Source organism: Cydia amplana, chromosome 20, assembly GCF_948474715.1.
Source record: "Cydia amplana chromosome 20, ilCydAmpl1.1, whole genome shotgun sequence".
Classification (NCBI taxonomy): Eukaryota; Metazoa; Arthropoda; class Insecta; order Lepidoptera; family Tortricidae; genus Cydia; species Cydia amplana.
This window is the reverse complement of record NC_086088.1, coordinates 3979550-4096594: the sequence shown is the minus strand read 5'-3', so window position 1 is coordinate 4096594 and position 117045 is coordinate 3979550. Positions and strand designations below refer to the sequence as shown.

Below are 117045 nucleotides of genomic sequence, written 5' to 3'. Positions count from 1 at the left end.
AATAGCTACCCGCCCCGGCTTCGCACGGGTTAACAAATTATACATAAACCTTCCTCTTGAATCACTCTATCTATTAAAAAAAACCGCATCAAAATTCGTTGCGTAGTTTTAAAGATCTAAGCATACAGACAGACAGACAGAAAAGCGACTTTGTTTTATACTATGTAGTGATAGTGATGATGATGATACTGAATATCTGGGGGAAGCGCTGGTGGCCTAGCGGAAAGAGCGTGCGACTTGCAATCCGGAGGTCGCGGGTTCTAACCCCGGCTCGTACCGTCGTACCAATGATTTTTCGGAACTTTTGTACGAAATATCATTTGATACCTATTTACCGGAACCTATTTATATACCGATACCTATTTTTCGGTGAAAGAAACCAATGTGAGGAAACCGGACTAATCCCAATAAGTTTACTCTCTGGGTTGGAAGGTCAGGGCAGTCGCTTTCGTAAAAACTAGTGCCCATGCCAATTCTGGGATTAGTTGCCAAGCGGACCCCACGCGAGGAAGAAGAGATTGAATATCTGGGAGACCGACCAAAGCTCAGAAAACATATAAAAACCGAAAAATGCGCGTTTTCTCACAGATCAGACCTAGCTAAGAGATCAAACCCCTTATAGCAAATTTCATCGAAATCGTTAGAGCCGTTTCTGATATCATCCAAATATATAAATAAATATATATATAATAATTGCTCGTTTAAAGGTAAGATAACACAAAAAGGACAAAAATAAACAAAAAGAAATTACCTACTCGCACCAGTCTTGAACCCCAATCCTCTTGCACGTATTTCCACGAACATACCGTAACGCTATTGCAGTATACTTACGTTGTGTGAAATTGTCTACTATAAGCATCACGGAAACACTGTTTGCATGTGTGAGTTATGGTAGGAAAAAGCATGACAGCAACACTCCGTCGACTTTAAAGGGTGGTTTTTGCACAATGAAGTATTCAATGTTTATTTTAATAGTTCAATATTTACTTAAAGAGTTCGCTAAACATACTTTTAAGTATACAAATACCAAGACCATTCCATAAAAAAATTAAACATGAAATTTTGCGAAAGTGGCACCATCTAGCGAGGGTTAAGCTTTGAGTAACCTAGTCGAACCACCTTAAGTTCTAAGTTTGATTTTTGTTTATTTGATAGATTCGATAGGTAACACGGTTAGCTATACAAAGTATCAGCTGCTCTGGGCACTTTCTATCTAGAGATACTCGGAGACTGATTACCTAGTAATTGAAACCGGTGGTTGCGTTCGTGCTGAGGGTGTTTGCTCCTGCATACTCTTGTGGGTCTGCACCTTTACGCGGGCAGTGTTGCCTTTTTTGTGCACTGTTACCAATTGTAAAAATCCGCTAAGTTCAAAATAAATCAGTAGTCGTTAACTTACTGTCTTTTGCTGATTGGAACGCCCCAACGATCCCGCCACTTACAATCTGGCGCCCAACGCGGGCACTTCGTCGAAAAGTGACTACGTCATAACGAAGTCGGGGCGAATAACATCGACAAAAATCAAGCCGAAGCCAGTCGTTAAGACTAAAGAAAATATGGCAGTCAATATGTCCGAGGATCAGTTCCAACAGCTGATTGGTGCCATAACACATAGTCGAGCTCCAGCCACGGCGACCACAGATGCACCGCGCACCACATCTTTCGCGACAGCGACCTTCACTTATGATGGCGAGAGGGACTCGACGCGTGTAAAGACATTCCTGACGGCTGCATCTTGCTTCAAGCGTGTCGAAAAGATGAGTGACGGCGATGCACTTGACAGCCTTCCTTTGATCTTAAAGGATGACGCTGCCGTGTGGTGGAACGGGGTGTCAGACAACGTTTCGACTTGGGACGACTTCAAGAATAGGTTGCACAGGGCTTTTTCTCCGAAGAAACCTGCTCCTACGATATACCAAGAGATCTGTAGAGTTCACCAGAGGGACAACGAACTTACTGAAACCTTCGTCGCAGCAAAAAGGGATTTGATTGCCCAGCTGCCCACGCCACGCCCTTCAGAAAGTATCCAACTCGACCTAGTGTATGGATCGCTGAATAAGAAGATCAGGGAGAAAGTTCTACGGGAGAACGTCACATCCTTCGACGATCTCCTGAAGACTGCCCAAAGTGTTGAAGAACTCTTTGATACTAAACCTCAGCCAGCCACAAAGGGCCGCATCCGCTGCAGTTTTTGTAAGAATCCAGGACACTCGGTGGACGTTTGTCGGAAAAAGAAGTTTGCCGAGAATATACCAACCTCAGCGGCAATCGAACCAAGGAAACAGGTGGTGGTGCAAACTCAAATGCCTTCACCATCTGCCCCGAAATTCTCTTGCTACGGCTGCGGTGCTCCAGGGGTAGTACGGACTAGCTCATCGATCGGATCATACCTACTCTATTTGTTGTGCTGCCGGATTCTCGGGACAATCGTACGCTTCTGGGATCCGGATTCGTGCAAGACGCTCTAATGATATTGAATATTCCCCAGTTCACGTGGTGGTTTTTGGATGAACCTGATATTGTCCACGAGCTATATCAAGAGAACTTCTTAAAGTTCGATGTAAACTCCAATGTTGAGGTATCTACGGAGATGATCAGCGCAGACCAGAGAGCGAAACATGTGACCACCGTTCGAGAGGTTGACGTCCCAGAAACTCAAGCGTCTAAGGTTCAAAAGGAGAGCAGCGGCTCATCCTATCGCCTGCACAGGTTAGAAGACACCATCGTCGACAGAAAATACAAGACTTTTGACGGGTATCTCCCACATTGGGACTATATGCTCCGCGATGCAGAAGTCAATGTGAAGGAAGAAGATGTGACTCTGTCTCCGCACTCGCAAAATCTCTTCCCTGGCACGGTGGAATACAAAGAAATAAACATCGACTCGATAGGAATTAACAGCGTAATGACAGAGCCACAGCAAGGAATGATGGGACAACTACTAAATCGCTTTGAGGACGTATTCTTGCCAAAGTCGCACCCAGCCAAGTACGTTGAGCATTGCATCGATACTGGAGACAGTCGACCCACTACGGTACCACCCTACTGGCTTTCGCCTCCCCGAAAGGAAATTTTAAGAAAGGAACTTGATAAGATGTTAGACGAGGGAATCATAGAACCACAGCAAACACCATGGGCAGCGCCTGTGGTCCTTGTGCCCAAACCTAACGGCGAGACCAGAGTATGCGTTGACTACCGGAGACTAAATGCAATCACAGTTCCGGATCCATACCCAATTCCCCGTGTGGACGACTTGTTGCATGAGGCGAAACCAACGCCTTATATGTCCACCCTCGATCTCAAGGCGGGTTACTGGCAAATCAATGTTCGGGAGGAAGATAGACAGAAAACTGGGTTCATTACACCTTTTGGCATATTCATCTTTAAACGAATGCCCTTCGGCCTCCGGAACGCGTCTGCCACCTTCCAGCGCCTAATTGACAGATTTCGCGTGCAGCTGAGTCACATCAAGATGTTAGCATACCTAGATGACTTGATCATCTTCTCGACTTCCTTTAAGACACATCTACAGGACCTCGCTGCCGTGTTCGAGTTAATGCGTGAATACAACCTCACCGTTAATCGACAGAAATGCCGTCTCGGATGCTCGACCATAAAATACCTAGGGCACTACATAACTCCAGAAGGAATACAAGTAGATCCAGGCAAGGTATCGGCAATCCTGGAACTCCCTACGCCTGCCAACGTTCGACATCTTCTGACCTTTCTTCAGACTTGTTCTTGGTACCGCAGGTTTATCAACAACTTCTCAGCAATTGCGGAACCGTTGACTAGACTTACCAAAAAGAACACTGTTTGGAAGTGGGACTCGGAACAAGACGCCGCATATACGAAGCTTAAGGAGTTGCTCACTACGGCACCCGTCTTAAAACAAGCGGATGAAACCAAGCCTTACGTAATTAAAACAGACGCGAGTAGCTACGCACTTGGAGCAGTTCTGGTCCAGGGGGAGGGTCCTGAAGAGCACCCTGTGGAATACGCAAGCCGGTTACTAACCCAAGCAGAAAGGAACTACTCGACAACCGAGCGCGAGGCATTAGCCGTTGTCTGGGCTGTAACGAAATACAGAGGTTACATTGAGGGCTTACCTACCGTTGTCAAGACCGACCACCATGCTCTGAAGTGGCTCTTATCCCTCAAATCACCTACAGGTAGATTGGCAAGATGGGCTCTAATACTACAGGCGTTTGACTTGACCATCCAGTACACACCTGGCCGCACTAATGTAGTAGCAGATGCTCTGTCCCGTCCTCCATGCACTGAAGACACACAGGATAACTGTGGCATATGTGGAGTCATCATGAACATGCCCGTCCGCAGTTCAGCAGAGCTGAGAGCGGAACAACGAAAAGACGCGTGGGTAGCCAAGATCGTCGACACATTAGAAGGAGAAGGTGATAACGAAAACGCGATGTACTGGAGTGGAAAAGGGTATCTTATGAATAACGGATTAGGTACTCTATCGTCATTCACCGTACTCCGACTCAGAGGATGCTCAGTTGGTGGTACCCGAACACGAGTGGGCAAACACACTCTGTGCTTACCACGATGACCCTTTGGCTGGACATTACGGTGTAGAGAAAACTCTCGAAAGAATCACAAAAAGATATTTCTGGAAGGGGATGCGAAAATACGTCGAAAGTTATATAAAACAATGTGTACCCTGCCAGCGCTATAAACCAAGCAATCAAAAACCAGCTGGCTTGTTACAGACAACAGCCATGAATAAAAGGTTCGAGGTCATCTCATTCGACCTGTTCGGACCTCTTCCTGCATCACCACAAGAAAAGACATGGATATTCATTGTTGAAGATGTGGCCACCCGTTGGGTCGAGCTGTTCGCCCTGCAGACCGCAACCGCGGAGAACTGTGCAGAGATACTACTCAACGAGATATTTCTTAGATTCGGTGTACCCAGACGTGTCATCAGTGACAACGGGCCACAGTTTGTAAGTGCTGTGCTACAGCAGGTGACGTACTGTCTGCGAATAAAACACTCGTTCACACCAGTATACCACCCAGAAGCTAATCCAGTGGAACGTCGTAATCGTGACTTGAAGACTCAACTGGCTATACTAGTAGAGGAAGACCACAGTAACTGGCCTGACAAGTTGCCGAGCATTCGGTTTGCGATGAATACAGCGCAGTGCTCATCCACAGGCCGTACTCCAGCCTATCTCACCTACGGCAGAGAGTTGAGAACGCCTTCTGATAACGAACACGATTTCCGAGAAATAGTGCTTTCCGAGAATTTTGTACCCGAAATCACTCCTAAACTGCTTCAGATCTCGGACACTTTGAAACAGGCACGAGAGGTACAGGAACTGAAAGAAGAGGCCCGCAAAGAATATGTGGACAAGAAGAGGAGGGAGAGCCCTTCCTATTCCCCCGGAGATCTCGTTATGGCCAAACTACACCTGTAAGTAGTGCGTCCCGTGGATACAGTGCCAAATTTGCGCCGCGCCGAGACGGGCCTTACGTGATCATCAAGCGATGCGGTCCAGCCTCCTACCAGATCGCCAATCCGGAGCAAATCGAAACTCCGATGGGCACGTACCATGCATCTGCGTTAGAGCCCTACAAGGGGACCGAGGAAACCTTACCCAGTCCTGTACAACCACTGCGGAGGAGAGGACGTCCTCGAAAATCTACCGTCTCCGTCGCCAAACGAGGAAGGGGCCGACCAAAGAAGCACTAAAATGTTACAGTTCCGTGGTCGAGTCGCCCTACGAAACTGAGGGGGAGATTGTAACAGCACCACTTCCAATACGGACAGTTTACCCAATTAATCGCTAGATGGCGCTAGCGGCGAGATAGATCGCGCAAGCGTTAGTCTATCACAGTTTCATGGCATGTATTAGACATTAGTATGCAAACCGCTCACTAGATGTCGGTGGCATCGAGATAGAACGCGCAAGCGTTAGTATTTCGTAGATTAGTTAAGTTCTAAGTTTGATTTTTGTTTATTTGATAGATTCGATAGGTAACACGGTTAGCTATACGAGGGGCGTTCAATAAAAAGTGAGAATGAGTATGTTATATACAACTTTTATTAAATGTTATTTTATTTTTCGACATAGTCACCTTTTAGCATAATACACTTAGTATATCTTTTTTCTAAACTTAATATTCCATTTCTAAAAAAGGTTTTATCTTGAGTACTTAAAAAATCTTGTACTGCAGCGACTACCGCGTCGTCGTCTTCAAATTTCTTGTCTCTTAGGTATTTCTTCAATCTCGGAAATAGAAATCACTAGGGGCGAGGTCTGGTGAATACGGAGGATGCTTAAGGATATCGAACCCAGCATCACGTATTGCAGCCATTGCAACGGCGGACTTGTGTGCCGGTGCATTGTCCTGATGGAACAACACAATTTTCGAGAGTTTACCTCGCCGTTTTTCACGGATCTCATTGCGCAATGTTGCTATTTGTTTGGCATATAAAGAGCCCGTAATAGTGGCTCCATGCTCGAGATACTCAATCACTACGACCCCTGTTTAAACTTAATTAGAGATATTATAAAGAGGATTGTTATTTTTTTAATATTTTGTTTTAAAACTATGATAAACAATTGATCTAACCATGTCATTTGTTTAATTATCCGACTAATCCTGTAGAAATGCCGAACGTTCAAACTTAAAAAAGTCGTTATAAGGCTGACTACTGGTGCCTTTACCCTATTTAATAACGGCGCGCAGTTCAATTTTCTCCATTTTCGCTAACGTACTCAACAGCATCGCAAAGAAATCGCCGTATTTTTTTTTAAAACAAAAAACAGTTAGTTTTTTTTTCATGGCAATCAGCTAGGTAGATTAGCTTTACCGGCCAGTATTTACTTTCCTAATATTTAAAGAGTTTGCATCTCATTCTCATTATATATTGAACGCCCCTCGTACAAAGTATCAGCTGCTCTGGGCACTTTCTATCTAGAGATACTCGGAGACTGATTACCTAGTAATTGAAACCGGTGGTTGCGTTCGTGCTGAGGGTGTTTGCTCCTGCATACTCTTGTGGGTCTGCACCTTTACGCGGGCAGTGTTGCCTTTTTTGTGCACTGTTACCAATTGTAAAAATCCGCTAAGTTCAAAATAAATCAGTAGTCGTTAACTTACTGTCTTTTGCTGATTGGAACGCCCCAACAATCCCGCCACTTACACTTACTATTTATTTCATCGAAATATATTAAAATCTTTATTTATTTATTTTTTATTTTATTGGTATCTTATTCTAAATAAGACGCGCCGTTTGCGTAAGTACGCAAAATATAGGATTACATGTGCTGCTGCGATAAATCAGGCTTCTTAGAATTATTTACGGCCTAGGGCGGTAAATACACATTGCCGAACAAATGTGCTCCTTATATTTGTTAAGCTTTAATTATTTAATATAAAGAGAGATTTGTGTCAATGCAATGTCAAATATGTATTATTCACTTAATTTTGCAACTTAAGTTAATGACAATAATGAGATATGATATTGAGTACCGTAAAATGGGGTGAGTAGGCGCAAAACTGACATTCAAACCTCGATAACATTTTATTTTTACATATGCAAACTGAATGGTGTATATAATAAATGTTCCGGACGTTTGTATTTTAGTTTTTATCTTATTTTGGGTAGTTCCATTTCATAACTTTGACGATAAAGAGGAAAACCCACCTCACCCCGTAGTGTCTCGTATTTGGGGTGAGAGGGCTTTTCATACAAAGGTGATTTTGGAAGAATGTAGGATCGATTTTTTTTTATTATGCGTATTACTATAGCTCCATTTTAAATTGGAATACATTATTTTTGTAGCAGTAGCCTTAAAATCTCTTCTCACCCCCCTCTCAAACCTTCTCTCCCCATTCATAACCCACCTCTCCCCGCGAAACCTACTCACCCCATTTTACGGTATTATGCTTTTGGTTGTAGACTTTGTAAATAATTATGCATAACAGCAACATCTTACAAATCTTTACCTTAAATTTTGTTTCTATAAAACAAACAGAAATATCAAAATGAGAGATAGGGACAAACAATAAGCGATGGTTGTTTTTTAGGTTTAGAAATTTATAAATAGTGCCATGAGTAGGTATGTAGTGATCTTGTCGGGTTTTGTAAATTATAACATTATCCAGTGGATAATCTAGCCTAGGCTAGATTTTTCATAGGACTTTTTGCTGGTGCCAGCGACTGCTGCCGTTGGGTTGGTCTTACAACAAAACTTACATTATCTTGTATATAATGTACATATAATACACTATATCCCTTTAAAAAAAACACTTCGACGAGATTGGTATCAAAATTAATATAAATGGTAATTGCGAAGGCCCGAGATATAGTTTGGCATTGTCCAGGCCGGGCTGATTAAGAAAAACGGCCCTTTCTTACTAGGCTTTAGAAATACGGCCCTAAACGTCTGGGATAATACTCTTGGGGCATTTTTGTAAGCTTTTTGGCGATATCATTTGGTATAGGTTTTTATTAAAACTATTTATTCCTTGTGAAATGGGAAAATATAGAACATTATTTTTAGATACAAATTTTTATACGTACCTATAGTCCCAGAATAAATAATAGTACTAGGTACAGAAGATTCACTCTCTAAAAAAACGCGTCTATTACAACAAATATGACCGCTAGGTGGCTCAAGCGCGGTTCCGTAGCGGTGCGCGGGAACTACTATGGCTAGACACCAAAATTGTTGTGGGCCGCATGTACTTTTAGGTACTTGTAGCGACGCGATGAAATAGCGGAGTGAGCCACGCCTGGTATAGTCATAGTGGTCCAAAAATACGTTGACAATACATTCTTAGGAATAATTTTCTTATATACACATATTTTACAACATGACACACAACACAAACATTTCGCTTACCATCAGGCCATTAGTCTGCTCGTTTTCCTCCTATATCATTAAATAAAAACCGGCCAAGTGCGAGTCGGATTCGCGTTCCAAGGGTTCCGGTTCAAGGGTTTTAACAATTTTTTGATGTGAAACGTGAGTGAAATGTCTTTAAAAAACCCGTAAGGGTCGGATCAAAAACTTAGTAATTAAATCCGGCTCACGCTTGACTGCACATTTCTAATAGGTTTTCCAGTGATCTATAGGTAAAGACCTATTTTCTGTATTTTTTTCAAAATTTTAGACCCAGTAGGTTCGGAGATATATGTGTGTGAAAAGGGGGGGAGGGGGGGGGTAGTCATTATTTGCCTATTTTCTTAAATTACTTCTAAACTATTTATCTTAAAATTATAAAAAAAAACATATTAGAGATTCTCACAATGAGCTCTTTCATATGATATATAACACGATATAGTTTGTTTGTTATTCACCCCCAAAAAGTACCCCCTATGTTTGAAATTCATTTAATTACGTTACATGTCCGTCTTTAGGTCACAAACTTACATATGTGTAACAAATTTCAACATTGGTTCAGCAGTTTCGGAGAAAATCGGCTGTGACAGACGGACAGCCAGACATACGAATGATCCTATAAATAAGGGTTCCGTTTTTATCCTTTTGAGGTACGGAACCCTAAAAAACAATGCAAATGCTTAGAAAATTCTCAGGCAAATAGTATCAAATATTCTGACCCACTTTTCTACAAACCGTTACAGTGATCCTTAACGCACACAGCTTATTATAGTTGAGGGCGGTTTGCGGTAGTAATCTAGGGTTAGGGAAATCCGCCTCGCGAGGCAAATGACACGCGCGAGCTCTCGATTTATACACAATTTAATATTATTGGATATATTTTAATGTAATAGTTAGCAATTTAAATTAGGTACGGGTATAAAGAAGCCCAAGATGGTCGCGATAACAAGTAAGGTACCTGCGCCAAATAAGGCCCGGGTTTTCTTTCCGAATTTCATACTTTATGAAATTGCGAGAATGACGCATAACTCGATAGATGATAAAACTGTTACCATTACGAGTATATACGCACAAAACGAAGTACCTATCCAAGTCGTTTTTTTATGTGACATATTACATGGCTATTAATAAAAAAATATATAAGGTAAATGTGGCTAATTCGGTCATAGGGACTATTCCGATCTTAAGTAATTTTAATGTCTGACTTAACCTTTTTACACGACTGCCCCAAAAAAAGAGTGTATTGTTTTCAGGGTTCATGTTTGTATGTGGGTATGTAAGTTTCTTTGTTACACCGTAACAGCTAAGTGCCTGAACCGATTTAGGTGTTTGAGATATCATTGGAATCCTTACGTCATCCCGAGTAACATAGGCTATGTGACGTCATCACAAAACCAATATGGCGGATTATGCATTGCAAATTGTGCAACCGAAACAAAAATAAAACTTATAAACCTATCGAGTTGGGTATTAAAATAAAGGATTTTGAAAGACGATTCTAAAACTGTACACAAAATATGGTTTAAACTATTCATTTGGTAGGACAAGATTTTACAAAATATAAGTATAACGCAAAGATAAATGAATTGTCTAAATCTATTGAATGGGATATTAAAAGAAAGGATTTTTTAAGGCGATCATATGAATATATATAAGTTATATGTTTAATTGTATCGTTGGAGAGAAAATACGAAATGTTCTACATCGCGCTAATGACATTTCTCTTTGCAGCTATATACGACAACGTCATACGTGGCGCTTACGTTATTTTCAATTGCGAAAGTGTCAAATACGAAAGGAACGGTTTGAACGATTGACTAGGTGAGCATTTCTCAAACAATTTGTACATTTCGATCACATCTTAGATTTCTATAAAAATTGGTATGCTGGTAAAGTACCTACATGAACATTTTTTCTGGTAACCAGATTTCCTTACATATTTGGTAACAAAAAAGGAATGTTTCATACAAACTTTCTTGGACATTTTGGGAAATATGGTGGAAATTGTTCAGCTTCATGTAGGTACTTTACCAGCATACCAATTTTTATAGAAATCTAAGATGTGATCGAAATGTACAAATTATTTGAGAAATGCTCAGGTACTCTGAATAAACATAATATTGTGCTGTTTATTATAAGATTTAACTTGAGACTTTGAATAGAAGACACTATTATCATGACTGTAGAAGGCAGTCTTTGATGATGATTTTAATTTCGCACGACAAATTTTGCAAATCCCGGAGCACACGTGCTACTGTTGTGAAACAATATTTTACGAGAAGCAAAGACTGGGAGCTTAAGACAGATGGGCTCTTCCTGTGACTTCCACGAGTATTTTAATAACGAAAGCCGAAGGCCGAGCTCCGCGTAGGGCCGAAGGCCCGAAGCGTAAGAAAGGTGCACGCTTTTTGCAGTTTCCCCAAGTTTCTTAATTGTAAATACCGAAGGCCGAGCTTCGCGTAGGGCCGGAGTCTCGGAGCGTAAGAGAGGTGCATGCCTTCTGCAGCTTCCCCAAGTATTAATTGCGAAGGCCGAAGGTTCGCGTAGGGCCGAAGGCCCGGAGCGTAAGAAAGGTGCACGTTTTTTGCAGCTTCCCCAAGAATCTTAATTGCGAAGGCCGAAGGCAGAGCTTCGCGTAGGGCCGAAGGCCCGGAGCGTAAGAAAGGTGCACGCTTACTGCAGCTTTTCCAAGTTTCTTAATTGCGAAGGCCGAAGGCCGACCTTCGCGTAGGGCAGAAGGCCCAGAGCGTAAGAAAGATGCACGTTTTCTGTAGCTTCCCCAAGATTCTTAATTGCAAAGGCCGAAGGCCGAGCTTCGCGTAGGACCGAAGGGCCGGAACGTAAGAAAGGTGCATGTTTTCTGCAGCTTCCCTAAGTATCTTAATTGCGAAGCCCGAAAGCCAACTAATGGGAAATAATTATGTAGTTGCAGAGATATTAAGCCATATCACTTTTCAATACGTCCGGTTTTTGGGTCCGACCTATTTAGGTTTTTAAGCACGTTTTATGCTAACATATCAAATATCAACATGATGAAAGCTCCTTGAAGCAACTTAAGTGCCTTAAATCATATAAAAAATGTGGTTGGTGTGTATGGTCACTAAAATGTATAAAATAAAATAAATTAATTAAAAATTAAAAAGCACGACTGCAGTTTAAGAGCGAACTGAAAAGCTAAAAATAATTTTTAGTTGTGTTAGGTACTCAACTTAATGAATTTAAAATATAATATATAGGTAAGTGTTCTTTCAGGGTCGTAAACAGCAAACGGAAAAGTTTAGGCTCATTTAGGGTCGTGACTGTATCCCCCCCTGTGTCCCCGACTGCATCGAAATAAAATATACAGGTACAGTCACGACCCTAAATGAGCCTAAACTTTTCCGTTTGCTGTTTACGACCCTGAAAGAACACTTACCTATATATTATATTTTAAATTCATTAAGTTGAGTACCTAACACAACTAAAAATTATTTTTAGCTTTTCAGTTCGCTCTTAAACTGCAGTCGTGCTTTTTAATTTTTAATTAATTTATTTTATTAAAGCCTTTTGTCATATTCTAATATGTCACGTACGCATAAGCCATCACCATTGGTAGGTAGGTACTGTAGTAGGTACTCGAAACTAGCAAGGTAGGAAATATACTCCATACTTTGAAATCATACATGTTATAACGCTTATACAAGGTGCTTTCTGTAACAGGAGCAATAAATTAAACTGTAGGCTGTCCTCCTCAAACTGACCAACATTTGTTCAGCAACTTTTGAAAATAACCATGTTTTGATTTTTATTACACTTTAAAGTTTATTCTAAGACGCAATGTATTGCCAATTTTGTTATGTTTAAAGCGTGACAAGCTACGTCAATCACACTGATGTCAGCGTACATTGAAGGCAATATTTATTTTGTATGAAAAAGAGGAAGTGTAAAGAATTCATATTTTTTAAAAGTTGCTGAACAAATGTTGGTCAGTTTGAGGAGTACAGCCTTTAGTTTAATTTATTCCTCCTGTTACAGGAAGCACCCTTAAGCGTTCTTGGCTGTGAGTTGAGTCATACTCAACTCAACTTTATCGGATTCGAGGGTTTTTGGCCAAAACAAAGACGTATTTTATTTAACAATGTATTGAAATGAAACACTCGTATTGGTATAAACAATAATATGTTTAATATACCATCACATGAAATAGGCAGTGTCATTCATATATTTAACATGGAATTGATATTGATACATACATATATATTTAGTAACTATATTATATTTTGAATTTATATAATTATTTACGTTAATCATCTTTTGCAACGCACATTTAAAGTGCACGGCAGTGTAACAGCAAAGTTTTTAATTTTACAACATATTTTTGGTAAGATTATGCTAATTCAAAAAAAAAAATCTTTTCTATATAAATGATAACAAGTTTGTTTTAAATAAACTATTAGTATCTAAAGTAAATTAAAATTATTGTCAGAAATTATATTTCGGTAAGTGGACTAGTACGTATACCTCTAACCTCTAACGCGGAATGATGATGATGGTCCCTATGACAGTTTTTTTTTCTTTAAATCTCTGTTGATTGGCCTTCATTTAAAAATAATTGAAGAAATACCTTAATATTTTTTTTATATGTTACATTAAATGTTACATTATTCAATTACTATAGTTTGTCAATGGACTGTCTCATTTCAAACATAGACAGCGAGAATCCTACTATCTTTGTCTTACACTAGTACTAGCACCCAAAAGAAAAGGATGAGTATAGTTTTTTTTTGTTTTTATTTACTGACAAATTGGTTTGACCAACTATATATGTGCTAAACTTCCAAAATAATATGTCTTTAAACATTTAACGTGACAGCTACTCTTTACAAAAATAAACTGTTATAGATACCATCGCAAGAGGTATACTCGTATTTCTATTAAAAAAAAATTTTTTGAATACGGGTTTTTTTTTGTAAAATATTTCTATCTGCTAAAATTTTACAATCGCAACAACTCATAAAAATATATCTGAAAAAGCTTTTCAAGCCAAAACTGTAATAAAATACATACATTTTAATTCGTCTATTTATAAGTCTGTATAAATGCATTGTTTTACTTGGCACACCGCCAACGCACCATACTCTACTAGTACACCACATAGTCTTTCTATTCTAGAAGATCCTATTTGCATACGAAATTGCGTGTACATAAGCCCTTCTAAAATAACGAGACAAAAACTCATTTTGCTTGACCACAACTTTTAGGAAACACATGTGACATTGTTTTCTTAGTTTGTTAGCTCAGATCATTCCAAAGGAAAACAGAAAATACTAAGTCTTTAATAATAATTATGATGATAAAATTATAGTACTTTAATATAATAAAATATATAAACTGTTATGCCACTCGCTCACAGCTCGTTTCAGGTTATGGGCCTAGAATTTTTTCACTCGGTAAGTCACTTTTAATTTTTCTTTTTGTAGCCTATGTGTATGTCCCACTTCTGGGCAAAGGCCTCCTCTCTCCTTTTCCAATCCTCCCTGTGCTGAGCAAGATCCCGCCAATCCCGCTAGAATGCATCCAAGTCGTCCCGCCATCTGTGGGGATGCCAGTTAGTGGCCATTTTGGCCCATCTGTCATCATGCATCCGGCAGACATGTCCAGCAGGGATGTTGCGGATGCCGATTTTTTGACATCCGCGGATGCGGATGCGGATCCGGATTTTTAAAGGCTCACATCTGCGGATGCGGATGCGGATGTCAAGATAGGTACATAAAAAACATCAAATATTACATTTTAGTAATTTTTATTTCAAAAAACCGGCCAAGTGCGAGTCGGAGTCGCGTTCCAAGGGTTCCGTACATGAAGTCCCACTCACGCTTGACTGCTAATTTCTAATAGGTTTTTTTGGCTAATGACTAAATTACCTAGCAGTAGACTAGAGCACTTACGCTGATGCTAAGACGTTCCTGTACCGACCTGTTCCACATCCGCATCCGCATTAAATCCGCATCGTTTTTATGCGGATGCGGATGCAGATGCGGATGTTGAAAATAATGCGGAAGTTCCGCGGTTGCGAATGCGGATGCTGATATTCGCAACATCCCTGATGTCCAGCCCAGTCCCACTTTAGCCTGACGGTCTTCACCCCAACATCAACGACTCGAGTTTTCATATTTACCCCTTAATAAAGTTTTCTTGTTTATTCGACTTTTGCGAGTCTATCTGTATAATGGACTATCAAGATTTTGGAGTTTCAAAGTACATATATATACCTTTAAAAATCCATCAGTATACAGATTGTATTCGCAAATTAATTTATCCATACATTACCACACATTACTAAAAGTTGTGATCTAGCCTTTATACAAAAACTAACTCTAACCTTACACAAAACTTTCTTTACTTTTAAAGTCGTATACAAATATATTTTTGCTCTCCCTATCTTGGACCGGTACACAGACAAACCTATTCTTGCCTTCACTCTTCTCTGTTACATCTAGAGTTATAGAATACACGTTATTTGTCTTAACATCTAAGTTCAATATTTGTATCTGTTTATTGTTCTCAATGGCAGTGTCTTCGTCTTGGCAGTTATGTTCATGTACTTCTACTTCTACTTTATTATCGTTAAGTTCATTCATTGCTGATATGAATTGCATGCTATTGCGTCTTGTATTTACGACATTAATAATTTCTCCTACTTTTAACTGTTGGACAGTAGACTCTGTTTCTTTTTTCTTTTTTCTGTCTTTAATTATATTCTTTTGCGAGCTTGTCCTATTACTATATCTCCTCCAGAAAGAATCAGAGTTGTGTTGACTGCTTGAGAATCCGGTTGAGGTAGTCGTATTAAATGTATCTCTCCTTTGCATATTCTCTCTCAAGCTCCTCCCACAATTCATCAACTTATTTATTTTTAACAGCTTCACGAACCCCTCTCTAAACTTCGACGACATCAAATTGTACAATATCGGGTTTATCGCGGAGTTCAAATACAGCATTACTCTACAAAAATACAAAAGTATATAATACCCATCTATACCTAACGACATTATTGTCTCGGGTGGAAATACTATGATCCACAGTGTAAGAGCCTTGAAAGGCAGTAAACAAAGGAAGAAGGATAAAACGACAGTTCCCAGCATTAAGATGACTTGTTTCCTATATCTTAGAACGTTGTTTGTGTTGTTGTTGTTTTTGGTGTTCTGTGCGATGATGACGGGATTCTCCATGAGGTTTTTGGCGATGACGCTGTAGAGGACGAGCAGTACGCCGAGAGGGACGATGAAGAAGACGGCGATGGTGAGGATGAAGAAGAGGGCCGACCAGAAGGTGTCGGCCTGGGTGAGGCACACCGGGTGCTCCGAGCCGTCTTCGTAGACCTCGTAGGTGAAGGTAGCTACGCCGAGGATGGGGCTGTGAACATACAGTATCGATTTAATTATTCTTGATAACTTTATACCCGTGGAATTCTTGTTTATTCAACAGGGGATATTATTCCTCATTAGTCAGTTTTAATAATCTTCACAAATTCTCTTAGGTAATTCAATTTACAGTACTTAAATTGTGTTGCGCTGATAGAATCATTCATTTATATGCTTGTATGTCGAAATAAAACTCTGTGCTCTTAATTAGAATATTCCGTCAGAAATTTAATTAATTTAAATAACACAACTTATGAAGAAAGTATCTTTAATTCTATCAAAAAAATCCTTAAAAAAAGGCAAAAAATTAATTTTAGCGAAATTGTCTCCAATTAGCTAATTTATTTACAAAATTAAGTCTAGCTTTCGTAGCCTCACCAAAAACAAAATTATGCTAATTTTTCATGTTTCTCAGTAAAACAAAGTTCCTACTTGGATTAACACTAAAGGCAGTTACACCTTTTTTAAAGTGAGGTAGCTAGTATTTCATCTCGACACAAAGAGGCCTTGGAGGCTCAAAATTACATTTCTTCGGAATTATTTTGGTTCTCGAGGGACTTTAGATATTACATTACATACGTGTAGGCAAATTTACTTTGTTGCTTCAAGTACCTTGTTTAGATGTAAGTAATATGATTTATGATTTGATAAACTTAACATTTTATGTGAGAAAATATCGTGGGGACGAAAAAAGTTGTTGATTAATATGACCACAATAGCGACTCTCTATAGGATTTAGAAATTTGATAATTTTTTTTGGAACTTAGGCAGAATAACATAAAATTAATAGTGAGATTAGTGAGGTAATAAGTGGTTAACTAGTTATTGCAACTTGGAAACATTATTCGTCCGATGTTTCATTTGGCAAATGATCATTTTGATCGAACGTGATCTTTCTACAAACTGTGGAATTTTGGAATATATGTGACGTTATCTATGAAAAGGGACCTTATTGTCGATGGCGCTTACACCATTATTAACGATGCTCCGGTATAAATAAGTACGAAGCCACGCGACGCCGTGCGGCGTAAGCGCCATCGACAATAAGGTCCCTTTTCATAGATAATGCCCCATATAAGGTAAACGTACTAGTGCTCGACATGCTAATGCCCAATAGATGACACCCTGCTGTCACCTCTATTGACAATGACTTAAGTTTCAAGATGACATGTACTGGGACCGTGACGAGCACTAGTACGTTTACCTTACACAAATCGAACCTAACCTATATGGCATCTACAAGATGTCTATTTCAAAATTTTCGTTTTGATCAAATGAAACATCAGACAAGACCGATACCGGTATAAAGGATGACTCACGTTAGACAGCGCGGGGCCGGGCCGGAGCTTCCGACGTTTCGTTTTTAGGGTTCCGTCATAGAGAAAAAAATACATAGAGTGCTCACTCCATACATCTGTTTTAGTACCAAAAAGACTATTAGCATCTAGCATCGAGTAGCGGAACTATCAGTACTGCTACTTGACAATAGATGTCGCCACCGACCGGAAAGTCTTATGCTGTTGAGATAAGACTTTCCGGTCGGTGCTACATCTATTGTCAAGTAGCAGTACTGATAGTTCCGCTACTCGATGCTAGATGTAGACACTGAAATTAATAGTCGTTTTGGTATCAAAACTGATGTATGGAGTGAGCACTCTTGTCTTACTATATTTCTCTATGGTTCCGTACCCAAAGGGTAAAAACGGGACCCTATTACTAAGACTCCGCTGTCCGTCCGTCCGTCTGTCACCAGGCTGTATCTCACGAACCGTGATAGCTAGACAGTTGAAATTTTCACAGATGATGTATTTCTGTTGCCGCTATAACAACAAATACTAAAAACAGAATAAAATAAAGATTTAATTGGGGCTCCCATACAACAAACGTGATTTTTGACCGAAGTTAAGCAACGTCGGTACGTCGGGCGGGGTCAGTACTTGGATGGGTGACCGTTTTTAGGGTTCCGTAGCCAAATGGCAAAAAACGGAACCCTTATAGATTCGTCATGTCTGTCTGTCTGTCTGTCCGTCTGTCTGTCCGTCCGTATGTCACAGCCACTTTTCTCCGAAACTATAAGAACTATACTGTTGAAACTTGGTAAGTAGATGTATTCTGTGAACCGCATTAAGATTTTCACACAAAAATAGAAAAAAAACTATAAATTTTTGGGGTTCCCCATATTTCGAACTGAAACTCAATTTTTTTTTTTCATCAAACCCATACGTGTGGGGTATCTATGGATAGGTCTTCAAAAATGATATTGAGGTTTCTAATATAATTTTTTTCTAAACTGAATAGTTTGCGCGAGAGACACTTCCAAAGTGGTAAAATGTGTGTCCCCCCCCTGTAACTTCTAAAATAAGAGAATGATAAAACAAAAAAAAATATATGATGTACATTACCATGTAAACTTCCACCGAAAATTGGTTTGAACGAGATCTAATAAGTAGTTTTTTTTTATACGTCATAAATCGCCTAAATACGGAACCCTTCATGGGCGAGTCCGACTCGCACTTGGCCGCTTTTTTTGCTTGTTTTGCTCTATTTTTTGTTGATGGTGCGGAACCCTCCGTGCGCGAGTCCGACTCGCACTTGACCGGTTTTTTTATGGAAGCGCCACGTGATCACCGATCGGCCGTCATAGAAAATTACATGCCGGACCCCTAGGTCAGGGCCGGATCTAGGGTAGAGCGAGTGGAGCGGCACGGCCCGGTCTAGCGTGAGTCATCCTTAAATACTTTTTTAAGAAAACGCCTATAAACTTTTTATAAAAACAGGCAGTCTCCCATACATCGCATCGGCATCCAGTTAAGTGGCAGCCGCCATTGTCCCAGTGATAATTTACTGAAATGATAACGTCCATTGTTCCAACGCGGTAAATCGCCCCCTTAAGATTAGTGGAAGCGTGAATTGCGACCGAAGCCGCATACATCGCTTGTATCAGAGATGAGTAAATAATAGAAACCATCAATTTCCATACGAAGTTTTGTTCTTGTTAAAGAATGCATGCGATTAATTATCACGATGCCTGCTGTTAAAGTTAATGCCACTGTGCGAGCGGGACAGCAATATAAGGTAATCACGGTTCATATCCCGGTCGATATAAGTCTAATAATGAGAAACTCAACTTTGTCTTAGATCAGTTCTTATTTCTTGCTTGTCTCTTTAAGTTAACAATGGATCCAGTAAAGGAACTCCTCAGCGCAAGAACATCGTATTAAATACTGAGAAATTATACAAAGTCCAGTCTATATGTATTGCAATAAGGTTGAAAATAGAATGACCTTCTGGATTTAAGACATGTAGATTTTGAGAGTTGATTGTATTTGTTAAAGGAATTTACATATTACACTTTATTGCGGTTTCTGTACAATCGTATTTAGTTCAAGTGTTAAAGGGAAAATATTAACGGCTGAATTAAGAATTTGAGAATTTAAACTGTCCAGACATAGTGGCTAAATAATACGGTTTAGAAAACTATACAGATTTGATGAACACACAAGTTTTCTCTCCTGTGGACGATAGTTAACAGCATGTGGTAATGATTTTATCATACTCATCCAAATAAAAGGAGTAATTTTTCGTTAAATAAGAAAATTAATCTGTATAGCTCTGAACTTTTGGGTATGTCTACAGGAAAGACGTGAACACAGTTTTGTGTTCGACCCTCACTCATTTTCGAGCACTAATTAGTGCACGAGTAGCATTCGTGATACTAAAAATACGTGAGTAAAACCGTATAATTAGCTTAGTGTTTGAGAATCTTGGTTTTTATTTGTTGCAGGTGAACTTGTACTCACACGCTAGAACGGTCCGGTCCGGGCCGATGCTCCCGACACTTCGTTTTCTATAACAGGTGATCGCGGTGATTACGTGATGCATTCTATGGAAAACTGAAGTGTCGTCGGGAACCTCGGCTTGGACCCGGACCGTCCTAGCGTGAGTCATCCTTTATGGAACGTGATGCGAACTTCAAACTTCAAACTTCAACATTTATTCAGCAAATAGGCCACAAGGGCACTTTTACACGTCAACATTGAATTTACATACAAACAAAACAAAAATACATCAACAATCATAAAATACAACTAACAGCAACTACCAAATCAAACTAACGTATTACGCGTTTTTACACGACTGCCCCAAAAAAAGAGTGTATTGTTTTCAGGGTTCATGTTTGTATGTGGGTATGTAAGTTTCTTTGTTACACCGTAACAGCTAAGTGCCTGAACCGATTTAGGTGTTTGAGATATCATTGGAATCCTTACGTCATCCCGAGTAACATAGGCTATGTGACGTCATCACAAAACCAATATGGCGGATTATGCATTGCAAATTGTGCAACCGAAACAAAAATAAAACTTATAAACCTATCGAGTTGGGTATTAAAATAAAGGATTTTGAAAGACGATTCTAAAACTGTACACAAAATATGGTTTAAACTATTCATTTGGTAGGACAAGATTTTACAAAATATAAGTATAACGCAAAGATAAATGAATTGTCTAAATCTATTGAATGGGATATTAAAAGAAAGGATTTTTTAAGGCGATCATATGAATATATATAAGTTATATGTTTAATTGTATCGTTGGAGAGAAAATACGAAATGTTCTACATCGCGCTAATGACATTTCTCTTTGCAGCTATATACGACAACGTCATACGTGGCGCTTACGTTATTTTCAATTGCGAAAGTGTCAAATACGAAAGGAACGGTTTGAACGATTGACTAGGTGAGCATTTCTCAAACAATTTGTACATTTCGATCACATCTTAGATTTCTATAAAAATTGGTATGCTGGTAAAGTACCTACATGAACATTTTTTCTGGTAACCAGATTTCCTTACATATTTGGTAACAAAAAAGGAATGTTTCATACAAACTTTCTTGGACATTTTGGGAAATATGGTGGAAATTGTTCAGCTTCATGTAGGTACTTTACCAGCATACCAATTTTTATAGAAATCTAAGATGTGATCGAAATGTACAAATTATTTGAGAAATGCTCAGGTACTCTGAATAAACATAATATTGTGCTGTTTATTATAAGATTTAACTTGAGACTTTGAATAGAAGACACTATTATCATGACTGTAGAAGGCAGTCTTTGATGATGATTTTAATTTCGCACGACAAATTTTGCAAATCCCGGAGCACACGTGCTACTGTTGTGAAACAATATTTTACGAGAAGCAAAGACTGGGAGCTTAAGACAGATGGGCTCTTCCTGTGACTTCCACGAGTATTTTAATAACGAAAGCCGAAGGCCGAGCTCCGCGTAGGGCCGAAGGCCCGAAGCGTAAGAAAGGTGCACGCTTTTTGCAGTTTCCCCAAGTTTCTTAATTGTAAATACCGAAGGCCGAGCTTCGCGTAGGGCCGGAGTCTCGGAGCGTAAGAGAGGTGCATGCCTTCTGCAGCTTCCCCAAGTATTAATTGCGAAGGCCGAAGGTTCGCGTAGGGCCGAAGGCCCGGAGCGTAAGAAAGGTGCACGTTTTTTGCAGCTTCCCCAAGAATCTTAATTGCGAAGGCCGAAGGCAGAGCTTCGCGTAGGGCCGAAGGCCCGGAGCGTAAGAAAGGTGCACGCTTACTGCAGCTTTTCCAAGTTTCTTAATTGCGAAGGCCGAAGGCCGACCTTCGCGTAGGGCAGAAGGCCCAGAGCGTAAGAAAGATGCACGTTTTCTGTAGCTTCCCCAAGATTCTTAATTGCAAAGGCCGAAGGCCGAGCTTCGCGTAGGACCGAAGGGCCGGAACGTAAGAAAGGTGCATGTTTTCTGCAGCTTCCCTAAGTATCTTAATTGCGAAGCCCGAAAGCCAACTAATGGGAAATAATTATGTAGTTGCAGAGATATTAAGCCATATCACTTTTCAATACGTCCGGTTTTTGGGTCCGACCTATTTAGGTTTTTAAGCACGTTTTATGCTAACATATCAAATATCAACATGATGAAAGCTCCTTGAAGCAACTTAAGTGCCTTAAATCATATAAAAAATGTGGTTGGTGTGTATGGTCACTAAAATGTATAAAATAAAATAAATTAATTAAAAATTAAAAAGCACGACTGCAGTTTAAGAGCGAACTGAAAAGCTAAAAATAATTTTTAGTTGTGTTAGGTACTCAACTTAATGAATTTAAAATATAATATATAGGTAAGTGTTCTTTCAGGGTCGTAAACAGCAAACGGAAAAGTTTAGGCTCATTTAGGGTCGTGACTGTACCTGTATATTTTATTTCGATGCAGTCGGGGACCTGTGAATGGGAAAAATTCAATATATCAAGGTCCCCGACTGCAATCGAAATAAAATATGCAGGTACAGTCACGATCCTAAATGAGCCTAAACTAAAGCCGAAGGCAGAGCTTCGCGTAGGGCCGAAGGCCCGGAGCGTAAGAAAGGTGCACGCTTACTGCAGCTTTTCCAAGTTTCTTAATTGCGAAGGCCGAAGGCCGACCTTCGCGTAGGGCAGAAGGCCCAGAGCGTAAGAAAGATGCACGTTTTCTGTAGCTTCCCCAAGATTCTTAATTGCAAAGGCCGAAGGCCGAGCTTCGCGTAGGACCGAAGGGCCGGAACGTAAGAAAGGTGCATGTTTTCTGCAGCTTCCCTAAGTATCTTAATTGCGAAGCCCGAAAGCCAACTAATGGGAAATAATTATGTAGTTGCAGAGATATTAAGCCATATCACTTTTCAATACGTCCGGTTTTTGGGTCCGACCTATTTAGGTTTTTAAGCACGTTTTATGCTAACATATCAAATATCAACATGATGAAAGCTCCTTGAAGCAACTTAAGTGCCTTAAATCATATAAAAAATGTGGTTGGTGTGTATGGTCACTAAAATGTATAAAATAAAATAAATTAATTAAAAATTAAAAAGCACGACTGCAGTTTAAGAGCGAACTGAAAAGCTAACATAACTAAAATTATTTTTAGCTTTTCAGTTCGCTCTTAAACTGCAGTCGTGCTTTTTAATTTTTAATTAATTTATTTTATTCTCTTATAGTTAAGTAAGTGTGATGTATTTGTATAGCCAGCAAAACCATTAGCTTAGCACACCTGCATACATATATTATTTGTATTATTTTCAGAAATGCTAATTAAGCTAATAACTTTGCTGACCTACCTATCTGCTAAGGTAATACGGTCTGACGACCGGTCTGGCCTAGTGGGTATAGTGACATTAGTGACCCTGCCTGCTAAGCCGGTGGTCCTGGGTTCGAATCCCGGTAAGGGCATTTATTTGTGTGATGAACACTAATATTTGTTCCGGAGTCATGGGTGTTTTCTATGTATACAAGTATGTATTTATCTATATAAGTAATAAGTATGTATATCGTCGCCTAGCACCCATAGTACAAGCTTTGCTTAGTTTGGGGCTAGGTTGATCTGTGTAAGATGTCCCCCAATATTTATTTATTTATAATTTATTATTTAAATGACAACAAAAAGTACCATCACGCTCCGCGATTGTTACGCCATTTCGGGTTCTAGCTATATTGGACATTCCATAGTGTAAGTGTGGACCAACCAATTTAGCTAGGACCCTAAATGGCGTAACAATCCCATGTGGTGACTGTACCATCGCCCACACTCCTAACTATACATCGTTGGACCTTATGCCTTTTGTAATAAGGTCCACCGATGTACAGTTAGGAGTGTTGCTGTTTGTACACTGCTACGAACAAAACCATGTACCTAAAGGCTCTTTTCACTTATTACCTATCCTCGTGGAGTCGTGCCGCCCACCATACAAAATTATAGCCAAGTTAGAACCTATTGTTGTATTGTCAATTAGGTTGAATTTCATATGTTCGAAACTTTTACGAGACAAATGAAATGCTACCTACTTTGTTTTTAATTAAGGTTGACATTCTATCGAAACGAGTGTACATCCTAATGTACATTGGGCGGCACGAGGCTATTATGCGATATTTAATTACATTAATCAGAAGCTGAGTTCGCGTGAAATGTAGGCGCCATCATTGTTATGCAGTGATTAGCTTCAGCTGCTGATTGCTCTGTCGTAAATGCCGCGTTACGGCGTTTATGCTGCCAAGCGGGATGATTAACTCAATGTGTTGTCTAGTAAATAGATGGAACTTGTAAGTTATAAGAGAAACTCGCAGTCACTCTGCCTACTTTGCACCACACTAGGTAAATTGTGCTGCAACGGTTTTCAAGCGGAGTCCAGACGGGATCAAATCGACCGATTTGATCAGAAAAGAAATTGGCGTCGATCTCCAGTTTAATCATCAATTTCAGTTTTATGGCGATATTGGAGCAGTCTAAATTAAAAAAAAGTGCGCTCGAAGGCGAATACTGGAGGCACAAGTTGGTATTCTTGCGTCCGCACCTCCATTTTATTGGTAATATTGATCATAACAGCCAAATTGGCGTTTGCGTCCGCACGTCCTGATTTGATCGGAGAAGTTCATCAGATTATCGAAAAATAGTCCTCGTCTGGACACGCCTTTACACATTAAAATTATTTTATATTCTTTGGCTTTAAATGTTCAGATTTTTTTGGCACTTTGGCCGTTCCGTTATATCTAATGGCGTATGTAAGTACAGTCACCTGCTGTTACACAAAGAAGGCCGCAAAAATATATGACACGATCTTATTTACAGAGCCATCAGGTTGTAAAACAATTTAACAACTTTATTTATTTATTATTATTATTATAATCATGTAATAGTATTATGTCTGTGTAGTCTATATTTAATATACGAATATCTTTTGCTTTTGGAATAAACTTGTTTATTTTTTGTCCAAAAACATCACGATTTATTCACGAGCAGCGAAATTCGCATGAAATTATCGTTACATTGCAGCAATTAGCTTCAACGGTAGCTCATTGTTCTGTCGTAAATGCCGTAATACGGCGATTATGCTGCTAAGTGGGGCCGTTAACTCGATGTGTGACTGTATTCAAATACTCGGGACTTTGCTTGATATTGTGATAAAATTATTAATTTAAGGTCACATTATAAAACGAATTCAGGTTTAGGGTAATAATCTATAACTTTGGAGTTACTTACAGATGCATAAAATGATTATACATATCTCCTAAAGCTACAGCGTTTGCTGTGCTAAGTTTAGATTTAACATTTCATAGATATATTTTTTATTTAATAAATACTCTAATTAGTAAGCAATCAATCATCAATCTAATATCAACTACTAAGTACTACGACTAAATGAAGTGGTTACTTTGCCCATCTTACTAGTCATATACAAGTTTGCCCACCGTTTTAAACATTTATGAGTATATTTAGACAGTATTAGACTTTGCTTTTTGGCATTCATATGTTACAGTTTATTGTTAATATTTAGGTACGTTAAGCTGAAAAATATAGGTCGGTACTTACTTACCATAATTCAAAGCTAAAACTTCTAAAACGCTACAAAAGAAATCAAACAATGTTATTATTTAGTTTCATAAAGTTTATAATTATAATCAATCAAAGGCTTTTTAATTCATTCTGCTCCATATATTATATTTCGTAACAAATACCTACATCTAATAATACTTTTAGAACACTCGTCGAAAACCAGACGAACCATAAACATTAATAGATCAAAGGCATTTTCAGAAACGTAAAATATGATACCAATTTGATTTAAATATCAGTACATATTTTAAACAATATTGATATTAAATTATCATTTTCTACATACATCCCAAGTACACGATAAATTTTATTTCCCAATTTAAGCTATATTAATGGCTCTAATATTTAAGTAACTAAAGAGCTTGTTACACCTTCCTAAATTTAGTAAATGTCGAGAGGGACGCCGCAATTCGTGAGACACGATAAAGGTATTTCCATATACAATAATATCGAGGCACGACTAAGCTTTTTCTTCAAAATTAAGCCAATAAAGACCAAGCTATATCATATCACACGAAACTTTCAGGACAGTCGTAGTCGACACTCCTCGACTTCACCACGCAGTCTACTTTAATTTTATGCCTCAGTCTGTTGCTTTCACACTCTATGCTCTTCGCTTTCGCACTGTTTATTAGTACGCTGCGCCGTAACGAGCCCCGGCCGTCCAGCTCGATGTCTGGCCGGCTAACACTAACATCATCCATGTCGGACCGATCCACCGTCGCCACTTCAACCATACTGCCCTCACTCCGCATCCTGTTTATCTTAGTCACCTTTGCACCACACACCGGCTCCGACTGCTGTCTAATAAATCTCTTATTCAATAACCTATCAAAGAAATTAGTATTAACTTTAACCGTGTCAGTTTTGTCTAAACTTCCTCTATGGAACAACTTCTTCAAACTGTTGGTCGTGCGCGTCAGACTGCTGCTGGTCGTTGACCCGGTCGTCCTGTTTTCCACGCTTTGATTTCTAACAGCTACCTTTTTATAACAGATGCACACTTTGCAGAAACCTATTCTAAATTTGGACGACATTAGATTGTACAATATAGGGTTTATAGCGGAGTTAATGTATAACATTATTCTAGAGAAATAAAGTACGCTGTACCACGTTTCTGGGTTCATACTCTCCGTCCATTCTGACGGTGTTACTATTATCCATAAAATAAGTATTCTATACGGCATAAGGCATATGAAAAAGCATAGGACTACAGTTCCGAGCATCAGAATCACTTGTTTCCTGGCTCTAGCGTTGTAGGGATCGACAGTCTTATTCATGACGACTTTGGAGGCCGCGGTGACGAGGTTTTTGGCGATGACGCTGTAAAGGACGATCAGGATGATGAGGGGGAGGAAGTAGAGGAAGACGATGACCATGAGGAAGAAGCTGATCTGCCAGGAGGAGCGCGCCGGCGTGAGGCAGTGCGAGTGCGCGCCCTCGTCGCTCGAGTCCTCCGTGTGCTCCGCGATGCCCAGGATTGGACTGAAACAGAAAATTTTACTAAAGACTTTCGTAAGAAATAAAGGTCTAGGAGTTACTGAACATTTGAGTTTGATGAAACAGTTTTACATTTACAAATAAGCTTCTATTTTGTTTACTCAAATGGAAAATGATTCTCCTATAGACCCAGAAGATTTGAAGGAAAGTGATAACGTTAGAATTTGCAGATGTCAGCAAGTGGGTATTTGTTGACCTGCAAATTGCATACTATCACTTTAGGACGTTCTCACCAAGATAGAACCAAGCTTTAATAAATAACCATGCCCCGATGCAAGAAATAGTTACTTGTGCGCACATATTGCTGACATGACATACATAAGTCTTTGTTTTGCAATGAAAATAATAGAAATGTGTTTGATGCCAGTGCTATCCCGGTAAGATTATGGTCACTTGACAGTTACTACAGAGTGGTCAATTTGCAAATTAAGTATTTAAATTATATGTACAAAGGTCTACAGAATTCTAATTAAATGAATAGGGAAATTATACAGATTAAGAATTACGTTTGACAGGACACGTATAAGTACGTTAACTTGTTTGATAAAATGAATTCACAGATTATAATTAGTTGGCCCAAAAAATTCTTATCATGAAACATTTTTTATATCATGTCAAACGTTTGAATATAATTATTATAAACAAGAGTAAGTCACATCGAATTTCGACGGAAGAATAAAAAATAGTCTACAGATAAAAAGAATAACCATAAAATAAATTCCTAGAAAGCACATTGGAAAAGAAACAAGCAATTTCCACGACGTTGTCTCATCTAATAATTTGGATCAACTGAAACAATCGTTCATTCGTTCATTGAATGAATGGAGAATGGGCATTATTGCGACTTGTATTGCGAGTTTGGGAAGCAACACTGGCCGAGTTTTTGTAAGTAGTTGTTTTTTGATACTTTGTTGACTTTTTAAAGCCAGGCCTAACTTATTAAGCCCTATGAACAATTTGCACTCAAATAAAAAACGTTTACATTTGTAAAGTGTAGGTTCTAATAGTGTATTTATTCAAATTAAACAAATTAAAACTAACAAAAATAAATTAAACAAAATAAACTAATATTTAAAACTTTCGCGTTTTGAACACATATTAACTCACATTTATAGACGGGTCTATCGCGAAATTTATTTAATTAGGTACCTTTCATTTATTGTGAGTTAAAATAAACTAAAACTAGGTCTACCTAAAAAGTAAAAGCCTACTAATTACTTGATCAATAAATATCTGCATGGCCTAGTTAATTTTAATAAGGCTTCTTGGAATGTCCGATGTTAAACCTAATTCATGAGTAGAAAATTAATAGTGTAGGTAATCTTAGAATTGTAAAGTTTGATAATTTAGCTTATTCCGTGAGCTTTGTATTCGCTCCACTCACATGACCGAGTCTGACTAGCAAAAGTAAATCGCATCTGTTTTAAATGAATACGCCGAAAACGAATAGTTATTTCTACACTATAAGAGTCACATTTCAAATGTCAAAACTTGCGTTAAGACTTAAATGTAGCGGTCATCAAACTGAAGTGTATAAATTTTTACGTACGATTTGGTATCCCATCGAGTTTACGACATTAGTTACGGGTTTTATAGTTTGGATGTCGGCTGTTGACGCTTGAATAGCGATAAACTGACATTATAGCTACATTAAATTGTTTCTTATACTCTCATTAAAGGCAGAGGGCAGAAGCTCTTAAAATAGCCACTTACATTTACAATAGACTTGGCCAAATTGATTCGACAATAATGAAAATATAATTTGTAAGCCTTCAGTAGGTACTTATTTCGAAATGCTAAGGACCTATAATATTATTTTAATTATTTCCTATAATTAGAATTTTATTGCGTTGCGTTGTGCGTAACGATCTTTGTTATTATGTAAAATAACTTTTTATTGGTATTTATTTGTTTTGCACAATAATTATAATAACTGTCGGATTGATCAACTGCCACTTAACAACATTGCCCATTCTCATAACTGTGCAAAACAGTGTTCATTGTACGAAAATTATACAGGAAATTCTGAAAAGGCGTAAAGTACTAATACTACGAGGCGCGTGACCCCTTTTTGTATAATCCCAGAAAATGACAATAAAATTATAGTTACAGAGCTGTAAAAATAAATTGCTACGAATAAAGCTTTACGAGTGTGATGTACGGACAAACAAAGCGATGTACACGATAGCTGTCACATATAGTTTACATTGAACATAGATATACGAGATTGCTAGTCTTTATAGGACTACTATGATGATTATTTTTCTAAAGGTGCATTCACACCGTATTTACTTTTTGTAGGGCAACGTTTCCAAGTGTTACTGCGACACTAGGTATAGTCGAGTCGTTAGCTTTATAATTATACTAGCGACCCGCCTCGGCTTCGCACGGGTTAACAAATTATACATAAACCTTAATTTTGAATCACTCTATCTATTAAAAAAACCGCATCAAAATCCGTTGGGTAGTTTTAAAGATCTAACCATACATACAGACAGACAGACAGCGGGAAGCGACTTTGTTTTATACTATTTAGTGATAATAAAGTTATCGTTGCCCCACAAAAGTTAACTGCGGTGTGGATGGACCTTAACGAGTGGTAACTTTGCCCACATAAAAGTGTAAAATAAATGTTCTAAGATAAAATTAGAATTACATATGGATACGGATATAGTAAGTTAAGTTTGATTAAAACTTTGTCTATAGACTAAACACAATATTTACCTTATTTTTGCTGATATATAAGCAAAAATAAGGTAAATATTTTTTAGCTTTTATATTTTTTGCCCTAAAACGTGGGCAAAGTACAAGTTTTTTGTCCAACTGACGTACTTAGCATCATTTACAAAGACTAGCAACCCTGAAACATAATATCTATGTATAATATAACGAAGCATGTACGAACCTTGTTTCACAAAGGTATTGTTTTGAGAATGATTCCCACTGTAAGCACTTGCCGTAATATGGCATTCCTGGTACCTTTGGAAGTAATACCTCATCTGTTAGGCATTATAATATACATAATAAAGGCACAAAAATTGCAAAAGGCATACCTATAATATCTCGAAAATTCGTCTTATAATTTGCAAGGTTTATAATAAAGCCAATACGGGTAATTGTAGCTGGCCTTCATATTGGGGCCTGTGTTTACACATTATAGTTGATTGCCAGTTCATACATTTGTTATTGTTACCTACTTGTTACTTGCGATAAGTGGCTAATGTATGAATTCGCAAAAAAAAACACTAGTCAATCTGTAAACAGGCCATATTGTGGTAAGGCCGGAAGGTTATAAGTACATAAATTGACGAATAACAGAGTCCCGTTTTATAGTACCTAAACAATTAGGCGGTTATCGCACTAATTTTAAATCGGATGCAGCGCCAGTGTGTTGAACGCTTAAAACACTCTGCGTTTTGGCGCCAAATGACGCACAGATGTACCTAGTGAATAATCCTTTACCATCGTATTTTCCCGGAAACGCACGAACGTGTGTTGCTATTTCACGAACAAATTTGTTTTGCACGAACGTGTGAAGCAGCATGACAAATACGAACGTTTCCGATAAAATACGATGGCAAAGGATTGTTCACTACATCATGTACTTTTTTTTTTAATTAACAAAAATTTCAACATTGCACCTTAATGTTATGTTTCACCAAAGTGAAGCATTGCATACCAGGCGGTCTAGCATGAATTGCGTTCTCGCGCGCGACTCCATACATCAAGCGCGACTTTAAGTATGGACTCGCGCGCGAGAACGCAACTTATGCTAGACCGTCTGATCTAACATTTTATTCGCACATTTTTCAATCTTCAATATCAATGTGTCATTATTAATTATAAGTAAACTGCTCAACAGGTGTTAGTTGGCCACGGACCAGAAGCCTGCACGCTCGAAGACACGTGTGAAATACAATGATTTAAATCATTTCGTGCTGATATACGGCCGAGACGAATATATTTGCCATCTGGCATTTCACAGGTCGTTCAACTGTTTGTTTATTTAAGGCATGATTTGTATAATTTAAAAAGCATTGCATTTGAATAGGATCTTTAGGCTATTTTGTTTTATAGTAGGTTCAGTCGCCATCAGATATATCGGAACGGGCAAGGTGCTCACAAATATCTGAACAAGCACCTTAACGCCTTGACAATTAAATAGAGGCGTGTTCAGATATTTGTGAGCACCTTGGCCGCTCCGATATATCTGATGGCGACTGTACTACTGCTTACTAGTATTTATAGGCAAACACCATAAGGTTTCTAACGTTACAGCAGTATAACTGTTTAATTTAGCGAAATTCACGTGCGAATGACAGCTAACTGATTTGATACCATTATAATTCTAATATCGGTTTGATGTCAGTCCATTTTCGAATTAGCCTGATAGACAAATACACAATTTCCGTAGTTGGTGCGACTGCCCAGGTACCTAGCCAAGATGCCAATCAATTGCGCCACGACTTGCGCATCTCATGTAACTTTAAAAGTTGAGTTTCGAGATAATTACGTTTAAAGTTTTAAAGATACAAATGCTCTTATCGATGACGGATCATCGTATTTTTTAATTTTTTTCTAATCTACATGTAGGAAATATGGTCACAAAATAGGATCTTTAATATTTTTTTTCGCATAATTGAACAGTTTTCATTTTATTCGAATTAAATGGTTTCGCATTACCAACTCTTCCATACTATAGTGGTCACACGAAGTCATGTAAGTCAAGTTACATGACATACGCGTGATCAGACGTGCCACGTATTAAGCAAAATAATATTGTTGTCGTATAAACCAAGAGCTCGGCCAGTCATGCCTAAGTTGCCTAACTCCGGTAGCTTAAGAACAGGGCCGGATTAAGCATGTCGGGGCCCCTAGGCAGTGCAATGCTCGGGGCCCCCTTAGGCCCTTACAGTCAATTCTGCATACATAATGTTCATTTTTCAGTTCAGGGAAGTAAGTTTGTGGTTTTAATTTCAACCTTCAGGTGTCGGTTGAGCCGATCCGAACATGCCAAGCGATGTCTTTTTCGCTCTTATTGCGTGGACATAAAGCTTTTTTCTATCAGTTTTTGCCGATTCCTTTTTGCGTCAAGTGTGGGGAGAGCCCTTTTTTTCTCAATAGGTAGTTAAATATTGTGCGAGGCTGAACAGCGATTGTCCGACCATAATACCATACGCCGAGCCACATGATTAAAATTAACGTAATAATAAAGATATTCCATAGGTTTAAATTCCTATTCATTCACCAGTCAAGTTAGCATGTAAGTACAGGGTCAACCAGAAAAGCAGCAAAAAAACGCGAGCGCAGCGAGCGCGAAATTTTTTGTTAAAAAATTGTGAATGCGTGTTAAAAATGCCGGGCCGGGCCTAAAAATCCGAAGTTCCACAGTGAGCAGAGCTTTCATGCGAGGTCAAAGCCGTGCTCCAGGATAAGCTCAGCTAGAGCACAGATGCCAACCAATGTCCATTGTATTAAAAAGCGAGGCCGCAGGCCGAGCTTGGCGCAGCGAGGCCAAAGGCTAAGCTGAAGAAGAGGATATTTGGAAGACAAACCAAAAATGGAGGTAAAAAGTGAGGCTGAAGGTCGAGCTCAGCAATCTCCACATTACTTAACAAGCCCGAAGCATACTTATAACCAGCGAGGTGAGCTTTCATGCGAGGCAAAAGGCCAAGCTTCTTAAATCAATGTTTATATTTGTTAAAAAACGACGCCGAAGGTCGAACTGTAAGAAAGCAGCGCTCTGACACGAACCAATCGTCAAATGTTACTCGACAATAATATGTGCAAGAGTTATTTCGGAGATGAGGTATTAGGCCCTCGGGAGCCTGAAAATCGAGCTCGATATTACAGACTTTAAATCTATAAAATAACATAATTTACATAATCATCTAATGATTGTGTATCTGAGAAACTGATATTGGACATTAAGTAGGTATTAGGTATAAACATTTAGGTACAATAAAAACAATATTTATGAATTTTGGCCATATGAAACAAATATTGTTTTTGGCGCGCGCGGGGCCGCCGGGGCCCCCTAGCCGAGGCGGGGCCCCCTATCCGAGGCGGGGCCCATAGGCAGTTGCCTACTCTGACTTAGGGTTAATCCGGCCCTGCTTAAGAACATAATATATATCATGCAACTCAAGTTAACTGAGTTGTGTCTGACGCCATCGGCAAAAAAAAGAAGTTACATGAGTTAGTCATATGCTTTTCTCAGTAAATAATGAAGTTTTTCAAAATTTTCTTTTTGAAGATATATATTTAATGGGTTTTAAGACGATTTAGACTGGTTATTCGTAACTCATGTAACTCGAGTTAACGGAGTTTGGCGTGACATGGCAGTGCACAGTGCCGTCAGTTTTCCGTTCTCAATCGCATCGCAACAATTCAAAACGGCGCCATCTTTTATCGGGACCGAGAAGCGGACAGTTATTACGCCTTCAATAACACGGAGAATGTGAGACGTATTGGACGACTATTGGACATTCCGGGGGACAATGCGTTCTATCTCTGCTTTAAATAAAATGAATTATGGGTTTTTAGTTTATTTAAAAAGATCGCGATAAGATTGTGTGTGAGGAGTTATATTTTGTGCATGTCTCTAATAATGTAAGTATAAATAGGTAACGCTTGTCTGAATAAAAGTCAGTCTTTACGCAATACTCATGTTGTTTACTTGCTGCCCTACTTCCCGCTCCACATGGCGATCCTGCCACGTGCGGTGTCGGGTTCTGAAGTCGGAAGTGCAACCGCGCACTTTATATGAACAAAGTGGATACAATTTAATACCTTTTATTTCTTATTCGACGTGTGCCAGAATAAATATACAATTAAAAATTAATATGTGCAACTCCAGAGTGGAAAAAGATGCCGTGTTTATCACCCAAAATTCTGCCGGGAAAGGCAATAATGATGCGACGACTGAAATGAAGAATCACCTCTCGTTGATTAGCATTTTGATGATTGTGATGTGCACCTTAATGTTTATTGGAGGTTTGTACATTATCTACAGGCAGGGTTGGGCAGTATTTCAATTACATGTATTTGAAATACGTATTTGAAATACAAATTAGTATTTTGTATTTGTATTTCAAATACTAGGGTCAATTTCACCAAACGAGCATTTTTGTCTAATTCCCATGGAATTTTGAAATACCAACATTACACAAAAAAAATTATGCTGATAATTTGATAAAAAATATAATAAACATTAATTTTCTTATGGGGTAAAAATATTCATAAAACTATAAAAGTTATTTCAATTTAAAATTTTGGTCAGGGCACGGGAATTAGTGTATCCATGGGAATTAGATTTTACTAGCACGGAAATTAGAACATGGCACAGGAATTGTTTTCTTAACTTATTTTGGTAGTTACAACTATTATTTATGTATATTTTAATCTACAATAATATACTTCAACCATTACTGAAGCGGCATCGAACATATTTACCTTCTTTAATTTTAGTTTCGGACGACAAATCTACGAAAGTATGATACACTAAAAACTACGTATTTGACTAATCGTTTCCTTGATTTTAATGGCAACTAATCTCTCTTTCTTCGTAAAATATACATATTTCAAAACAATACTTTGAGTAGTTGCGTAAACATGTCCGCCTTACATACAAAACTATTCATTAAAAAGTGTCATTATGTATCTGCATAGGTACAGGGTGTATGATCTGGTATATGGCCATATAGGAAATGATACTAAGAAATAAATAGGGGCACAGAGAGAAGAAGTTATTGTGTAAGTTAATCTGAAGAAATCGAATAGCCTTCATAAATTCATAACACAAAAAATTGTTTGACCACATATGAGGTAAGGTGGGGTAAAACTATCACCGGGGGTAAGACTATCACAGACAGACAGACATGACGAATCCATAAGGGTTCCGTTTTTTGCCATTTGGCTAAGGAACCCTAATAAGGTATCTAATAGTATTACGGTTTTAATACCCCCTGGCACTGACTAAAATAACCGACTTGGCTTCACATTACATCTCAAAACTTTTTTGTAGTAGAAGAACTGCGTTGCGAGACTTGCATCTTTTTACATGTAATGTTTTTGATAGGATCCCATCTCTTTTTGTAGGCTGTCCTTCTTTTCAGGTAATTATACCCATACCATACTGATACTATGTATACACATCATAACTATACACATCTTTATTCATACTCACATCGTACATCGTAGTGTACCTTTAATTTCCCTACTAATTGTAAGAACTAAAAGGTACATTTGTTATAGCATATATTTCTATAGGATTACAAACTTATTTATGCAGTTATTAGATCTTTAGAACGTGACTAATATTGCAGTATTATTAGATTTTTATTCTTCACCCGATGAGGGGTTCTGGTCCGTCACGAAAAAAAGAGACTAACTATATCAGTGTAAATACCTAAATAAAATGTAATCTTTTTCGACATACCTAATCATAATTTTGACATAGAAACAATGCAATGTAATATTAAAAATAACTAGCTAAGATTATAAAATTGATGTACCTTCTTACATTTTTTCCAATGACTAGAAATAAAGGCTTTTTTATTTTTATTTTATTTATTTTATTTATTAGATTTTTATTGGCTTAAAAAGCTAAAACCTAATTACGTTTCAAATTTGGATTTTGTGGGTATGCTAGAAGTACCTTAGAATAATGATGATCGTGAGTGATTGTGTCAGTGACAAAACTAAGGGATTTTAAAGTGCATTAATTTTTAGACTACATGTTCAAATTAAATGTTATTTTGATAGAATGTTATTGAGATTTGATGGTACGGCCGTGCCACTTTGTTTTGCTCGACTTGGCGGCGGCACTGCCGTGCCCCCAGATCCTTTGTCCTTCCCCGGGCCTCAAACTATCTCCATGCCAAATATCATCAACATGATATTGGTTCAGCGGTTTAAGCGTGACGAGATAACAGACAGACAGACAGAGATACTTTCGCATTTATAATATAGTAAGAATAGGATATATTTAATTTTTCTTGTATTAGAAAAGCTAATTTATAACAACTAATTTATTAAACGAGCAATTCTTGTATATATTTCGGGGATCTCTGAAACGGCTCTAACGATTTCGATGAAATTTGATCATATATGAGGGTTTTCTGGGGTGAAAAATCGATCTAGCTAGGTGTTATCTCTGGAAAAACGCGCATTTTTGAGTTTTTAGGTGGGTAATATGTTTTCCAAGCAAAGCTCGGTCTCCCAGATATTTAAACTTTATACGGCAACGGCATACGCTGTCAGGTGTCAAATTTACAACAAAAAAAAACATTGCAAATTTGATTCATTTTGTTTCATGTAACCTTAGGTACAGGTATTATAATATGTAATAATTCCAGAAATAGTTTTATGTTTATATAATATTTTAATGTTATAATATGATCAATGAATAAGGTAAGGTGGGGCAAGACTAACAGTACAAGGATTCCATACAAGTGATAGTCTTACTCCGGTGTCGTCTTACCCCACCTTACCTTACGTATTAAAATTGCCCGGGTTATTCGGGTCCACCCTGTATGTACTATAGTACTTATACTAAAAAACCGTTCACAGATTTTTGTGCATTCTTTATGATTTCCTTAAATGTAAAATAGAAAGATATACGTCATATTATTATTACATATAATATATATTCAATGCCAATATATATATGTAATAATAATATGACGTAAACATTGCCAATTAACTTACAGTGCCCCCAATAATAGATTTGTTGACAATATATGTAATACTTTCTAATTCCCGTGCCACTTAATCAGCTGTTTTAGGTAAATTTGCTATGGGCATTAGGGCACGGAAATTAGAATTCGTAATAAAAAAAATCGCCAAAAATTTAAATCGTGTTTGACCAAACTGTTATGTTATCGCTTACATAAAGATACATAAAGGGCTCCTAAATATGACAATTGTTAATGAAAAGCTATGTAGAAAATAAAATTTATAAGGGCATCGAAATTAGAAAAAAATTGTCGCCCACCCGGATTCCGAAATACTTACGCGATTTGCTCGAACACGTCGCGGCTTGACTTACATCCGCCTGCTTTGAGAGACAGCCGAATACAGCCAGTACAGGTGAGGCGGGACACGAGGCGGTTCAAATACAAACGTCGGCTGTCAGAGCCCTTTGAGTTTTGCCGACGAAATTTTACTCGCGCGCTCGGACAAAATTTAAACATCGATTACGAGTTATTTACCACAATGAAGTTAATAGTGTATGTGCTCAGTGATAGTAAATATCATGTAGTTTAAGTATTTGACACTAAATTAGTGATACTAATGTAGACTTTTTCGTAGGATTTTTCATTATGCTCAAAAGTAGATTCCGGACAGGGCACGGGAGTAGTAATTTGAGCCTTTAGGTATTTTTAAGTGTACTCTAAAAAACAACTAATCAGTGAATTCATATGGAACTCGGTGTGAAAGTGTGACTTCTTTATGAAAAAAAATAATTGTAAGTATTATCTGATGCTAACCCGCGATTTTCATCACGGACAGGAAAAAAATCGTGTTCAGAAATTGACCCACCTCAAAAGTATTTTGTATTTGGTATTTCAAATACTGCACTCACATGTATTTAGTATTTTGTATTTCAAATACTTCAAGCTTCAAAATACATTTCTATAAATACATTTTATTAAATTCTATAATCCTAAAATGTCTAATCTCTCGCACAAGCTGTGAGTCGACCGCGAACCTCCGATCCAGCCGAGATACAATTTTCATTGGCTGGATACTGGATCTATATTAGGTCAACTTCTGCGTGGAACTTTTCGTTTAAATCTAGGGGATAGGGTCATTGCAGTAGTTTCCGTCCATGCACTAGTTTTCGACGACTTGACGGATTATCAAATATATATTTCATTTTTAATTTACTACTTTTTGCGAAATCTTCATCTTCCTCGCGTTGTTCCGGCATTTTGCCACGGCTCATGGGAGCCTGGGGTCCGCTTGGAAACTAATCCCAGTAATTGGCGTTGGCACTAGTTTTTACGATAGCGACTGCCATCTGACCTTCCAACCCAGAGGGTAAACTAGGGCCGTAATTGGAATTAGTCCGGTTTCCTCACGATGTTTTCCTTCACCGAAAAGCGACTGGTAAATATCAAATGATATTTCGTACATAGTTCCGAAAAACTCATTGGTTCGAGCCGGGGTTCCAACTCGCGACCTCCGGATTGCAAGTCGCACGCTCTTACCGCTAGGCCACCAGCGCTTCCTTTTTGCGAAATATCATTGTTATATGTAGACAGATATATTGCTTAGACGCCTTAGACATAAGGATTGAAATCAGTCCAAATTTGTGCAGGAATGTAGGTATATATTCAAATTTCGTTAAGTGGACGTAAACTAGAGCTGGACGAAAACTAGCGCAATGACCCTATAAGTTTATATGAAAGGATATTCGTTAACGTTAAAACTAAATGCTAAACAAAAAAATAAATAAAGGTATATTTTGTAATTGAAATACATTATTTTAAACACTGTAATTTGTATTTTGTATTTCAAATACCCGTCACCAAAGTAGTTTGTATTTTGTATTTCAAATACTTTTAAAAATGTATTTTGTAATTTGTATTTCAAATACGTGGAAGCCAGTATTTTGCCCAACCCTGTCTACAGGCTGTACAAAAGATGCCACGAATCATGGGCTGCTGACTGGATTGTGCAATACAACCTTCGCAGATCTCTTCGTAACGATCGCCGTGAACTTGAGGATACCCACTGCCGTGGATAGGGTTGCCAACCGTACTATATTATATAGTATTGTACTATATTTTGGCTCTATGTACTATATACTTTTGGAAAAATACGCTAAAATACTATATTTCCGATTAAACGTACTAGTATATTACACTTATGTTTAGTATTTGATCTAAAAATACTATATTTTTTGAAATGTACTATATTTTTGATGCCTTATTCTGGAAAATACTATATTCCACCAAAAAATAGTTGGCAACCCTAGCCGTGGATGCTCTGCTACTCGTGCCGGTACTAGCAAGGACTAATTCGTGTCTACGCGTAATGTGATTAGTGAAGTGATACCAGTGCATAGCGTGTTTTTTTTTTATATATCTATCCACGTTCTCTTCTCCCGCCACCGCTCCAGCTAGCTGATGGACACTGAGACATTATACTTAACATAGGTACTTAATATCAGTGTATTCATGTAGGTACAATAAGGGAAATCTACGTAAGTTTTTTTTAAATATTCTACTAAGTAACATTAAATGCAAAACATACAAATATATAGCAATAATATAATTTAGTCTGTCATGACAAGTGAATTAGTTCATATCTATTCAGATTTAAAGAACATAAAAGAAAACTTATCAAAACTTAGTTACGATAGAAGGAAACCAGAGCTATTGAAAGTTAAGTTAAACGAAGCAAGTGTAATTCATGGGAAGTTTCGTGCTATTATTAGGGAGATACGTGACCAAATAGAAAATAATAAGTTAGAGGGTCAATGTTTAGTCGACATTCAAACAGAGTGTGATAAAATTCAAGGACTATATAAGTGGATTGAAGATTTTTGCAATAAATCATACACAAGTTCTAACAAAACCTCCACAATGGAAGATTTCAACTTAAAAATCGCGTTGTCTTTAATACCAATTATGACAGAGGATGAGGCTGTAATAGAGCAGCTTATTAATTCCATTGAATATTACGACTCTGTGCTTAAGTCAGATTCCAAACCACAGTTAATTAATTTCGTTCTTAAAAACCGAATTACAAAACTAGCAAAACTTAAATTAAGTGACACTTATAGTTCAGTACAAAGTATGATTACAGACATGAAGACTCACTTACTGACTAAAAAATCATCTCTTGCCATCCAAAATCAAATACAGGTGTTAAAACAAGGAGAGAGTTCAATCGACGATTACGGTAAGCAGTTATCTGAGCTGTTTGTGTGGTGTGTGATAGGTACCTCGAGAGTTCAGTTTAGAAAAAATACCAAAAACGAAATCGACAAAGTGTGCTCAAAGAATTTCACGAGAATCAGAGAACAATATTCTTTTTTAATATTATCTGTTACCCTTTAAATAATATGGGTCTTATCTTAAAGTATGGTGCATAAATAAAGGAAGGGATGGAAAGATTTGCGATGTCCTGGTAGGCTTCCGTAGCTCAATTGGTTAAGAGCAACGCACGGATTGCGGAGGATGCGGGTTCAGTCCTACCGGAAGAAGCGTAACATTTTCCATTTTTTCCTTTAATATAAAATATGGGTCTTGTCTTGAAATAAATATCATTCATTCATTCAATTCCATGCACCATTGTTACATATGTAAGTTAATTCTCTGTTTAGCCCAATGATTGACTAGAACGCCATTGGGCATTAAATTTCGCCATTTCAATTTAAATAAATAAATAACTTAAATAGAAAATTTAAATAAATTATTGAAACAATTGAGACTTCAAATACCGATGGCGATAAGCAAAAGTATTAAGTAATGGGTTTTATAGAACTTCTCAAAAGAAACTGTACTAGTTAATATAATATACCAATTTTAAGCTTCCGAAATTGAGCTTTACTGTCAAGACAATAAGAGCGAAGGAGCGCTTAAAGTGTAAAAATACTGTGAAATATTGCCTGGGTTTGGCTTTGTCTATTACGATCTTGTTTTGGCGTTGTCGGCCAAAAAATCATAAAATACACCTGGGATAACGATCTTTGTGGCCATGACTGGTTGTTTATAGGATATTTATTCGATGGCTGAATTGTGCGTATATTTTTTTACCAGTAAAATAAGTTCAAATTAAAAGTAAAATTAAAAATAAAATACAAAAAGTGAGTGTAGAGCGAGAACCATTTGTATTCATGGTACACTTTCGTCATTAAGGCGGCCTAGCCAAGGTGACAATCGCTATCGCTTCGCCATCGAATCGCTTGTCACCTTGGCTAGGCCGCCAGTTTACTCATGGTATATTTGGCTCTAGCTCTGACTAGACACTTCTTTTTCATATACATAATATGCAAGAGTGATAGAGAGGTTAGATAACAAAATTTCGACTCTCTCGTTGCGGTAGACCCTTAGATTGTGACGGATTGTAAAAGTGGCGCCCCCTAACCAGAGTTTTGCGTAATATTCCCTATTGCCCTGGTTGACCTTATATTTCAATTTGTATATAAGTACTACTAACTACACACAACAATGTTCGTTCAGGCACCCGAAGTTAAAGGTTCCCAAAGTAGTTGTAACAACTTTAGGCCACTTTTTAGGGTTCCGTACCCAAAGGGTAAAAACGGGACCCTATTACTAAGACTCCGCTGTCCGTCCGTCCGTCGTCCGTCTGTCACCAGGCTGTATCTCACGAACCGTGATAGCTAGACAGTTGAAATTTTCACAGATGATGTATTTCTGTTGCCGCTATAACAACAAATACTATACAGAATAAAATAAAGATTTAAGTGGGGCTCCCATACAACAAACGTGATTTTTGACCGAAGTTAAGCAACGTCGGGCGGGGTCAGTACTTGGATGGGTGACCGTTTTTTTGCTTGTTTTGCTCTATTTTTTGTTGATGGTGCGGAACCCTCCGTGCGCGAGTCCGACTCGCACTTGGCCGGTTTTTTAGGACCACTCTTTCCATGTCGTGTCTTACAAAAATACTTTACCGCAAATGAACTTTGTTATATGTACATAGGGTTCAAATTTCAGTGCGCAGAAAAAAAATATTCTAAAAGTAGTTGGTAGGCCAAAGTTTTCTTATTACATCATTCGGGATGTTTTCGAAAAGGTGTTATTGTCGTAAGTTTATTTCTTTAATCATTAATTCCTAACTGTTCAACTGGAAGGTTCATTTTCGCAAAGCCATTGATATAAAGTGGAGTTCAATAGAAATGGCAAATAAAGTAAACAAATATTTACAGATTTTGTAAGCTTTTAGTTTAACGTATAACCTAAAAGCAAAACATAACTCCGTATGTAACTCCGTATAAGATGAATAAAAGTTTAAGGAAAAAACGTGCCTCGGAAACCAAGAAAAAGTCATTCTCGGAAAGATGGCGCACACACCTTTGGCCTATGCTCACTATTTAGGTATTCTCTTTGCTAAAAGTTTAACCATGGTTGTTTACATTGAAATAACAATAAATTTAACATATTATTATATTTTAACTAGTACTTGATATAAGTATACAATAGGATATAAACTGTTGATAAAATCATAGTTGTCCACAAAATGTGCGAGATTACGAAAACCTGAAGGTAAATTGGTTTGTTTACATTATTTGCCATTTCTATAGAACTTCACTTTAGAGATAATAATATTATATCTCAATTGAAGTAGGAGTTTAGTTTGGTCACTGAGGTCAGGAGCCGGTTCAGATTTAACAATTTGATAAGGTTTTGATGTTATTTTGATATGCCCTTGAAGATCGCTCACGCGAAATAAAGTGAAAGCCATGCGTGAGATGCGCGCCAATCACCAAGACGATCGTCAAGGTCGTGTCGAAACCAGTTCAAAAATAACAAGTTGTTAAATCAGAATCGGGTTCTTGGTCACTGGTTAGGTCAGAAGCGATAAAATGCACTGTGGGGCATGCAAGTAATGTGTACGAGTGAATTGTTTGACTGACGGACAAAAGTTATTTATTGTTGAGAAAAGTTTCTAAACTACCCCGGCTGTGACTTACGATGTACAGGACGCCAATGCATTTGGCTATGATTGAATACTCTACCTATACATATAATAATAACTCTAACCAATTTACAATTGCACCTTAAACTTGTTTTTGACCCGACCTTAGTCTGTTCTGTAGGGCGGTGCGGTGTAGCCCTACATATGTGAAAATTGATAAAAAAAGGAAAAGTTCTCGGAAACTGTAAAATTGTACAAAAAAATTTCAGATAGAAATTTTCTAATTACATATGAGAAGTTTCTAAAATTATTGCATGTGGAAATTTTGCAATTATGAAAATTATCACGGCACACCAGTGCACTATATCTGAGGAATAGGGACAGAGAAGACAAACAGACAAACTTTTTTTGGACAAATTTTTGGAACTATTTATTTTAGCTACCTGAATGCGCGATGCAAAGGAGTCAAACATCAGTAATATGATTTTAAATGTATTGTTTCCTTAAAAAATTCTATTTGCGTAAATGTATTTTGGGTAAGCATACAAATAAAACATGGAACATTTTTGCCCTATTTTTAACATTCGCGGAACGCAAGGAGGAAAAGAAACGATGCCACATACTAATGACACGATGACAGCATTCAACTTTCCACGTGACATGTCTCGCGTTTCAAGTTCATGCCAACAACAACTTGCTAATCGTTGACACCACTTATTACATTATTTTTAAACAGATTCTTGATATATGTTTGTTTTGGAATCTTGTTTAGCTTGTTATTGTGGGCGATTTGGGTGAAATATGGCCGCGGTTCCTACTATCTCTGTCCCTACGTTACTGGCCTGAATTAGCTATGAATCATTTGTCTTGATCTGTCATTTTGACTTATGTAATCGTAAGAAAGGAATAAAAAATCATTAAACTAAATCTTGCCCGTAAAGTTTTATGAATAAGGTAGTAAATATTTGAGTAGCAACTCGATTGGAATGAAATGCACATGTGAAATAAAATAAATAATAAATAAATAAATAAATATTATAGGACATTCTTACACAGATTGATTAAGTCCCACAGTAAGCTCAAGAAGGCTTGTGTTGTGGGTACTCAGACAACGATATATATAAGATACAAATACATAAATACATAGAAAACACCCAAGACTCAGGAACAAATATCTGTGTTAATCACACAAATAAATGTCCTTACTAGGATTCGAACCCAGGACCGCGGCTTAACAGGCAGGGTCACTACCCACTAGGTCAGACCAGTCGTCAAATAAGTAGTCAAATCAAAGAAAAACTAACTTTATTAGGCCTTCTCTGGTAACATACGCGCTTTAGGCTTCCCTCCCCTAATTGTAAGGTATTTAAAGTAAAAAAGTGTACATTAGGTATGTCGCATTTGAGAAAAACTAAACAAATATGTCGATGGATCTTTAACTTTTCAGTCTACAGATTAAAAAAAACAATTGAACCCATAACTTGTTTCTGAAACCTGCGAACCATGTCGCACAAGCTACTAGCCGTAGAATAGAAGCTCACAGGCTCTTGAGCATGTCTAGGAACCACAGATCACATATTAGATGGAGCAAGTCAGATTCGAGATCAACACGTTGATGCTGTAAAATTTACGAATTTTACGAGCTCAGCTAATGCTCGGCGAAATAAAGCCCGACATCATGATCGCACAAGTGGATTATAAGTCCGTGCATTATTGGGCTGGGCGTTATTAGTTCGACTTCGAACATTCTTAGTCCGGGGCAATAGTTCTAACCAATTTCTTGTGTATAGATAGGATAAGGATTGTTTTCGGAATGTCACGAAAAATCACGTGATGATTTACATACCTACATTGTTTGGATGGACGTTTTGTATTAAAATTGTCATATTGGCTAGACCTTCAGGGGTAATTCTATTGAGTCGTGTGGCTTGTAGGTAGTAGGTACTTTAGAAGTAAAATTGCAACTATGTAGTGACGTAGTAGAAGGCTTCATAAAGCGGTATCCAAGTATGGGAGTCTATGATTCAAAACGAACCTTTCAAACGTATGAATTTGTCGATTTTATGAGTAGACACGTTTCGTTTCACCTCGAGGTGCACTCGATATCAATATGTGTATAATGTTATCGTATTCAAAGACACGGCGAAGTGGTTTGGGGGTTTTTCTCAAGCTGTAAGGGTTATTTTCATATTTTCAATAGGCGCTTGATGCAAGATTTTTTATAACAATAAACAATAGAAAGAAATAGCCTTACAAAGTTTACAATTTGAATATGTATCCGTATCTTGAAATAAAGGTTCTTGACCTTTTGTAGGTAGGTACGTGTAGGTATCTGTAGGTAGGTAGGATTCGATTTATTAGCTCGTGCCCGGGACAATGTGGCGTAACCTACTAGGAGAGTGGCCTATGATCAGCAGTGGGCTATAAAGGGCTAATGTGACTATGTTCATCATCACCAGCAAAGGTGAGCTATTTACCTTATTATTTGACATGACTTATTATTACGTCGTATTAACTAGCTCACCCTTGCCGACCTTTGATGATGAACAAAATAACGAAATTCGTTTCCTCAAAGCAATAGATATAAGTAACAGTTAATTAAAATCATTGCTGTTTTCAACTTGCGATCGGTGACCACTGCTACCCAATCTACCCAAGTATTTTGTCATCAAAAACATGTTAACAAAAAAAACCGCGCTGTTCTTTGCGTGCGTGTCAAATAGAGGCCCCGCAGTTTGTTACAATCGACATTTCGATGTATTAACTTTGTACGTGACTGGTTATACAATAAAACGTTATTGCCAAGCTTTATGGCCCATGGGGGGAAAACGAAAAATAAACAAACGCAAATACTATTTCACATTTCACGTTATACTTACTGTATAAAACTTTAGTGGCGTATACTTAAATTAACTCATATATCAAGTTAACATTTCGTTTTAGAGGATCTACTAAAACGCACGCTCTGCTGAAATAAAATAATTTATTATTCAAATGTGGGTAGGTATCAATAAAAACGGCTACTTTCAACAAAGTTATGTTTGCGCTTGGGAAAATTGAAATCGGAAGATATTGAATTTGAATCCTTTGGAATAAGGTGTAAGAAACGGTTTATGGAAGGCAGAGTTATGTTTGCTGAAGTGTGTGATCTGGAGTCATGCAAGTAACAAGAGTTGTGGAGATGTGGATGTAGGGTTGTCACTGTCTATTTAATTATAAATTATGTGTTTAAAATTTGATAGACTGGTAACAGACTTTGGTTTAAGTAAATATATTCAGTCTTAGCCTTATTTAATAAATGTTAATTCTCCTTGTTAAAATAAAAACTGATGTATTGATGATGATGATGTGTGATGAATTTATACGCATACCTACATCTTTTTGTACTAAAATCATACTAATAAGCGGATTGACTTTCTCGTAGTGGCCGAGAAATCTGACAATTGAATGAAAGCAGCTCATTATTTTATGCTAAAAATAGATTCCGAAGTCAGCGGTTTTTGCTAACGCACGTGCCGGGATTAAAATTTCGAGTTTTAGTGGTTTTTCTTGTTAATAGTCACTGAGGATTGAATATTTGTGTTGGTGGTGGGTTAATAAACTCTTGAGGTGAGTTTTTGTGGTGTATGGTAGTAGTTAACATGGAAACGGGAGATGATACCGAGCCACCGGATAAAAACGGTGGCAATATAGGGAGTCAAAAGCGTCCTAGTCCGGAGGATAACAATGTAGTAGACCTTCATGGGAAAAAATCTAGCCCTCCAAGCGCGTCAATTCAGCACACATACGTTCGTCCGGGATACGAAAACGCAAATGATTTTAAGTATGCGTCTACTGATTTAGGTCCATTCGTAGTCCATGTGTCTCGTGAAGACATTGACCAATCTAACACTCCGAGCAGGATGAAAGCTTTAAAAATGGCCCAAATAATATATAATAGCAAGATTTCGGGCATTAAGGAAATTAAAGCTTTAGGGAAAACTAAAATGGAGATTCACTTCGCGACGGCGTCAGAGGCAAATACATTTTTGTCTCACAGCATTTTGGCAACGCATAAGTTTTCTGCAGCAATCCCGCGGTTCCAGGTATCTCGGATGGGGGTAGTTAGGCAGATTCCCTTGGACTGGACTCTAGAAGAGTTCATAAATAGCATTGATTGCCCTTCGGGGGCCGGCTCAGTGGTCAAGGCTCGTAGGCTTAATAAAAAGAAAGAAGTGGAAGGACGACGCGTCTGGGAACCCACGGGTACAGTTGTGTTAACATTCCTAGGTCAGATTTTACCTGAAAAAATCTATAGCTTCAGTATGTCTATACCAGTCGACACTTATAAACTACCTATAATCCAATGCAGGAAATGTGTCCGATTTGGCCATATAAAAGACCAATGCCGCTCCAATCCCAGATGTTCACGTTGTGCGCAAAATCACGAGGTGACTGAATGTTCTGTGCCGGATGCAGAGGTATCCTGTCTCTTCTGTTCTGGCCCCCATGCTGCAACCGATCAAGGCTGTCCGGAGTTCTCTCGCCAAAAATCAATAAAGTTAGTAATGGTAGAAGAAAACATAGGATATATCGAAGCTGCGAGACGATTCAGGCCAGTCAGAACATCATTTGCTGATATTTCTAAGACGAATCAAGCAAGCCAATCAAGCTCAAGAACTCTGTCCTCCCCTTCTCAAACTTCAGTCCAATCTTTATCAACTCAGAACGTCAACCCCAACGCCAACCAACAAAAGTCATACAGAAAAACTGTCCTGGTTCAAAAGCGACCCAAGCCTATGCTTGGTAAGTCATATGATGTAGAGGCGCATAGGAATATCACTTTCACCCCTCGATCTTCTCAATCTAATGGATGTGCTCTAGGACAACAGTCCTCAGAGACACCAAATGACAACATAGGCTATGGAATTTCGATGATTATTGACGACCTCCTAAACAGATTTGCAGATATATTACCGTACAATGCTCTAGAAGCCTTCCAGGCTCATATTTGTGCTACGATCAATAAAGCTATTCAAAACGGCCTCACACAGCCTGATTCAATGGAATGCTAGAAGTATAAAAAATAAAAAGCATGAAATTATTAATTTAATTAATTCATATAGCCCAGTTATTCTTGCCATCTCGGAGACATGGTTGAAGCCTCAATCCCGCTTTAGGGTAACAGGCTACTCCTGCCTCAGGGATGACCGGAACGACGGGTGTGCTGGCTGTGCTATTTTTATTAAAAGAAATGTAACCTTTTCTCAACTTCCCCTCCCTCCCCATTCACCTGATTTTAATATTGTGGCAGTTCGCTGCCTTAACATATCCTTCACTTCTGTGTATATTCCTCACCCCAATCGAGAAATAATTGAAGAGCTTGATTCCATTCTGCAGTCATTGCCGGCTCCTATTATCGTACAAGGAGACTTTAATTGCCGCCACCCCTTGTGGGGTTCAAGAGATTACGACGCGAATTCCCGGTACGTTTTGGATCTTATGGACAACGTTAACTTATGCATTCTAAATGACGGAACCCCAACGCGTAGAGTCTCGCCCATTCAAAATGCTAGTGTCCCTGACCTAACGATGGCATCACCGAGCTTAGTACAATCTTTAGTGTGGTCAGTTTGTTCAAATTCTTTTGGGAGCGATCACCTCCCTATCTTAACAATCCTGCAAGATTCCTTGATAGCTCCAATGCCCCCTCAGACACCACTTCTTAAATATAGCACATGTCGAGCAGATTGGCCTAAGTTTAGATCTGAGGTAGACCACTCCTTAACAAATACTCTCAGTGCAAGTCATGCAGGTATTCTGGAAATGTATGACTCTTTTATTGAGGCAATTCTTTCAGCGGCTAATAACTCTATCCCTTTGAAAAACTCAGCTCGCAACAAAATACCTTCTCCAGCATGGTGGGATGCTGAATGCTCTGCATCGGTAAAGGAGCGTAAACAGGCAGAGTCTCTTTTTGCTCAAGATCTTTCCCTAGATAATTATCTTAATTTCAAGCGCGTTTCTGCCAAAACTAGGAGATTCCTTAGCAAAAAGAAATTTCAAGGCTGGCGTACTTTTTGTGAGTCATTGTCCCCAAGAACTCCTTCCACATTGATATGGAAAAAGATTAAAGCTTTTCGACACTCTCAAAACAACAATAATGTCAGTACTAATGAATCTAAGTGGCTTGAAGGTTTTATATCAAGGATGGCTCCACCGTATGTCCCAAGTCGGGAAGGTATTGGTGGGTACTGCTCAGTTTCTGCTCCATCTGAGAGAATGAATGAGGCTTTTTCTTTTGATGAGCTTTGCTGCGCAATTGATCACCTCAGGGACTCCGCTCCGGGCTGTGACGGTATCCCATACTCCTTTTTGGTACAAAGCTCGCAATCTACAAAAAGAAAATTTTTAGAAATACTTAATAATATTTTTTTAACGGGAAATATTCCAGAAAGCTGGAAAACCCAGATTGTAATACCAATTCTAAAACCCGGAAAAGATCCAGCTAATCCAAATTCATATAGACCCATCGCCTTGTCATCAGTGATCGCAAAAATAATGGAACATCTTATTAAAAATAGACTGGAGTGGATCGCAGAAAATAAAAATATGATATCGAAAACTCAGTTTGGATTTAGAAAGGGTATGGGTACTACGGACAGCCTTAGCGTTCTCACCTCAGACATTCGTCTGTCGCTGACTCAGGGCAAGCACGTTATCGGTGTGTTTTTGGATATCACGGCTGCATACGATAATGTAGATCTTCCTATACTCAGGCAGAAACTGCTTAATCTGAGTATCCCTGTGAGGATCGTCAACATCATATGTAATATGTATATGGGCCGGTCTATTCTTGTACGAGCAAATGGGAAGGTGTCAGCGGCAAATCTTGTGTGGAAGGGTCTCCCCCAGGGCTCGGTACTAAGCCCTCTCCTCTATAGTCTTTACACTTCAGATCTAGATACCTCCGTTAACTGTTTTTGCAAAATTTTACAGTATGCGGATGACATTGTCCTCTATGCTTCTTCTAAAATATTTTCAGACACTGAGCAATCCATAAATTCTGCTCTTTTCTATCTAAGCACGTGGTTATCTGATCACGGTCTTTCATTGTCAGCGGAAAAAAGCAGTGCGGTTATATTTACTAGAAAACGTTATGTGCCGGAAGTGAATATTTTGATCGAGGAGGAAAATGTCAGGATAGCAGATGAGGTAAAATTTTTAGGCATTATTCTTGATGACAAGCTCCTGGGCGTAAGCCATCTTCGTTACTTGTGTCATAAAGTTGAAAAAAATATTAATATCATTCGTCGTTTGTCCGGAGTAAGGTGGGGTTCACACCCGTATTGCCAGAAACTTTTATATAATGCAATTGTTAGGAGTCATTTTGATTACGGCAGCATTATCCTGGAACCTTGCAACAAGAAAGCATTAAGTAAATTGGACCGTATACAAGCAAGATGTCTTAGAATAATTGTAGGTGCTATGAGGTCTTCTCCGACAATTGGCCTTCAGGTCGAATGCTTGGATCCTCCTTACTACTTGCGAAGACAGTTCTTAGCGGACAGGTTTTTATTCAAGACGCTCCAGACAGCGTCCCATCCACTTCTCCCAATCTTAGAATCCTTACAACAACTTGTAGATACTTCTCGGTACTGGGCACATAAAAGCCCTCCCTTATTGGTTAACAGTTATAAAAAGTATTTAGAGTTACCGACTCGGATTTTTCAAAATTACAAAAACCCTCTTTTCGAAACAAGTTATGATAGTCTTATATACCAGCCAAATGTCATTTTTAGTTTAGGCATATACAAAGACCAAATAGAAGCAGATAGTATCTTTAATACAGTAATATTAAATCAATATCCAGATCATTTGACTATTTTTACTGATGCGTCCAAATTAAATAACAACGGTCCAGTAGGGTCTGCAGTGTGGATTCCCAAATATAAAATTATTTTGAGCTTTAAACTTCCTCCTGGTAACTCGGTATTTTCCGGAGAAGCAGTCGCATTGTTGGAGGCCGTGTCTTACATTTATTCCCACCACCTTAATAAATCCATTATTTTAACTGATTCGTTGAGTTGCTTGCAAGATATAGTCAAAAGGCCTTTTCATGCTAAAGAAAACTTCAGCATTACTTTAAAAATCAAAGACGTGCTTTACAAATGTCATTTGGAGAATATTCAGGTAATATTGGCGTGGATTCCAAGTCATAGCGGAATAACAGGCAATGAGATAGCCGACCAATACGCTAAAGAAGCAATAACGATTGGCAACCACATGTATGTCCGATGCTTTCCTCGCGACATTAAGGCCCAAGCTCTGACCCACTTGCGGGATGCCTGGAACACCCGATGGCAAACTACCCAACTACAGATTGCTAAACATTTTCGCAGTATCCAACCAGATATTCTCCATAAGCCGTGGTTCTCTGGTGCACGGAAGTCAATGCCGAAGAACATTACATCAACTGTTGGTATGTAGAGGGTGTATATGCAATCGACACTGGCTTGACACATTTAATTTGAATACAGAAGCTCAAGTTTGAATGATGTTTAATTCAAACTTGAGAATGTCAATTACTCTACTTCCAAACGCCGTCATGTAATGTTGTGCTTATAAAGTTTATAAATTAAATAATAAATAATGTATTGACAAACTAAAGTGCCTTCCAGTATTTATAATAAACCTCCAAAGACCTCCTGCAACCAATTAAGAGGTTATGGAGCCCACAAGATAAAGTAAAATAAGTGATTTTAGTGTTTCAGATAAAACGATTCAGCTTTCGTACACAAATATTTCAGAAGATAAGCCTAGCAACGGAGTTGTTTACAAAATAAGGCTAGCAACCAGACTGACGTTTCAGTAAACCGTACGTAATTTTAAATGATGGAGAATTCGGACTGCCTAAATAAATTGAATTTAAATTCCTCCTATCCTACGTGGCGTAAATTAGCAAAATTATTTCTGGACGCCAAAGGAGTTGGAGAAGACAGCGAAGATAAAGGTAAAGCCGCAAAGGCTAAATATTTTATTTTAAAATCAATAGATGAGAATATCTTACATTATGTTATTAATTGCTCAACTACAAAGGATATCTTCGATAAGTTAGATGTTGTCTTTAATTACAAAGTGGAAAAAGACAGCCACCTAAAGGTAATTGAATTCTACAACTATAAATTCAGCGGAGATATACTTCAGGATATTAGCAAACTTCAAAATATGTGTTTCGAACTACAGTCTACCACAAATAAAATAAATGATGACATGCTTATACAAAAGATTTTAACAATCTTACCAGCTAATTTAAATTTCTTTAGAACTGTATGGGAGGTAACTCCAAAATCTGATCAAACCATACATACTCTCATTGAACGTATTCAAAAAGAACTTAAGCTATTTGATAGTAGTCCTTCAGAAATACTTCCACAAACAGAAGAGGCCATGAAAAGTAATGAAAAGAAGTGCTTTAACTGTAATCAACCAGGTCATATTGCGAGATTCTGCTTTAATAAAAAGTGCACCATTTGCAATAAAAGTGGACACACTTCCAGTGAATGTTTTTCTACAAAAATATGCAGGAAATGTAATAGGAAGGGACACATTGAAAGGTTTTGCCGTACGTTCAGCCTGGTGAGTGAACAAATAAAACACACGACTAGTACTAGAGCTATAATTGATTCAGGTGCTTCTTCCCACATGTTTTACAATAATGATATCATAAATTCCACAGAAAATATAAATGTAGATATAAGATGTGCCAATGCAGAGAACCTCGTCGCTCAAGCAATAGGTACAGTCAACACAAATGGTTTTGAACTGGAAGATGTACTATATGTTCCTGCAATTTCTAGAAACCTGATATCTGTAAGTTCAATCACTGATCACGGTGCATCTGTACTCTTCGCTGGAAATAAGGTATCTGTAAAGAAACATAATAATATTATTCTTACTGGTTATAAAACTAGAAACGGTCTCTATGAAACAGAATTTTCTGCAAATATCGTTCGAGAGGTATTGTTCTCCGAGAATGTCGATATCTGGCATCGCCGGCTCGGTCACGTATCGGATGTGCCGCGTCTAGCTAAATTGGTAAACGGTATTAAAATTGGGGGGGCAAATCAAGAACATTTTTGCGAAATATGTGTCAAAGCGAAAATGACTAGAAAACCTTTCAAAAACAATAGAATTCAAGCTAAATTCCCTTTGGAAATAATTCATACGGATGTTTGCGGTCCAATAGAAACTCCCACTTGGGATAACAAAAAATATTTTATTACTTTCCTAGATGACTTTACACATTTTTGTGTCGTTTATTTAATTACTTTTAAAAGTGAAGCCTTTGACAAAATAAAACAGTTTGTGACTTTAGCGGAAAATCATTTCAATTCAAAAGTGAAAAAAATAAGATGCGATAATGGACGCGAATACTCGAACAATAATCTAATGTCTTGGTGCAACTCTAAAGGAATAATTCTAGATCTAACAATACCCTACACGCCGCAACTGAATGGAAAAGCGGAGAGACTGAATAGAACCCTGTTAGAAAGAACTAGAGCATTAATATTCGATGGCCGTGTTCCAAACTATCTATGGGGCGAAGCACTTACAACTGCCAGCTTCCTAATAAATAGAAGCCCCACCGAAGGTAAAGACAAAACTCCAGCTGAGATGTGGTTTGGCTTCAAACCAAATGTATCGCATATAAGAAGATTTGGTTCAACAGCCTATTATAAAATAAACTCAGGTGTACGAAAGTTAGAAGTTAGATGTAATAAAGGAATTCTGATTGGCTATATCAGAAATGGTTACAAAATATGGGTGGATGAAACGAAAACAATTGTAAGAGCCAGGGATGTAAGAATAAATGAAGACGAGCAAGGTATATATCTAAATGAAGAAAATGATGAAAGCATTAGAGGTCTTTGGAAGATATTCGAAGAGAATGAAGAGACGGTTAGGGAAGGCACAACACGAAATAAAGAAGTTAATAGACAGGAAGAAAATCAAGGTGGTAGAGTCAACAATAATGAAGGTCGAGAAGGTGAAATGTTAAGAAAAAGAATGAGTAGTAGAAATATGGAGAGTGTTCGAGAAGGCGATATTCATTTGAGAAGATTGAGTAGTGAAACAAATGAAGTAGAAACAAATGAATTCGAAACAAATGGCAATGAAACAAATAACAATGAAACAAATGAAGTTGAAATAAATGAAAGTGAAACAAACCGAGAAGTAGAAGAAGAAGAAAGTAATGAAGAATACTATGATGGAAATGAAGAACCTGTTGATACTGAACTAGTTGAAAATCGAGTTGAAAGTAATCGTAATCGAAATAATGATAGTGATAATAATGAAAATAGAAGAGTTCAGCCTGCCAGAGAACGTAGACTACCCGATAGATATAAAGATTATTTAATGAATTATGACACTGAAGCATCGATGTTGACCTACGAGGAGGCAATAGAATCAAAAGAAAAGGACAAATGGAAACAAGCTATAGAAGAAGAAATTAAATCACTTGAAGAAAATAAGACGTGGTTATTTGTGGATGAACAAGAAGCAAAAGGAAGGAAATTAGTTACTAGCAAGTGGATTTTTACTGTCAAGTCTGATGGTAGGTATAAAGCCAGACTAGTTGCAAGGGGCTTTCAACAAAAGTACAAAATAGATTATGATGAGACATATAGTCCGGTAGTCAATACTACTTCTTTAAGAATTCTATTATCAATTGCGGCAGCGAAAGGTCTAAAGATGAAGCAGTTTGATGTGAAAACGGCCTTTTTACATGGAGACTTGAAGGAATGTATATATATGAAGGTGCCTAAAGGCTACAATGACAAAGAAGGCAAAGTATGCAAACTAAACAAGAGCTTGTATGGTTTAAAACAAGCTCCACTAATGTGGAATATCAAGTTTACAGAGTTCTTAACAAAGATGGGTTTTAAACAAATGAAACTTGATCAATGCATCTTTGTCATGGAAGGTGAAAGGAAAATTATCCTTGCAGTATATGTCGATGACGGATTAGTACTCGGAGAAAGAGAAGAAGATCTATTGCATATAATAGATACAATTCAAAAATCCTTCGAACTAAGAATTTTAGATGAAGTAACTAATTATATAGGTTTGGATATAAAGCAAGATAAGAAGGGGATTAAAATTTTTCAGAAGACATATAGTGAGAAAATCATTAAAAAATTTAATCTTGAAAATGCAAAAGAATGTAAATGCCCAAGAATTATGATAGAAGAACATCCATCTGTTAAAGTTGATACAAAGTCTCATGAGCTTTACCGCGAGATGATAGGGTCATTGTTATATCTCTCGAATAAAACGCGACCAGACATTAGTTTTCACGTAGGTTATTGTTCGAGGCATCAAAATTCTCCAAATTTAAATGATTTAAACAATGCTAAAACAATTTTGCGATTCCTTAAAGGTTCAGCAGAAAAAGGGATTCACTTTAGTAAAGATGATAAAGTTCTCAGGGGTTATTGTGATTCGGATTTTGCGGGAGATCCAGACACTAGACGCAGCACTTCTGGTTTTGTGATTTGGCTGAATGGTGGACCAGTGGCATGGAGCTCAAGAAAACAATCAGTAGTCGCATTAAGCAGTACAGAAGCAGAATTTATAGCAGCAGCAGAATGTTGTAAGGAACTACTGTTCGTAAGGGATCTGATCTATGAGATAACCAAAGAAAAACTCGAAGTTGAGATGAGAGTGGATAATCAGTCTGCGATTTGGCTTATGAAGAAAGGAATCATGGGAAAAAGAAGCAAACATATAGACGTAAAATACTATTATCTAAAGGAGAAAATCGACGAGAATCAGATTACAGTAAAATACTGTCCAACTGGATCACAGCTGGCTGATATACTAACGAAAAGTTTACCAGCTGTAAAATTTGAAAAATGTCAACGAAGATTAGTGTTTTAGTGATAATGTGAGCTATTGAATGTAGACAATGTAGTATAAGTGCGGGCTAAAGTGAACGTTAATAATTATTTCGAATAAATGTCGGGGTTTTTCTTTTATATTATATCGTAGTATGTAAGTTTTTTATAGGGTGTGTAAACTTTTATATTATAATACAGAAATATATACTTATTGAAAGAAAACTTGAGGATCAAGGATTCTAGAAACAAAGTGTATTCAAAATTGAGGGGGTGCTTAATAATGATTCACTTAAGGGGGTGTAAGTGTAGAAAGTGTAACTGAATCATTATTTAACCTCATCCATCACAAAAAAAAAAAAAAAAAGAAGAGTAACATTCTCTTTAATAGGTATATTTTACATCGTTTCTGATAAATATCCTTGAGTTTTTTGTTTCTAAGTCTGTATTTTAATATTTTATAATTGGTATTAGAATTGTTATTAGGTATAGATTATTAGTGATGTTGAAGAGTTGAGTCGGTGAATAAAGGTTTTATTTTATATAATATGATTAGTATGGAAGAATCGAGTGGGAGTATAAAGGAAATATAGAAGAGGATTATTGTTGATGAGTCGAGCAGGAGAATAAAGGATTTATTAAAGAGTGGAAGAATAAAACGTTTATTATAGATAATTTGTGGTGACGTATCGAGTGGAGGAATATTTGAGTACTTATCTTGTTGAATGAGAATTTACTGTAATGTATTTGTTGAATGGGGATTACATGTATGTAATATGTGGGAAATATACAGGTTGATGTAATATGTTGGAAATATACAGGGTGATGTAATATGAGGGAAATATACAGGATGTGTTATGTTTTTTCTGGTTATTGTACTTATATGAAATTATTTATTGGAATATTGTCTTAACTAAAGAATAGCGCTGTAAATTAATGCTTCAAGCAGAGTCGATTGAGGGGGTGTGTTGGTATGTAGAGGGTGTATATGCAATCGACACTGGCTTGACACATTTAATTTGAATACAGAAGCTCAAGTTTGAATGATGTTTAATTCAAACTTGAGAATGTCAATTACTCTACTTCCAAACGCCGTCATGTAATGTTGTGCTTATAAAGTTTATAAATTAAATAATAAATAATGTATTGACAAACTAAAGTGCCTTCCAGTATTTATAATAAACCTCCAAAGACCTCCTGCAACCAATTAAGATCAACGATCATTCGCCTTCGACTGGGCCACGTTTGCACCCCCGTTCGCTTAAAAAAGATGCGTGTTCGAGACCACTCTCTATGTGAATGTGGTCTGGCGGAGGGTACTCTCGAACACGTATTTTGGGATTGTAATCGTCTCGTTACCCCCTTATATGACATCCTCCCCCCTAAAATTCCCCGTCCGGTTAACATTAATTTCCTCCTTACATTAGTTACCTCCCCTTTTGTGAACGTCTTAGCTAAACACATAAAAAACAATAACTTGTATTTGTAGTAGTTAGTTTTAATAATGTATGTTTGTTTTGTCCTGGTTGTAGGTAGATCTACATTTGATTCTCATCTGAGTGAACTGCGTCGTGGATATTCACCGGCCAATTGTCTTCATAAAGCACGTGCCTTCCTAAACCTTGACGTTGGCGGAATCATCGACAATATCGATGGAGCCATAACACCCAAAGATTGATTGATTGATTATGCTAAAAATAAAGAGAAGTAAGTATTTAACATAAATATTTAAGTTGAAATCATTTTAAATCATACTTTTTGTTACAAGAAAATTAATCACTAAGTATCCTTTAAAACATTATATTAATGACAGTTTTTAATGATTCATGGTTAGTTTCACTAGACTTATATCGACCGGGATATGAACCCCCACGGTTCAAATCCCGTTCGATATAAGTCTAGTGATTATATTAATGGCCAAATCCCATGGGCCAATCAATCAGAAAACAATCTTTAACTTGTACGTTTTTAAAGTCAGTTTAAGTACCATATCATTTAAACAGAGCCCGTACCATGAGTCACTGACAGTGTCAACACTGACATATACGCTATCGAGAACGTAATTTACTTTCTATACATCTCGTTCGCACTAATTGCGAGTACGAGCGAGATGTATAGAAAGTAAATTAATTACGTTCCCGATGACGTTTATGTCAGTGCCAAACTGATGGTAGCCGTATAGGTGTATCACGAAAAATAAATGATTTATGATTTATGATTTATTTATGATTTATGTGTAGCTTGACTGTAAATGTTAAACTAAAGAATAACAATTCAGTGGCAACCCTAACCGTTATAAACCTGAATTGGGAATGAACTGGAGGAACTGACGCCGCGGAATTCGCTGAGAATTACGCTTTGAAAGTTTTAAGAGGAATCCCTTATACGGAGCGTACTTACTGTTCCGAGTCTGTAGGGCGGGAATATAAGACGTTTCGGGAATTTAGGGAACATAAAAAAAGTAGTACATACAGGAATTTGATTTCTGTGCCACTTCGCACCTACGATAGATCGGTAAAGCTAACGATTAAAGGCCTGTGCACACCGGCTGCGTGTGCGTGACGTGCACGTGCGCGTGAGCCGTTGTAGTATATAGATCCTTATGAGAGACGGCACACCGCTTGCGTGACGTGTGCGTGTGCGGCTCTAACATCCAACAGTGCATGTCACGCACACGCAGCCGGCCTTAAGTTTGCCAAAGGAAACACCAATAAATGTTAGTTGAGTTAGTTCTGAGGAAAAAAGTCTGGCAAAATCAGAGATCCTAATTTTTTCAGAATGTTTTTAGGGTTCCGTACCCAAAGGGTAAAAACGGGACCCTATTACTAAGACTCCGCTGTCCGTCCGTCCGTCCGTCCATCTGTCACCAGGCTGTATCTCGCGAACCGTGATAGCTAGACAGTTGAAATTTTCACAGATATTGTATTTCTGTTGCCGCTATAACAACAAATACTAAATATAAAATAAATATTTAAGGGGGGCTCCCATACAACAAACACGATTTTTTTTGCTCTATTTTTTGTTGATGGTGCGGAACCCTCCGTGCGCGAGTCCGACTCGCACTTGCCCGGTTTTTTCATTTACTTGTTGCATGTACCATGTTTGCCACATTTCTATTTCTACATTAAACATAGAAATATTTACACAACTTTGGGAACAACTCAAATTATTTTATTAAATATATATTTTTTTTATTTTCAAAGACGCCTAGTCTTAGTAAGATGGCATATAGTCGACAAATTAGGACGGGTTCCACCGTGGCGGGGCCCGGGGTGGCCAAGGGGTTCAAGGCGTTAGCCCCGGATTGCTAAAGACGCCGGTTCGAATCCGGCATTCACCACTGGAGGGCTTCGTCACTTTTTCTTTAATATATGACGTCTATTTCAGTTTATAGAAATATTTTATGACTTTTTAAGCTTTGTCAAAAAACGGCTCCTAATTTAGTATCATATTTTAAAATCTGCATACGCCTCAATGTGGTTTGCGACGGTTCTCCATTCCCATACCCGTCCCCCACACTCGCGGCTGGCACCTAGGGTTGCCAGATGGTCGGGATTCGGCGGGATTCTCCCGATTTTTAGCATGTGTCCCGATTCCCGACAAAGTGAAAATTGTCCCGAAAAACAGCATCACGTTATAAAACAATAATTTCAAGTTCTGAACTGTCGTCGAGCGAACCAGCGACCCGTGTCGAGCCCGTCAGTGCGCGCGCGGGCCGCGCTTGGCGAGATTGGGCAGAGCAGCTGACGTAGTGCCAATAATGTATAATATCGTTGTTTTTAATACAATTAATTTAATTTCCCAACTTAAGGCCCAAAATCCCGAAAAATTTATATTTTTTCTCGATTTTTAGCGCCTTTCAATCTGGCAACCCTACTGGCACCCATCCAAACCTGGTCAGGGTAATAAAGGGAATGTGTGGAAAACATTTGAGTCAGTTTACTTGCTTTCTAGAAGATTCACCAAGTCTAAAATTGTGTTGGAAATTTCAATCGATTCGTTTTTTAGCCGATTATTCTTTGGATTTATTTAAAGACGGAGCAATGGGGTTTCGCGTGGTCTATAGCTCACTGAGCCACTTGTTTTATTTTATCCAGAATTCACAGACAATCAGAATAAGACTCTTGTTGTATTCTCAATTTCTCAGCCGTTTCTCGTGCAATTTTGTGAGCAAATTCTACAAAATTGTGTCGATTAAATTTTTAGAAATTTTTGCTAATGCCTACCATGACCTATACTATAACAAGAACGTACACCATTCGCGAAGAGACTTAAAATTACGCTAGGAAAATGTTTTTTTAACGAAAACTCTTCTCATAGATTTTTCAGATAGATATGTTAGGGTGCGTATTAGCCAACATGCGAATCGTTTACGTTCCGTAGCGAGCGACATGCATCTGTCACTGTCACACTGATATGGAAGAGTGATAGAGAGACACAAAACGTTTCGTTGTCGTAGCGCAAGCGATTGTCACCTTGACTAGGCACCCAGTAAAGTAACAACAAAATAAACACATCATTTATGAATTCACTCCTCACACTACTTTGTATTAAACAATAATGGATAGATCCATCAGCTCCCCAATGAAACTGCAATTTACACTACACACTACACTCGGCTGTGGCTTTTTGTGTCGCTGTATTGTATGTGTTTCAAATTTGCATCGACGCGGACTATTTAATGGTCGTTTGGAACGTGAATTATTGCAGTTTAAATGGTGCATATCGCCTGTGGTCTACTGCCGTTAATAACAACACTGCTGCACTATAATGACACTATCTAGAGTAGCATAATCATTAAGTAAAAATGTTTCGTAGGTAAATTTCAATAGAATCTCTACATTCCACATCATCTCATCAATAGAATTCAATTTCCTTATTAATATTTTACAAGTTTACCAAGTAAACCTAACTACGAATAGAATATAGTATTTTATACAATCGTGATATAATGGAGAGCTTTTCAGTCGAGTACCGTGTTTAGGCAACGAAGCTTGCTGAGTTGCCTAAGGAAGGTACGAGATTGAAAAGCTTGATTATATCACTATTGTATACAATACTTTTTCTACGAGTCAACAAAAAAAAATACTTAAAACTAGTAGAAGAATCATATATGTAGGTAAAAAAAACAAAAGTATACAGCTAAGATGCGCGAGCAGCCGCGATAACTTCATACTCGTACGCGACCCGGCCCCCGCGCCCCGCGCCCCCGGCCGGTTGGTCAACGACACCTTCTCGTAACTCATGAGGCCCTGGTACTTGCTCCGCGCTTTCGATTGGTCAATTTCATTATAGTTGACTAAACTGTATCGAAATGAATATTATAGTTGCCTAAACAGTATCGAAATGAATATTATAGTTGAGTTGGGGTCCCATAGTGAAAAAAGTATGCGATTTCACTTTGGTATACGAAGTCTTAATTCAAGCATTTCAGTCGACGAGTAGAAAAAGAATATTGCGCGGAAAAAGTGGAAAGAGTGGTAGTAATTGATAAAAAAGTCTAATAGTCCTTACGTTATAAAAGTGATGTAGGCAGAAATCGTATCCAATTAGGTGGGTCTGGGCTTGGCACCTAACTACATAAGAGTATGTATACGAAACATCAAAATACAATAATTTCTGATTAATAATAACCACACTTTGTCGCTTAGAACAATAGGGTAAATGCCAAAATAATAACCCACACTAATTATTTCCTGGGCTCATAACGCGGCAGTTTACGGCCACCGCGAACATTAGCTGACCAAATATTTACCTCAGTAGTTTAATCGTCATATCGTAAACTCTACATAAATAGTCCACGGTAATAAAACATCCAAAAATATGAGCTTCCCGCTGTCAATAACCCGAACATGATATACACTTTTGACAGTATCTTGACTACACTCGCTGCCAAGATTTAAAAGTAAGTTCAGTAGAGATAAGAGGAGCTGCGGGTTAAATGTGCCTGCGGGGTAAGTGTGGCTAGCCTTCACACTGTTTTTATTGCATTTATTGCGAGTTTACCACTAGCAAGAGTAGCAAGTAGCAAACTCGCAATAAATACTAATCAATGTGTAAAGAGGCTTCAATGTGAAGGCTAGCCACACTTGCCCGTACACCACACTTATCCATATTGACCTTACCTAGAATTTTGCTATTCAGATTAAGGTGTCCAAATGTCACGAAGGTACATAAAAATATTAAAAAGCGGTTTAGGCATCTTAAAAAAATCTAACTTTACCAATAGTGTAATTGGTGCTGTATTTAAAAGTGAGCTACGTTAGTAACTTTTTCGGAGTGCAATAACTTTTTATTTTATCTGTGACTTTTCTGCACTGCGTACAGAGTTTTACAGAACATACAGTTTGAAGTTATTTTTGGTCTATCAGTTCAAGGTTCAAGTTTGGTTTAACTTTGATCTTGAACACCGATATGTTTAAACAAACTTTTGAATATGAATGTATGAATTCGTACTAAATTAGCATATGCTTTAAATACGGTATGTTAAAATCCAGAAGTTGTAAGGGATAAATCATGATTTAATTCAGATTTCATTTTAGGAGAATATGAGGCATTCATTTATTATAAGTGCGAACTATTTGTAGCCACTGTTGACCCCTACGTAACTCAAAATTTATCAAACATAAACATATGAAATTTGGTTCATTTTAAGACCCTTAAGGCTAACTAGAACCTCAAATTTCATGAATATAGCGCAACCGGTTATGATTTGGTAAAATGACAAACAGTAGCGCTTCAAGATGATGTCTAATATAGTCATCATTAAGTCGCTACTGTCAGCTTCATAAGGCCTGTGGGTAATGTATACCTAATAAACAGAGCTGTGAAGAACCAAGCGAGTGCGCAGATGATCTTGGTACAAATGATAATACCACTACAAGATGATGGCTAGTATAGTCAGCATTGGGTCGCTACCATCGCATCGGCTTCAAAGGACTGTGGGTAATGATTTTAATAATAAGTCGACAGAGCTGCAAAGAAGCAAGCCAGAACCCAGATCAGCTTTGCTTGTGTGTTTGTACACATGTAGTAGCGCTCGAAGTTGAAGGCTAGTATCTTAGCATTGAGTCGCTACCGTGGTTATTGTATACTTAGTAAACAGAGCTGCGAAAAACCAAGCCAGAGCGCAGATAAGCGTCGATCGTGCCTTAGAACATACGTAGCAGCGCTCGAAGTTGATGGCTGTCAGCATTGAGTCGCTATCGTGAAGGCCTGTATTGTATACCTAGTAAACAGAGCTGCGAAGAACCAAGCCAGAGCCCAGATGAGCTTTGCTTGGGCATTAGTACACACGTAGTAGCGCTCGAATTTGATGGCTGTCAGCATTGGGTCACTACCGAAGGCCTGTGGGTATTGTATACCTAGTGAACAGAGCGGCGAAGAACCAAGCCAGAGCGCAAATAAGCGTGGCTCGGGTCTTGGTGCAGGGGTAGGTAGTAGCGCTCGAAGTTGATGGCTGTCAGCATTGGGTCGCTACCGAAGGCCTGTGGGTATTGTATACCTAGTGAACAGAGCGGCGAAGAACCAAGCCAGAGCGCAGATGAGCGTGGCTCGGGTCTTGGTGCAGACGTAGCCCGCCCGGAGAGGCTCGCAGATGGCGTAGTAGCGCTCGAAGCTGATGGCCAGGATCGTCAGCACGGAGGCGTGAGCTACTGTCAGCTCCACAAACGGGACGGCCAGGCCTGGGGAAAAGTAAAGCAATGGCGTTATTCATAAACGGCTGCTAACTTAATCAGTTGATGATCAATGTTTGTCCCTATCTGTCGTTATGCCATAGAGAGGGACAAACGATGATGATCAGCTGATTAACTTAGCATGTTTATGAATAACGCCGTTAATAAATACAAGTTGGCGAATATAATACGCGATTAAGTCCCGTTTTCATAAGTAGCAATGTGTTAAAATCGTGAAAATTTTAACGAGTGTTCTCACGAGTTCTTTAATAAGGAATATTTTTTCTGAATGGTATCGCTTTTCAATCTTAACCACGACCGATATTTAAATTTATGCTTAACCTTGTATTAATGGCCCAGTTTATTTCCCATTTCTCCATAGCTCCTTATACAAGTACAATTTAGGAACTCTTGGTTTTTAGTGTTTAAAAAAATAACAGCTATACTTGGCCAAGCAGATCTTGTCAGTAGAAAAAGGCGGCAAATTTGAAAAATGTAGGCGCGAAGGGATATCGTCCTATAGACAATTTGAATTTCGCGCCTTTTTTTACTGACAAGATTTGGTTGACCAATGGTTGACCATCTATATTTATCTTACTTTTTAGAACTGTCACACATGTTAGCCATAAGGCCCGTTACACACTATCGCACCGCACCGCGACCCTGGTGCGTCGCACCCATTAGTGAGAGCGAGAAACAGATATCTCGCTCTCACCAGGCGTGTCTCACTCCGCGATTTCGTCGCTTTGCTACAGGTAGCTAAAAGTACATCCGTTCGGCCCCAATTTTGGGGAAAGCCATAACTGTCATAAGCCGTGCGTGGCGCTGTCGCCACCTGGCGGCCATATCTGTGCTGATCGTAACAGACGCGTTTTGTTAGAGAGTGAGTCTTCTGTACTTAATACTATTATTTATTCTGTGCTCTCACTTATGGGTGAGACGCTCCAAGGTCGCGGTGCGGTGCGATAGTGTGTGACTTCTAAGATTCGAACATGGCCAAAAACTAACTTAGTATCTGCTTGCCTGAAAGTTGGTAAGCAATATTCGAGACGCGGTAGCCGCTTGTTTTGACTCGGAGCCAACTCCCAACTTGGATAAACATTTTAGTTGTCGTCGATTTTATAACTGCCACATGACTAAAGAAATAAGACAGAGTAACAGCTTATACCTACCACCGTGATGTAAGAGTACGCTTCGCTAGTCCTAGGGCCCGATTCGGATTTTGAAATAGACATCTACTAAATATCTTTTAAACGTCACCAAGATACGATAACGATATGTTTAAGATCTAACCTGTCAAATTTGACATTTCTGCGATTCTGGAGATACTCTTGAACGATTTCCACAAGATATAACTTAGAGATCCAATTCACATCTAATATATATCTAACACTATCTAACGTAAAAGTGACATTGGTTGCCCGAATTGAGCCGCAAAAGAGAACTAGTTGAAATCTAAACTATAACGTATCTAGAATGGATCTAGTACGTGTCGTCTCTTGTGAATATCTTGAAGTTCGAATCGGCAGCTAGTAGATTTTCCTCTGGTCGATCGTGTAGGCACAGCCTAATAACACACGAGCTTCGAGGCATTGTAGATTATCCGCTTATTGTTCCTCCACTTGATTGGTTTACGCGGCAGCCACCCATTGACATTTATTTCAAAAATATAATTATGTCTTCACAAAGATTAGGTACCTACTTTGAGAAGACGTATACTATCAAAATACTCATTCACCCAGATTTGACTGAATTTTACGTCTTTATTTCAACGCCTTTATCTGCCAACAGAGTATTGGTGTAGTGCGCCTAGAAACGCCAATCACGTTAGCATGAGGCGGTTACTCTGTTTTGTTTATTACTCCTATGGCACTGCTAGATTTTCAATAGCTAGTTTTAAAGTCAGACAGAAAGGCAAACAAAATGCAGTGCTTGGGTTTTATACCAATTTAAAACACGGAGTATTTCAAGTTTTGTGTTCTACTTTTTTTCTATTTATTATTTATACAAGTAGAACCGGTTTAAAGATGACTCACGCTAGACCGGGCCGTGCCCGGGCCGAGGCGTACGACATGTCATCTTCTATGACGGCTGATCGGTGATCACGTGGTGCTTTCCATAGAAAACGAAGCGCCGGAAGCTCCGGCCCGGCCCCGGCCCGGGCTAGCGTGAGACATCCTTTATTCATAAACGGCCTTAATTAGCTAATAATCTGTCGTTTTAACTTATGTTTTTGTAAGAAAGGAGTAAAACATAAATTAACCAATGAAAGGCTTGTTTTTGTAAGAAAGGACCTTATTGTTGATGGCGCTTACGCTGCACTGCGTCGCGCGGCATTGTATTTATATCGGAGCATCGTTCATAATGGCGTAAGCGCCATCGACAATAAGGTCCCTTTTCATAGATAACGTCACAAATTAACCAATTAAAGGCTATGTAGCGAGCTTATGAACAACGGTTACGGTTTATATGTATAAATCTGAATAACGCCGCGCGCCGCTTGCGACCAGTCCTCGACCTAATAATAGACAACCGTAGGTAGGTATGCCCGCGGCATGCGGGTCTAATTTACGACCAAAATATCTTAACTTCCACTGAAAGTGCGGTTTTTTCATCAGCTGTGCCGAAATACCGCAATTTATGGAAATGGGTTCGTTTACTACGAAACTGCTTTAATGTTGTAGATAATAACAGGTGTGCTTGTTGTAATGATGTAGGTCTAGGTCTGGGGTAGAAACTTGGAAATAACATAAATAATATGTCAGAATTAGGTATACAGTTTTGTCTCTTGCGCTAACGCTGCCGTGCCAGACAAAAAATAAATAAGAATATTAACTGTAGTTAAACTTCCTTTGGACAAAATAAAGAACTAGAAACAGTTGAAAAACCGTCAGTCACTTTTAGACACAACTTACCTATAAATTTTCTCTTAGGCAAATCGTAAGAACTTCAGTCTAATTATTTTTTTATACAAGTTTTGACAGTTCGATAATAGAAGCTGATTTGACTTGTAGGGTAGGTCAACATCTCAGTTACCTCCTTTGACTGTGGCTACGTGGCTACCTAGACACAAAGGAATTCAAATCAGTACCAATGAGCTCTTTATTTTACATGGAAATGGTGTTAAGCTCTTGATAAGATGCACTAAGCCAATTGCACAAAAGATCTCAACGGGTGGAACAAATCCTTTATACTAGCCGCCCGCAAATCGAGACTTGCCAAGACAAACACATTGATTTTTCAAAGTATAGATTCAAAATACCTACATGGAATGAAAGGCCTAGGATCAGATAACTAAGATAACCTATCAATTATAAGGGGTTCCGTAGCTAAAATAGCCATTAAAACGAATTCCCTGTACTTAGTTCCGTCATAACCGTCTGTAAAGTTAGTACGTATGTCGTATTTACTGAGAAACACCTAGTTACAGACTGACAGAACCGAAAATTAAATTCCACGTGGAAAACGAATTTATCATTTTTAATTTCAATCAAAAAGCACCATAAACGTCTGAAATGATTGAAACGTGGACATTCGACGTGATTTAGAATACCATAACATGTTTGAAATTTGATTCAAAGACGACCGTTAATTGCGGAGTTTCGTTTAATAAATCAATCTCTCTGGCAATCGGTGCGTTCCGTTTTACACACACTTTGAAGTCACGGCTGTTAAAATTCTGTGTAACCATGTCGAATTAATTGGTTAAGCGTATTTTTGGATTATTTCATAATATAAAACGACAATGCATGAGTTGCGTGACTGTTTCTCACAGTGACTAGTTTGAAGGAACAATATACATACATACATACATTTAATCACGCCTATTTCCCGGAGGGGTAGGCAGAGACCACGGATTTCCATTTGCTACGATCCTGACATACTTCTTTCGCTTCCGTTACTTTCATAACATTCCTCAAACACGCTCGCTGGTTTAGGGTGCTCTTGACCTGGCCTTTCTTCAGGATTTCCCCGATCTGATCAGAGAAAGTCCGCCGAGGTCTGCCCCTTCCCACTCCCTCTTCTACATCTCCCTTATACACTCTCTTTGTCAACCTTCTTTCACTCATTCTTTCCACGTGTCCAAACGGAAAATATTTAATGCCAACGGACAATGATGACATTAAATACTGTATTTTGAACGCGAACGAACTATAGGGCCTGTACTACCATTACTAGTTACTACTACCTAATTACCTACCCGTGAAATATGATCGTATCAAAAACACACGCTGTATAAACTAGCGTAGAGCGTCATTAAATTAGTGGATATATATGTGAGCTAAAGGAAAGGAGAACTTTGGAATCCAGTTACTTCAGAACTCGTTAAACTAAAATGCTTCATACTAAACTTTTAAAGATGGCAGCGGGCCACTTACACTTTAAGCTTTCATGTCATGACATGACGTATAAGTAGAAAGATTTCAATAATATTTAGTATAATTGTAAATCGATTTTGTTTCATGGCTGTTAGTACCCGAACTGCAAAAACCTCATTCCCCTGGCCATACCTATTCGCAAATTCCAGGAGATGCCGCTTTATTAGCATCTCATTTTCGGTGACTGTGTTACTCGTGCCAAGTTCTATCTACAACTAGCACTGCTGCGCATTTGCGAATAGGTATAGCCAGGGGAATGAGATTACTGTAGAATTAAATAGCGGTAAGAGCGTGTGACTTTCAATCCGGAGGTTGCATGTTCAAACCCCGGCTCATACCAATGAGTTTTTCAGAACTTATGTAGGACATATCGTTTAGTATTTACCATTCGCTTTTCGGTGATGGAAACATCGTGAGGAAACCGGACTAGTCCCAATAAGGCCTAGTTTCCCCGTTGAGTTAGGAGGTCAGATGGAAATCGCTTTCGCAAAAACTAGTGCCGACGTCAATTCTTGGGATTCGTTGCCAAGCGGAGCGTAGGCTCTCATGAGCCGTGGCAAAATGCCGGGACAACGCCAGGAAGATGATATTTCAAACTTTCCGAGGTAGTTAAGTACATGTATTTTTGCCACAGCGAGCGCTATGATTTTACCTATGAATGGCTGTCAAGGAATTGCGGCCATAGGAATACTGCTTCGCTTCCATTCAAGTAGGCACCATCAGATCAGATACATCAGAGCGACCGAGGTGCTCAAAAATATCTAAACACGCACTCTAACGCTATGACAATAGAGGCGTGTTCAGATATTTGCGAGCACCTTTCCCGCCCCGATATATCTGATGGCGACTGTACCTACTGTACAGTGACTTCCTTCCATCCTGATTTATCTTACGCTTTAACGCTAAGACCTAGCTACAATTATGCCGTCTACAAATCCTAGGAGATATAGACCTTATTCCTTTTGTTTAAAGAACACATTCCTTTAACACCATTGAACAAGATCATAAAGAGTTTTCACAGAGGACTGAAATAATCAGAGTAACAGTTTATTTACAAGTGAAGGAAGTCAACTTATTAGCTTATTTTAGTTGCCAATCTAATTAGATCCATAAAAAGCATTTTGAGGAATGAATTTCCAGCAAGCTGGTAATCGTTTTAATACCTTCGTTTGGTCCTAAATGCGTGTAATCCGAGTTTGCGCAATCCCAAAAGAAGGTTAAAACGGTTTTCAGCTTGCTGGAAATTAATTCTTCGAAAAAATCCAATTTGTTGGCATATAAAGTGATGTCCAAAAATATATTAATTGAAAGACAATTACGATTAAACGAATTATTACATTTTAAAGCCAATCGGTTCTGTCACCTGTCCGTACCAAACCTGCAAATATTTTATGAAGATAAATAAATACTTGTAGGTACATTTAATAATAATTGTCATCTTTTAGGGATTTTTTAAATGTTTTTGTATTAGATTTCAGTTTAAATGTTTGGCACATATGGTATTTTAATTTAAAAAAATCCAGGAATATTCAGTAGGTATTTTCCGTATAAAGCTGTTACTCTGTTCAATTCAATCTCTGTGACTCTTCGCAGAACATTTATTTCAGTTCTTCTGCACATTACAGCGATTACTTGCTTTGACTTTTACGTCTCTTATGCAGTGCTAAAACTGACATTACTACCCTGTCAAGCGAATATAGAGCTTAATTAATTGAATTACAGTCTTTATTATGTATTTACGGCTTATAAGCGACTTACGAGCTTGTATTTACGGTATATAATTAGGGCGAGTTGCGGTTTCCTTAGGCGGTTATTTTGTTAATGTGATTTGAGCTTTGATGAGGGGTAATAAGGTGTATTTTGTTTTTAAGACGCATTTGTTTCGTGGGAGTCGACATGTGGCGCGAATGGTCACCTATTAAGCTTTGTTATTTGGGTGGCGTGAGTAACAGCGGTTATATAAGCGGAGCGGGTTTGAAATTTGAATGACAGTTTTAAGATAAGGTCACGGTTCCATACATTATTTAGCACCCATATTATTGGCGTTACTTACTGTAACTGTAAAAATAAATGTACATACTTATTACCATATTCAAAGATGCGAACAAAGTATGTAAAATACTAAAATGGAAGTGGCAGGACATATAATAAGAGATAAAAACGGATAAATGGACCAGTAAGATAACATAATGGTACCCAATAGATTGTGAAAGGAACCAGGGTGGGCAATGGAAACGTGGGGAGATGACCTCAAAAAAGTGGTCGGCCTAGCCAATGTGACAATGGCTATCGCTTCGCCATCGAGTCGCTTTGTGTCTCTCTATCACTCTTCCATATAAGTGTGACAGTGACAGTTTCGTTTCGTTCGTTGCATGCCGTCTACAGGGCCTGGATGGATTAAACTTGCAAGAGATAGGGACATATGGCAATCTTTAGAGGAGGCCTCTGTCGAAAGACAAGCTGCTGTTACAAAACCGAATCTTCGGAAAAGAAATACCTAATATAGTCATCACTGTAGTACTGTAGAGCAGCAATGAAGGCTAATTTTAAGTAAGGAAGTAAGTAAGTAATATTTATTAGCACAAAAAGTAACAAAATATAATAACAAAACTTCATTAAGAAGAACAGAACATTTTGCTAAAAGGTCCTCACTCCGCTTGATGTCCCGAAGTGAGCCTTAGGACACACTACCAGACGCTGATTTTCATCATTTTTTTGGTCTGATAAAACTAATAAAGCTAAATCTATTTATTTATTGATTAGTGTGATGCTGTTCCAAGATCAAAAACATAAATAAAGCCATAACTCGCTTCGTGTTTGGTATATGTATATAAGCCCAGGGGGATGATACGGAGGGTTCTCGGGGGGGGGGGGGGGGGGGGTGTAAAACAGAAGACCGTGCGTTCAGTACATAGGTTTATTACCGCACTGACAACTGTTACAAAATAGCCGGCGCCAGAGGGCGCGCGAAGAGACTTAACTTACATACATAACAGTGTTCTTGAAATTACAGTACTTATGGGTATGGAAATTACAGTAAGTACTTTGTTAAAAGAATAGCTGCCGCCTAAAGTGAGCCTCCAACTTTTCCCCAGGCACAGTAACTGACAAATAAAATATAGGCTTGTTCGAAAGCAATTTGTCGAGTCGTTACAAACAGAACAATACGCTATTAGCGTTTAGACGCTCCGTTCGAGCGATCGCCGGTCGTATAGCTCTTGGAAACTAGGTCTAACTGGTAACTATTTGTCGTTGGTGATAAAAAACAACCTTACACAAATTTGGGAACAAATCAAATTATTTTGTTAAATATTTTGATTTATGTTTTGTAAGTAGTTACACTACTATATATAAATTATAAACTCCGACTCTCGGTTCGAATCCGGCCTTCACCACCGCCGGAGGGCTTCGTCACCTACTCTTTAGTATATGACATCTATTTCAGTTTATAAAAACAATCTTTTACTTAATCGTATATAAACTGCCGTGAATCGTGCTAACTTTAAGCCATTTTTACGGTTAAACATCGTATTTTTAGTCATTCACGCGACACGTTAAGGACAGACTAGTACCTCTACGATGAGCTGCCAGAGTATATAGGTCTCCATTTTCAAGCACTATAAGTGCGTAACATGTAGCGCTTGTGACTTTAAATAGGTACCTACGTGAGTTTAAACTTTAAATTAGGTTACCAACGTTATAACTGTTCGTAGGTATGTCTGTTTGGGTTATTTTTCTTACTTTTGATAATTTATTCTGTCAGAAATTACTCTACCTAAATGGGGAAATTTTGCACTCAAGGCGTGCATTCAATTCCAAATGGGTTGTTTGTTCAATAAGAAAAGGTTATTCCTTTTTACTCTCAACTCAAATTAATTATTATTATTAGCGACAAAACATACTTTTCCACCGAATATTGGCGTTTTAAACGGGTTTAGTTATTGTAATCGTACCGTTATATATATAATATATATAACCGCATAATTATCGCCGAGAAACAAGATTTTGAATATGTAAACAAACTAATAAACTCAAAAATTTTTTTTACATTTGCTCATGGACAGTTACGCACAGCCAATTTAAAATGAATTGCCCAGCTATACTTATCTCTTATCAATATAATTACTTATTTGTTATCGAATATACGGACATTCGTATGCGAAGTGCATTAAGCTTTTAGTTACCTTCAATATTGAAGGTCCTTCAATATTCTTTTAATAATCTTCATAGCAGGCGATACAGGTTTTTGGGGAGTAGAGTAGGGATTTGAGAGGTACAGTCACCTGCAATAATATGTTACTCTTTGAAGGCGGCAAAAATGTGACACGCTAAGGCTATATCTCAGAACTTCATTTTCGCCTTTTCCTTATCGCACTAGTTTTAGGAGCCGCTTCCGTTAGCGAGACGGGTATATTTACCTAAAATATTTAAATCTCAGCTCCTATTTCGTCTTAAAATTACAATTTTGTATGAACCCACTACTTACTCAATCAATTTAATTTAATATAATCTTATACTCCAAACATTTCGAGTGGTCACAACAAAATCATAAATACATTTTAATCACGCTCATGCTATCAAGCCAAATTGAACCTTATTGCGTTTTAATAAGTATTAGAAACGCTATCAGGTCTTACATTTTTAGGCCCATTTTGGTTCGAAGAAATGCTTACAGGCCAATTCGAGTTTTAGTCATTCGATCTGTTTCCGATATAATATTGATCTGTCAGTGTCAAAAATGACGCTATTGGGTGAAGAAATATGTCACTTTTGACACTGACAGATCAGTATCGGAAAAGATCGAATAACTAAAACTCGAATTGGCCTGTTAATAAGAGGCCGCCATGGTTGGGAGTCGCCATACATTTTATTCTAAATGAAGATTGCTTTTTAATGATATGGCGGGACGCGGTTTTATCATTTAGGATTTAGTGCGAACGTATTTTATTATAAGAAGCATTGAAGTATAATATCTAAGGACGGGCTAATGGGGCACTAAAAACCGTACTAGTTCAGCGGTGTTAATCACGAATTCCAGCCAATCGTGCAGTCTAACGCAACTAGTTGCGACCAATAGCGCGCGTAATGCGAACTCGTCAACCAATCGCGCGCGTGATGCGAACTCATCAACCAATCGCGTTGTCGCGATTTCACACCGCTGTACTGGCCCCTGTCATGCCTCATTTTTATTGCCCGTAAAGCCAGTCCCTAGATATCTATGTCAATGATAAGAATTAGATAAGTATTTATACGACAACGGTTTCACTCACTTGAATTTTTAGTCGCTACTTGTTATTGGCGACATGTTTCGGGCTGTCAGCGCGCGCGCAACGAGCGACGAGGCGGGCGGCGCGATCAGTGCACGACTTGCAGTCGCCGCGAGCACTCGAGCCTGAGGAAGGACCCCCGAAGGGCCCGAAACATGACGCCAATAGCGACTAAAAATTCAAGTGAGTGAAACCGTTGTCGTATAAACAGTTTAAAATATGTCTCACGATAGTTTAATATCGAGTAGATAAGTATCTGTATAGATGCGTGCCTTGGTACGAATCCGAATATTTTTTTCTATTAGGCATGGTTTGGTATGGTGCATGTTTATAGAATATCGACGAGATGACATTAATTACCTGTGGTGGGTACCATTAGGTACCTACCCGTTTGTACAATCACGAATGCCACGTCATTTTATACCGTAACTGCTTATTTGCAATAGGTATATTTTTTTACGAAAAAGAACCTTATCGAAGTGACATAAGAGTTGTATTGAATCTGCGGTAAAGTGTAGTAGGTAGTACTAGGTTAGCTACACAAAAACTGATAACGTTTTTGTTGAAACTTCGATCATTTTCAACTTAAAATGATAATTAGTAAGAAGTGGTTTGTTCGATATTTTTTGGAGTGCTGCTTTAGTTATTTAAATTTAAATATATTGGTACAGAATAAAATAATAGTACTAGTAATATAAAAATATAAATAATAGTAACATGTGGCGCAATAAGCGTCACGCGCGGCCTATGGCTAGCCACCAAAATTGGTGTGGGACGGATGTACTTGTAGGTACTTGTTGCGACGAGACGAAATCGCGGAGTGAGCCACACCTGGCGGTCTATTAGCATAAGTTGCGTTCTCGCGCGCGAGTCCATAGTAGATATGAGCGCCGATAGGCATATAGCCGGCGGCGGCGCGCCGGTCAAAATTGGTCGGCGGCGGCGGCGAATCGGCGGCGTGGCCTTGAAACACCTTCGATTAATGAAAAAAGAATTCAAACCAAAATTTTACCGAAAAAACATGTTTTTGCTGTAAGAAAGTTATGAAATAAATGCATTTTTTAGTTTAAAGGATAATTTATTGAATAATGGTACGAAAAAAATTTATATCGTACAAACTGTGGATAAGAGCGATTCCGATTCAATAGCCAGGACCGCTGTTGGTGACACCAACCCCTTCTCTGCCACCGTTGGAGTACATCAGGGCTCTGTGCTCAGCCCGTTTCTGTTTAGCGTGATATTAGACGCCCTGTCAGCCAGCATCCGAGACTACCATGAGCAGCCACCGTGGCTATTCATGTATGCTGATGATATCGCGCTGACAGACTCTGATAAGGGCCGACTTGTCCAGCGGGTGGACAGATGGAGGGGGTCGCTAGAGAACGGCGGTCTTAAACTAAATGTGGCGAAGACAGAGTGCATGGCCTGCAATAGTACAGATCCTCTACCCGTCCGCATAGGCGGGGACATGGTCAAGCGCACGGATCAAGTTAAGTACCTAGGATCTGTACTTAGCACTACCGGGGACATCGACAGCGACGTCAAAGCCCGAATATCCGCTGCCTGGGTCAAATAGCGGGAGATGACTGGGGTTATTTGTGACCCCAAAATGCCGATTAAATTGAAGGGACAGGTCTATAAGACCATCATTAGACCTGCCCTTCTGTACGGCAGCGAGACTTGGCCTTTACTAGAGCGGCACAAGCAGGAACTGCGTGTCACGGAAATGAAGATGCTGCGGTGGATGTGCGGAGTTTCACGCAAGGATCGCGTCCGAAAGGCCCACATCCGGGGTAGTCTTGGCGTCCGTGACATCGCTGACAAACTGCAAGAGTGCCGCCTTCGTTGGTATGGCCACGTCTCGCGCAGACCGGCAAGTTACGTGGGTAACAAATGCCTGGCCATGCCGCCTCCTCCCGGTACGGGAAGAAAAGGCCGGCCCAGGAAGCGATGGCTTGATGTCGTTAAGGAGGACATGCGTGCCAACGGACTCACCACCAGGGACGCCGAAGATCGGGCAAAGTGGACACGAAGGAGTCGGAAGGCGGACCCCGGGTCCTCGCGCCCCGCGCGGGGGCACAGCTGGGATTGACGCCAGGATGATGATGATGATGAAACTGTGGATAAGCGGTATCGCGCGGCATCAGAAGCGATTTTAATCTTGGCGAGGCTCTGGCCGGAAGATCTTAGCGAGGCCCTTATCTATTGTGCTAAGTTAAAAATTGCGGATTGACTGTATCAGGGAAACGTCTTGTCGACAGTCCAAAGAAATCGAGCTCCGTCATTAACCAATATCGATTCAACAAAACCGATTTATGTCAAAAAGTGAGGCCCAACGCCGAGGTCCATGTAACACCGAAGACTTGATTTCGACGCCTCCCAATGCGAGGCCAGAGGATGAGCTGCAGGTAAGCATACAGCTAAGAATCGAACGCCAAGTGTAAGCTTGGCTGACGGCCGAACGCCTGGAGCGCCGATTGCGGCGCGCTTCTGTGCGAGGCCGAGCTGCAAGAGAGCAGAGCGAGGGCGCAGGTCGATAAAGACTGAAGCCATAGTGTTAAGGATCTGGAGCTTTCCTGCGGGCGCATTCGTGCGACGCCAAAGGCCGAGCTGCAATGGAGCTAAGATCGGATAAGGACCAATGCTCAAGCGTTTTAAAACAGGCCGAAAGTTGAGCTCCAAACAGGGCCATAAACTTGCAGGTTCAGATAGCGGCTTAGTTCCATGCGAGCGATGCAAGGCCAAAGATTGAGCTGCGAGAGAGCAAAGCTTGAAATTTGAACAGTGGCCAAGTTTAATTGAGACCCGATTCCGACGCCATTCCGTGCGAAGCCCACGGCCGGACATTTGGACATGGAAACGCTTAATATCTCAAAATTAACCCCATTTTATACCTTTTAAAGACGTTTAACCATGCTTGCAATGGTTAAATTCGCGGTAAATGACGGATGGTTAGCTGGCAAAATTAGTTATGCATTGGATCGGTAATCCAAAGATGTGGATTCGAGTCTCACGTTACCCAGAGTTGATCACAGTTAATTTTTTCATTGTGATTGACATATGTCTAGTGTATATATACAATCTATAAATTGTAATGTGGAACGTTCCACAATAAAAATGGAAGGAAACCAGTATGTTTATTACAAGCATATTGATGTTAAAATTGATATTAAATAATTTTGTTTCCCCAAGACTAGTAACGCGGTTACTAGACAGATAAGTTTGCATTAGTCTTCGATATTTTTGAATTATATGGGCCTAAGATACCTTTTTAATGCCTATAAACTATTCGAAGTGGCGCCGTTAATGATCTACACTCGATTAAAAATATATTATCTGATTCCGAAAGTAGTAGTAACTACCAAGGTCACGCCGATGCCACGCCGATAGCGCAGCGTCGGCGGCGGCGGCGCGACAATATTGTCGGCGGCGGCGGCGCGCCGGCGCGGCGCTCATATCTAGTCCATAGGTACTTGAAGTCGCGCTTGATGTATAGAGTCGCGGGCGAGAACGCAACTCATGCTAGACCGTCTGATATTGGTAACTTACATAATTCCTTCCCCAGCACCCACGTCTCCGGTTTCGAGTTCACCTCCACCAGCACAGTCGGCGTGCACACCAGCAGCACCATCAAATCCGCGATACTCAGGTTCACCAGAAAGATGTTCGTCGAGTTCCTCATATCCTTCGTCTTGAGTATCACTATCGGCACCATCACATTCCCTATCACACCTAAACACATGATCACTATGCAGAAACTCATAGAGGTCGCTTTTATGTAATACGGTATTTCTGCGTACTCCGTATAGTTCGATAGGTCGGTGCCGTTGAAGGTGACGTTGTTGGTGTCATGGTGTAGTGAAACCATGTAGTCTGCTCACATTGTAGAGGTTTTAGGTTATGATGGCATTGTACCTGGAATTAAAGAAAAAACATTATTATAAATATTATAGACCCGCCCAGCTTCGCACGGGTTAACAAATTATTTGATATTTGATATTTATTGAAAACAAATTTTACAGCATTACAGCTAACACCAATGCACTGTAAAATTAAGTAGTAAAATTAAGTAAGTAATAATAAAGCGATTAATAAGCTAAGCGATTATACATAAACCTTCCTCTTAATTACTCTATGTATCTATTAAAAAAAAAACCGCATCAAAATCCGTTGCGTAGTTTTAAATATCTAAGCATACATATAGGGACAGACAGCGGGAAGCGACTTTGTTTTATACTATGTTGTGATAGCTATAATAGGGATATTCTTACACAACTTGACTAAGTCCCACAGTAATTATGGCAAAATATTTGAACTTCCCGCCCCTTTCATAATACTATAGGGACTATAGGTACATGGATAGTCACAGTCGAGCGGTGAAAACAATATGCCAAAGCAATTATTCTGTTGCCAAATAACTACAAAATATTTAGTGTAGGTACATATGTATGTATGTATGTATGTCACTTTATTGCACATAAACAGGTTTACATAAAACGGACAAAAACAAAACAAAAATAAGAATTCAAAAATAAGATTGCTTCGGTACATATTGTACCGAAGCAATCTTAAATAGAAAACGGACTCATTATTTTTATCTATCATCTAATCATGATCATCTCCAACTAATGAACTTGATATCGGCCGGATAATAACCGGTAATCCCTGTTGGTTAGATTGCACTCTACAAGCCAATACCGTTTCAATTAAAGCCTGCGAGTCATCCCGGGAGACACCGGTTAACCGGGCTGACCGAGATGACCAGACACGTGGTGGCCCAATTTTGTAAGATAACCAGCGTTTAATAACTGTATTAACCGTATGTAATACTAGTAGTCCCATCGGCCCATCGCGTATTATCTTCACGATTTATTATTAATTTTGAACATGATGCGACGATACATTGGGTAACGTATGGAACTTACCTACACTAATAATTTACAAATTGAATGCAATAAATAATCTGAAATCTGAATCTGAACGTTGGAAATATCATAACATCATAAGTTCGTGACTATGTTTTGCCCTAGAGTAGTGATATCGGTATAGGTAGAGTTTAGTACCTAATGAAGACCAATTTGATTTCTATTTCTGTGTGTCACGTCACGATTGCACAAACTCCTAAATGCACTTACATAGCGATATTTAACGAAAGGTACATAGACCTACGTCTATTAAGACTGGTCAACGTTGGCCCAATATGTACAATAATCAATACACATGGTACTCTTTACTGCACATTTCAATCCATATTCGAGGTCGAGTGTTTACTGTTGTCTGGTTGTTGTTTAACAGACGGTCGTATCGCGAAAAAGCATATGTATTGTGTAGTTTACATAGTCAATATTGCCATGATTAATTTAAGAATAACTAATTTCCAAGACCGAAGTGATCCCAAATGACGTCGCATCGCAATCTCGCCATCAATCGTTGTTTTTTTTTAACCGACTTCAAGATTTGAGAAGGAGGAAGTTCTCAATTCGGCTGTATGTTTTTCCGATGTATTTTCTTGCTCTCCCGAAAGTAAGCATATTATGTTTTCCGTAATTTAATTTCCAGTGATATTCGTTTTACTTGAAAGAATAGAAACGCTACACCAGTACAAGTCAAAACAAAATAGCATTACAAACCCCGTCGTCTTTTTGTTGAGCAGAATATCAGCTTAAAAATGTCTGCCATAAATCCTCAAGGCATTCTCTGCCAGTCAACCATGAAGCCTTGATCCGATTGAAAATTCCGATAAGCCAAGTCTGTTACAGTCTGAGGTCAGCTCAATGGAGCCCTTAGGAATGCTAATTAAAACTAGATCTAAGACTTGGATCTAGACACGAGAGTGTAGTTCATCGCGCGCAAGCCTTTTTAGGGTTGAGCTTTACCCGAGCCAAAAGTCGTAGGGTTGAAACAATTTGCTTTATAATAAAATTTATAAAGTAGATACACACAGGGCATCCAGCGGAAGATTTCTGATTTCAAAATTTGATAAAAAAAAATACTAATACATAAAAACACATAAAATACAAAATGTTTTCTGATTTTTAATCTATTTTGATTACAAAACTTCTTTTGTCATGACAGCATTCTTATACTACTTGGGTAGGATTTCGCGGGACTTGATTATTTAATTTTTGATATTTAGTAACGTTCCATACATGTAAACTCCCTTGTATAAGTACAATGAGATAAAAAAAGATCTCTGGGTGCGTAGCCAACGTGCAATAATTAGCATATTGGCTACGCGCCCTCTCTGCAATCGAAAAACGCCAAAATAACTAAAAATCACGTGACTATTTTCATACATTATTTAAGTTTCGGTGAGCGTTTTCTATCAACGATTGTCACCTTGGCTAGGCCCCCAGCACACAAGGGTCAGTTGTTTTTCAGCCCCCGGGACCTCACATGACCCAAATACCTCAGAAATGTAATTCTGGTGGCATCCCGTTGCAATTACATTCCCAATTAAATGCGGTCTCGTAAAACAAACCCGTCATGCCACCCGTCATGCCACCCGTCACTGAGAAGTTCTATGCATTAGATACCTATAGTACATATCACAGAACATACATATTATTAAAGAGGTTAGAATGGCTATCGTGCGCAGTTAGTATCGGAACCGGTGTCGCCGCTCGTCCCTCTCCACATTTATATACTAACACTCGCGCAACGGTAGTAAAAACTAGCTAGCGCCTTGTGTGCGTGGTGAATGGATACGCCTCCTTTAGACAGATTTGATGTCTGGCTTCTTAATCTGAAGGTTATTTTGGCGCAAAAAGGCATGTTTACTTCGTTTTTCGGTCAGCGCGGGCGAGTAGCATGCGAGCGTTTGCTCAAAACCGGCGGCGACACGTACCCTGCTCGCATCGCCATTCTAACTTGTTCTGTGGTACATATTTGGGGCATTATCTATGAAAAGGGACCTTATTGTCGATGGCGCTTACGCCGCACAGCGTCGCGCGGCATTGTATTTATATCGGAGCATCGTTAATAATGGCGTAACCGCCATCGACAATAAGGTCTCTTTTCATAGATAACGTCACATTTTACTTTAGCGAACTGGCGAAAAGTTTTTTTTTTTAATGATATAGGAGGCAGACGAGCGGACACTAGTACTAGAACCCAAAAGAAAAGGATGAGTAGGTACCTATAGTTTTCCTGGTTCTTACTGACTGACAAATTGGTTTGACCAACTATAAACATTTTACTTCAAAATCAAATCTACCTACAAAAATATGTCGTTCCACGCTCCCTAACCTAATCTAACCTAACCTAACAAATTGTCACGACTGCGATCATTTTCTATTAAATAGGTAGGTTAGGTATTGAACTCCAGAGACTCCAGAGTCCAGATTCATTTCAACTACAAGCAAACAGGAGGCCTAGTAACAAGCCACGAATCAGATCTGGATCAGATCCATTACATACTTAACTGATCCAAATCTACATCATTGGTGGCTTATTAATGTTATTAAAATTCGAATACGCCTGATACATTAAACAACATGCGGTTACCACGCATAGGTAACCGTTTATCTCAATTGCGCTCGCGTTTATGACATGTACTCTTGTTAATAAAATCAGAATACGCCTTTATGCTCCATTTTGAAGTTGAATAGAGGTATTTCAAGGAAAGGGTGTCAAATATCAGTAATATCACACTAACATTGATATGTTTAGTAAGCTTTGTTCAACTTTCCTCCTGAACAATATTTTCAGAGCTCACACGCGAAACTTTCGAAACTTTAGGCAACATTTTATTGTATTGACATTGTTATTAGAGCTATTTTCTTTTAACAGAACTGAGTATTTGTCCTCAAAGTAGAACATCTAAAATATCGAAGCATATTGCAGTTACAGTAAAGCAGAGACACAATTTCTCATATAACTCAGTTGAATTTTTGAAAATTATTGGTCGTGAATTTTATGTTACAGCGGGGAACGTTCTAATAATAGTTCCTGTGCTGTGTAAAAATATATATATTATATTTCGATACAGGTGTAATATATAATAATATGTCCTGGAGGAACGATATGTTATTTTTATATTATGTTACTTTAGTCATAAGTAACAACTTATGTTAGGTATGTTACTTATTTCGAAATATATGTAGGTAATAGAATGTCAACATACCACCCGCTTGAAAAATATTATCTTAGGTCAAACTGAATGAGAAACTTTTATCATGAGCCACAGAACATATATGAGCTTTGGGACCAACCCTGAGATCACGAAAAAAATGTCTGTTTCATACATTTTGACTGGTCTGATATTTTGGGAAACTGTTTTTTTGACGATTTCGTGGTTGGTCCTAGAATAAAAGTTGCTCAGTATGAGCTCTAGGTATTATATCCACATCGTATACTATTGCAGGATATACTAGTGGCTCTGTGAGCTGTAGACCTCGCGAGCAGAGCTTAAAACTGAATAAATGTATGGCAAAAATATTTATTAAAATATAGGTATAGTACATGCAATATAAACAAAAAATTAAAAACTACATAAAGCTACAAACAAAAATTAAACGAATACGCTTAACCCGCGCTTGATAAATAAAAAATACGAAATTTTTCATTTTTTCAAAATAAAAAACAACTATACGAAATTTAAGTATAAAAAATACAAAAAGTTATGTAGCAGTATACAATTACTGGGGATGGAACCAGGGACCTCCCGATGCAAACAAAAAAAGCGAACGTTTGCAAAATACGCCATTATAGTTCTTACTAAAGCTGACGAAATTTAGCTACTCATTCTCAAGTAAAAACTAAATATCTAAATACCGCCAAAACCAGCGATACAAATTTTCTGAATTTTTGGCCATTTAATCTATAATCATATCTCAAAAAGAAAAAACTCTTATGATACCGATACGACTATTTGTTTAGGCGGGAGCTATCACGACTCCGCCATTTTGAAAAATTTCCAAAAACCGGATCGACAAAAAAAAATATTTAGTCATAGAATTCGGTCACAAAATTTCACGAAAATCGGTTAAGAACTGCGACCTGTAGAGGAGAACATCCGGACATACAAAAGCAAAATGCCCGAGTCAAAACGTAGACCTTCGCTACGCTTCGGTCAATAAGAAACATCCTGTAATAATAATTCAGCTGAATTATTTAGTGTAATCCATCATCCTTAAGCATGGTTCGATCACGTTAGACCGGGCCGTGACCGGGCCGTGACCGCCTGTCCGGGCCGGAGCTTCCGGCGCTTACTTTTCTATGACAGATGACAGGTGATCACGTGATGCTTTCCATAGAAAACGAAGCTCCGGAAGCTCTGGCCCGGACACGGCCCGGTCTAACGTGAGTCATCCTTTACTCTAACATATATACAGGATGTTTCCTGTAACAGGAGCAATAAATTAAACAGTAGGCTATACTCCGCAAACTAACCAACATTTCTTCAGCAACTTTTAAAAATAACTTATGTTTTGATTTTTATAACACTTTAAAGTTTACTCTAAGACGCAATGTATTGCATTTTTTTTGTGTTGTGTTTAAAGCGTGACAGGCAACGTCAAACACACTGATGCCAGCGTACATTGAAGGCAATATTTATTTTGTATGAAAAAGAGGAAGTCTAAAGGATTCGTAATTTTTAAAAGTTGTTTAACAAAATTTTTATAGTTTGAGGAGTATAATATTATGTTTTAATTATTTGCTCGTGTTACAGGCAACACCCTGTATATAACTATTGTATCATAGTTAAACTAATCAAAAGCGGCTGAAACTAGTCAATGCGTGATAAACAAGCAAACAAGGCAGTTAATCAAAAGTTCGTGATAATGTCCAACTGGCTGCTAGGCTGGTGGCTTCGGAGAATTAATGGTGTTCAACAATGTTTAAAGAACAATTAGTTTGCAACTATGGATGCCATAGTTGCAAACTAATCCATTGGATGGGTCAAACAGATTACTCTGTGTTATCGTCTTTCCTGTAGACATACACAAGAGTTAAGGGCTATAAAGGTTAATTTTCTTATTTAACCCTTATCCACGTGAAAAGGTCCTCCTTTTATTTAGAGAACTATGATAAAATCATTACTTACATGCCCACAAGCTGTTAACTATTGCCCACAGGAGAGAAAAATGTACAGTTCGCACGAACACACTAGTTTTCTCTAGGCGGCTTGCAAGAACCATTAGGGCGAGGAGCAAATAACGCCATGATTTAGTATATAGGGCCAGTTGCACCAACCACATTTAGCGGACTGATCAACGTCAATCCGCAGTGAGTGTATGATCTTTCCATATTATAAAATTTTGCGAACGCTTTAACGGTGACAGACGATTTGGTGCAACCGAACCTTGGGGCTCATTTAGACGGGGCGAGAACTCGCATGAGAGTTAGAGAGTTACATTGCGTCATTTGATCGGGCAATGTATCTAAAATCGTATACGAGTTCGCGCGCCGTCTAAATGAGCCCTTAGTCTTTATATAAATAGTAAAGTTCAATTTTACGCGATTTCTGACATGATGCAGATATTTTTACAGCACAGTCGTGCAAGTGTTATTTAAACTTTAAACGTCATAATTTCATAGTAGTTTCAAGCTGAAAATAATAGGTACTTGCACGTCTGTGCTATAACCTCGGATCTACGGGTATAACTTTAGTACGTTATCACTACATAAGTACTAGTATAAAACAAAGTCGCTTCCCGCTGTCTGTGTGTATGCTTAAATCTTTAAAACTACGCAACGGATTTTTTAATAGAGTGATTCTAGAGGAAGGTTTATGTATAAGTTGTTAACCCGTGCGAAGCCGGGGCGGGTTGCTAGTGGAATATAATTTTCCAACTCAATCAACAGATCGAGTGTAGGCAAGTTTTCGACGGGATCCATTTGGTTCAGCGGCAGTTATTTCCCACGGGTAGGTATATAACTGGGTAACTTTAAAATGACTAAATCATCTTGATTTCTCTTGGGTGATGATGAAATTAATGGCTACATAACTCTGAAAAGTTCTGATAGTCATCTAAACTCTATTAAGTTAATCGGTAAGTATTAAATGGATACCTACATAAGTATCAAATAGATAAATATTTATATATGTTACGACCGGCCCCGGCTTCGCACGGGTTAACAAATTGTACATACACCTTTCTCTTGAATCACTCTATCTATTGTAAATAATTGTTATAGTTGCATGATATTATTTAAGTTTAATTTTTATTTTTATTCTTATTTATTTTTAATTTAAATTTTAATTATTATTTATATTCATATACAATGTAAATTGTGACTGAATAAATGAAATGAAATCTATTAAAAAAAACCGCATAAAATCCGTTGCGTAGTTTTAAAGATCTAAGCATACATAGGGACAGACAGCGGGAAGCGACATTGATTTAATACTATAATTTTAAATCATTTCCAGATACAAAGTAATAGAGTCGAGAAGTGGTAGACCACTTTCTTGGCTGACTGTACCTACTATGTACGGCAGCGATAACAAATCTATCATACTACAGGTAAAAATGAGTTCATGTGGTCTGATCGGTAGGACGAAGCGGAATTCTAATTCTTGGTAGTCCGATCAATTGGATCAATCGGAAAAAAAAGTTCATATGGTCCTATCGGTAGGACCACGTGGTCTAAGAAAATTACAGTTCCAATAGTCCGATAGTTTGGTAGGATCAATCGGAAAAAAAAGTTCATGTGGTCCGACCGGTAGGACAAAGGTGGTAGGACCACGTGGCCAGAGGGGATAATTCCGCTACTCGATGCTAGATGCTAATTGTCTTTTTGGTACTAAAACTGATGTATGGAGTGAGCACTCTATGTATTTTTTTCTCTATGCCCTTACACGCTTCAATAGATATATTGTATTAGTATATCAAGCATTAAGTAAGTACCTACTACGTATTTTAGTAACTACTAGGTATACCCACTTAACGTTGAATTTAAGGCCGATTCAGCTTTTACAATTTGATAAGGTTTTCATTTTGTTTTGATGCGACTTTGAGTCGAGTCATCAGGCATCTCACGCATACCAATAAGTGCAAGCGAGATGCCTGATGAGAGATCCTGATTGCAATTCTTCAGCACCAACACTCCTTGAATTGACTCGAACAACTACAACTAGGGAACCAATTTTAATTTTATTCCATTCGGCGTCGAGTCCCTTGGTCCATGGGGCTCTGGTGATCTGAATCTTTACAAAGAGCAGTCGAAGAGACTCAGAGACGCTACAGGAGACCGACGGGCTGGCATCTTTCGCTCTCAACGTATCAGCCTAACAATCCAGCGAGGAAATGCTGCCAGCGTCTTTAGTGTTCATCATGATGTTATTTAATGTATTTATTTGTTTAAATAAATATAATTATATTTTTGATAAAGGGAACAAATAAAAGTAATAATTTTAACATGTTTTTTAACATATATTCTGGAACACTTTTAGGTACATAAATTTACAAACTAGGCACATTTAGCCGGGTACCTATGGCCTAATAGCATATAATACCCTTAATTTTTATATTTACCTAGTTATAAGTTTACAAATAAAAGTACATAGTCATACTACTAAATAAATTATAATTGAAACTGATAATGGAGAACTTCGTAAATTTTTCGTTAGTTTATTATGCATCATCAATGGCCACTGCATCCCTGACACATGATTGTTGCAACGCTGTGTCAAGAGCGTGTATATGTATGTGTGTGTGTGTGTGTGTGTGTGTTTATTATGACATCAATTTCAGTTGAAGATGAAAACTGTATCAAATTGTCAAACCAGAATCAACCACCGAGACGTTTTCAACTTAGAATTATAATGGAATTGCTGGTTAATCAGATTAAAATTACCCTTAATTTGGAAACACGAAGGCATTTAGATTATTTTATGTTTATTTTAGAAATATCTACCTATTTTTAGCGAGCCAAATGATGGGTAATCATAACTAGATATTACGAAGGTTTGAAGGCAAATATTTTCACACAAATAATGTCAGAACGGCCTGATTCAAACTTTAATATATGATCGGATATGTTAGTATCAAAAGTAACGTTTTTGTTTGAAGAAACGCCAGTTTTGACACTGACATATCAGATCCATGTCGTATCTGTAGCAAATTCTTGACGTATCTCAAAGTTCGAATCAGGCCGATATCGTCAGTCGTCTACAATAGATCGACGACGCAAGATACAATATACGACCTTATGGCCCTGCGATAAAAATCTAAAGCGATCAAAATAGATTACAAACAGATAGGATTAAAGCGGTGGGTAGCTCGCCTACACTCAATAAAATAAGCGCAGGAAAAAACAAACACATAAAAAAGAAAAGAATAAAGCCCTTGCAACACAATTACATCCAGTTAGTTTTCATTAAAGAAACTGCTGACTATATCCTCTAGCCGCCCAGAGACCTATAAAAAGGTCTCCTGTTCCATTCTAATTTAAACTTTGTGTTGACAAAATAAAATTTCATTTTGCTTGGCAAGGTTTGACGTATGGGCGGCTAAAGGTTATCCCAAGTGTCCGAGGGGACGTGTTTATGTAACAGTTAACGAGTTTGTGAATTAAAACTAAATTGAATCAACTCGTGCCGGCGACTGCGCTAAAATTAAGTCGGTAGCCGTTATCTGACGTCATTGGATACACAATGTAGGTACGACAAACCCGTGACAAGATAAACGTTAACACAAACACGTGCTGTGGTTTTATCCACGTGATAAAACAACTGTCACTTTTTAACACCGCGGGATAGAAAATGACGGACACCGTTTTATCACGCCGTCGCGTAGACAAGAACGACCATCATATCCGTACTGGTTGATTGTTGAATGACGTCATCCATATGACAGTTAGCGATTTCAAGAAATGAAGTACATTTTAAAGTCATACCATAAATTATACAAAAATACTTAGGAAAAAGAGAAATTTCTTACTTTAAGGTAAAGAGAAAATTCAGCGCGGTCAAACTTAAACGGGTTTTCTTAAAAATTACTTCTAAAACTGTAATAGATCGCCTGCAGTCCAATCGGACATGTTTATATTGTTTATGGGAAGAGTTAACGAGTTTGCGAATTAAAATGAAATTGAATCAACGCGCGCCGGCGACGCCGTTTAAATTAAGAGGATGCTTCTTTAGACTCACTTTATGACTTATGACGTAGTCGATATTGTTTTTTAACAAGGAAAAATAACAGAGCTGGTTTTCAAGTCGACTTATTACATTTACAGGTTGTCCAGGGAAAGATAAAGAATTTTTCATCACGCTCTTAAAGGCTCTTTTCATTATTCAAAAACGAATAAGAAAGTTGCGTTTTGTCCACAAGAGTGGCAAAATAATTAGATGCAAATTTTGATTTGTTTCCTCATTGTGCTTAGTAGAATTTACTTATAACGAACTGATTATTTTAAGTGATAAATATTGAATAGCGTTCAGTTTGATTTAATATGTAATGTTTTACAGTCAGTACCTAAGTATTTTTTTAATTTTTATCAAATAGAAACGTCTGCGATCGATGCTATTAAGCTTAGAATAAATTTAAAAGTGAAAAAAATTATTGTCTTGGGTGAGACTTGAACTCACACTCACTCACTCTTGGAGTATCTATCCAGAGGTTGTGAGTTCAAGTCTCACCCAAGACAGTAATTTTTCCACTTTTAAATTTATAGTACCTAAGTATTTGCGGAATTAAGGTATTAAACGCCAAATCTAGTATCAACGCGGCAGTCCCTTGAGCATTTGTTTTATTGTATTCGTGACATATTTAACGAAAACAATGGACTTTGCGTTGAGATAGCCATCTAGATTGTTTTGTCTGTCCGTATAGGTCTTTGATTTACGGAAGTGCCCTTAAATAATATGATGTTTTCCATACACGGGACAATGGGGTTCAAAATGTAGACGCCCTTTTGAAAAAAATCATTTATGCTCCTGCATCACACCGCTTCGGGTGCCGAAGTGGTGTAGTACCTATGTGCAGTCAGCTGCAGAGATAACTGGACCTTCTGCAAAGCAATTTATTTGCAGGGGCGAACAAAGTATCTCTGCAAGAAGATCGCTTCGATCGCGTCACTACGTGCCCTTTCAACTCTTTGGTGTTGCGCGTGCCGCGACCGCGACCATTGAAAGCGCGACGTCTGGCCGACGTGTTTCGGAGGTTCCGGGGCAAACTGCCGAATCCGCAAAATTGTAGTTTTTCTATTACATTTTTGCAAGTTCTAATCAAAGGCATTTATGTCATTAAATTGCTAGGGGTACAGCTGAGGGAACTGACGAGTCAAAAAAACAGAAATATACTTATATTCACAACTTTTGGAAACAAATCAAATTATTTTTATCAACTAGTTTGATTTGTGTTTAAAATAGTCACATTACTATATAAATTATGAGTTCAGAAAAAAAAACAAAAAAAACCCTACCTAATACATAAAAACATTTCACATTGACAATTGCTCCATACTAAAATGAACTGTAGTAGATACGAGTACCTACTTAAGTGTGTTTAAAAAAAAATGTGTGTTTTACAAATAAAATTGTGTACGTTCACATTTCTAAGGGTCCTTGCAACTCCCGTTTATTTCCAGAAACGTCTGTAACGTCTCATTAAATATGAAACTGTGTCTAAGCCTTCAAAGGAATGCATGCGGAAAATACTTAATACCTACCTACACAGGAAAACTACAGAACTAGGGATGAGATATTACCAGAAATTTGAAGAATTACCTACTCAACTCAATATTCCCGGTAATATATACCTAACTACTCAAAGAAACATCGTATATTGTTGTTGAAATGAAATGAAATATTTATTTGTAAAAAAATGGGTATACATAAATGATCTTATTCTATAGACAGTGTCTCCATTTTCAGCCTATTACAGACATACAAATTAAGTAACCTTAAAACTATATTTACAAAACTTATTACATATATCTATATTTACATGTTGGTTTCACAATTCGAAGGTTTCTGTAATAAACTAGATCGCGTGTATGATTTGCCACGAGTTTCTTAAATTATAGCACCTAATACGCTGATGTTACCAGGAATAGAGAATACTTCCAACGTTTCCATTCTCAATGTTTGAAAAAAGTATACCAATTATTGTTTGGAAAAACCGACACCTATTGGTCTATTTTTACTCAGAATCACAAGGACTATCGATATAAAAAGGAAAAGGAGTGTCCGATTAATATTTATTTTGTGACGCATTTTCTCATGCGGTTTGTATGGACCGTTACAAAACTGACACTCAAAATGTATATGAAAAAACTGGGAACATTTTTTTCTTTATTTCAATTACTTAATAGTTCCCGTGATTCAAAACAACCCAAATTTTAATTTATCGAAAAAAAAATATAGATACATTTATTCCTAAAAACCCCCATCTGTACTCGCTACACATCACTATTCAGAGTCCACGTCTTTGCTTTGCGTCTTTCATGAGAGTTCTCAAATTTGTAACAAGTTTTATCTAAGTTTAGTTAGTAATTAAATATTTTTAGATTTGTTTTAGAACGAGTTTCTTCGAGTGAATATAGTTTGACAAGCCATTTCCGGCAGTAGAAAAAGGCAGCACATTTAAAAAATGTAGGCGCGAAGGGTTTCTATTGATAAAGTGGGTTTACCTGAGTATATTAGAAGAACAATATAGGTATAGTATAGGTATCTAGTGGGGACTGCAGAATATTAGAACCTACACATACAGTTCAATTTTGTAGCCCTAACATTTAAACTAACTCTATCAAAAAAATACAACCTACTAGCTTTTCTGCCCTCGACGTAATTTCCATGGAATTTATTTATTTATGTACATAAGGAGATCCAACAGCTAACTAAATAACAAGTAAATTTTTTGGATAAACAATTAAACACCTAACGACGATTACGACCTCGTAATCTGCCCCTAAAAAGTCAATTTCAGGTCTTGTAGATACATACGTAAGTTTCCTGAGACGCGACAGATTTAAAATTCCAAGTCACACAAGGTCCCTTTATGCCCGGAAACTTTTTAATATCGTCACAAAGACGCAAGATGGCGGGTAATTGCGATGCCCGGGACAACTAGCGGGGATTTATTAGATTCTATCGAATTTTGCGGAAAAATGTAAAGGAAAATGTACTTTAATTTCCCTTGTGTTGACTAGAAGTTAATAATTTCATTCATTGGATGGTGATGAGAAATTGTTGAAAGGAATTTGCGATAAGTATGCAAGTTTTTTTTGTTCTCGATATTGATATTGCTTTCTGAGCGATTGTTTGTTGATTGATTTAAAAGATGATACTATTTTGTAAACAAAATGGTTGTATTCATACTAAACAACTTCAGATGTCGATGTTTTCTAACAGCTTTTTCACTTTATATACTTCGTAATTGATTCAAAAGCCATTTGTATTCAACTAGCGGTCGTGCGTGTACGGTCATACGCGTCTGCGTGAAGTCTCATTTTGTAAAGGCATGGACTAACCTATGTAAAGGATTTTGAACAGCGCGCAAAGCCAGATGTTTTGGAAACTCAAAATCCCATACAAAATGAGACAACGTAAACGCGTACGTCACGTCACGTTTGAAATTTACACTGGGGTACTGATATGGAAGAAGGTTCAATTAACACCCGATATAACTTACGCATGTAGGTATATGTTATGGACCAAGTGATTAATGAGGGCATTATGTATAATGCCCGGGCATTATGAATAATGACAAGCTATATCGGACCAAGTGATTAATTATTATCTAAACTTCATTGTTTATCACATTGTCAGGTCATTATGAATATTGCTAAGTGATCGTTGGGCAATTTGATAATAAATATATGTAACGGGCAAATTGATTAACCGGGCAGTATAAATAATGACCGGGCATTATAAATAATGACCGGGCTGTATGAATAATGCCCGGGCATTATGCATAATGGCCAGGAGCTAGGGCAAAGTGATAATGTATTTCTGTGGGGGGTTCTAACCTAACCTAAACCTACTTTTCTAAACACAGCTCTTTTCTGTGGGGGGATTCAATTCTAACCTAACCTAAACCTACTTTCCTGTAACCAGTTCCTTTGTGTGTGGGATTGCAGTTCTAACCTAACCTAAACCTACTTTTATAGCATCGGCATTATTTGAATAGTAATTATCAAATTGCCCAATAGGTGATAGGCATTATGTAAAGTGCCCGGGCAATTTAATTATTTAAATAGTAATTATCAAATTGCCCAATAGGCCATAGGCATTATGTAAAATGCCCGGGCAATTTAATTAATTATCAAATTGCCATCTCATATTGGTCATTTTTCATAATACCCGGGTATTATGAAAAATGCCCGATTTATCACTTGGTCCATGACATATACATGTCGGATAAAGTTAACGCTTAGAGACACTGTATCACAATTTGGCGTCCGCGTCCGGACGAGAACAATCCGATTATCCGGTTGAGATTATTTCCCGATCGCTGTTTTACTCGTGGCGATCCTCGTCAATTCGTAGAGGGATTTATTGACCGAGCGAGCAGAGCGAAGGTCACCGTTTCAGTTTGGACAAAAACGCTTTCGTATGTCCGGATGTTCTTTAGATCGCATTTCTCAACCGATTCTCGTGAAATTTTGTAATAAGGTTGTAATATTACATGCAGTTTTTTGTCGATTATATTTTTGCAATTTTTTCAAAATGGCTGAGCTACGGCAGTTCGCGAGGTAATAAGGTATTACAGGTCACAATTTTCAAACATATTTCTGTACATCTTACGCTATATCTTATGACGACTGTTAGGTACTTACAGTCGGAATTCGAATGTCAACTTAAACCGCAGGTCAGTCAGTTTCTCGGTACCTAATTCATTAGTATATTTAAGGGGGAACCTATAAAATATCAATGGATCAAATATCAATCAGCTGCTTTTCGGTTAAACATTGGACAGGACAACCACCAATCCCTATCTTCGTTTTCCTTTGTTGGATGGACAGATAACAGTCGCTTTTATAAAAGAAAAAGCCGTTTTACAAGCTCTACGTCTGAGTCCAAACTAGAGCAATTGGATTATCCGATGAAAATTGTTTTCCGTCCAGTGTTATACTAGCAGCTAGCCTCATGAATCCAATTTTGGCGAATGTTCACCTACACCTACAAAGGTTCGAACCCCGGCTCGTACCAATGAGTTTTTCGGAATTTATGTACGAAATATCATTTGATATTTACCAGTCGCTTTTCGGTGAAGGAAAACATCGTGAGGAAACCGGACTAATCCCAATACGGGCCTAGTTTACCCTCTGGGTTGGAAGGTCAGATGGCAGTCGCTTTCGTAAAAACTAGTGCCCACGCCAATTACTGGGATTAGTTGCCAAGCGGACCCCAGGCTCCCATGAGCCGTGGCAAAATGCCGGGACAACGCGAGGAAGATGATGTTCACCTACAATCTAATCTATGGGCTGGTAGTGCTGTCCATTATGAGAAGTTCCATGTTTTTTTCCATATTGGAAAGTTTCCGGCACATCAGTAGGTTTAATGCACTTACCTACAATTTGCATGATCTAATCAAACACTCCAAAACTTCGTGACATTCCCATTGCACAGATAACTCGAAAACTACCACGAGTAAGAAAATTCAATTTTCAGAAGTTAGGCACTACAACCAACAACTTTGCACTCAAAACATATAGCGAGTAAGGGTAACATTCCATTTCTGACCGCAGCTGCACTACTGGTACTGAACGCGTCGCAGTTACTGTCTATTTCCATAGTAAAATGAACAGTAGTGCAGCTGCGGTTGGAAATGGACTGTCACCTTAAGGCTGTTTTCCACTGAGGAGAAGATAAGAGGAGACGTGCGGGAATCTAAATCAACCAATGCTACCTATTTTTTGTAATCCAGCCAAGTGAAGAAAATATCTGGATTACAACTAATGCTATTCGTTGATTCCAGGGGCTCGTTTCTCAAAAGCTTGTAAATTGGAAGTGGAAGTCCCTTTCTAACAAAAGCTGTCAAAAAGAGACATCCGCTTGTATTACAAGTTACAAGCCTTTGAGAAACGGGCCCCTGCACGTCTCCTGTCATCTCTGCTTATCTCCGCTTCAGTGCAAAGGCAGTCTTAGGTTGCGTTCCCATTATCATCAGGGGGATCATATAGGGATCCAGATTTTAGAATGTACCATATGTTCTGCCCCAAAATTAACGCAAAACAACCGTATGAAAGTGACATTTGAAGACTCATTCGATTGTTTACCGCACAGGCAAGACATCCTCCAGACTGAGCATAGTAGCGCTACCCCCTCTGCCACAAATATACGGTAGTTTTACTCCATTTTCGAGTCAAAGTGTCTTCGTGTAACGTCCATGTCTTTGAACGGACCAATCACGGCACGGGACTCGCTCACCTCGTCCCCCGCACCCCAGTATTTTTGGCAGCATCGGTTTCATGAGATAATTGCTCTAAACTCCGTCTAGAGGATTCCTAGTCTATGAGTTCATCTAACTTGGTAAATTTATACTGGTTATTCCACCAACTCGACTCGCCACCAGCTCGGAACACACATAGATAGCCAAATTCAATATGGCGTCATCTCTCAGCTGTTATCGAGCGTGGACATTAATGGGTCGGTGACGCCATAAACTCTGCTTATCTTAATGTGGAAGGCTTTATGGCTTCTGGAAACATTTTTTACATTAACAGCTAGGAGGAAAATTGAAACAAATAGAGAAATAGCCTCCACTTATACCGATCCACATTTTGGGACAATGAATTTAGTGTTATAGGTCTAAATGGATATAATTTCATTATTTTTACCTTATCCGACGTTTCAGCTGAGTAACATCGTACGTATGTGATCATACATTTTACGACAGATTTGGCCTTGGAGGTTAGGGTGAATTATTTAATGATTGGCACTAAATATGCTATTAATATAATAATAATATTTCTACTGTCTCATTAAGACTTCTAAGGGTTCCTTTTTACCTGTTAGGTACGCAAATGTATAAAAGAAGACGTTTTTAATTCGTTGGAATCTTTTACATAATTATTGGGGACATAGGTACGTACTATGAAATGTCGAAATAATGAATTGAAAGTACTTATGCCTAAATTAATCATTTAGGTTTTAGGTACATGCTGCTGTATATGGTAATAGTTGTCTATGATAAAATACCTAATGGTTATGGTTATAGTGTAGACAAGCGAGCAATTTGGAGGAAACGTCTGGCAAGTAGGTAACAAGGGTCTGCGCGGCCGCAAATTACTTTCGGGCAATAAGCCCGTTAACCGCGCTGTTGCTAACTAATAACTAAATGTTAGCATCATAGATCATATCATGAAACCATTCTACCAATCTTGCAAGACGACTTCAGGATTATACGAAGCAATTTCAATCGGTTATCAGGGGACCTATTTGACTCAGCTAGTGACAGCTAGCAATGTCACTGTCAACAGTGTCAACAGAACAACAAGTGCATCAAGTGCATGGCTGTCAATGAAACGTACTTAGTATGGATTCTTACCTTAGTAATTAAAAAATCTTATCCAATTAAAAGTATGAAACTTTGCTTAGTAGTTTACTTTAACAGCTGACCTGACATCACGATGCAAGTTCTTGTCCCTAATCAAGTTCTTGTCCCGAATGTGTCTATGGGTCTCTATTGTTTCCCAAATAGTTTTAAGTCATAATCGTCATAATGTATTGTTTGCCCGCAACCTAACCTTACCTATCTGTGCCGTGTGGTGCCGGCATCAGAAAAGAATAGCACCACCCCATCTCGTCCCGTGGGTGTCGTATAAGGCGACTAAGGGAAAACTGGCGACAGATATGCATATGAGCAAGGCTCGCCCGTATCCTTAGCGGGATCCTTGCTCACAAGAGCTGTGCGTGCGCCACATCGAATAAAAAACCTATCTATAGGATAACCTTAAGAAAATCCTGAAAAGTTAACGGTTTCAGTTTTATGACTAATGATAATATGACAAACAATAGGTACAATATTATGATTATGATAAAACATTATGGAAAACAAAGGGACCCCCTTCTATAATGTTGATTAGCAGTTTTATTGTGACTATTGGGTTAGATAAATCAAAAATCTGTAATCAAGAAAAAATTTGGTAGGTACCTACCACTAAATTGACCACTTATTTAAACTCCAATTTCAAATTCAAAATTCATGCTTTCTGACAGTTTTAGCGATAATTGAAGATAAAAGCCCCTGATTTACTTCGTTTAGTAACCCTTAAAAGTAACAGAAAGTATCGATCTCGTTATAAACCAGTGTTCACACGCCAGACTCCGGTTAATAGCTCCGCTAAGTGCATTGTCGTGTTGTAGCTGCCCTACGGACAAAAAACTTACGTTATGACTTCTGTATATTTAATGATTGTTTATTTGGGCGACTGTATTAAATGGTTCTTGTTCGTGAAAATATGAATTGTTGGAGATTTCAGTCCAAAGAAAATTTAGGTATATCCACAGTGATTAGTATAGTCTCACACTAAAGACGCTGGTTCTATCCTAGTCCCGGGCACTGGCATTGGTTACTTATATTTTTGGCATACGACCAATATTCCCCCCTTCAAACGCAAAGAAAAACACTAAGTACCTACGTGGACGAATGAAATTAAATTAATTACCATTAATATTCTCTTTATTCATCATCCTTCTTAGGCTAGGGTTTTTATAATATGAATATAAAGTAAAATATAAAAACAGTTACAAAACAATAAAAAATACATATAAACACATTATAAAAAACCTAACTTAGGGTGCCGCCAGCAGCGGGGCAAGGCCCAAGCTGCCGGTGGTCAGGGCCGCAGAGAGAGGAACCGGCGGACTATCCGCGCCGTCTCCAAGATCACCGCCTTCTGCATCTGGCCCTTGATCCAACCACCTAGCGAGAGTCTCTCAAAATGTTGGTCGAGACTCTTCGCTATTAGACCGTTCACTGAAACGACTATCGGGACAATGATCGTCGAATCAACATCCCACATGGCGGTTATCTCGTGAGCCAAGTCTAGGTACTTACTGGACTTGTCCTTCTCGGCCTTCACGAGATTCTCATCATGGGGGATGGTGATGTCAACGAGCACGGCCCGACGTTGCGATCGATCTATTATCACAATGTCAGGCTTATTGGCTACAATAGTCCTGTCAGTGATGATAGATCGATCCCAATAGAGCGTGGCACGACCATTAATTACCATTTATTATTAGGCAACTAAGGCCCATAATACCTTATAAACTAACATACATACAATAATAAAAATCTTCCAAAATTATTTTTATTTTTATTTGTATCATTTGTGTGAGTCAATCGGTCCTCGCTAGAACTATGAGCGGCCGGTTGCTCTTTGCCGGATAGAAGCTATACCTAGGTATGTGATGTGTCTAGGAGGTGCATATTGCTGAAAAAAATATTTCGCGACACGAATTAAGAATTTAAATTCACCCTTTCAGTAGTTGGTAGCTAAAATACCGAAATTCTTCGGGCACTCAACCCTAGACTATGAAGATGCATTTAAAAGTGTAAAACTTCAATACAACTCATCACTCAACACTCTGAGGTATTAGCAAGTTGAGGGATCTCGTAAATTCAGTTTAGTTAACTTTACTAGCTCTGTCTGTAGCTATCTACGAGTAGGTATCTTATACTTTTATTCGTGACAGTTTTTTAAAAATCGATAAATAGCTGATCATGCTATTTACCTTATTTTTTATACTAGCTTTTGGGTTTTTAGGGTTCCGTAGCCAAATGGCAAAAACCGGAACCCTTATGGATTCGTCATGTCTGTCTGTCTGTCTGTCCGTCCGTATGTCACAGCCACTTTTTTCCGAAACTATAAGAACTATACTGTTGAAACTTGGTACGTAGATGTATTCTGTGAACCGTATTAAGATTTTCACACAAAAATAGAAAAAAAACAATACATTTTGGGGGTTCCCCATACTTAGAACTGAAACTCAAAAATTTTTTTTTCACCAAACCCATACGTGTGGGTTATTTATGGATAGGTCTTCAAAAATGATATTGAGGTTTCTAATATATATTTTTTTCTAAACTGAATAGTTTGCGCGAGAGACACTTCCAAAGTGGTAAAATGTGTGTCCCCCCTGTAACTTCTAAAATAAGAGAATGATAAAATTAAAAAAAAATATATGATGTACATTACCATGCAAACTTCCACCGAAAATTGGTTTGAACGAGATCTAGTAAGTAGTTTTTTTTTGGGGTTCCCCATACTTATAAAACTGAAAATCAAAAAATTTTTTTTCATCAATCCCATACTTGTGGGGTATTTATGGATAGGTCTTCAAAAATGATATTGAGGTTTCTAATATCATTTTTTTCTAAACTGAATAGTTTGCGCGAAAGACACTTCCAAAGTGGTAAAATGTGTGCCCCCCCCCCCTGTAACTTCTAAAATAAGAGAATGATAAAACTAAAAAAAATATATGATGTACATTACCATGCAAACTTCCACCGAAGATTGGTTTGAACGAGATCTAGTAAGTACCTACTTTTTTTTAATACGTCATAAATCCGCTAAATACGGAACCCTTCATGGGCGAGTCCGACTCGCACTTGTTTTTTGAAACGTAAGGTTAAAAACCCGTAGTGGAGAGATGGGCAAAAACCAGATTTTACGAAAAGTGTTATGGCGCGGTGGCTTATATCTCTGTAACTATAATAGGTACCTATTGATATCAGTGTATAGACTAAAGTAATTATATTCGTTGCTAATATTTTTTATACAAAGAAAATAGAGAGATAGAGTAGAAATGTTGGTAAAACTGCCTTTGTATTAACATTTCTAACACAATACAGTTTTGTGTTTGTACTTGAATGTGTACAAGTTTTGTACTAGTGTTTTTCAAACTCGATGGGTAGGTTGACAAGTGTCATTTCAATACAATTTTGCGAGATTTGGCGTTTTTAGGTTATAAAATATATGGAAATGCCACCTGTCATCCTCATCGATCATCTATCCTCCATCCATCGAGTTTGAAATAGTATTTTATACAATCGTGATATAATGGAGATTGAAAAGCTTGATTATATCACTATTGTATACAATACTTTTTCTACGAGTCAACAAAAAAAAACTTAAAACTAGTAGAAGAATCATATATGTAGGTAAAAAAACCAAAAGTATACAGCTAAGATGCGCGGGCAGCCGCGATACCTTCATACTCGTACGCGACCCGGCCCCCGCGCCCCGCGCCCCCGGCCGGTTGGTCAACGACACCTTCTCGTAACTCATGAGGCCCTGGTACTTGCTCCGCGCTTTCGATTGGTCAATTTCATTATAGTTGACTAAACTGTATCGAAATGAATATTATAGTTGACTAAACGGTATCGAAATGAATATTATAGTTGACTAAACTGTATCAAAATAAATATTATAGTTGAGTTGGGGTCCAATAGTGAAAAAAGTATGCGATTTCACTTTGGTATACGAAGTCTTAATTCAAGCATTGCAGTCGACGAGTAGAAAAAATACTAATAGTTTCAGCATGTCATTTTAAAATGAGAGCGTAACTTTTCGAGAGGTTCATGTGACTCTTAAATAGTGTTGAGTCGCTCACTCGTGAGGCACCTCATTTGTACCACTCATTTTGTTAATTTGTCGCAGTACTTCGTACCGCAAAAATGTCTTACTTCAGTCTTCTATTCATTTTACTTGATTCTAAAATTATCTTCCTCCTAAAAGTTCTTTTCTTAACCTCCAGAATTGCACTCCAATTAAATGTTACTATTTATTTATTTATAAAGGAAGTGATGAATACATAAATATGTATATACATTAAATATTTTTGTCGCCGTTGGAATTAATGGAATAGTCGACGCTGAAAATATGCTAGTACCTCACCTCATTTGAAGTAAGACATTGTAACACCTCATTTTAGAAAATGAGGTACTCATACAAACTCATTTTAAATTGATGTCCTACCCATCACTACTCTTAAAGGCCTCATTGACTTAACCTTCACGTTAAATGTATTACTATTTTAAAATTCATCATGCTACTATCCAAAGAATAATTATAGTTAATAACAGACTTCCTTTCTTATCGTTGCATTGGCATTCCATGCATTTCCTGAAGCAATTCTGTAAGCTGAAACTTTGCACAAATGATACTCAACTTTAATTGTAACCAAATATGGTTGTTATTCATTTGTAGGTTTCAGTTTCTTTCAAATGTTTTAAAAGAAAAACTATTTAGTGAAATTTCAATCTTATTTGTTACGAATTAAGTTTCTTTTTGCGTGTGATGGCGTGTAGATACGGGAAAAACGCGTTTTTCTTGTTGGTGAAAGATAATCGGCTGTGTGTGTTGAAAATATCGGGTAAGAAAGTGAAATGTGTTCAATATGTAGGGTTTATTGCAACTGCACTTTTTGCGATTGTGCAATAAAATATGTCTATCCGATAGTGGGCAATATATATTTCGGACATATTGCCAAGCTAAGCTACGCTCGTAGCGCTACGGAGTCGTAGTCGTAGTCTAGGGTATACCGAGGCGAATTGGACCATCATGAGAAATCCGTCGATATCTGAAATATTTCATTGATATGATTGCTCTAAAACAAAAAGCGCTGGTGGCCTAGCGTGCGACTTGCAATCCGGAGGTCGCGGGTTCAAACCCTGGCTCGTACCAATGAGTTTTTCGGAACTTATGTACGAAATATCATTTGATATTTACCAGTCGCTTTTCGGTGAAGGAAAACATCGTGAGGAAACCGGACTAATCCCAATAAGGGCCTAGTTTACCCTCTGGGTTGGAAGGTCAGATGGTAGTCGCTTTCGTAAAAACTAGTGCCCACGTCAATTCCTGGGATTAGTTGCCAAGCGGACCCCAGGCTCCCATGAGCCGTGGCAAAATGCCGGGACAACGCGAGGAAGAAGAGTACTAATATGTTGCTGGACCAGCATAGTGGACCTAGATAAATGCAATTAGGTATAGGATACCTAGCGTAGGTGTGTAATACCTAGTAATAGGTCATGAGTCATGACACCGATCGCGATGGATGGGTAAAGTTAAATCGACTCATTTATACTGTCGGCGGAAACGCTTAGGGGTGTCAGCTGGCTAGATAAGATAAAAGACAGTTTATTCAATGAGGCATATTAAAATGCGCTTATGAATGTCAAATAAAGCTACACCGGCTCCAACCCTACACCTTTGCCTCGAGAAGATTTAAATCCCCCCTCAATTGGAGGAGGGTATCCCAATATGAGACCTGCCACAAACTCAGTGGGACACATTATTTCAAAACATTACTTCTTCTATTAACTTCTTCTCTTAACATCTAGCTTATATAGGATTTATTTATTTATTTGCAAACAAGATTGATTTCATAAAGAGTGTTTCTTTCAATTCTTAGCCATATTTTGCGAGATAGGTATATCAATTCATACTGAGCAAGTTTGTACATGGGTCTAACACCGAATCGTGGTAAAAAAAAAATTTTTTCATAAATATTTTGACTGATCAGAAGTAATTATTTCCTCTCAGAGAGCCAACATTTTTGACCGCTATGGCTTTTAAGTTCAATTCCCACCGAACGACATAGACATAGAACAGCTCCTCGCGGACGCGGACGGCTCCGGTCGGACTCCATCGCTTCTGCCATACATAATGTATATGCACATGTAAAATAATATCCTTGGACATTAATTCTTCCTTACTCTTCTACTTTCTCTCTTATTTTGTCCATTTCGTAACTGTTACGTTGTGGTGACAACCCTATGGAAGCGACGCGTTACTATTTCTTCTTATTCGCAATAAATATTGCGACTGCTTCTTATTCAGCTCGGGTGCAACCAAAGGGCTCATGCTACTTACACATACAATATGTAACATATATGTCTGTGTAGTGTGTACTTACCAATAAAAATTGCCATGCATTACTTACAAAGTACCAACACCTTTTATAAAGAAATAAATAAATATTAGGACATTCTTACACAGATTGACTAAGTCCCACAGTAAGCTCAAGAAGGCCACCTTAACGATTTGCAACAAGCAAAACGTTTAAAAAGTTTTAATCTAACTACGACTTTTAGGGTTTGTAGTTAACTTAAGGAACCTATAGTTTCACCATGTCCGTGTGTCTGTATGTCTGTTTGTCTGTCCGTCCGCGGCGTAGTTCATTGACTAGCCCAATATAATGATGATATATGATATACAATATCATTGGCCTTAGCGTCTAATGCAGACGATTTATGGTGTAAAACCGGAGATATATCCTATTACACCGCCTGGGACGGAATTAAGGAAACACAGGGATGACCAGCACCTGCATTACCCTCTCGGCTTCACTGTCTTATCCCACAGGAAAGGCGAGCCAATAAGTGTGGAGACAGGTCGGCTGCAGGAATCTGCCGCTTATTTCAGGTTGGACCCTACTCGCGCCTTACGGTAACTCCATTCCGGGTTTTATTTTGGATTATCCTTCTCCTAGATGGATTGCAAACCAATGCTAAGAGGACGACCATCTCCCCTGTAACGAAATACCTTCTTGCTTCGTTTGTGGACTTAGTCGCCTCGTACGACACCCTTATCCTATGTGAGGGTTGGCACTATTCTAAAGCCGGCCACCACACGGCTCATACTATATACAATATAAGGTACAAGGAAAGAGAGGTTGTGAGAAATTTACACACAATATGTGTGAAATCGGTGAATAGGAAAAACAACGAATAAATGATAGAGTGGGAGCACTGGCAAAACTCTTAAATTATGAATGAATAGCGTGGAGCACAAGCGAAAAGTCGTATCTCTAAAACAACTTAATATAGATACGACATTCTGGTTATAAACTGCGAACGCAATATTTTCCACAAGTCAGTTATCACTATACGTTTGCGCGCTTTGAAGATCCCCACATCTAAGACATTTGGGACCATAAATATGGGAACATTTTATGCTAGACAGATATTAGTGAGCCGATGATTTCTTCACGATATAACACGCGTTCTGGTCAGGGAGAAATTAAATTATGCTATTGAAGAAATTTATGAAACTGAAAAAATAGGTTAATTTAATATACATGTACAGAAATGAACAATTTTTTTTTCTCGCTTTTAAATCGTTGTATGTATACCTACTAGATAGTTGAATTCGCAAAATAAATGTAGATAACGTAGTGGCACCAGTGACCGACAGCAGGCGTGGCTCACTCCGCGATTTCGTCGCTTTGCTACAGGTAGCTAAAAGTACATCCGTTCCGCCCCAATTTTGGTGGCTAGCCATAAGCCGCGCGTGGCGCTGTCGCCACCTATAGCGGCCATATCTGTGCTGATCGTAACAGACGCGTTTTGTTAGAGAGTGAGTCTTCTGTACTTAGTACTATTATTTATTCCGTGCTGACAGGGAACCAGTAATCCGACACTTCAATTTATATCCACGAAAATAAGCCTATTATATAGGCCTACATACATTAATATAGGCTCACAAGCATTCATTTTAAATGATTTATTGACGTAAGTTTCAAGTTCAATTCTAATGCTCAACAATATAAGACTTTCCGGTCGGTGCTACATCTATTGTCAAGTAGCGGTACTGATAGTTCCGCTACTCGATGCTAGATGTCGACTATGAAAATATGTAATAGTCTTTTTGGGACCAAAACAGATGTATGGAGTGAGCACTCTTGTCTTACTCTCACTGTTGCGTTTCTCTATGCATATAGGTAGGTAGTAAAACATCAATCATTTGCCTAGATAGTAGGTCACTTCAATACCAACTAAAGTTAAACTAAACAGCAGCTGGCACGTTTAATATCCAAACTAATCTCCGATCGCCCGAACAACTTGGCTATTCGGCGTGTTTTATAACGGAACCTCACATGGCGAAGGCAGGCTTATGAAAACTGGGGATGTCACCGCATAGTTGCCATTGTATTTCTAAAGTTTCTAAACCGTACCCATAGATGGCATGGATGGACATGGAACTAGTAAGAATAGAGTGCTCACTCCATACAATCAGTTTTGGTACCAAAAAAGACTATTATTTTCGTAGTCGACATCTAGCGCCGAATAGCGGAATTATCAGTACCGCTACTTGATACAAAAAAAAAATTGCGCAAGCTTTTTTTTCAGCTCTAGGTACGCCAGTTTTTCGTAAATTTCAAATTGTTACGTGCACCGTAGTGAGAAAAACCGTGGCCATTTTTTTTCTATGCATGAGAAGATAGCAGATGACCAACCTATCTGCCGTTTTAATTTGGCAAACGATGTACCAAGTACCAAACATCCTATATAACAAGGCACAAACATTTTTTGAATTTGCGAAGGGATACCAGCTAAAAGATAATCAAATTATCAACTACTAAACCAACCAACTTCCGATTGTAGTCGAGATCCAAGTGACACAACAAAGTGATACGAAGGTGGGTGATAAGGAAGTAAACAACTAGACGCTTTCTAGTGCCCTAACTAGTGCTTAAGCAAAGTTTCTCAAACAGCGACGCCAGGCAAAGACATACATAGTCGTGTAGGTACACGCCTGTCAGGAGTAGATAGACACACCCTTTCGTCTTCCGGTCGAGTTTCAAGGTACTCCAGGATCAACGAAGAAATAGAGGCCCTGGCCCCGTAGCCAACATGCCAATCGCTAACGCTCCGTAGCGAACGAAACGCAACTGACACTGTCACACTAATATGGAGTGATAGAAAGACACAAAGCGATTCGATGGCGAAGCGCAACCGATTGTAACCTTGGCTAGACCGCCTGGACACCTAGTCAAGATGGCAACCGTTTGCGCTGTAGCGAACGAAGTAATGAAGGTGAAGGTTCTGCTTGGACAAAAATGCTTTCGTATGTTCGGATGTTCTCGTCTACAGCTCGCATTTCTCAACCCATTCCTCTGATATTGTGTGAGCAGGTTCAAGAATTAAACAGATTTTTATCGATTCAGTTTTCGGTTTTTTTACAAATGTCTTGCTTGCACTTAGGATACATTGGATCAACCGTTGCACACAAAAAAAATCAAATGCAAAATGTCAAATGCCAAAATGCCGCAAAGAGATTAGATAAGGAACTAAAGAAGCGCTTTCTAGTGCCCAAACTGTAGCTTAGCCAAAGTTTCTCAAACGCAAGACGAAGACAAGTGTTCGGGCACATCAAAGCGCTGGATCACCGCCAAATGTCGCATTCATAATGTGGCTCAAGTTGTTAGTGGAAGGCGATCTAGTATTTCTTTTTTTTTACACAAAAAAAAAACATTTTTGTAACACCTACTCTTTTTGATTAAATGCTTTATTTCTTTTGTGTCGTGCCTCTAGTTTTTTTGCATGATTTTCTGTACAAACATTGTTCAAACACAGTGTCAAAAATATGACTGAAAAGAAAGCTAACCACGTAATCAAATCAGGCAGATGGCGAACACCCGAAATACGTAGAAAGGTAACCTTCAACATTACAAATCAGCACTTATCATCAGGTGAGATTGTGGTCAAATGTATTTCCAATAAAAAAAGGTGTAAGTGGCCGAGCGTTAGCGAAGATCTCCGTTTTAGCTTGGGCAAAAATGCTTTCCTATGACTGGATGATCTTCTCTGCAGGTCACATTTCACAACCGATTCTCGTGAAATTTTGTGAGCAGGTTTGGTAGTTAGATATAATTTTTCCTCCGTTTCTTTTTTTGGAAAAATGTTATGGTCGCGCTAGTAGTATAGAGGGGTATGACACTTAAGACCATGTGAGTTTGCTGTGATAGTGACTCAATGAAAAAAGTAATTTAAATTTTAATTTTTTTTAATCTTATCGCGAGGTCTACAGCTACATACACGCAGTGTTGGCCGAACGTTAATTGCAATTGACCATTAACCAGTACAAATTGAACCGTAAACCGTAACGGATGATTACAGTTTACGGTTCAATTTATAATGGTCATAAATAGTAAATTGCATTAACGTTGCCTGCATACACGCTACCTCTCATACCTTGCACCACCGTAGTAAACTAGCGACCACACGCGATCTAATCTCTGTTCAACGAACCATACTCCTCAATGAAAATATATTTAGATAATAATGACATTTCAACTAGCTGGAGACACTTCTCAAAAGTGCCTTTTAGTTATTAATAGGGTTAATTTCACGCGTACTCGTTTTGATAGATACTCACAAATTGCTTTCAAAATAATACGTTTAGATTGCTTAACGCAGAACACAGGCCAGCCGGCCTAGCTAATCTGACAATCGCTATCGCTTCGACAACGAAACGCTTTGTGTCTCTCTATCACTCTTCCATATTAGTGCGACAATGACAGTTGCGTTTCGATCGCTACGGAGCGTAAGCGATTGGCACGTTGGCTACGCGGCCAGCAGTGTTGGCCGAAACGTTAATGCAATTGAAAATGTTGGCCATTAACCATTATAAATTGAACCTTAAACCGTAACGGACGATTACAGTTTACGGTTCAATTTATAATGGTTAATGGCCAACATTTTCAATTTGCATTAACGTTTCGGCCAACACTGGCGGCCAGTAGGCCTAGCACAGGAGGGCCGCCACGGTAGCCTATCTCGGGTAGACTATCTCGGGGGCGAGATACGTACTGTCGCGCCAATCTGCTAGCCGCTAGCGCGGCATTACAGACGATAAATACACGACCGCCGCTGGTGTAGTCTGAATCCAAACGGTACCTTTAGTTATAGTAGCGATATATACAAGATTTATCATCCACTTATTTATGAACATAAATCCTGTGTAAATGAATATTGAATAATAATAAGTCTAGACAATAAACTTAGTATTTGAAAGCTTCTATTTAAATGAAATAAATACAGAAATATCAAACCCAGATTCAATCCTTTAAATTTAACTGGTTAAGGTTGTTTGTAAAGAAATATGAAAGACAGGCAAAACAATAAAGGACCTATGAAACAAGAAACAAATCGACAAACAAGGTTCCTGGGGTCCTATTTTTGGATTTCGTGTCTTTGCTTTATAAGATGTTTAGATTAACCGTTTCTTCTGAACCAAATATATGTACCTATATCTATACCAGGCGTGGCTCACTCCGCGATTTCGCCGCGTCGCTACAAATACATGCGGCCCACACCAATTGTGGTGTCTAGCCATAGTAGTTGCCGTGCACCGCTACGGAAGGGACGCCTTGGCCCGTGTGAACGAAACGCAACTGTCACTGACACACTATGACACTAATATGGAAGAGTGATAGAGAGACACGAAGCCATTTGATGGCGAAGCGCAAGCGATTGTCACCTTGGCTAGGCCGCCTGCTCGTGCTTGCGCCACCTAGCGGTCATCTGTCGTAATAGACGCGTTTTGTTAGAGAGTGAATCTTCTGTACCTAGTACTATTATTTATTCTGTGCCTATAAATATAAAAAAGGCACGTTTTACTTTTTCCTTCTTTGTACTCGTATCCGGCATCCGATATCGCATCGGACACTGAAAACTCACTAAAACCATTTCTATAATTCCTGTATGACATTTCCTAGTGCTATTAACAGCATAATATTCTGTAGTTAGCTCTATAAATATTAATTGTAGTCGTCTAGACAGTCTCAATGGTCCGATTGGTGTCTTCCAGAACGGTGTATTGGCAATTTGGCAGTTCTGTCGGCGATCTATCATATTAGTTATATGACAATTCAATTGGTGTTGATAAATTGTTTGTGGAATCTAGTGATCGTAAACAAAGCGATATCGGTTACAAGAATAGTATAAGTACATAATATACCTATTCGTTCTAATTTACCTTAAAATTAGCCAAAAATGAGAATAGCCTATTTGTTAATTACCTACGTCGGGGGCACACAAGCTTACGGTCCGTCTGATGGTAGCCAGTCACCGTAACGTATGGACGTCTGCAAATCCAGGGGTGTACATGCGCGTTGCCGACCCTTTAAAAAAACCGGCCAAGTGCGAGTCGGACTCGCGCACGGAGGGTTCCGCACCATCAACAAAAAATAGAGCAAAAAAGCAAAAAAAAGGTCACCCATCCAAGTACTGACCCCGCCCGACGTTGCTTAACTTCGGTCAAAAATCACGTTTATTGTATGGGAGCCTCACTTAAATCTTTATTTTATTCTGTTTTTAGTATTTGTTGTTATAGCGGCAACAGAAATACAGCATCTGTGAAAATTTCAACTGTCTAGCTATCACGGTTCGTGAGATACAGCCTTGTGACAGACGGACGGACGGACGGACAGCGGAGTCTTAGTAATAGGGTCCCGTTTTTACCCTTTGGGTACGGAACCCTAAAAACCAATCCACTCCTATGCCATCCTATTCTCAATTCAACGCCTATTCGAAACTTTAACAATCTGAACTCGATTTTATATTGATTTGGCTTTATTCGCAGTGCATCTGATAATTACGAGGAAGACTCGTACTGCAAAAATCATTTCCTCATCATCTTCCGTAATAAATACCTATATATAGGTACTCGATAAATACTTACCTATCTCACATGATTTCCATATGACGAACCTACAAAATTATGAAGAATTCCGAACACACTCGTATCGTAAAGGGATGTCAGGTCACTGACGCACTGAGGTAGGTAAGTGTCAACACTGTCATGCCAAGAAATTGAGCAAAAAAACAGAATAAAAATACATGTAAACCGATAAGGAACGTAACTAATTAGTTTCTGCCACCGCTTCCGACTTTCTGACAATTTACTCGACCAAATTAAAAAGTCCTAAACAACTTCAAAATTTAAACACACATAGTGTATTTTTCTTTCGGACGGTTATGTCAACTTGTTGACAAGTCTAATTAATCAACAAATCGTTAATAAGTCAATTAGAACTGTAACACTCTGTAATAAAGTTGTTTTTGACTTGTACTGCGTTCACAAGTTACGGATGATTTGAGCGTACAAATTTGAAACGTATTAACTAACCGCTTAAGATTGTTTTCGTAATGTGTGGCAAATGGGCCAGTGTTGCCAAAATACCAATCAGTGAGATGTCAATGGTTTTCAGCGGGTAGTTACTAATTTAGCGTCGTAACTGGAAAGAAGAATGTTTCAGATTTATTTCTAATTGTGTTTTTTAAGATGTTTGGGCGGTTTGAGGAACCTTTGTAAACTGACTGATAACTGTCGTTAGAACTGCGACCTCAACAAAAACCCAGTTAATTAATTCGTGACATAAACAAACTGTTGCTAGAATAGTGGGTTGGGTTATAATACGTGGGCACATTGTATGAGCCATTGACATATATCTCAAGGCGGGCCTTACGGGCACCACAATGGTACTAGTTCATCAGTGTCACTCCCGAATTCGAGCCATTCGTGCAGTCTAACGCAACTAGTTGCGACCAATCGCGCGCGTGATGCGAAGTCATCAACCAATCGCGTTGTAGCGGTGTCACACCGCTGTACTCGCCCCATTCATGCTCCATTATTATTGCCCGTAAGGCCAGTCCTGAGATAGGTATACGTCAATGGTATGAGCTGCTTGTATTAGCGACAAGCGTGTTGTTGTATAGACAGTAAACCTAAAGTACAGATGTGCAAGTTGCGGAAAGTTTCCATAAAATTCTAAAAATTCTCGGAAATTTCATGAAATACTTTTTCACTAGGAAATATGGGAAATTTAAATTTAAATTTTCCGAATTTTTCCTTCGTTAAATTGCCGAAACATTTCGCAATTTTGGAAAGTTTCCTTAGGCACATCAGTAACCTAAAGTACACAACATATATAGACAAAGTAGCTTGTATAAAACATTTAAACGACTCAACATGTCTGAAATGCACTTTGTTCTAGATTTAAAAATAAAAAGAAACGTTAAATTCGCAAATTGAAAACAAAAGGCTCTATCTGCAACGACGACCTTATTCAAAATCCAGCTTTATGTATGTTTCAATAAGACTCAAATTCCTACAATGCACAGTAAAAGTTATTTGCGGTCAGATGGGATCTTGAATAGTTTTCGGGATCGGTCACTTAGTTACTGAACTACGATGGCTTAAGGTGCTGTCAATTTGTGGTAGTTTAACGGTAGAACTTTAATTGAATAGACAGCATACAAGGTGTGACAAAAATAGTGGAGATCCGTAAATTATTATCCGTAAAGGGGCCCACTGATTAACAGTCCGCCGGACGGTATATCGGCCTGTCAGTTGTTCGGAGCTGTCAACTTTTTGTTCCAACTAACAGGCCGATACCGTCCGGGGGACTGTTAATCAGTGGGCCCCTTTAAATGTTCGGGAAAAGTAAGTATATTTTAAAAGGGCATAGGGCATTTTTTTGACTCGACGTCTTCCGCGCCAGCTCATCTTCTATTAACATTTTATATTTTACGTGAATAAAAATAATACTTACACGCTATTAACTATTGTCGCTCCAATGCAATCGAAATTACGCTCTCATTTTAATATGATATGCTTAAATTATATGAAACTTAGCATGAACATAAACGTAACATACGTATACCTATATATCTATGTCTGGTACTAGTTTTCGTTGCTGAAAGTTGTCATACAAAGAAAATAGACCGAATAGAAGTTTTGTATTCGCTAACGTTCAATATAAAATTTCAACCATACATAGGTACATATAATCACGCCTACTTCCCGGAGGGGTAGGCAGAGACCACGGATTTCCATTTGCTACGATCCTGACATACCTCTTTCGCTTCCGTTACTTTCATAACATTCCTCAAACACGCTCGCTGGTTTAGGGTGTTCTTGACCTGGCCTTTTTTCAGGATTTCCCCGATCTGATCAGAGAAAGTCCGCCGAGGTCTGCCCCTTCCAACTCCCTCTTCTACTTCTCCCTTATACACTCTCTTTGTCAAATTTCATGTTATTTCAAAATGTCGTCTTAAAATGAGAGCGTAATTACCATAGTATGGCGGCGGCTATAGGTCCGTGTGATTCTTAATCCGACTTGAACACCTACAAACACTGTATAAAACCTTGCTTAAATAATCTAAAGATACATAATACGTTTTGCTTTCAAAAGACAAAATAAAGGTAAGGCGAAGATAATAACATTTGCATAATAATCTCCATTACAGCATTAACACAAAAACTCCAAATACTAAATATCTTTATATCCGAGGGAGTCTGATTATAATAATTTAATAAGGTACAGTAAGAATTCCTGAATTAATTAAATCTGCCTAACGCGAGCCGACAACTAAAATAACTAAATACAGTTGGCATAAAATAGGTTGCTGTACAGTCAGCGTCGAAAGTAGCGGACCAGACTGCGCGTCAAAAATGTTAACCCGTTATGTAACAGCTTAACAAAACGAGATTATGTCTCTACAGAGCTATAACCGCGAAAATCGAAGTTCACAAATTGAGGGCATCTTTCTCTGTCACTCTAATTACGCCTTCATTGGAGTACCTAAAAGAGAAAGATCCCCGCAATTTGCGAATTTCGGTTTTCGCCGTAGCCCCTCTGGATGTTTTTTTAGTCCATAATTTACGGGATGAATATAGATATCTAGGTCATACTGCAACTTTTACTGTGGAACCAGCCCCAAAACCGCGAAAAAAACTGGCAGTTTCATAAGTACATTTTGGCTGGTCTAATGTTGATAATTTGTATGGGAGAGTCAATTTTTACGCGATTTCGGCCACGTAACGTTTGATTGGTTCCAAGCATCGCTAGACTGGGGGGGTAAATTAGTACATTACGATACAGTGCGAAAAGTAGGAAATTCGCAACGAGTGCCGATAAAATAAAACACGACCGAAGGGTACATATGACCGTTTAAATTTTGACATACGCACGTATAATGCGTTACCGCACTAGGGCGGTACATTAGCGCCATATATATATATATATATGTATATATATATATGTATATATATATATATATATATATATATATATATATATATTTATATATATATATATATGTACTGTAAATGATTTTATTGCATTTTAACACGAACGAACTATAAAAGAGAATATTTTTATTATGTTTCCGTATACTAGGCACTAATAAAATAACAACAAATATTTAAGTTACACCTATATTTAATAGGAAAATGTGTCAGCACTCATAACATAACACATCAAATAACCCATCTGTTCATCAATCCGCAAATTCTTTTACAAAAGTTATTTCAAGATCAGAATTGCGGACTTTTCTATATTTACGTTGCCCCTACCGGTCTCAAGAGGGGGCAGTGACGCACGTTGAGCGGCATTCCGACTTTTAAAATCTTATATTGATTTAATATTATTCGCAGTAAGTCTTGACTTCCGCTTTCACCTTCAACTTTGGGGACATTTTACATCTCCAAACTCAATGTAGCTTTACCCGAAGGTTAACTGGTAGAGAATGCCTTGTAGCACTACGTCCGCCTTTTGTACGTTTCTATTTTCTTTTGTGCAATAAAGATTAAATATATAAATGTACCTATTATACTCGTAGAATAATAACTATAGAGAGTATACATTTCTGTTATTGTATACGTATTGTATATTGTAAAGTTTATCCAGGTATTGGCTATTGTATTTATAAATGTATTGACTTGTAAAGAAGTCCTTGTGGGACTCACAGAATAAATTTTATATATTTTCAATAGTAGATATTAGGGATAGTACCTATTTATGAGACTACGTCAAACAAAAGCATTCTCGTAACTACGAGTATACAGTAACGAATGTTAGTAACCAATTATTATAAAATATCATATAGAGCAGTGGTTCCTAACCTTTTCAGTCTGGTCACCCCTATGACTAACTAGGTAGGGAACCTGATTTTACCCCTCCTCCCAATGGTAATAAAAAATAAATCGTGTACGTTTGTTGTATCGTTATATTAGGTTAGCTTATTTACCCCCGTGAAATACCAGTTTTACCCCCACGGGGGTAATTACCCCCAGGTTAGGAACCACTGATATAGAAACTGGTAGATATTTTAGCGTGCTTTTATTTCCTACTAGCTTTTGCCCGCGGCTTCGCATGCGCAGGAGAGTTTTTTTAATGTTGGACCCCCATTTCACCCCTTTAGGGGATGAATTTTGAAAATTCCTTTCTTAGTGGACCCCTAGACCTTATAAGGAACCTACTTGCCAAATTTGGACTTTCTAGTCCCAGCGGTTTGGGCTGTGCGTTGATTTAAGTCAGTCAGTCAGGTCTTTCACGTTATATATATAGATTCTATTGGTACTGACTATATCTTACTGTGTCTAAGGTTAGATGGAGTAAGACCCCTGGGATTTGTCTTGACAAACACTCGTAGGGAATCCTCAATTCCTCATACTGTTTATCTTGCCCCGAGCAAAATAAACTATATTTATCTTACCGCACATGACCTTGTATAATTGTATATTGGTGAGGAAGAGATTTCACTAATAAATATAGCAAAACGGGTCACTCACGTATTTTAAGTCGAAGATTGCTCGACATGTTTCGCTTCATAACTATTAAGCAAAACATATCGAGCAATTTTCGACCAAAATACGTGAGTGACTCGTTTTATATGTTTACTAGCGACCCGCCCCGACTTCGCACGGGTAAATTATACATAAACCTTCCTCTTGAATTACTCTATCTATTAAAAAAAACCGCATCAAAATCTGTTGCGTAGTTTTAAAGATCTAAGCATACATACAGATAGAGAAACAGACAGCGGGAAGCGAATTTGTTTTATACATGTAGTGAAGACGTGTGTCTCACGAGAGTTTAGTTTTTAAAATAGATTTCAATAATAGCTTTAAAATCATATAAATATCAAATGAAACTAACAACCTTACAGTACGAATGCCGCTCTAAGATAACGGCCATGCGCGGTGACAGCGATTAGTATCAATTTGGACAAGTGGTAAGATTTACGTTGCATCGTCGTGTGAAGCAACTTCCTTAAGGACATGATTCAATAAACGAAAGGCCCGTTTTAAAGGTCTGATAGCGATCATTACTTACTCGAGAATTTATGTAGAGATATAGTCCGTCAAGCTGGATATGTCAGTAGCAATGTAAATCAAACTAAAGTATAGCATCCCTAGGAAACGAACAAAAAGCAGCAATGAACATTGAACAACGATAAAATGTAAAGTAAACAGATAAGATATAAAAGACACGCGATTTTCGAACAATTCAAACGTAGTGTTGTTAACCCGCGACTTTTTAAATTTGCTTGACCAACTATAGTATCCGAAATCCGGTGCTAAGTCTCTGTCACGTACATTCAGAGCTCTAAAGAGACTCAGATTAAAGCACATTAGGCTCGATCCACGATATCTTGGAGCAATATAAGTCCCAAAGCTCCCACATTTGTCACTTTCCGATAAAGTCGTCCACAGACGGCATAACTACGTGACATAACGACATAAACACGTGGGACGAATTATGTATTTTAAAACATTCACAAAAGCTTAAAAGATATCGTGTAAAATGTTTTTTATCATTTTTTTAGGCTGAGGGAGATATATGTCCCACATAAATCGGCATTTGTAATACGTCATCGGCACTTCAAACATAATTATGTTCTATTTTTCAAAGAGTTAGGGCCCGATTCGGATTTTGAAATAGACATCTATTAGATATCTTTTAGACATCACCAAGATACGATAACGATATGTTTAAGATCTAACCTGTCAAATTTGACATTTGAGCGATTCTGGAGATACTAGCTTGAACGATTTCCACAGGATATGACTTAATTCACATCTAATAGATATCTAACTCTATCTAACGTAAAAGTGACATTAATTGCCCGAATTGCGCTGCAAAGAGGACTAGTTGATATCTAAACTATAACGTATCTAGAATGGATCTATAGTGTGTCAAAGAACTGTTCCATTTCAAACATAGACAGAGAGACTGACAAAAGAAAAGGATGAGTATAGTTTTATGGTTCCTATTTACTGACAAGATTTGGTTGACCAGCTATAGTACCTACGTGTCGTCTCTTGTGAATATCTTGAAGTTCGAATACGGCAGTTAGACTGACATTCGATTGTCATTTTTGAACTGTCAGCCTGATAAAGGGTCGTCTTTTCTGATTAAACTTAAACTTTCCATTTAAAGTAGCTTTAAAATAAAACCCGTCCTAGTATCTTAGGTAAAGTTTTTAAGTTGAATTTTTTTTACTTGATTTTTGTAATCTGATTTTGCGACTGATTGCAGATTCAAAAAAAGTAAGTTTTTGCTCCTTTTTCTGAAACCCTATAGGTGGGCAACAGAAGAAAGTTAAAGGATAAAATAAGAAATTCACCAATTACATAATACAGACCCGAAATAGTAGCTATTTAGCAAAACTACCATTAAGAAAATTCTCTAAAGCATAATATAGCTAAGCACAATAAGAGTTTTGGCTGAGTACACCATTTTGTTAAGTGAACTTAGAACTTTAGGAAAGGGATTCTCAATCTTTTTTGTACCGTATTGCGATTCCCTTGTAAATTAAGATACCTGCGTGTAATTCTAGAATATTGAGCCGGCCAAGAGTCATAACATAACCTACCGTTTCCTGACGCTAGGTAACAATGGGCGGGCGGTCTTAAAGGTGGTTTTAGTTAAATAATTGTAAATATCGTATTTTGTAGCTAATTTAGAATAAGAATAGAATAGAAAAGATTTATTCAGGACGCTTATACAACAAAATTTAATATAAAATCTAAAGGCCGGTGGTTAATATACCCTAGTTTACTTAAAGTTTAAGCATACGTCAATGGCCTCTATTATAAAGACTATAGGGCTGACCACTTTCTATAACAAAATAAACCGTCACACCGTCAGCAACGAAGACACACGGCGGTAACGTAACGACCGGACATATGGGGCGTAATAATAGAAATACGCGCGTAATCGTGATGTATTATTTATTACGGGTATTTTTATCTGCGTATTTATTATCTGCTAATTTGGTCTGATTGGGTGGAGGTTAGAAATGTTAGAATACGAATTTATTTTTTACAATCTTAAAAACATAGGTATATCTAATATTTTGATATATCATTTTTCATCTTAGTTTTCCTTCTAAATGGAAAAGCATTAAACTCCTTTCAAGTAAGTAAATAAATATGAAATATCAGGGGACATCTTACACAGATCAACCTAGCCCCAAACCAAGCAAAGCTTGTACATATTTACATACTATGGCGGCTAGGTGACGATATACATCATCATCATCAATTTCTATCAATGATCGTTTGTGTTAGAAAGTATGACCCCTTCATACGTCAACGTACCTACCTATGTTAATAATAATTTAATGACAAATTTTTTTTAGTAAAATTGGTGCCATTTTTAATCAAATGTTGTGACAAAATTGTTGTTACATCTCATATTATCATAAATCAAAATAATATAGGTTCATACCTACAAAATGGTAAAATAATGAGTAACGAATTACTAAATAAAACAATACACTTTTCAAAACTCATAAAAAGGAATTATAACTCAAATAGAAAATACACTAAGTAAATTTAAAAAACAGAACAAAGCAATTTAATGGCATCGTTGCTGCCATTGGGTTGGGTTTATTTCGATGTCTAGTGTTGGCAGTAAAAATAAATTATTTACACATAAAAATGTAGTCAAGATCAAGACAGGCCATATATTTTCGCAAGTAATAAATGGATAGTACATAGTTATTTAATGTTTTTAGAATGTATTATCTTCTCTGCTCACATTACTCAATAAAATGTTATTTAAATGAAATGCTACTGCGTTTATCAACCTAAGTGTTATAACTACCGGAAGGCCCAAAATATGTACAGATAGAAAATTTTACCGAGGCAGTTAATAATTATAACAAACGTTTGTACATATTTGTATATAAACTAAAGCGTATATTTTTAAAGATACGTTTAATACGTTTTGCTTTAGTTAAAAGTGATTAATAGTTAAAATCTCTATTGAAATTTTGTAAAAGAGAAAAAAAATCCTAAAAAATTTTTGGGCAAATTATCCATGGTATAAATGAATATAAGTAAATTTAAATATATACCTAGTGTCTAGTTTCTATAAAATATTAATATAAAATACCTTCGCATCCGTTATCATACTCAAAGCGTCATTCATCATTAATTACTACTCAGTTCAATAATAATTAAGGAGCAAGACGTTGCCAAAAACCCAACGAGGCACTGAAAGACTAATTGAAATACACGTATTGCAGGAGACAAATGGCACACACACTTTAATTAGCTAACGAATTGATAAATATATCCCAATAGCCCAATTCGCTGACCGAAATTTCAATTATTGTCAACCGAAAATAAAAAAAGTTCAAAGAAATCTACTTACGCGGTGAAATTCGGCCACACTCCGACGTAGCGTCTTAAAAAACACATTTACACATATAGTACAATGTAGTAAACACTTTATTACACGATTCAAAAATAATTCACTCCGTTATAATACTTCGTAACTTTTACGCGCGAAAGTTTCGTAGCGAGCGGCGGGAACTATCGGACACGTGTGATCTCAGCGCTTGTCGCGCGAATACTGACACTGACAGCCTGAAAAAAATGTTTGCCGAACGTTTCAGATTTTCATATTTCGAACACGCACTGCGAGGGCGGGAAAGCCACTTTATATACTTTAGAGTTATCGCCGTTGTCTATGATACTCGTACGTGTCGATTACTTATTTTTCTTCGTTTTGCCCTCTGTCAGATATACTCGTACCAAAACTAACTCTGCATGGTATTTGTAATGATAAAGTGTGGGAATGTCATCGTAACTGTCATTTTTTTAAATGAAAATATGACTTTAAAGTCAGTGCAGAGTTAACTTAGGCGGACTGTAGGTGAATTTATATTGAAGAATCTAAGCGGCTACGAACCGACGGAGCTTATTTAAGTATCATGTCAATGTTTTTACACCATTAACAAAATGAGTAGATACTTTGTCAGTATGTCTGTCTGTCACATCGCTAAATATCTCGGGAACTGCAGCATGGTCAAGCAGATCTTGTCAGTAGAAAAAGGCGGCAAATTTGAAAAATGTAGGCGCGAAGGGATATCGTCCCATAGACAATTTGAATTTCGCGCCTTTTTCTACTGACAAGATCTGCTTGACCATCTATACGCCATCAATTTGAAATATGGAATAGTTATAAACAAGGCTAACCCAGACGAATTCACTTATTTTTAATTTGTTTTGTTGAGAAAAAGCGTCCCTTAACCTCAGTGTATTACCAAAATCTTAATAAAA

At 38.2% G+C, this 117045-nt stretch overlaps 1 protein-coding gene across 2 annotated transcripts; it reads right to left on the bottom strand.

Annotated features, from left to right (window-relative positions):
• Positions 1-15200: 15200 nt before the first annotated feature.
• Positions 15201-116357, bottom strand: LOC134657456 (thyrotropin-releasing hormone receptor-like). 2 transcript variants are annotated; one of them, XM_063513017.1, is made up of 4 exons: positions 116135-116357; positions 76543-76908; positions 63176-63356; positions 15201-16277 (listed from the first exon to the last, which is right to left on the bottom strand). In XM_063513017.1, exons 2-4 carry the CDS (start codon positions 76859-76861, stop codon positions 15245-15247), a joined length of 1533 nt encoding a protein of 510 aa, XP_063369087.1. In that variant the 5' UTR covers positions 76862-76908; positions 116135-116357; the 3' UTR covers positions 15201-15244. The 2 variants fall into 2 exon arrangements, with proteins under 2 accessions (XP_063369087.1, XP_063369088.1); XM_063513018.1 differs by lacking the exon at positions 15201-16277 and adding an exon at positions 25931-27160 and having other exon boundaries at positions 116135-116353.
• Positions 116358-117045: the final 688 nt, after the last annotated feature.

What these genes read in the sequence shown, in the direction of transcription:
- LOC134657456 (XM_063513017.1), bottom strand. Translation starts at nt 76,861, where the DNA reads ATGGTTTCACTACACCATGACACCAACAACGTCACCTTCAACGGCACC. An exon ending in GGTGCTGGGGAAGGAATTAT is followed by an intron (nt 63,357 to 76,542) that starts GTAAGTTACCAA and finishes ACTTTTCCCCAG; the next exon opens with GCCTGGCCGTCCCGTTTGTG. An exon ending in TTCGCCGCTCTGTTCACTAG is followed by an intron (nt 16,278 to 63,175) that starts GTATACAATACC and finishes GTATGTTCACAG; the next exon opens with CCCCATCCTCGGCGTAGCTA.